Source organism: Sinohyriopsis cumingii, chromosome 17 (genome assembly GCF_028554795.1).
Source record: "Sinohyriopsis cumingii isolate HCF-2022 chromosome 17, ASM2855479v2, whole genome shotgun sequence".
NCBI lineage: Eukaryota > Metazoa > Mollusca > Bivalvia > Unionida > Unionidae > Sinohyriopsis > Sinohyriopsis cumingii.
In genome coordinates this window covers 71,574,248-71,709,477 of record NC_142977.1, presented here as the reverse complement: position 1 = coordinate 71,709,477, position 135,230 = coordinate 71,574,248, and the positions used below count along the sequence as shown (strand labels likewise).

Below are 135,230 nucleotides of genomic sequence, written 5' to 3'. Positions count from 1 at the left end.
CAAAGGGATATTGGAGAGGTAAAGCAGCAATTAGTAAACTTGCTGATGCAGCGAATGTCACATGTTCTGTTTCAGCAGCGTGGTTATCACGATAGGCAATATGGCAAATTTATTTGCAACTGCCGAAACGAATTCAGTACGTACATTTTGATGTTAGCGTTCCTAATGAAGTTCATCAAGCAGATCTCTTATTTTTACCACATGATACTATCAAAATTGGAAGACGTCAAATGACATACAAATACGCATTAACTGTCGTTGATGTCGCAATTAGATACAAAGAAGCAGAACCACTGTCAACGAAAACATCAACTGAAGTATCTTCTGCTTTTGAACGAATTTATCAACCAAGTGGTCTAAGATGGCCACAGCTGTTACAAGTTGATCCTGGCAAGGAATTTCTGAGTCCAGTATCATCATTGATGAAGCAACATGGTGTCAAAATACAACGAGGACATGTTGCAATTCACCGCGATCAGGCAACTGTTGAACGATTTAATCGAACACTTGGTGGGCGGTTATTTGGATATCAATATTCGATGAAAATAATTCAGAATACGAGATCTCGTGAATGGGTCGCAAGATTACCAAGCGTGATAGCTACATTAAATAATGAAATTATTCGAACAAATTCTATGAAACCCATTGATGCAATCACAAAAAAACATGTACCCGTACAACGACGTGATTCTTCACAACAACCAGTATTAGGTAATGTTATAGTCAAATATTTATATGAACCCGGTGAGCTTGAAGGAGGTAAAAAAAAGAGTAACTGATCCTATTTGTAGCATTACAACACATACAATTTCTAGCCTGGTAAGATCCACGGGTAGACCTGCAATCTTTAGATTAGATTCAACTGCTCCTCTTCGTGGATATACACGTGAACAGTTGCAAGTAATTCCTGAAGATACACAATTACCACCAACTTCATTTAACTAACGTCTCAATTTCGATTACACTCAAGACATGTTAACATCACATTATCGCGTGTATGGCCAAGATTATTATCAATTCTGTCTACGGTGAATTGTCTTGGATTATTAATAATATTGCTCCATAACATTATTGGTTTCCACATTGCACAATTATTATTTTGTTGTTGTTTTAATGTCATGATGAACTCAATATCAAGATCAAAATTACGTTTATTTTTTTTGACCACTTTGTTTATAGCTGGCTAATTTTTTCCTCATCACATCATCATCGATAATTTCATTAACGTTGGTTATTTCTTCCGCGGGAATAATTCTTCGCAGTTGAGATATTTTTCTAACTCGAGACACTGCAAGATAAATTAAATTTGACCATTCGATACGATCATCAACAATCCAGAGAACTCTGTCAGAAATGGTTAATCCTTGTGACGAATCAATTGTCATCGCATATCCTAAAATCCATAGAGATTTAACTATAAGTATGTTCTCACCGGAAACAATGTTAACTAAAACAATGTCATTTAACACATGGGTTTCGTGTTCAGATGATCCTGGTATGTCAACTAAAATATTTTGATTCTGGAAATTTTTCTTTATGTAACGAAAAATAATTTTTGTTGAAGTTTGTCGCGGATTATTTTTCAACTCGCGACTATTATATCATTTGGTTTCCATGGGTTCCAAAAATCGTTGATGGGAGTTTCTGAAATTACTATACGCGCTACTTCACATTGAATTTTATTTGATTCTAGTCTGATTCATTTTTTTAATTCTTTCAATATTTTATCTAGCGATCTATGATCATCATTTATTTCTTCATAATAATCCACAAAAGTCTTTAAGTTTCATGTGGAGATTGTCCGAATACAGGTAGTGGTTGTCCATGATCGCCGCACGTGATTACAGCTGTATTTTTTTTAACAACAACCAATCAAGAAATATTTTTAGATTTTCTATTGACACTGTACATATTTCATCCCAAATTATAATCCTTGGAATGTATTTCTTGCCCATCCGATCAGGTGTCCATACATCTCCGTTCCATCGGAAAAATCAATGATATGTACATGATTTTACTCCTCGCTCGCTCATTTCTCTTGCAAATCTATGTGTGGGTGTTAGAACAATCATATCAACAGAATTTTGACGAAAGAATTCGATCACATGAGTTGTTTTGCCAGAACTTCCAGGTCCTTTAAGATAAACTGTTTTATGTCTGGCTACTGGATCATATACTGACGGAAACAATGAAGTTGGCGATGATATTTTATTTTTGCAGCAAGTATCTTCAACTGGGACATAAGCATATCTGCAATAATCAATTATGTACTCTTATTTTATTCTCAATTCACCCCATGATACACGATCGCCAATATTTAGCAATTTTTTTATCTATATAAAATGAATCCGTAGCAACTCTGACAGCGAGTTCAGGAAATCGATTTACCATTGATAATATATTTATTGAAACATACGCGAGTATTGAAGATCTTAAATGACTAAATTGTGGTGATTCACCATCAGTATAACTTACAATTGTACCTAATTTAGTTCCATTTGTTAATTCGACATTGCTTCGATCCACGAACGTATTTTTATTTACTGTATCAGCAATTATAAAATCAAACTCGGCGTTATCCATATTTAATCTTGTACATTTTCTTTTGTGATTATGTGATACTCCCTGTGTAAATTTACCAATAATCTTTCTACTAAGACCTTTAACAGTTTTTTCATCACATTCTTTTCTGTTTTCAGATATATTATTGAAAATATTGATACTTTCATCTTCGCTAAGGTGAGGAAAGTTTTTTCTAACGTCTGTTATATCGAATTTATCGGGTTGTGGTAACCAAACTTTAATTTGCTTATGATACGATATAATTGCTTCACTTACTTGTAGAAATACTAGTATCTTCACATCAATCACGTATCGGAACAGTATTATTGGTGCCCACATTTTCTCTGAAAAATGTTTACCAAACCAAACATAACAAATCGGATGAAGATTTTTTCAAGCTCAAATGATTCAACACGAGCAATACAGTTAAATTAAAATCTGCTAATGATCCGTTTATCGATACTCTGGTCATTTCATGTGTTGGATGACCAAATCGCGTAAAGCATTTTGATTATTCTCCCATCCCAAGAAAACATCCACGATAACATGCAGTCATGTCCACTGAAATAACATCCCTATTATCATATTTTGTGTTCCACAATCCACTGTGTCCATATTCGATACAACTCGATATTATGTCATTAAGAAAATCAAATCGTGTTGGTTTCCATGAATTTTTCTCTTTCGCAAAGTGAGCCGCAATTGACGGAATTGTGAAACAATTACAAAGCAACCTCTCAACGTCTTAGTGTATTTTATGCAAAAAAAAAGTCATTTTCTCATGATGTGATTCTTTATGGTAAATAATTCCATTAGGTTGTACGAGCTGATCGTAATTCTCATGATCTGAACTTGGAAATAGCCACACGGATACTGTATCATTTTTGCTTATTTCGTTAATAAAATTAAACTTATCATTGCTGTAAAATTTAACACTTCGATTTCGTGGAAAAACAGTTACTGCATTCGTCCATGCATGTACATTATGATCAACTACGTTTATTGGAGCTCCTCTCGGTTTATTTGTTTAATTATATAAGATGTCTCCTGTTATTGTTTTGACATTAATTGGAAATTTTAGTATTTTTTCTAATTTAGCGACATTAACGATTCTGGCTCCGGTATCCTTAACTAATTCGGCTCATATGTTTATTTTTTCACATGTCAAGCTTGTTAATTTATTTCCACGCGTAGCATTTTCGAAATGTTCAATTACTGGTTCGGCTACAAAATTTAATACAGATATTTTCATTGGTTTTAATTATTTAACATCAGGTTTATCGTTCATTGGATAAATTCCATAAACAACCGCCGTTAGAGGATACGCTTGTTGATAATATAGTTTGTCAATTCCAGTTAACATACCTGGTTTGGAATTGTTACTTAACACAACAAGTTTTCCATCAGAAAGAATAGGATCACGTTTATCACGAATGATCCAAATATCATCCTGCTCGGTATATGGTTTTATAATATATTTTAATTTGAGAAGGTATCTTTGATCGTTGATATAATCAATGATCTTTTTTCCTCGCCAATTGTTCATTGTTGCATCAGTAATATTATCAGAGTTATGTATAATTCTGAATGTTGACCATACATAAAATGCACCATCTTCTTTAGATTCTTTTTTAGCATCACCAATCTCATTGATTAATGCTTTATTCTCCCGAGAAGCTAGTTCTTTTACAGGTGATTTGAGAAATATGCTGTACAGATTAAATATATTTCCTTTGGTAGGCTCAATTATCGATAATCGCTCAAATTCATTCATATTATGATTGAGGCAAACATGACTTCAATTATTTGTATGATAATATGATATATGACTCACGCAAAAAATAAATGTAAGTGGATACTTGTGGGTCTTACAGATACATGTAATAAATCATGCGTGAACGAATGATGTAGACAACATTTGCAATGTGTGCGTAATGGACGTTTGGGACCCGAACCATGTTTGCGATGTGGTATTGGAGTCAGAGGAAAAACACGATTATGTGCAAATTCTGATGATAAAAGATACAGGGAACTAAAACGACATTACGATAAGAAGAAAAAATGACAGCGACAAAATTATAAAATCCGTAAAGAATTTTTTAGCAAGATTTCAGCAGATATATTATTTAGACAAATAAGGTTGTTATATATGAAGCAAACCGAGTTTGTGAAGCATCCTTCTTTCGAAAATTACGAGGCGTCTTGCGATGGTGTAATTAGACATTGTAAACTGAAAAACACCAGTTGGTTTTGTTATAAATACTGGTTTTATAATGTTTTCTGCTTGTGAAAAATCAAAAAGTCTTTTACATCGATTTATTTTTGAATGTTTTCATGGACCGATCAGATCTCAATTTATTAATTTCATCAGTCATGTTGTCTTTGTCGGTGCGTTGCAAATTTGTCTTTTTTATAATATATTCATTGGTCTAAATGATAATAAAATGATATCCATTGATCGCATTTTCCTGAAAAGGCTGAATTTCTTATACCATCACCAACGAACTGTATTGATCGCGAATTAATATTAAAATACTTAGCAGCTGCGTACATTGATGAAAATTTCATTTCCTCGAAAACGACAACAGCAACGACAGGTATAATAAACGATTTTATCGACAATAACCACACGTCTGCGATTTCTTTTATTATTTTCAAAGTATATTGTTCAACAATGTCTTTTAATTTTGCATGCCATTCACGTGCTTGATCATACCTAAATGTCTGAACGTCGATTGAAGTTTCCATTATATTTTTATGCAATAAAAATTCAGGTGTTTCAGCAACAAATTCCAAACACCACCAATAAGACGCTGTGGTTAAACTTTTATCATCTAATTCCAGAATAAATATCTCTTCATTTCCTTTATTTAATATGATAGACACACCTCCAGAAAATTTATCAGTTGAATGACGCCATAGATATATTGTAAATATCTCGAATTTTGCACCCCCTAATTATAGACAACCTATAAACACCAGTGACTGCTGAGGTATATTTTATAGCGTTATTCTGCGGTGTGCATATTGATGATCCTGATGATATTATGCATACGTTATTAATTATCTGCTTGTGGGGAATTTTATTCAGATTAATTTTGTTAACGATCTCAGGAATTGCACTTACGACAGCTTCCTGTGTTATTTTAATTGTGTTAATGTTCGTCTTGATATCTGAGAGTTTCATGTCGACGGTCAACGAAGAACCAAAGAAATCATCTGCGTTTTTATTGAGTTTTTGAAAAATGTTGCGGGTATTCATGAACGTATCCACATGAACGTCATACTCGGCCCGCAACGTGGATACTTTACTATCTACGGTAATGTAGTTAGCGTCCACATATTTTTTTCTTGCGGCATCTTCATCAGATGTTGGATCTCTTAAAACGACTATTTTATTCCCGTTCATACTGAGGTAACATGTCATTACATCACCGGTTGATTTTAAACGATTAGCAACGCTTCTTGCAATTTCATTTCTAATAGTTGCAAATGATATATTTGAGTCTCTAATTTTACTGTCAATAGTGAATACTGGAATGTTATCCGTGACCGCACCGAATACTCGTCTAACTATATCACCCCATTTAATATTGCTGGTTTTTAAAATACCGTATTTATCCTGAAAAAAAACGACTTCATCTTAGTCAACTCCAGCAAGATTCATGATATCAGCAAGCTCATCCTTAGTTGCGTATTTTCATAAAACAATATCATCATTTTTATATATAAAAATTGGGGGGGGGGGTCTTCTAAAGATCTTCAGTAAATATCTGCCATTATAATATAATGATCAAAAGCGCTCTCAAAACTCACTTATTTCGACTGCAAGAACAAACTTAAAGACCTAATAATGTTTCCTACCTGAAATATTCTCAGCATGTTTTTTTATTTTTTAATGTTTTTCTAATTTCATGCTGTTTGTTTTTGTAATAATATTATTATATGTTTATCTTATAGGTGTTGTCTAATGTTGTAAAGCGCTTAGAGCTTCTAAAGATTAAGCGCTATACAAATTCCTCATTATTATTATTATTATTATTATTATTATTATTATCTATTTAAAACGAACGATAGCGATTACTCGTGTATTCATGCACAACTTTATGTGAGGGTTTAGCTGGTTTTGATACAGCATCAAGTACGGCAATTGATTCAGGGCCACATATTGGTGGATCTGTCATTGTCTGTGTCGGTAATGTTGAATACCAGACCCTTACCCCGTGAAATATTTTGCGTTTATATTTTGTAAAAATTCGATTGGTGGAGCCAACCCATACGAATCAAAATAAACAGTTCTGCGTGGATCTATTGCGTATGCGACCCAGTGAGTTTCTGGACCAGAACTGTTACCAGGGTTAATAATTCCGGTTTCAACATTGTTTGTTTGTTTTGGTAATTGATCTAGCATAAAAAACCTCTGAATTTTTTTATGTTTAATTTTTTAAAATTTGACATTGGTAAGACTGTTGGTCCCAAGGTTACAGTCTCTTTCCGTACCATGAAGGCGGTGTTCCTGGAAGTCTCAGACCTTTTCCTTTTTTGCATCCTTGTCCTGTTGCTTTTTTAATGTCATTCCAGCGGCGGTTCCAACAGCATCAAGTGCAGCTGCTTTTGCCACAGTTGGAGCGGCAGCGGCTATTAAGGCTGGTATGGCTGCAAGAAGTGGAAATATACCACCTGTTTTAACCATATCTTTAATGGCGCTCCGAGAAAGATGGAGTTGAATTCCAACTTTTGACTCTAATGATTTATTGAAATGTTTAAGTTGAATCCTGGTCAATGATAACCTGTTTGGACCACCATTAGAGATTTGATCTTTCTTTAACGTTATTTTTGTTCCGCATTTGTTTGCAAGTCTTGATTGTAATTTTTTCACCGGACCGGAAGTCAGAGCAACATTAACGTGACTGTACGACATTTTTTTATAATATCATGAGCGATTTAATTAAATATCCAAAAACATTATATGTCTGGAAAATATTACATGTTTTCTACTGGTGCATCAATGACTCTCATTCTTCTACCAACGCCCTCAAGTAACATCGATCTATCTGAAAGAATAACTGCGATTGCTCTGTAGTTACCATGAACGACTGGTGGACCAACCACAGCAAAATGAGGTTGTGTTACTTGAGCTCGAAAGTGAATATCAACGACAGATTGTTTGGATAAATCTAGATGTTAAAGCGAAAAGTAATAAGTCAGATACAGATTTGTAAAATCTAACTGTGATATTTGCAAACCAGTATATTTTGATCACATCCCATGAATGACATTAATGATGATATGCACGCTCTATGTGATTTTGATCTAAATTTAATAATGTCTTCAGCTGGTTCTTGATGTCCATTTATCCGCAAAGAAACTTCATTAACTCCATGTTTGTCAAATGTCATATGACTGCGTGTTTCTTTATTTATTCGCGTAAATTTCTGAAAAGCAAATAAATATATGTCGTTGTGCAGAAACGCCCTACTGTGAAGCAATATGCCATGTAAATAAACCAGCAATATTACATTGAATGATGTCTGTGATCACTGTTAACCATGACAGTAATGATTTACCGCCCTGATCCATGAAAGAAATTTTTGTTCCTCAGCAATTGATGGAGTCATTACTGGCATCCATAATGAAAGTTGTGTCAGTATTACTTTACCAGCATCACCAGCTGGTCTTCATAGTGCATCATCGTCGGTAGCTTTTCTTACTAACGCAATTGTATGTTAGCTCCAAAAATAACCTTCCTAGCATTTCGGCAAAATCCAAGAATGTGGGATAATGGTATTGCACATGAAAATCTTCTACGAACATCTTTTACATAAATCGTCGTGTTGTAAATCATAAATTATAATTTGGATTACCATCATGAACAATCGGCCATACATCAGCATCGACGTTATCGGCAGAATTTCTCGGTCGTCTAATATTATACGGTCTGTTAACCGGTTGATCAGAATTTTCCTTGATGAACATCATCGTCGGACCGGCTAATCTCGTATAATCATCTGAATATCTTGTCAGACCTATTATCGTTGTGGCAACATCAACGTCTTTCTGACTTGATTCAATATTCTTCCATCAATCATGTATGTGGCACTTTCAAATAATGCCATAATACCATTGTTGATAAAACCAATTCTGACATCAGCTGTGTATTCAGCATCGTATGTTTTTTATGATTTCACCTTCTACTTCATTGAATGCCTCAGCGGGTAAGAAATATCTACTGGTATTCTGAACTTGTAATTCGATTCTTCCACACTGATTTGGTTGTCGTGCGTAGTAGGAGTAAAATTGATAATCGCGTATTGATTCATCTTTGAGAACTTGAGATCTATATCGAACGCCGGATCGGATACACGTTTTAACATTTTGTTATAATTGCCATGATCTAAATCATGGTCGTCTAGCACGAAGACCATTTCGGGAAGTTCCACTTCCAGAAATAAAACTTGTATTTGTCGGTATAATTTCATTAGCTAATTCCGCGGTAATAGCTTCATTAGCAGCTAACTGTGCAAGTTTTTGATTTGCGGCTTGATTTATTACTTTACTGACATTCGCTAGCATAACTTCAGTGTTTGGTAATGTTACTGGTGGTTGTTTTTTTCTCGTTTAATTAACCTTGCTAACCTATCCTTTATCGCCGAAAATACTTTACCGGTAAGATTACTGATTGCGCTAGGAGCTTTATCAGCAACAAAATCAATAGCATTCATCCCTAATTGTTTTGCGATTGGTATTGCTTTCGGAGCTATTCTTCCAAATAAACCTTGAACAGTATCACCAATACCATCTCCGTAAGTTGCTTTGTAAACTGGTAATCGTGAATTTACTTTTCTAACCATGGTTGGTTCATGTTGAGCATTATGTACGATCATTTTTATTTATTAATCATTTATCTAATCGTAGTGGTTTTAATCACGGCGATCTTAAGTGCTATAATAATCATCGGTAATTTCATCAATAAGGGAACGGCAAATACTGTGATCCATGATGCCGCTAGTGTATAATCTATGACAAATATCAGAGATTTCATAAATTATTTCCGGAGAATTATTTCCGGCGCGTTTTCCTCTAATCAGAATTTCTAATCTATCTACGTCAGAAACAACGTTGTTAGGAAAAGCAATAAGACCACTTCCTCTCAACCTAGTCAAAGTAGAAAAACCACTTCCAGTAGCTGAAGAATATCCTAATAATGAATCAATAATTTATTTTTCTTTCCGTTTTTTTTTCTTTCTTTCTACATCCTGTTCAAATTTAATAAATCTTGGTTCGCTTAATTTGACAGAGTCCATATCATTAGCAACGAGAAATATTTCTTTAACCCAATGCTCGGATTTTCGACCTTTAATAAAATTAGGTTTTACATATCTTTCTTTTTCATCAAATCCATACACAGCAATCTCTACTGATTTATCCGGATCACTTCTAATTTCGTTAATAGCTTCAGGAAAAAATATATTTATGAATCTTGATGATCTTCTCGATGGAGATTGTGTCTGTTGCGGTGGAGGAAGCTGATGAGTTTGTTCCTGCTGAATAGGTTGTGGTTGGGAAATTTGTTGCTGAGAAAATTGTTCCTTCGTGTTTTCGTAAATTTCTTTTATTTCCTTAACAAAACTTTTATATCTAGGGTCATTATCTCTAGGCTGTTTTTTGTTGTAATATATATGATATATCCACTTAACGAAATTATCATCATTAACGGTACCATATTCAGATTTTAAAAATTTACTTTTATTAAAAATAACGTTAAATGTAAAATTAGGTAAATCTTTCTCTTATTTCTTTCAGCTCTTTAACAATACCCTAGTTAATTTTTTTTTTTTAGCCAATTCGATCTTCTCTTTTTCCACTTTAGGTTTTAATTTAAGTTTTTCTTTTATTTCACTAATACCTTCAAGTATTTATTCACCTACAGGAGGAGGTTGAGCAGCAGCTATCTCAAAATCTTTATTTGTTTGTTTGGTTCTATTCGCTATTTTTCTAGTATCCGCAGCAGTTTCTTCTAACGTTGGAAGAAGACCCTCAGTAGCTGTTACAACTTTTTCAGTAACTTTTGTAATAGGTTTAAATAATTGTTCTGTGCCTTCCGTAAATTCAACTTGTACTTCCTGACGTTCCTGAAGGTTTTGTCTAACAGAATCACGAACATGGAGACATTTTTTTGATTGCTTCTAGTCTATCTCGAGCTAATCTAGCCGTACGAGGCTCTTTACTAATTGTCATTAGTCTGATATCAACAATGATTTAATTACAGCAGCAGAGGGGGCCCGACCTGGACTTACGTGACAAAAAACAACATGACTTGTAAAATTTTCGAAAAAAATAACGATTTCCACGAAATAAAGCGTATTTTTTTAACCCTCAGATTGAGAAACGGACACTTCTATAAAGTGGTCTGTTCGCCCCCTCTGCTGCTAGGTGCGCGCAAAAAATGTGAGAATTTGTTAGTAATAATGTCAATAATATTAGATGGGAAAGAATGGATTGTTTTCTTGTCAATTCCTTACTAATAAATAGGTCCGGGAGAAGCAGACTGATACACCTACATGTAGTTGACATCGTACCCAGTAATGGATCCAGAACAAGCGTTTGAGATGCGTGTGTATGTGTGTGCGTGTGTGTGTGTGGTTATATGAGGCACAGTAGCGGACAAAAGCTGGTCCACTCGGAACCTTGCCATTGAAATTTTATTGCCATATGTTTAGAATTCCAATTTCACGTGTTGTATCAAAAATGCTTGTCCTTAAAGTTCCATTTTCTAGGTCGAGATTTTAGATTGTATCTGTTGAAATAAACATTAGTGGTTGAGAGTTATATTTTCTATGTCGAGGTTTTAGATTGTGTCGTTTGAATTACGCGGCGGTGGTTGAATTTCAATGTCATACATCGAGAATTTCTCATTTATGTATTGGTTTAAAGTGGTTATGTTGAAAGTTCTATTTCATATGTTGAGTTTTTATATGGTATCTTCTGAATTACACGGCGTTTTTTTTTTTGTTTTTTTTTTTTTTTTGTTGAAATTTTAAAGTTATATGTCGGGAGTTTCAATTTAACGTGTTGAATCACATTGGTTGTGCTGAAAGTTCCATTTTCTGTGTTGAGTTTTTAAATTGTATCGGTTGAAATTACACAGCGGTGGATGGACATTTTATTGTGCTTGTCAGAATTTTTTTTGTGGTGAAATGATGTGTTAGTGTTAAAAGTAACATTACACAATGTCCACTTTAACAACTCAAAATTATATCGAGTATTAAGATACATCAATCATGTATTCAATTACGAGGCGCCGTTACAAAAAATATGCATTTACAGTTTAAAAGTAAACATTCATAGGTCGAGAATTACAATGAATTTCTTCGCTATCCAACACGTGATATTGGATTTCTCGACATACGACATCGAAATTTCAACTGCAACTTTCTAACTGGACCAGCGTTTGTCCGCTACGGCGCCTGATGCATAGGGTTAAATATAGGCATGGTTCTGTATGACGGAACCCGCTGGACATGTCTGAGAGAGAGAGAGAGAGAGAGAATCGCAAAGCAGATTTTACTGTTATTTAGTGATCCCACTGTAAATGTTAAATGCGTAATGGATTTTATTTTTGCGAAATGGAACTTTTTTTTAAAGCGAAATGGAATAATACAATTATTTTTATGGTATGCCTTTGAAATTGTGTTTGTTATAATTATAATCGAGATGTAATAATTTACGTTTTTTTTTACCACATTGTTTCAAATGGAATTAAGTGTTGTTTTTTTTTCTTTCGAAAAAGACATACGAAAACGACTCAATGCGTTAATGTAAATGCGGAATGGAATAATCGTAAACTATACATTTTATATATTTATCCAACAATTAGATGCTGTTTTACTTCAAACATTATGCAGAAATTGGTTTATTTGATTCTTAAAGGTAAAAATAGTAAGCACTTTCAATGTTATTGAATATTAATTTGAAAATGAAGCATTGTCACTTAATAATTGATGATTCATATGTTACTCAATCAGTAAAATGATGAATTAACAAAAATGTATTTTCCTTATTTAAGTTATAAATATTTTATTAAAAGTTTTACCTATTTTTTTTTACAAATGTAAATTAGTAAAAATAGTGTGGCACAATAGCGTTGATTGATTACATAGTTCTATTGCAGTATCAGAAATTAATAATCATCAAAACTTAATTTTAATGCCAATTTTACAGTTTGCTACACATTATAATATGCATCAGGATTGAAAATTTAACCTAAACCAATTGGCTAAACTATTGTTTGCATTAAGTTTATGATGAATAGCATGACTTATTAACAATATTATTTTTAAATGTATATTGTACGATTCCAATTCACCAGAAGATTTCCAATTCTGAACGAAAAATTACACGAAAAAGTAGCTTTTTATATCTAGTATGTTTTATTTTTAAATTAGATGTTACATTCTTCTATTAAAAGTCTTTCTTTCCTAGAATAGAATTACGATAACAATTCGCGTATGGGTCATTTACATTTCAAGCAAAAAAGTCTTTATAATAATGTATAATGGGAGAAAAGGCCGCATAATTTTATTTCAGTTTATTTCCATTTGAGGCGATATAATCAAAATCATGCAAACCATTATAATATCTTGAATTTAAATACTGCAATCACAATATTTGTATTTATGTTATGAATTTAACATTAAAATAATATTTCCACGATTCCATTTCTCATAAAACTGTTAACTTTTGCCCCATTTCGTTTCAATAACCCTCCCCCCCCCATTTCCATTGCACTGTGCTTCTGCATTGAGAACATATGATGTAAGCATCATTACAATTATTATTTATGAACGCAGTTCAGATAATCTACATACTGATTTATATGCAGAGCTTTGCTAAGAGTTTTACATACAAATACATAAAAGAGGAAGATAAGAAGAGGAGTCGAATACAACAACGAAGCAGCAACCGTGATATATTCCGCAGCAGTTTAGCTGTTTCGGTTAAATATCCATCTTTTACGCAGACCATTTCTTCTTTCATATCCGCTTTCACTTTGTCACATATTTATACAGTGTAGTGTGCTCCAACTAGGAATAGGCAAAAGGTCTTTTCAGTGGGACTTTTGATCACAATAATGTTCATGGCTGTCATTACGCTCATTTCAATCAAAATATTCTTTTTTTTCATCTTCGCAAGTGAACACTAGTTTATGCAGTACGTATATTTGTTTTTTGAGATCCGAGTTAAAAAAAAACAACATAATGTATGGCTTGCAAAAATCTGCTACTGTATTCGCATACCCTACAGGTTCTTTGTAAACCCCACCCCCGCCAATTTTAAAAATGAAAAGCATCAATGATATAACAATGTACAAAACTTAGTTATTTTATTCAATGATTTACAATTTCTAACCTGACTACTTCCAATGGGTCGTAAACACTGTTGAATTATTGGCGTTTCAAACGGAAGCTCCCGATGCAAACAAGCGAACACACTGCTCGCTGTCTATATCTGGTTTGTAGGATAGTCTATTTCATTAAAGAAGAAAAATGATTTAGGGGGAAGATGACTATTGTTTTGAGGGAAAAAGATAAAGGATGTAGTGGGCAGGGAAGCAAGAGGAAGAAGAGAAGGAACATGTCACACATCTAGTTTCTGTAACTGTCTCTTATACCTATAAAAGTAATTTCAGGACCTTAATATGCCAATAACAACATATAAGCCCTGTTCTGTTTTTCTTACTCTGTGTATCAAATATATTTTTTTACCTTGCACTAGCCTTGTGATACCATTTATTAAACAAAAATTTGTGTTCTATATATAGTTATTTAAGAATAAATGTAAATGAAGAAAGTCTCTTAAATGCTTTATGCATATTTTTCATATCAATTAATTAATTTAGACTTCACACCTTTTTAAAGAGAGAAATTGTCTGTTTTGGTAGAGGATATATGTCACTTTGCTCTACTATTTGAGTCCAGTATGAAACTTGTCATATTCCTCATCGATACTGACTGCATCTGCATTTTTAAAATGTTCTGATACTTGGTGTTTTATGTCTTCTCATTTGTTTTTAATTTTTATTATTTAACATGCTAAAACTACCATGAAAAATGTAGTAACAAGTTAGCCAAACAATTAAACTGTTTAAAGAAAAATATTTTTTAGCCAAACAATTAAAATGTTTAAAGAAAAATATTTTCCTTTCCTAAAGTCACCCATTGGTAATGGTAATGACATCATGCCTTATGACTGAGAACATAAAAACACACAATGTATACAGAGTAACATTCTGATTTATACAATCTGTAATATAGTTTTGGTGATAAACAAAATAAAACATTAAAAAAATGTAAACTATGCTATGGTAGTTAAGTAAATAATATAACATGATCATATTTTGGATGATTTCATTGCAGCATCCAACCCAAAATCAGCATTCACTGGAATAAAGTGAAAGTATTTCTCTGAACGGTTTAATATGGAAAACAACGTAAATTTAGTTTTGGCAAACTTTACATTTGCTGCTGGATCTCTTTATTTTATTCTAAAGTTTCTTGTACTCAGAATTATTTGTATTCACTGTAATTCAGTCTAGATGACTAGTACATATATAAATGGATTTGTAATCAGTCTAGATGACTAGTACATATATAAATGGATTTGTCAGACTTTGCATTTAGTACGTTTTCAATGAGCAAGTCCATAATCAACACTCACACTGATTTTAAGTCAATGCTTTAGATTTGTTTTATCTGTAATGGCTTGTGAGCATGTTAATACAACAAGCATCGATGTATTTGTAGAAATCTTGAATGATGCCCATTTGAGTAACTTGAGTGATATAAAAAATTATGGATTTAACCATAAAAATACTAGCATGTGGATATATCTTGAAAGTATCTGAGATGAATTCAGTTATTTCAGGTTTTATGGTCATAGGTCATTATAATGATTTTTAGCTCTAGTTGTCCAGTGGCCTAAATAGTTAGAGCATCTGCCTCAGATGCAGGATGTTGTGGGTTCGAACCCTGGCCAAGTCATACCAGACTTACAAAAATGGTACTAGCAACTGCATTGCTTGGCATCCAACATTAAGAAGTTAGGACTGGTCGGCCTGGTGTCAGATAATGTTACTGGGTGGGACATGGTGCTACATATCTGTGTCATGATGCCCCAACGTTAGACATCACTATAAACTGTCACATTGCTGATATTCTAGCACCATAACTGGAGAATTGTTAAAAATCCAAATCACACTCTAGTTGTCATTGACTGAGAAGAGCTTATGGCATTGTCATTTGTCTGACATCTGTCTTAAAATGTCCATTAGTATGCCATCATAAGTCTCTTATTGCTACTCCTAAGAAACTACTTGGAGGATTGCCAAGAAACTTGACACATACATTTGTTGCATTAGGACTGGTGGGTCATAAATGAAAAGGGTGCTGCTCAGACATCAGTTATAGCTGCCACATCTTATGATATTTTGTCTAGTTGGTCCCAGATGAAAATGGTGCTGTTTGACATTCAGTATGGTGACTAATGTCATTTGGAAAATCATGTTATTGCTTTTCTTCCTGAACAGAGAGTCATATTGGCATGGATTTATGATGTCCTGTTGGTTCTCAGTAAAATAGTGCCACTTGGACATCAAATATGCCCACCACAGTGGCCATCTTGAACAGTTTTTATTGCTACTCCACTTGAATGGATGGTCATATCAATATGGGATTTTCACTAAAACTTTTTCTGATGCTTCATTGGACTATCACTGAAATGGTACCAATCAGATATCCAGTATGGCCACCATGGCAGCCATCTTGAAAATCTTATAGCTAATATTGGCATGGAGTTTTCACCAGAAGACTTCTTATCATTCTCTGTTTGGTTCTTAATTATAGGTGGTCCACCTGAATGGATGGTCAAATCAACATGGGGTTTTCACTATAGGACTTCCAGTGATGCATAGATGGTTGTAAATGAATATGGTGTCTGTCTGACATCCAGTATGGACACCAGAGCAGCCATCTTGAAAATCTTTTTATAGCTACCAACCCAGAACAGTTAGTTATATTGGCATTGTTTTCTTTTACCAGAAAACTTGTTCTCATGTTTAGGTGGTTGAAAATGAAACTGGTGCCTCTTGAACATCTGTTATGAACAATGACCAGCTTGAAAATCTTGTTATTGTTACTCCATCAGAATGGATCTTGTTTTTGCTAATCTTCCTAAATTAAAAGTCATATTGACATAGGTTTTGTGCTGAATGAAAATGGTGCTGATCTGACCTAAATCTTAACTGACACAATGAACATTTTGAAAATCTTGTTACTGATTCCCTGGTGGGATGGTTATGCAGTATCAGCATGGGGTTTTCACCAAATCCTTCTAATGTTACCTAGTTTGTTGTAAATGAAAACAGTGCAGGTCTTACATTCAGTATGGCTGCCACAGTGGGTAATTTGACAATCTTATTTGTTCACTAAAAGTATATCAGAGCTAGTTCTACTATTCAGCAGGTACAGTGTAGAAATGACCTTAGTTTGAATTATGAAAATTATTTTTGGACAGTGAAGTCCCTTTAAGAAATTTTTGTGAACAAGTTAACTCAAACATATTAGAAAATAGTTTTGTTACAAGATTTGTTTTATTATAATTTCTTAAGACAGTTGATATATTCAGGAGTAAAAGGAGGAAAGAAATGGTGTCACTGGAAATGCCTGCAAAGTCCATTTGGCCAGTGGAACATCAGTCCCTTAGAAGCACTTTTAGTTTTTAAAAAAACAAATATAATCCTCATATTTGTACATATATTTAAATTTAGATTGTGAAACAATCTGTCTTAAGTAAAACACTGGATGCGTCAAGGAAAATTAAACATAACTATTAACATCTTGTGGTATCACAAGTTGCCTAAACTATTGAATTATTTTTTCATGTAATTTCCAGGTTTCATTCTGTGTGATTGAATAAAATATTCTTTTTCATACATTTCCTGGGTATTGTTTTGCCCTAATTAGAAAAAATGTAACTCAGATTTACTTGTATAAGTAAGGATTAATTACAAGATGCATGTTGTATGCAGAAAATAATAGCTGAACTGAATGATCCCTGTATTCTTCATCTTCAGACTGCCTACTGAATGGTTGATATGTTCTTTATCTTCAGACTGTCTAATGAATGGTCCCTATGTTCTTTATCTTCAGACTGCCTACTGAATGGTCCATATGTTCTTTTTCTTCAGACTTCCTACTGAATGGTCCCTATGTTCTTTATCTTCAGAATGCCTACTGAATGGTCCATATGTTCTTTTTCTTCAGTCTTCCTACTGAATGGTTGATATGTTCTTGATATTAAGACTTCCTACTGAACAATTCCCATAGTCTGTAACTCATTAATTGTTAAACTAGACTTAAGGCATGATCATGAGATTTTTACTTTTATTTACCTTCCATAAGTTATTTTATTTATTGTAAAAATAAAAATAAAAAAGGGTTAAAGATATAAGTGTAAGAACTTTTATATTAGTTATAACAGTCTTAGAGCAAGATTAACATATCTTAAATATTTGTGAGATATTTCACCTCTTTGTGAGACATCACAGATATAATAGCTCTACTTTATAATGTACATTTATGTATTTATTAATGAAAACTAATTGGCTGTTAAAATGAAATCTTTGTCGTGTAGGTTTCCTACAGATTTCTTGTTTCATTTGAACTCATTTGCTATAGTTTCTCATGAAAAACCACCAATACATGTAGAAGACATTATAGTCATTTCCAAAAATTGAATTAGTAAAATACACACATTGTCATTGAAGTTGTTATGTCTTTGAAATTATTTGGGTTTTCTTGGAGTTTTAATGCTTGGAGTCACATCAGTTATAATCATGCCTCTCTAAAAAAAATTGTCAGCTAGTTGGGAACCCATAACTGATAATGGACACATTTTCAGAGTTAATTATTTCTTCAATGGGTGGGTGGGGGGAGGGAGGGATAAGGGTAAAAGGAAAACCTTGTCATTGTCCACAGACTGAGAATGTCCCTTTGCCAGGATCATTTGAAGTTCTAGATGGCTTCCTGCTTCTTCTTTTTAGAGCTTAAGCATTGGGGGCCTTTTACATGTTTATTTTTCTTCTTCAGATAGTATATATAAATGGTTCAGATCAAGTACATGTGGGGCAAGAGAATCTCCAGAAACTTCCTACCCATGTCTTAATGTTTGAGAAATGTTTATGGGATCACTACTGGGAGTCTTAAAATCTAGATTCTTCTAGGCCTTAAGATGCAAATCTGAGAAATGGCAGACCAGTCAAACCAGCGGACATTTGCTGAGAGAGCAGAAATCTGGTTAAAGGTGCAAAAGCAGCCACTACAACAGCAACACAGACAACAGCACCCAGTAGAACAGCAACATCATGAACAACAACATGATAAGAAACCACAAGAACAACAGTTGTCAGAGAGTGATCAAATGAAGATGATGACCTTGGCTGAGCAAGCAGAACTCTGGTACAAAATGAAATGTAGTCAGCAACAGCCACAGCAAAAGCATGATCAGCAGTATTCACAAGAACAAAAACAGAAACAACAACAACAAAAAGTGCAGCAGGCAATCCAGCAAGAACAGCAGCCACTTCAACAAAATAATCAGCATGAGCACAAGAGTCTCCAGACATCAGGCCTGACTGGACGAGTCCCAATCCAGCCACCAGGCCTGACTGGACAAGGCCCTATTCAGACGTCAGGACTGACTGGACCAGGCCCTATCCAGACACCAGGTCTGACTAGACAAGGACATATTCAGACACCAGGCCTGACTGGACAAGACCCAATCCAGACACCAGGACTGACTGGACAAGGCCCTATCCAGACACCAGGCCTGACTGGACAAGGCCCTATCCAGACACCAGGCCTGACTGGACAAGACCCTATCCAGACACCAGGCCTGACTGGACAAGGCCCTATCCAGACACCAGGCCTGACTGGACCAGGCCCTATCCAGACACCAGGTCTGACTAGACAAGGCCCTGTCTCAGCAAATAAAGTCTCACTCAGTCAGCATCCTGATGCACATGGTCAAGTCAGACTTTCAGCACAGATGAGTCCTACACAAGCCTATTCAAAAGAACATGTTCAACAACATCCACAGCAACATACAGGTGTGGATAAAAAACAGCCCATACATGACTCACCACAAAGTATTCAGGATTCAGATGCAATGTCCCTGTCACCGTCTATTCCACATTTGCAAAAGAGAGCCAAGCTTAGTGAGACATCATCAACAGATGATACAAGGAATACAATGGAGGCCTCAGAGAAACAGGGCTTTATCGATGAAAGTCATGCAGGGTAAGTTCATGTTTGAAAGAATAGGGTCACATAATAAGTTCAGATTTGTAATCAATAAATGGTAGGTTTTGGTTACTGGTCAGTGTTGTGTTGCATGAATGTTCCATGGTTAAGTATTAGTGTAATTAAAAAAGTTGACAAGCTTGATCAAAAACTAGTTTGACTTTTATGGACATAAAATAGAGGTGCAAAAGCATTTGATATATGATGATTAGCTTATTGTTGCACAATTTCAGCAATGATTTTGATGTTGTACTCAGGTTTAAAAAAAAAATATAACTCCATTTAGACAATTATAGATTGTGGATTTTCATTATTGATTATCACATTAATTCTGGTATGTAGGCTGATAATTGTTTGAAAAACTAGATGCAGTAATATTTTGAGCATGGAATAGTTTACATTGACACCAGTAAACTATTGGAACTGAATGACAGATGCATCATTGGAAACGGTTGTTTCCAGGTCCATCTAAGGTATTTACAAAAGCCTAAGCTGCTCAGACAAGGAAATCAGTAAACAGCTGCTATTTCAGTCATTTATCTCTTCAGATTTCCTGGTCTGATTGGTTATTTTTTCAAACACCATAATTAATTGATTCAGCCAGCCAAGATTTAAACCCTGAACAGATATAAATGACCAAGGCATAGGACAGTGAGATTGCTCAGGCAATGGTCATGCTACCGGGTGAAGTGGGCAACTAAGTCGCCTAAAAAAATGTAAATGTAAACTTCGCCTTCTTCTGTTAGGAAAGCAAAAACGACTTCACCCTCTGATGTTTTTAGAGGTACATTGACCTCTATACCTTTTGAGATACCCCTTCGCCTTAGCCAGGTTAGTTCTAGTGTTGTAGCGAATGGTATTCATCAAGCCATCATTAGCTAGGCCTAGTTTTGATATCATTTATGCTGACAAACCAACTCTTGCACAGTCACAGGCATGTGAATATATATGTATATATATATGATGAGTTTCTTGCTTCATGTCCACTTCTCCTTGTTGTGTCCAAAGGGAGAAGTCACTTCTACCTAAAATTCAAGGCTAGCTGGACCCTTAATTTGCTGCCTATTCTTTTTCAACTTTGGCTAAATTTGGTTTGCAGTTTAACTCTAAAAATTAAATTTCAGTTGATATAAATCTTTTGCTTTATGTTAGGATTGACCTAGTTCCTTGCTTACAGTGCCTTAGCACTTTGCTTACAGTGTCTTAGCACTTTGCTTACAGTGTCTTAGCACTTTGCTTACAGTGTCTTAGCACAATTCTTGCAGTGTTGTGTTCCATGGTTAAGTAGTAGTATAATTAATTGGTGTTCTGTTTAGTGCCTTAGTGATATGCTTGGTGTCTTAGAGCCTATCTTGCGGTGTCTTAGTGCCTATCTTGTGGTGTCTTAGTGCCCAGCTTACAGAGTCTTAATGCCTTGTTTGCAGTGCCTTACTTGCCATGATTTAGTGCTCAGCTTACAGTGTCTTAATGCCTTGTTTGCAGTGCCTTACTTGCCATGATTTAGTGCCCAGCTTACAGTGTCTTAATGCCTTGTTTGCAGTGCCTTACTTGCCATGATTTAGTGCCCAGCTTACAGTGTCTTAATGCCTTGTTTGCAGTGCCTTACTTGCCATGATTTAGTGCCCAGCTTACAGTGTCTTAATGCCTTGTTTGCAGTGCCTTACTTGCCATGATTTAGTGCCCAGCTTACAGTGTCTTAATGCCTTGTTTGCAGTGCCTTACTTGCCATGATTTAGTGCCCAGCTTACAGTGTCTTAATGCCTTGTTTGCAGTGCCTTACTTGCCATGATTTAGTGCCCAGCTTACAGTGTCTTAATGCCTTGTTTGCAGTGCCTTACTTGCCATGATTTAGTGCCCAGCTTACAGTGTCTTAATGCCTTGTTTGCAGTGCCTTACTTGCCATGATTTAGTGCCCAGCTTACAGTGTCTTAATGCCTTGTTTGCAGTGCCTTACTTGCCATGATTTAGTGCCCAGCTTACACTGTCTTAATGCCTTCTTTGCAGTACCTTACTTGCCATGATTTAGTGCCCAGTTTACAGTGTCTACTTTGAAAATCTTATGTCAACAGTATCAGAGATGGTTTCAACACTTAGCTGTCAAAATGAAGATATGGTATTTTGTTAATTCCTGGAAGATTTGTTTGACTATGGAGTATCACTTCCTTGGAGGGACTCTTGTTCATCTGCTGACTGACCACATATTTTGTTCCCAATCAAGCTATTTTAAAAATAATGAAACCTCAGAAGTTCTAGTTTTGACAACATGCAGCTTAGGAAAGTATAAGTCTGTTCATGAACGGACACGTGCTTTTAAAATGGATAGATCGATTCATCTGACTGCCACTGTTAAAAATGTTTTACTAAATTTTTTATGAGAATTAAATAATACTTTTTGAATTTATTGTTTCATGTTTTAAGAGCAAATGTCCAACTGCAAACACATGATTTGAGAGACCAAGATGGAAGAAGAAAGGGAGGACGAGTCCGTACTTGGAAAAAGAAGAAAGAGCAATCAGTATCTTTTCTTCATAACCTAAGATGTGGCCAAATTATTGAACTGGATGTTTCAGAAATGGAGGATCTCTGTTGTTGGGAGAAGATAAAAGGGAAAGGGTCATTTGGAACCGTTTATGAAGGTACATCAATACAAATTTACAAACTTTTCATTGATCCTAATTTAGAATTGTTGTCCTGATACTTTATTCACTGAAACAGACATTCATAATATCTAGAAAAAATCCATGTTTACCATCATGGTAGCACAGTTGGTAGAAAGTTAGACTTGTAATCCAAGGGTTTGGGGTTTGATAACTATCCAGGCCATGACCTGGGTTGGCTGCCATGGTTTGCTCCTGGAAAAGGCAGTTAACTCCAATTACTGCCACATGATATAACCAATGTTGGAAGTGAGATTTAAAAATCCCCAAGTCCATTACTGTTGCTAATTCACATTTTGATTTAGCACAGTTGATATTATGATACTTAATAAACAAATTGCATGTTTTTTATGTGACACATACATGTTTATAATATTGTGTTATAACATTATACAAAATAAACACGAAGTCTTCTTCATTGAAACATTTGTATAATTTGTCATATTATTGATAAAATTGCACATTTGTTATCATTTTCTAAGAAATAATTTTGAAACTCCCGACACAATTTGTGATGATTTTGTTTGACAAATTTCATATAAAATGAATACTTATAACAGGTAATTTGTATATTATATATAAATGAAAATAAGTCAAGTCCACTTGCATACAACTTAAGAGTCTGATCTGCTGACATGTAAAGCACTGGTAGATCATGTCTATGCTGTTTGCTGTACTGATTGCTTTTAACAGAGATCGAGATCTACTGGTGCATTGTGTAATAATTGTAGTTACATCATTTGATAAATAAAGGGAAGATTTCCATTGGTCAGAACATAATCATGTGATCAGACCCAGTTGCATTTATTTCTGTATAAGCTGTACGGAGAAATATTTTATACTAACTTCTATAAACAGAGACATATGCAAAGCTACAAATGTAAGTACTGAACTACATGCCTTAAAATGAAATAAAAATGGTGGGTTTATTTTTTTATTTAAAAAATTAAACAAAATTGATTTGGCAGAATCAAATAACACACTTTGCTGTTTTTCTGAATATAAATAAATCTTTCTTTGACTAGATTTGAAAAAGAAAAGCTGTGAAACTCAAAATCTGCTAAGAACAACAGGGCTACAGCACTTTCTCTGCAGCTTGTTACAGATGAATTTAGAACTGTAGGTAAATGCATATAGCAATTGGAAGGAGGGGAGTTCAAAGTTTAACATTATAACAAATGGATTCACAGTCCTACAATTTAAGACACTGACCTTGATAGTTATGATGTTGGGTGGGTGGGAGATCCCCCATCATAACTGTCAGTGTTGATGTCTTGCACTGTTTGACTATTGGACCCCCATCACTATAACCATTTACTGATAGTCTTAATTTCATTTGTAAGTGTAAGCCTCTGTTGGTAGCATAAACTGTTCATCAACACCAAATAAGACTTAAAGACTCAAAAATCAGTTACTCATGTGTCTAAACAACAACGATTTGGCCAAGTTACAATGAACTCATGATAACATCAAAATCCAAGAGTCATTCATCTTTCAAACAAAACAACACATCTTTTGCTTTGAATATTGAACTTTTACTCAGATCACATGTGCCAATTTAGATAGAAGATTAAAACATGCTGTGGAATCATTCCAGGAATGTTTTAACCTTGGATCACCTACTATTGGTATAATTATTTTGTCTTATATTGACATAGCTATTACATTGCAGATGGAAAATCAACTGTTCTATAAATAGCTATATACAGACGCCTCAACAAGAGTTCATACGCTTAAACAGGCTCTAAAACTGATTGGAAATATCTTTCAAAACAACAAAATAACAATAAAAAATAAACAAAATTCAAAATAATTGCAATTATAAGAGTTTAACATTATATTTTTCTGAGTTTATCATGGTATAAACTGTCAGTTGTCGACTCACACAACTTATATAACGCACTTTCGGCATTATTTGCAGTGTGAGTTGGCAACTGCCAGTTTATACCATGATAAACTCAGAAAAAACAACATTAAACTCTTAAATGCCTGTGCAGTTCGCTTTTGGATTCAAATTATAAGCGAGTATGAATGGTTTCTTATGTAATATTGCCTCATCAGTGTTAGTGTCAGCATCATTGCATTTAAATAGTTTTCTCTAGTCTTGGCCTGCCCAGACTATGTACCTGCATAGAGAGTTTGTAGCTTGCATGCTTCTTTTCATTATTTAGTCAGTGCTTATAGTGCCATCTGATACTCCAAATCTGGGACATCTTTTTTTGTTTCACTTCCTTTATTTATTCAGGCCCTTGTTTGACTTTCCATTCCATAGAATACAAGTTGAAATGGGCTGAGTGTCGACCCAGGCTGGATTTGTTCCAGCCTTTTGATACAAATCTGTCTCAAGCTTTGCATTCTCATTTGAAATACCATTGTATGCACAAATGTCATTTCATAGGCATATTGACTACACTATATAAATGACAGCATTATATTGCTGCATTTATGAAGCACACCTTGAGTTATGGCCCTTGTTTCATTTGTTTTGCTGCCATTGAACCTCTAAGCCACACAAAGCAACTTATTTTTTGTGAGTTATTAAATGAGTCCAGATTTGTGTGATATATGAAATTTCCTTTAAGAGAATAATGGCATGAGAAGAGAATAGTATCCAATTTGATATTTAATTTTTCACATGTTGTTTACCTGTCAATGATTTGTATGCAGTACTAGGATGCCATAATATAATATCATTTTCATTTGATCACTGTCATTGCACAAGTATTTCCAGATGTAAATGGTGCAAGGAGCATATTTAATCATATTAAGCTGGTCATTTTTATTTGAATAGTTTACTATAAATAAAGATCGTGTAGGTGGACTAAAAGTACAAAGTTATTTTGAATACCAGTCACATCTACTGGAAATAAATTAGGTTTGTGTTCCTAGTAATCACATGCACAGAAATATACATATGGACATATGCTGACAAGTAGTCATGTCTTGGTAGTTATGTGAAGATCAGTAGTTACTGAATTCACAAGAAGCTTAAGGTGCAACATCTTCACTAGCCAAGGTTACAATATGTTAACCTATCTACATCTTGGTGGATTGATCATATATTTCAATGCTTTGTTCTAGTGACATCTATTGGATTTCATCTGTTGCCTCCCTTAGTATGCAATGCTAACTAATCAGCAGCATATAAAAGCAGTGCATTGGACATCGGCTGAAAACATCGAATGTATGACTATGTACCAGAGAGAAGCCATTACAGGTGTATTTGAGGCAAAGGATGCATTTGTGCAAATGATGGATCAGCAGTGAAAAATTTCTTATTTATGATTTCATTTCAGTTGCATGCTCCCCATGCTACCATATCCATTGAAATTCATAGACCTGAAGCATTGAAATATCTGATCAATCTGCCAAGGAAGAGATAGGTTAGCATATTGGAACCTTGGTTAGCGAATACGAAGGTACGAAGAGTGAACAATTGCAATATTATTCAGCATGTCTTTATGTATCACAAATCAGTAAACTTTAAAGAAAAGTTGTTTTTTTATATCTAAACTCAGTCACATTTCAAGTCAGTAAAATTGGTAAATAAAAAGCCCAGGAAACTCCCCAACCTTGTTTCAATTTAATGTTCATTTTTGCAGCAAAGATAGATACTGAAGAAGAGATTGGAAGGTATGTGATTAAGAAAATTGAGGTTGCAGAATATGATGAACTTCGCAGGAAGTCCTATGAAAGAGTAAGTAATAATGTTTTCATAGAGAGATTATGCAATGGCCTGTTGTCATTGATCCAGTTATCACTATAACCCTTAAACTATTGGATGGATCGTATGTGGACTCGTCTCAAAGTCTACTAGGTTCTGAATTTAAAAAAGTACCTCTCGAACATCCAGTATATCCTCCACCATGCATCTGGAAAATCTTGTTATTGCTTCTCCTGAGTGGATGGTCATATTGAAGTGGAGTTTTCATTAAAGACTTTTTTTTATATCAAGTTATAATGTCCAGTATGACCCAAATAAAAATGTACCAGTCTGACGTCCAGCATGGCTGCCATGGTGGTGATGTTGAAAATCTTATTATTGTACCTCATAACACTGGCTGAATGCAAGGTAGCTTGTCAGAAACAAAATCAGTTTTTAGCAACAAGTTTGACAATTATTCTTTGTATTCTGTCTGGAGTCACTTTTAAATGAAAAGAGCTTTAGGAAAGGAGAATTATTATTAGTAACTTGAGGATTAGTACATCTTGGTTTAACTGTGTATACTTTAATTTACCCAAATAGTCAGACTTTCCAATTTTACCAGACACCATATTTTTAGAATTAGTCACAAGTTTAATAGTACATACAATTTTAGGTCATTGCAAGTGTTTTCTTAAGCTGACAAATTTTAAAAAATTCAAGTTGAACATAAACTTAAGAAATGTTTTCCTTGTAATGTTGATGGAATAGTCATCCATCTAGCTGTGAAACTACTTGATTACTCCAATTAACATGTGGTTTAACTGAAGGTGTTGTTAATAGGTAGCAGTCAAAACAGCTGACATGCTCCACAATTTGTGATAAAGCAGATTCCTATTCAGACTGAGGTACAAGCTTATTAAAGGTACCGGTAATGATGAGGGCAAAAAACAACCATTCATCTTGCGACAGTTGACAGAATTAATTATTGAATCACTTTGATGACTGTAAAATCAATGGCCATAAACATTACATTGAGCTGGCATGTGATTGCAGGCTTCTTTTACCACTGGAGAGTGTACAGAGGGAGACAACAGATTAGTGATGCTCATTAATTCCTATTCACACAAAAGTGGATTAGCTTGACATGTGATACAAAGTGAACAAAAGTGGGTTTTCATTTATTTTGGAGAAAATGGTTGACATGTCTGATATGAGTTTGACAAGTCATTGTAATCACAGTTTATTCAGTACCCCAAGGTAACCACATTCAGGATGCAGTTGGTCTGGTCTTCATGCTGTATAAACAGTTCAGTTAATGGTGTTCTGCAAATAAATCCCTGAACCAGTCTAAGTGATTTGGCTTCACATTTAGGATAATGATGCCACACTTTGATTTTGAGTGTCAAGATTGGCTCCAGCATTTTTGAACAAATCTGTTATCTTCCAGATTTCAGAGGTAAGATAATATGAATTGATGTCCATTAATTCAGTGATACATTATGAAATAATGTTGATGTTAGAACTTGGTCACATTCATAGACCATTGAGACTTACCACCAATGGCAATACATGCACATAAAAATGAGACTGTATAGTTGTAGAAACAGAGTGAAAAACAAAGTAGAAATACAACCAGCATCCTTATTTATTAAAGAAAATCAAAACATTATAATGAAAGTGTTTATTATTGGCATGTTAGGATATAATGCAGCCTGGTTTACCTTCCTTGACATTTGACTTGGCAGGCTCATGGATACATTGTCATAGCATTAAAGATATTAATTTTCTCAACTATTTGAGAAAATTTATAATTTTCATTAATACTCACACTTTTTGGATGGAGTGAAAATTAATTATTTTTCAGTGTCTGGATATTTGGGTTGGTGATGGTATTCATGTCAGTAAGGTTACTGCAACCTAATTTGTAGTAGTTCAATATTGCCTTTAAATTGTATCTTGTCTTGTTTTTTTTACGTATTTTTAAAAAATCAGAAGTTACCAAATGGGAAGGTGAGTGTATTTAACTGTAAGAGATCAATCATGAAAACAGTTACATATAAGAAAAGTTGTTATAGTACAGTTGACCAATTAAATGTACAAGGTATATTTGTATTCTGTTATAGTTCTATACAAAAATGCTATAGCCGCTTTTCAACTTTATTTACTTTTTATTTTAAAGGAAATACATCATGGAAGAATACTTCATCCACACATTATCCCCATTATAGCCCGTGCTGAAGACATCTCAAGGCTTGCAGGGTGAGTTATCTTTTATTGGATAAGATTGTTTCTTTATTGGCTATTAAACACATGTGCACATATTGTTCCTTCAGCATTGGCTATTAAACATGTATGCATACTGTTCCTTCAGACTAGGTATTAAATCTGTATGCATACTGTTCCTTCAGACTGGGTATTAAATCTGTATGCATACTGTTCCTTCAGACTGGGTATTAAATCTGTATGCATACTGTTCGTTCAGACTGGGTATTAAATCTGTATGCATACTGTTCCTTCAGACTGGGTATTAAATCTGTATGCATACTGTTCCTTCATAATTGAGTATTAAACATGTATGCATACTGTTTCTTCAGATCAGGTATTAAACATTTACACATACATTTCATTTATTAGTTTTATTATTGCATTAATCTGATCTTTTTCCCAGATATGTGACCTTTTCAAATAAACTATTGATTGCAGCATACATATCCAATAAACTTAACACTAGGGGTGAAACGATTCATCGATATATCAGTGCATCAGTACATTTGCTGTAATGATACACATCGATACAAGAGATGGAAAATTGATACAAAACGATACTTACTGTATGTTATTTTAGTCTTCAGCAGTCATAAATAATTATTTTATTAGTTTGCCTTGGTAATTTTTAAAAACAACTGCTCCTGTGGCCTAGTGGTTAGAGCGTCAGTCTCGGAAGCAGGAGGTCATGGGTTTGAACCCCAGCTGAGTCATACCAAAGACTTACAAAAATGGTACTAACAGCTGCCTCACTTGTTCCTCAGCATTAAGAGGTTAGTGTTAGGACTGGTCAGCCTGGTGTCAGGATAATGTGACTGGGTGAGACATCATACTACATGCCTGCGGCATGATGCCACACTGCAGACATCGTAGTGATATGACTGAACAATTATTAAAGCTACGTTAAAAATCCTAATCACACACAAAGACACATTCTTTAAAAGTAGAATTCATCTGAAACAGAATGTGCAGTCACATGCACTCAATTAAAGACTATTGAGAATATTTGCTGCACTATCTACAAATTAATACAAAGCGATAAGGTTCATAATCTGCCCCCCCCCCACCATTCCATGCTGATTATCATAACCCAGCAGCATGTTCAGCAATAGAGAAACTGCACAAAGGTCAATAATTGATATGTAAAGTACTAAAACAGAGATGCTGTCAGGGTGTGTGATTGTGTGAATCTTTACAGATTTGTATGAATTCACAAACTTGGAGAACAGTGATGCGCTAGAAGTCATGCAAATTAAAGTGTGCTTTTGGAAATATAAAATTTTTATTTAACCATTCTTCTCGCAACATTTGTTTTTCGGGAAGGTAACATTACACATCCGGGTTCTTCAGGCATGTCATAAATGGTTGTTAAATTAAATTTGATTGGCACATGGTGCCCATGAATAAGCATTTTTATGGCGTAGTTTGAACCTTTCATGAAGGAAGAAATGCATCTATAAAATGTGGGCTACCTAGAAAAACCCAAAATGTCTGACTCCTTGCATGGTCCATTAGGATTTTGTTTGGCAGTTACTGTCTAATGATAGTGATGATGACAACTATTTTTAAGTTATGAACTGTATCAAATTATTGGAGCTGGGAAAGTGTTGGTGGAGATACCAGTGAGTTATTTTGATCACGAAAAAGGTGTTAAACACGAGTTACATGCACATGTTGGATGGACAAAAAAAGAAAGTAAACAGTCAGTCTCCCCTTTCAGCAGTATTTTGAAATTAAATATAGAAAGGGCAAAATACTGAGCCTAATTAAAATACAGTTTAAAAGTAGAATTAAATTTTCATTTTTTTTTTCTTCATTTTTTTTATCAGTCAATTCAGCCTTGAGGATCATATGCTACAAAACCAATTATGTCTATATAGAGAGAAGGAACAGAGTATTCTCAAATAATTAACAGATTAATTAATACTTATACAGCTAGAGGTGATATCTTTTAAAGCTGTTGATTTCAGCAGAGCTCTACAAAAGTGGAGAAGGATGAAGAGAGGCAGATGTTGAAGTGTTACATAAATATTGAAAACCCACCCCTACTTTTTTCACTGCCCCTTATTTCTTTGAGAAAGGGGAGGCCTTCCTTAAGAGAAAACCTTGGCAGTCTCTCTCCTTAAATTGAACATGGGAAACTAATTTGGAATTTTTCTTTTTATGCAGAGATATTTAACCAGTGAATGAAGGTGATGATGGAATAAATAAAATTAGCACAGAATCAGCAATAGGGCAGATTTAAAACCACTCAAGTTTAATACCTTACGGTAAGTTACAAAAAAATAGAATAGGACTGGGTGTTGTTAAAATTTTCCTTCTTCACTAATCAATCCAAGTATCTGTGGCTGCAGCAGTCTTTTGCATCTGTAGGAAGTACAGTGTTATAGATTTTGTTGGTATTCATCCTCATTCCCATGCCTGATTTGTTCTAGATGAGATTTTCTTTGCATGAGGAAATTTCATTATTTTTCATGCTACGAAGATAACATTGTAATGTTTTCCAAGTTTAAGTGACACATGAAATTGGTAATAAGATGTTTTCAAAGCATTCATGATGTGTGAAACAAGGCCTGGTGGCTAAAGTGAGTTAAATGGAAACACCATTAAATGGCCAAAACACTGAATAAAACTCACTGACAACCAACAGGTAGTCTGTTTGAAGGTATTTTTGTAACTTTGTCATTGTTAAAAATTGCATATAAATATATGGTCGCAACATGTATATCTGTCATCTGCATACTGGAAATACAACCAAGAATCTCAACATGCATAAAAGGGCATCACCTACCTTCCAAAGATGGAAAGACCAACAAGTGTATCGATATATATCATATCACAGGCTGTGTATTGTGAATCATTCAGGTGTATCATTTCATTTAAAACACACTATTGGGTGAGGCATGTATATTCAGTAAATTAAATTACACATTGTTGGCTATGGCAATAGACACTGTTGAATGTAGCATATATATCCAATTAACGAAATACTCACTATTGGCTATGGCATAAATGTTCAATAAACTAAATACAGTCAAACATGGTTATCTCGATTACATTAGGGGTGTGAAAAAATTGTTGACATTACCAGGTCCCGAGACATCAGGGTTGAGTTGACAATCTACTGAAGAACAATGATTATGCATCTGAAGCACCTACATTGATTTTTTTTTCTAAAAAAAAATGGCATTTCTAATGCACAATAAAAATAATAATTCAGTTATGCCTGGTTGCAGCCAAAAATATTGGAGGTCTTTTAAAAGAGATTAAGTAACAAGTCACACATTTTTACAACACTTAAGTTATCGTAATAATGCCAGTGGTTTAAAGTTGTTTCTATTTCCCTGTGAATAGCCTCATCCCTTGGTAACCCCAGCAAGACAATAGTTTTGTCATGCTGACAAAATCTAGGACAATTTAAGTACATGTACATATAGGACTGTTTTTATAAAAAAAGTGTTTTCTTTTGTTAGTGTTGACTTCAACAACAAGCAAAATCTAACTGACCAAAATTGTACATGAAAATCAAGCACTTTTCTTGATAATCAGAGGTTCCCATACACCAGTTTTTACCAATAAAATTTGCCTCCGTAACAGAAAAAAGATGAGGATGTAGGTATTCATATCCCGACAAACTGTAAATTGTGTTTGAAGTCTTTACAGTTAACTGTCTCAATATCAAATTCTGTAAGAAGCCAACTTATTCTATCCATACAATAATTATAGTCCCATATCTCTCCCAACTTTGGTCAGTGACCATTGGCAACAACAGTGCACCGGAAGGAGAGTTAGCATATCAATTTGATGGACTGCAAGGCATGTCACTTTGATGGACTGCAAGGCATTTCACTTTGATGGACTGCAAGGTATGTCACTTTGATGGATTGCAAGGCATGTCACTTTGATGGACTGCAAGGCATGTCACTTTGATGGATTGCAAGACATGTCACTTTGATGGATTGCAAGGCATTTCACTTTGATGGATTGCAAGGCATGTCACTTTGATGGATTGCAAGGCATGTCACTTTGATGGACTGCAAGGCATGTCACTTTGATGGATTGCAAGGCATGTCACTTTGATGGACTGCAAGGCATGTCACTTTGATGGATTGCAAGACATGTCACTTTGATGGATTGCAAGGCATGTCACTTTGATGGATTGCAAGGCATGTCACTTTGATGGACTGCAAGGCATGTCACTTTGATGGACTGCAAGGCATGTCACTTTGATGGATTGCAAGGCATGTCACTTTGATGGACTGCAAGGCATGTCACTTTGATGGATTGCAAGGCATGTCACTTTGATGGATTGCAAGGCATGTCACTTTGATGGATTGCAAGGCATGTCACTTTGATGGACTGCAAGGCATGTCACTTTGATGGACTGCAAGGCATGTCACTTTGATGGACTGCAAGACATGTAACTTTGATGGACTGCAAGGCATGTCACTTTGATGGTACTCTGGATTTAAAAAAATAGCATTAGTGATTTTATTTACTCTTTTTCAAAACAAATTAATAGCCAGGTGTTTGTTGGGGTACATGGTACCAGGCTGGTTTAGAATTTTGTTAGTTTCTTTTTATAGATGATTATAAGTCATATGATCTAGCAATGCTGAATTTGAAGGCTTACACTCACACCAAGCATGGAAACACTTTAACTATTACTTTATAAGTAAACTCTGAAATTAAGTTGTAAATTGTGTTTGGATCAGGTTGGTGACTGACCATGATGATATTTGAACGGGATCGCATTATAGTTTGCTTGACAAAGCATCATGAATTTTATCCTATCTATAAATCTGTCAGTTGCCATATTAGCATCATTAAAAGTACCTAATTGGTTTTAAATACAGAGTGTAAAACAAATTAGGTATTTTCAGCTAAATTTACTGATTTTGACCTGATAATTTACTGAGTTACAGATAAGATAAAATTTGCCATGCAATGGAACGAGCTATATTGTCATGGTGTTGACATGTAATGGTGTCCATTATGTATGCAGCTCCTGAAAAGGCCAGAAGTGCATTCATTTTCCTTACTCTAAAGTATTGTTTACAACATAATTTTCTCCATTCTATGCAAGTGATAAACCATGTATTGATGAGATTTGTTGATAAGCATTTGATGTAAAATTTACTCTTGTACCGACTTTTTCCATCCATTGGGGTACAAAGTACCAGTAGTTGTTGTTGTTGTTGTTATTGTTGTTGTGGGGTTTAACGCCATTTTTCAGCACGATAGGCTATACATGGCGGCCAGTATTACTGGTGGAGGAAGAACCCGGAAAACCCCGGAAAGAACCACCGACCCACGAGAAGCTACTGGCAAGCTTTCTCACATGCCCACATTGGCTGAATCTTAGACTCGAACCGCCGCAGACAGAGGTGAGATGGCAGTGATCCGTAACGAAGAGCGCTTTAGACCATTCGGCCACTCGGGGCCCCAAGTACCAGTAGTAGCAGAAGTGCTGGATCATCTGTTGTAAAATTTTTCTGAGGTGGACATTAAAATTGCATTTCGTCAAATTAGGTGGGTCCATGTTACTTTGGACAGAAACTTATGCCAGATATAACAGGGTTACTGACTTAACAGGGATTAAGATAAGTGGGAAAAAAGTAACATAACAAAGAAAGATATTTTCTGGACTGGACAAAAATGTGACATGCACAGGTTCTCAAGATAACTGAGGTCAAGATAAGTGGGTTTGACTGTACACACTATCTGCTGTGGCATACATATCCAATAAACACATTTGTGTACCAAGCCAAAGAATGATATAGGCATATTGCATTGTACATAGCAGCATGAGTAGGTTTTGCATTCAGGCAAGCTGATGAGGCATTTTTTCTTTCTTTCGAGTGTTAAAAACTTAATTCACATATATTTAAGTATTCATTGTTTTCTTTTTTAGTACTGTGTATTTGATGTATCCGTTTATGGAAAATGGAAGTGTCCGTGAAAACATTGAAAAGGAGAATAGAGATAAAAGGAACCCTTTTTGCAATGAAGATAGAACTAACTCAAAAATCTGGTTACGATGTATCTACCAGGTATCGCAAGCCTTGGATTATCTACATAACCCTGGAAAAAATAATTTGAGGTTTGTTCGCAATGATTTCTACATGAAAATTCTACCTTTCTCCTTTGAAAACATTCTCCAATCACAGGGTATTAGCAGTGGTTTATTATGGGAAGATATTAAGTGTTGCTGGCTTTAGAATGCCACTATACCAATAGCTAATGTTAGTAAAGCTGATGTTTTTGATGTGCTAATTAAGGTGAATATTAATAAATACTCTGGATTGGATGGTATTGGTTCATGAATTCTTAAAATTGCTGCTCCAGTAATAACAAAGTCACTAATGCATATCATAAACTTAAGTATAATGAGTGGTAATTTTCCAGAAACACTGAAATGGGCAAAGGTTACACCTATCTTTAAGAAAGGAGAAAAGGAAGATCCAGGAAATTACAGACCAATATCAATTCTACCTGATTATCAAAACTATTTGAAAAGCATGTAGCCATTCAGGTCTATGAATTTTTTGAAACATACTCTCTATTTCATAAAGTGCAATCAGGATTTAGAAAATACCACTCATGCCAAATAGAACTTACCAAATTAATTGATCTTTGTTTGAAGGAAATGGATAATGGACATATGACTGGGATTGTTTTCCTTGACTTCAAGAAAGCCTTTGATCTTGTTGATCATTCAATTCTGCTGCAAAAGTTGAAATATTACAGGTTCAACAATCCTTATTTAAACTGGTTTAGATCTGTCACATAATGAAGCCGGGTTGGGACTGGATTAGGGAAGACACCAAAAGCAACTGCGTTTACAAGATGTTTACTTATAAACACAATTTAAATATTAACAAATCTGACACCATTATAAACAAAAAGATAAGGAAAATTATAAAGTTCCTAACATGGAACTATCATCAACAAATAACTCAAGGAGAGAAAAACTAAACATTAATTTAACGAATGGAATTTCAAAACAAACGTGAAATCCTATCACCGATCAACAAAATAAAAGTGACCTACACCGCAATATAAAAAGTCTTGAATGTATCATTCAAATAATGATTTAGAAAAGAATGTAATTATGAATGTATTGTTCAAATAACTATTTAGAAAAGAATGTAATTATGAATGTACCATTCAAATAATGATTTAGAAAAGAATGTTATTATGAATGTATCGTTCATAATAACGATTTAGAAAAGAATGTAATCATGTATCATTCAAATAACGATTTAGAAAAGAATGTAATTATGTATCGTTCATAAAACGATATTGAAAAGCAGTGTAAATTACGAACCTATCGATCGTTCATATAACGATAGGAATTAATGAAATTATGACCCTATCGATCGTTCACACAATGGCATTGCAATAGGAATTAATAGCATTATAAACCTATCGATCGTTAACATAACGATATAGCAATAGGAATGAATGAAATTATTAGCCTATCGATCGTTCACATAACGATATAGCAATACGTGTAATTATGAACCTATCGATTGTAAACCGATATTGAAATAGGAATGAATGAAATGATAAACCTATTGATCGTTCATATAACGACATAACAATAGGAATGAACGACATTATGAACCTATCGATCGTTCATATAACAACATAACATAGGAATTAATGAAATTACAAACCTATCGATCGTTAATATAACGATAGGAATGAAATTATGAACCTATCGATCGTTCACATAACAATATAGCAATAGGAATAAATGAAATTATGAACCTATCGATCATTCATATAATGATAGGAATGAATGAAATTATGAACCTATCGATCGTTCACATAACGATATAGCAGTACGTGTAATTATGAATCTATCGATTGTAAACCGATATTGAAATAGGAATAGGAAGGAATGAAATGAGGAACCTATCGATTGTTCATATAATGATATAATACGAATGAATGAAATTATGAACCTATCGATCGTTCATATAACGACACAACAATAGGAATGAATGACATTATGAACTTATCGATCGTTCATATAACGACATAATAGGAATTAATGAAATTGTGAACCTATCGATCGTTCGTATAACGATATAGCAATAGGGATGTATGAACCTATCGATCGTTCATATAACGATATAGCAATACATCACACGAAACCCCACAGAGTTCTGTGACGTCACATCAAACGACGTACAAGGCATGGCAGGCATGTATAAAGCAGCTCTACAGCTGGTGACTCCACATCAAACCATATACAAGGCATGGCATTTAGGCAGCTAAAATGATAACAACTAAACCGTGTAGTACATATGACACGGTTAAGTACTTACCCATTACATTAATCATTTAATGCAAGCAGCCTATAATTAAATATCAATTTGTCTGTTCAGTTACAACAAAATAGCTAACTCGAATCAGACTAAAGTATTTCTAATATGGCGTTGTATAACCTAGGTATTGACTCTCTGTAGAATTTAGAATAAATATATGTTTCCTGCTCATTAGCTACTGCATGCAATGAATATGTTTGCAGATATAAGTCTTTTTGAAACATTAATTACGGTTCTAAAACATCTAAAGTATAAAAATAATTCTGTCATATAAACGAATAATAATAAAGAATTTCATTACCTCTACAGCTGGAGATTTGCTTCCGTAAAGGGGTAAGCTTCCTGACAAGACTGCATAATGTGATTTGGTTATAGAGAATTTGCTCTATATGTACACTAGCTGTGACAGATATGCAAAGCTAGGTACTTAGGTTTCCCGCTGCCAGCAATTTGCACGTGCAGGGGTCCAAGTTTTGCTCAGGATTTCGAAATAACTCGAGCCGAAAAAATATACCACCTTTGGGTGATGCTGTACGCAGCAACAAAACCCGAGTACATTTTTGACAACATATACATATTGTTATACCTGGTACACAATTTCGTGACAAGATCATGCCTAAACCAAAGGTCTCAACCAGTAAGCATTGGCAGTATTAGCTCTCAAACTCGCACTATTCATTCAGGGGTCCCTCAAGGCTCAGTTTTGGCCCAATTCCTCTTCCTTATCTATATCAATGATCTACCATTAAATAATGAATCCACAAATACAGATTTGTTTGCAGATGATGCAACCTTGTATACATATAGTTCTGATACTGAATTTATCCAAATAAGATTAAACTCAGACCTTATTAGAGTCCAAAACTGAGCACAACAAAATAGGATGGTAATTAATTAAGGTAAAACAAAATGTATGATTTTGGGGACATCACAAAAGCTGTAGAAGTCAGGGAACCCAAAACTATCTCATGCAATAAATAATCATCCACTAGAAAATGTCAAACATAAAAGGCTTTTAGGTGTGTCTGCAGAAAATAATTTATTATGGAATGACCATATTGATAAGCTTTGTAAAACAGTGTCATCCAAAATTGCCCTTCTCAGCAGAATCAAGAAATATTTATCTATGGAAACTCGCAATCTATACTACAAGTCATATATTCTTCCAAGAATGGAATATTGTTTTAATGTATGGGGAAATTGTGCTTGACAGGATTTATAAACTTCAGAAACAAGCAGTACATGTAATTTTAGATGCATCTGTTGGTTGATCATCCCTCAAAAGCAATATTTACAGAACTCAAATGGTTCACAATATATGACAGGGTAGATTTTCACAAGGCAGTTCTTTTATATAAATGTCTACATGGAACTGCACCAGACTATCTTCAGGACTTATTCTGTTTTTTTCAACACAATACCAGTTGAGATGATAATAATAATAATAATAATAATAATAATAATAATAATAAAAACTTTATTTAGAGAAGGTAACTCAATTAGTTACAGAACTAATCTACCTTGAGGCCTTCTATCTGTTATGTACAATATATACAGTATATACAACATGATGTGAAGAGTTTGGCTTGACACTAAATAATTAAGTAATTTTAAAATTCAAAGTATCAAGCCTGGAACACATTCACAGGCATCAGTGAAAACATAAACATATATAAAACATAAAATATAATCCTGCATTGAAATATTCAGCAATGAAAATGATGTAAAATTACAGAAAAGCAAGCGGTATTATTTGTACTGTAACTGTTCAATTTTCTAAAGATTTCATCCATTTAAGACATTGATTGTGAAAAGATGAAATGCTAGGAGCCTGCCTTATGTCACTGGGAATGTTGTTCCATACCGGTGGACCAATATATTGAAAACTGTTTTTAAACAATTCCTTCTTTGGCCTTGGTATAATGTAATTTTTTCTTCTTATGGACCTTAAATTTGGAGTGCCATCAGCATCTCTTTGGTGAAAGATATTGCTTAGATAGACAGGAATGTCTTTTCTGGATACTTTATACATCAATTTGGCCTTTCTAAGAAATATTCTTTCATGTATTGTTTAAATATTTATATTATTCATTGCATCCTGAAAATTGTCTATACTTTGATCCAGAATTAAATGGCAAGCCCTCTTTTGGAGTCTTAAAAGTGTTGTTATGTTTGAATTAGAGGTATTACCCCAAATTACATTACAGTAGTCCAGATATGGCTGAATATAACTTTTATAAAAGTTGACCTATACTGAAGAGGAATGTATGTTTTGATTTTCCTCAGTAGCCAAAGATAAGAGTTAACCTTTTTTGAAATATGTTAAATGTGAATAGACCAAGTAAGATTGTTATCCATGAATACACCAAGAATTCTATCTTGAGAGGTCATATTGAGGCTCACATTGTCAAATAGAACCTGGAGTTTGTCGCTATCTAGCCTTGCTCGTTTTCATTGTGTTGTGACTAGTAGGGCTTTCATTTTTTTCCTGTATTTATGATCATATTGTTTTCCTTGCACCATACTTGAAGTCAGTTGAGAGCAGGTGCAGCTACCTTTAGTAGCCTTGGTCATGGTAAGAAGATTTCAGTAATCATCCTCTTAACTTGATGGATCATAAGACTGTGTTGCTTTAAGCAGGAGAATAGTATGTAATCCACAGTCTTTGTTTCCTCTAAGGATATCCAAGGCATACTGGTATCATGCACCTATTACCTATTCTCCTAATGTTAATGTGATCAGGGCAATATATTAAAATTAGAAAGCAGATTTTATATTAACTCTTCTGTCTCTGAGAATTTTTACAAGAATATAAACTCGTTTTGTCCGAAGGATATACTGCACTCCCAAGGTCGTGCAGTATTCCATCCCAAAACTCGTTCATATTTTCCCATACGAATGCAGTAACCTATAATTACTGAACACACAGAGCTTAATTTTGAGAAGATTTTCAAATCTGATACTGGCAAGTTAAAACTGTTGGTCAGTAATCTGATATTGACAATACTGACATGATAAAACTTGGTCTGTAATCTGATACCGACAAGTTAAAACTTAGTCTGTTATCTGATACTGACAAGATAAAACTTGGTCTGTAATCTGATACTGACAAGATAAAACTCAGTCTTTAATTTGATTCGGACAATTATCTTGGATGAATTTGATCATGAATGAAATCAATACATTTTCAGGAGTCAGTCTTACAGCTAGCTGATTGGTGCAGCTTTTTTTAGTCAGTCTTACAGCAGATATGAGGAGCTTTTGAGTCTTATGAATTCTAGGTGGAGCTTTTGTGCCAGCTTAACAGCTGATAGATGGATTTTTTTATTCAGTCTAACAGCTGATATATGGAGCTTTTGAATCATTCTTTCAGGTGACAGGTGGAGCTTTGCATTGTCTTACAAATGATTGATGGATCTTTTGATTCAGACTTACAGTTCATAGGTGAAGTGTTTTCATCTGGAATATTTAATGAATCAATTTCACAACTGATAGTTGGAGGTTAATAGTTCACTTGCCTGTATGGTCATTTTCTGGGTCAGACTTACAGTTGACAGATGGAGCTTTTGAGTCAATCTTACAGCTGACAGGTGGAGCTTGTTCATTTGGAACATTTCATGAATCAATATCACAACTGATAGTTGGAGGTTATTAGCACTCTTGACTGTAAGGGCACCTTTTGATTCAGACTTACAACTGATAGGTTGATTGAGATTTACCGCTGATAGATGGTGCTTTTTCATCTGGAACATTTTATGAGTCACCGTCACAACTGATAGTTGGAGATTAATAGTTTCACTTGTCTGTATGGTCATTTTCTGGGTCAGACTTGAGGCTAACAGTTTGAGCTTGTGAGTCAGTCTTACAGGAGACAGATGGAGTTTTTGAGTCAGTCTTACAGCTGACAGATGGAGCTTTTGAGTCAGTCTTACAACTAATAGGTTGAGCTTTAGATTCTGTATTGTAGCTGACAGATGGAGTTTGTTCATCTGGCTTGAAGGTCAGTTTTTTTAATCAGACTTACAACTGATAGGTGGAGCTTGTTAGCTTACCTGTGTCAAAGGTCACTTCATGAGTCACACTTGCAGCTTATAGGTGCAACATTAATGGCTTACCTGACTGTATGGCCAAGTGAGCTTGAGGTATGGCCCTACATCAAGCATGTGTCATTAATTGCGCATCATCCGTTTGTCATTTTTTGCTGATTTCTTCTCAAAAACTACCTGACCAGTTCCAACCAAAATTAGCAAAATTCATCCTGGCATTCAGGCCATGCTGATCCACCATCAGATCCAGCCACCATTAGATCCAACCACCATCAGATCCAGCCACCATTATGAAGAAAAACATTTTAAAAACTGCACAACTGCACAATAGAATTTAACCATATTTTACATAAAACACTAGACAGAAAAGCCCTTCAAACTTTTTTCTTATTAAAAGGATGATCCACCATCATTTACAGCCACAAATACTAAATCTAAGGCATCTTTAAATGACTTCATTATAACCACTCAAGAGAATTTAACCAATATGTCAAAGCACACTGGCATAAAGGCATATCAGGTTTGTACTGTTGATGCCAATCAACAACTAGATAAAATTGTAATTACAAAAGATTAATAGGAGTCTTTAACACCTTCTGCTAAACACAGTTAAAGTGGCACTGCTCCTTTTACCCAAGAGGATGCACATGCAGTATTTTATTCAGTTAACTGACTTGTTTGATGTTACACAATATGTTACATATTATGATGGCCTTAGTGTAACACAAACATCATGTTACAGTGGGGTTTCACTGTATGTACATCTGAGTCACATACATGCCATCCATTACTATTTCAGATTAATCATTACATTTCTTTTTCTTCACCAAAATTACATGTCACACTCACCTATACATGGACTTCACTTTTTGATTTTTTACAATTTTTTTTAAAGTAATAAAAGTTGTTTTTGTCATTTTTGTTATCATCTCTTTAATTCTGCTTATATAAATTTGAGAATATTCTTAAAAAGGTGACTGCTACGTAAGAATATCATAAGAGTACTTTCCTTATTTATGCTTTTTATAGCAACTGTATCTGACCCATTTCCAACAAAACATATGAACTTTACATGACATATACATTTTATTTATAAGCTATTTAGTTAGCAGACAAGTTTATACTTTTCAAGAAAATGCCACCAGATGTTTAGGGAAATGCTTTATGGTATGAGTTATGGATGTTATATTATCAAAAATGTTAATGGGTCTTTCAAAACATGTTACATCAGAAAAAAGGACAAATCAACAACACTTTACAAATGTTAGTAGAAATATATAAAAGTAATGAAGCGCTTTGAGAACATGATCATGCTCATTGCAGAATTGAATTCTAATTCACAATCATTCAGTGAAAGTTACACACGAAGAGCATGAGAGATGAACATCAATATTTTTTTTGTATATTTTGTGTTTGTATTCTGGTTTTAGTCCATATGGATTTTGCCCATAGTAGCAAAAATAAATGTATCTTTATCATATGTGCTGTAATTCAGGCATGTAACATATATATTACAGTTTTTACATCATAATTATGCCTTTTTTCCCACTTATAATAATAATAATTATGTTTATATCTGTCATGGGGTTGGCATGTGTGCATGTGTATTAATGAAGATACATATTGAGTTCAATGGCACATACTCAAAACCCTGGATGCATAGTTTCAATTAGGAGTTAGGTAGTAAAAGTGGCTGGAATATTGTTTTAATATAATTATAATGAGGTCATTTGCAGAACATGGTAACCATGGAAAGAAAAGTGGTCCTACATAGACTGTAGATTCAGTTAGAATTGCCATTTCATATCTATCATAACCATGACTTTCAAGCATGGTGCTAGTAAAATTTTTAAATCTTGGTAAACTTTATTTTTGATTATAAGTTGAAAACACTGGGAGGGAAGGTATCAGACTTGGACTGTACAATCAGTAAGCATTGTCTTTTTATATCCATACAGCTCTTTGCTCCCTGTTTCTTCCATGCAAGGTCGTGGTTATTTTTTTTTCAAAATGTAAACATCAGCATCAGTCAGAGGATCAAATAAGACATGTCATTAATTGAAATTCTTGTTTCTATTTAAAACAACCCATCAAATTTTGGTTTCTGATAACAGATCACCACTGGTATTTAACAAAAATAAAATTGCAATTATAACTGTTTAAATTTGAATGTTTGGTAATACATTATATTTTTTCCACATCTAACAGAGGACCCGTCTTTCATCGGGACCTTACGTCTCGTAATATTCTCTTTGATGAAGTCTTCAATGCCAAAATTTGTGACTTTGGCATAGCAGTAGAGGCAAAGTACCATGCAAAGGATGCAACAGCTACACCACTTCAGCGATCAGTGGGATATCATCCACGCAGTATGAACCCAACAAGATACAGGGCATATGATGATGTCTACAGCTTTTGTGTGTGTTAGTATTCAATAATGCACTGCATCACCATGATATTTCTTTCTTATAAATATAAGTAATTTGAATTAACCTTTAAATAAATAATAGCAATTAAATATGCACTAACCGTAGCAGTAATAATGTTTGACCTTTTTTATGCTTGATGTTTAAAATATTTTTAATCAAAACATATCTCTTAAGAAATAACTGTAATGGGATTGTTTACAATGGCTGCTGTGGCAGCCATTTTATGAGGTCATAATGACATCATGTTTAAGTATGACCCACTTAATACAGTGAGTAGTACTTTAGTGAAATCCCCATCTTGATGTGTTCATCCCTTCAAGAGGAGTTAGATAACACAAATTTTAAGAAGCTGTTTTAGTGATTTTAAGTTGTTTCTTTAGTGAAAACCCCAAATACACTTAAGGAGGAATAATGATAATATTTTCAAGATGGTCATATTGGAGGTCTGACCATCACCATTTGCATTTAGGATCAACTAGATATCATAGTGTTTTAGTGGGGACACAGTGTCAGTATCACCATTTGTTCAGGTGGATAAGCAGTACAATTTTCAAGATTTGTTCCACTGTGGCCATTTTTGGAGGTTGGATAGGCATCGTTTTAATTTAGAACCATCTATATATTATAAGAAGTCTTTATGTTAGAAAACTTGTCAACCATAACAGCCATTTATAGAGGAGAATATTTTAAGGACAGCCAATGTTGTGGCTCATTTTGACATCTGATGGACTCCATTTTCATTGAGGGACAACTACTTTTCATGCAAGAAATCTTTTATGAAAACCCTATTTGACTATTTTTTCTGGATAAGTAGTGATAACAGTAATTTTCATCTGTCTTTCATGACAATCATGTTTTATGTCAGATAGGCACTGTAAGATATCTCTCAGTTAAAACCCATGTTGATATGACCATGCTATCAGTAAGAGCATGAAGAACAAACTATTCAACATGTCCATTGTAATTTCGGATCTACCTGACTCTGGGATAAGTGTGTGTGCAAAGCTTTATAACAATCCTACCAATAGTTTAGGAGTATGATAAGAAATTAGTGCTGATGGATGGCAAGACAGATGCCATAAAGACAACATCTGACATCATGCATAATCTCTTCTGGTCTTTGACCAGTAGATCTATTAAGCTAATTATCATATTATGTTGAATTAGTCTAATTAGTATACAATTCATATGATAAAATGTAATGACTTGTAATACGAAACAACCTATACTGAATGACTACTATTTGTTGGTAAAACAAGGTCTCTCAAAACAGGATATAGTGTATGTTATCATTTGAAGGTGTGACATATTTGTTTCATGATTCTTCTTTCTTTATGTTTTGAATTGGTTACAGTTTTGTAAAGCAAGTTCCTAAAAATGTTGTAGATATATCCTTTAGAGAGATTTTTTCTGCATTTCAGTGATCCTGGAGATTTTAACTGGTGAGATTGTGAAAAGTGATGAACCTTTTAAATCATACAAGATTGAAGATCTTTTGATTGATGCCATCAACACTGTGAGTAGATTATGTTTCTTCCTTACAAAAGAAGTAAGATATTTTTTTCCTTGTTTGAGAAGACAATAAAGGAAAGAAAAATATCCAAAGGGAAATTATGAATGATAGTTTACTATTAATTATTATTCATTGTTGCAAATTTGTATTGCTAAAAGTATATTTGAAATGATGAAAAGAATATGGCATATTTATTGATGATGACTTGGCATACCTCTTCATCATGACTTGGCATGTGTATTCATCATGACTTGGCATGCCTGTTCATCATGACCTGGCATGCTTATAGATGATGACTTGGCATTCTTATTAATCATGACTTGGACTGCTTATTCATCATGATTTGGCATGCCTATTCATCATGACCTGGCATGCTTATTCATCATGACTTGGCATGCACATTCATCATGACTTGGCATGCTTATTCATCATTACTTGGCATACCTCTGCATCATGACTTGGCATGTGTATTCATCATGGCTTGGCATGCATATTCATCATGAGTTGGTGTGCTTATTCATCATAACTTGGCATACCGCTTCATCATGATTTGGCATGCACATTCATCATGACCTGGTATGCTTATTCATCATGAGTTGGCATGCTTATTCATCATAATTTGGCATACCTCTTCATCATGACTTGGCATGCACATTCATCATGATGTGGCATGCTTATTAATCATGACTTGGCATGCCTATTCATCATGAGTTGGCATTTTGTCCACCCCTGTAATTTGTGTGAACTCATGCTAAGATCAATTAATCTCTGCTTTAGTATAAGCAGTTACATGAAAATTATGCATAGACGCTTGAGTAAAATGAAATAACATAAATAGCTCTAAATGATCACTTAAAGTTTTGATTTTTTAAATGAAGTATTTGCATAATTTGTATTTTGCATTAGAGAATTCAGACACTTTTATTGATGATGCAATTTGAAAAAATATTTTACCACCTGGACTTGTAAACAGCGGAAATCCAGTTCTTTGGTACACACTGGACCTGTCACTGCCATTAGGTGCAGTTTTGCTTCATATGATGCATGACAGTATACAAGGCTTGATACTCTCTCTCTTACTGTGCCAATAAAGAAGACAAACAGTTGTAAGTTTTAACTCTACTCACTAAGAGTTACTTTTCAAACACATCTGTTGACGTATAAGCAGTTTGTTCATACTGTTCTCATATAAATCCTCCTCCTCCAATGCTGATCTGACCTACAATATGGTCACTGTAGTTGTCATCTGTAATATCTGCTACTCCACCAGGATGGATGGTGATATTGACATTTTCACCAAAGTATTTTAAAAATGTCGAGTTGGCCCAAAATGAAATGATGCTGATCTGGAACCCAATTTGGCCACCATCATCTTTAAAATCTTATTATAGCTATTCCTTCTGATGGAAAACCATATGGGCTTTTCATGAGAAGACTTCTTATGGTGTCTCATCAGTCCTAAATGAAAATAATGCTGATGTAACATTCAGTATGGTCACTATAGCAGCCATCATGAAAATATTGTTCTTCATGCTCCGTTTTGGATGGTAATATCAATATAGGGTTTTCAACCAAAAAAATGTATGATATCTGCTTGGTCTTAATTGATGATGGTTGTTATATTGCTTCCAGTATGACTGCAACAGGGGCCCCAAGTGGCCGAGTGGTCTAAAGCGCTCTCCGTTACGGATCACTGCCATCTCACCTCTGTCTGCGTGGGTTCGAGTCTCGGATTCGGCCAATGTAGGTATGTGAGAAAGCTTGCCAGTAGCTTCTCGTGGGTTGGTGGTTCTTTGCGGGGTTTTCCTGTGTTCTTCCTCCACCATTAATACTGGCTGCCATGTATAGCCTATCGTGTGCTGAAAAATGGTCTTAAACCCCACAACAACAACAACAACAACATGACTGCAACAATGACCATCTTGAAAACCTTTAATATTTGCTTCTTCTGAATTAATGGTCGTGTCAGCATAGGATTTTCAACCGAAGACATCTAATGGTTTCTGGTAATCCAGACTAAAAATGATCTTGCGTACTAAATGGTACCATAGTGACCATCCTGAAAATCTTTTAACTGCTGAAGAATATCAGAGATGGTTTCAACACTTTTCATTATAAAGAAGGAATGGTCTTATCTTGAATTGATGGAGATTTTTGTTGACATTTTGGTGTCAGTCCCTTTGTACCATTATACTAGCTCTGATTTAATATTGAAAATTGTTCTGTGTGCTTCATGCTCTGCCCCAGGGGCCGAATTTTTGGAAGTTAAGATCACTTTTATCTGATTATTTTTTTGTGCATGATAAGTTATGCTTACCATGTAACTAAAAACTTGGTTGGGGTAAGGTATGTACATTTTATTTTTTACACCTTTTACTTTTGACTTCTATAGCTGCTGCACTCTTAGCACAAATATCATTATGCAGCTTATAAGTTCCGATGAAATTTATTAATTTCTTCTTCAAGCACATTACATGATCCTAATACCTTAGGAAAACTATTACTACAACTTTGCAAATCCAGCCGTCTCAAGCTAAAACCTTTAAGCAAAATGTTAAAGTTATCTGCCCATCTAGTTGGCAGTGAGATAGAGTGATCTTCCCATGATGCAGGAATTGGCTCTAGATCCCCTGAATACTTAAGGCATTACTTCTGCCAAGTAGCATCAGCACACTTCCTACACACAGAGGCCATGCAATCCACATAACAGTATTATGGAAGTTTCTGACCTTAAAGCACACTGAAGAAGTGTTCTCTTGGAAGGGAAGTGTACTCCATCTATAAATGTCCACTTTTCTTTTTTTCTAGAGTTTTTAAGTGTCATCACACACTTAGGTGCCCTTGGTATATATCTACATGGGTAATGCAAGTGTGTCCCCTGACATTGCTACAGCTGTATTTAGAAATATGCAAGTTTGGTGTGTGATATAGAAAACTTATATAATATTGCTGTATAGTGTCCACTTTGGTTGGATATGTAACAGGTAAGTATTATTAATTTTGTCTTAGTATCCACTTTTTAGTAGTATACATGACATTTTCCTGATTTTACCAATATTATGCTGTCACTGGACTGACAACCAATCTAATATTTAGCTTTCTCTGGTTGCCAATCTATGAATACATGTCAGACTTACATATTAGGTTCAGAAGTGCAACTTGAGGGAGGAAGAGGTTATCAGTTTGCATGCTGATCTCATGGTAGGGAATGACTGGCTTTTTTATGGTTATCACACTTCGCATGCTGCATAAACCACAAAGTGATCAAACCTATCACAGTAGGTGACATCTTGGACTCCAATCTCACTGTTGTATCATAATAAACTTTCCTTGGCATAAACTATAGGCCATTTACCACATTAGTTCAACACCCATTCACCTGCATGTAATTGAGAGATATTGAGACCAAAACAAACCATCTCATTTACTGTCTCACACTTCAGATGTATGTACCAGCTATGTGGATTTAAGATCTCAGTACTCAATCCCACAATCCCAACTTAATGAACTTGACAGTGTCATGCCAACTGTAACCACAACCTGACTATATTTAAACTACCAGTTGGTCTAGTTTGTGTATCCCACATAGTAAAGGCACTATTGTGGATCAGGCTAACCCACATAGTGCCACAAAGTACTCACTGCAAATAATGCCCAGCTTAGTGTCTCAGTACCAAGGGGTTGTTGCATCACTTTGTTTTCAAGCCTTTTTCACTTAAAGAGAGCTCTTACTTAACAACCATTTGGAGGTTACCATAGTCTTACGTACCACAACTAATCATACATTGTAAGCCAAAGATGCTAATCCTTTATTGAATACATTAACGTGAGATCGGAATTAAAGCAAGCCTATTCAGATAATGTCTTGCATAGTGGTGTGCTGATCCACTGGTTTCTTTGTTCAGTTATCCCCTAACCTGTCTAGATACAAATAACAGCTCTAAAGTGGTACAGTGGTACCTCGGGTTACGAACGCCTCAGGTCACGAACAATTCGGGTTACGAACAACAACTTCGAAAAAATTTTGTGTCGGGTAATGAACAGTGCCTCGGGTTACGAACAAAGGCGAGAGAGAGAGAGAGCAAGGTTTAACGTTGGAGACAAACGATCGCGTACAGTACAAACGAAGGCCACGCAGTACTAACATCGCTTAGCGACAAGAAACTCCTGAAACTAATGATTCAGAATAGCAAACAAAGTGACAAATTTCCCATGATCGTTTTCTTGGTAAGAAAGAAGGACTAAATCTTTTTTTATTTTACATTTAATTTATTTGGTTGTTTTCTTTCTCTTTATTTAATACGTGAAGTACACGTATTCTTTGCGTTTTGTCAGGTAAACGACCAGATGTTAATAAAAAAGAACGATTCTTTCATCTCGAAACGGATTGTCTCTATTTCATTGATTTCAATGTTTTGGGTTACGAACGTTTCGGGTTACGAACCGAGTTCTGGAACGAATTAAGTTTGTAACCCGAGGTACCACTGTACTTTAAAAGGACAAGAGAGATCATGCCTCATCTTGCTCATTGTAGAGGAAGAGTATTATTTATAAGCATGGGCAATTTTGTCCTGGATAAAGTGGGTTATTCATTCTGCATAGGGGGAAATAATTCTGAATCAAATGAATTTACTATGCATTTTGGCCCTTGATTTTATGGCAGTTGCTACAAGCATTGCATTCTGAGTTAAAATGTTATCTAACTGACATTATCATGATGTTGTGGGATGGATGTAAGAGTCCATCATTTTCGGCTTTTTTCTCAGAGATCTTTCATACCAAAGGCTCATCTTGACTTGGTAGGACCTATAGCTATGGTAAAACAGGTTTCCTTCCTCAGCTTCACAAATAAGCAACTTCACAACTTCTGCTAGATATGGAATAAGGGGATGTAACTACCTCCACCTCTTATCTATTCTCCTAACATATTATGATCAGGGAATGTGACTGAAGAAGGAACCAATTTTTTCAAGTAAAATATGTTTGTTTAATAATACTTACCCAACCATGATACATGTACACCTCACAGCCTCCGCACTGTTACACCCACATGGAGATCATGCTTCTGATGCCAGTGGAATCTGGCACCATTCTCTTTTATCAAAGGGAGGACACTCTAACTGCCACAAAGGTGGGCAGATAACTTAAAGCTTTTTAGCTAAAAAAAAGTTTTAGCCTGGGAGATCTGGATTTGCGTGGTAGTAGTAGTTTTATGAACAGGTAAGTATAAATGAAGAAACATATTTTAATAGAAAGATTTGGTATATTGTTCACCTAGTGGGACATTTAAAGGGTCTTTATTATGTTTTATAATGTTTGCATTTTCAGCTGTAAACTTTGTTACATTATTATGTAGATACCACTGGACAGTGTTAAAATGTTTACATGAATATTTTCCTGAGCTGCATTTTATAGTTTTGGTTCAATGCCATTTAGGCAATTAGCATTTTTTCTGTACATTTTGTATTTTTGGTGGCACTTTCACTCTGACAAAGTTTGACCTTGAGAAATTAAATTTATTAGCCTAGGCCTGTTTACATGCATGAATATATGAAATGATTAGACTTTGATGGCATTTATCAATTTTTGGATTAAAATTTTTTTGTCAGCCTTTTGCATTATTTAGAGTAAGACTAAATGGGTGCAGGTGGTATTTAGAGGATTTGGTTACATTATTTTTATTATTGAAATGAATTTGACTGACTGTTACTTCTGGCTGCTATTGGATCACAAATCCAGTTCAAATTAGTATTTGCACCATGCCGTTTAATAATTTTGAAATCTAAATTAAACAGAGGGCTAAAAAAGTTAAGGTAGCTAAATGGCCAGATGAAGATTTGAGAGATCATCTTGCCAAGAAAGCCTGGGAAGTCATTGCAGCAGATGATACAGGAGGAAAGGCAGATGTGACTGCTGCTGACTTTTTCAAGGTAAGATGAATGTGTCATAAATAAATTTCAGGTATTATCTTGTCAAAATAATCAGTTTATGTAGATTGAGAATATGAATAAAATAAAATAATGTGAATGACTTTATTTTCATAGGTATCAAATTTTATTGTCTGGTTAAAAAATACATATTTCTGGTTACTTATTTTTGTGGATTTGGCATTAGAAACAAACAAAAATGATTAAGTATTGAGCAATGATTTATACTTGGATATTATGATTCTACAAGCATAAAATTTGATATATTTAGAAGCCAACAGGTTTTTTCCCATACTGCAGTAATCAAGCTGATTAATTAAGTTAATTATAGCCAATACCTGGCATGAATGTGATATACTTAGAGAAAATGTCAGCAGCCATTTCTTTGTGCTAAGAGGTATAATGCCACACACTGTAATCAGTTGTAAATAGGTTCTTCAGTGTTTGTAAAGATGAAAATTAAAGTTCTTGACAAATAGTGATTTGTCAGTATGACATGGCCAATGACAGTAAACCTCTTTTTTTTTAAAAGTAATCTTTGCATATAAAAACATGAGGTGTGCATACTGCACATACTTACCAGTATTCTGGTATACTTTATTTTTTTCCTGTGGTACATTTTTTTAGTAGTTTCCATCAATATGTAATGTACAGAAATTCCCAAGTAACCTTGTTACAGATTTAATGTTGTATATGCATATTTTCATTTTCAAGTCAAAATGATAAAAAATAAATTATTTATTTCTTACAAAAAGTTGTATTTGTCACAAATTATTTTTTGAATATTACCAATATAATTATATTTATGATTCTTTTCATGTTTGGCACCTCCTTACACTTATGCCAGAATGTTTGCCAAATTGAACATTATAAAATATAATCAGACTGGATCCAAATTTGCGACAAAAATTCATTTTAAAAGAAATGTTATTTTGTAGTTATTTGCTAGCATATGTTAATGTGTTAAGTACATATATTCCTTTGTTTTACTGTGAGAGTTTCAGAAAAGGAGTTGTTTTCTCTCAAAATTTTATGCAATATCTCAAATCCACTAAATATTTTCTTGTTTGTTGAGTAAGTGCATTTTATTTGTACTGGCCCTCTCTGATAAATATTTTGCCCTTGTGTTGGCATCCTACTCAAAGTTTCCTTGCCAATTATATCAGTAGTGTAGCTCATAGGCTGTAGTGTAAGCTTAATCATTCCACTTTATTTACAATACTGTTTTATATTACAACTTATACAACAATTAAGATTAACATGGCAAATTCATCTACTATAAAGTAATGTCCATTTAATGTTTTGCTATAAATCAGAGAGCAAATAGTTTTTCAGATACATACAGATGGAAAGTTTAAAAAAATACATGTCAAATCTCTGCTTTAGAACTATTAACTTGTTGGTCTCTAATATAATTGCTGTATACCATGGGACGTAAAATGATACAATGTAACCTCACTATAGCATGCTCCATTATAACATGAATTGGGATATAATATGATCGTGGATTGGCTTCCAAAATTTCATATACATGTATTTTTCTTGTACATGAAAAAATGTTTTTTTCTTTGTAAAATGTACAAAAAATAACATGCAAAACAATTATCAGAGATAATATAAGATAAGCATGGCATGGCTTCTAAAATTTCACAACAAACATATTATGGCTAAAAATATTCAGGAATAATAGAGTTGCAAACACAGTAATAATGTTCAGTACTGAACTGAAGAAGAAAGTTAGCATAAGAAACAGTCCATAACGAACAGTCCATAACAAACAGTCCACAGTATGTGTGATCAGTTCATTTAATTCGAGAGAACTGGCACAGTAGACATAACCAGATGACAATCCTGCCTAAATTGAGCCATGACAAACTTGTTGTGCTCTGACCTTGACATTGTTGTCAAACTCAAATCATGGTACTCACAACAGGTGATTACTCAGTTAAATGAATGGGATGACAGTGCAAATGTACTTCAGATAATGTCGCAGTTGACCTGAAAATATCTACTTTTAACCTTTGTATACAGATTAGATAGAGTGATCTCCTCTTAATACAGGAATTGGTTTGATACAGGAATGTCATATACATGTGACAAAACCCATTCATGCCATATTCCCAGGGCTGGAGGGTTTTAGATACTCAAAAGTTTGTTTTGAAGTCCCTGGGGAGGGGAAAGAGAGGGAGAGTGAGAGCGCATGAAGCCCAAAAACATCAAAGTAAGACAAAAACTATATTTTCATACCATGCTATATCAAATGGAAATTCAAATCTGAATAAAAAGCAAATACCATCTTTTTTCTCTGAAGCATTTAAAAACAAAACATGGTAGACTTAGCATTGTCAAATAACATCACCACACAGATATGTGAACATGGTCACAGCCCCACAGACATTAAATAAATCAATACAGGAAGTTCTTGTCTTTAAAATCCATGGTTGGTGGAATTTAGACTTAGTTACGTGTTGTCTTTGCTACATTCAGCAGTTCAGTAGTTGGTTTATAAGTAATGCAAGTGTTATCTTTGCACTCATTAGGGATAACATGATGATAGTGTTCAGATTTCCCTAAAGATCTTGCTGAATTTTTCTTAATATGGAGAATGCCCTATCAGCATTATAATAAAAGATGTCATCCAGTTTCCTTCAAAACATTTCGTGTCTGAAGAAGCATAAATGCGAAACTAGTTGCATAGAATTTTTGGCGTTTGTGTTGTTTCTTATTCCAATTCTGAAATTTTTCAACAACATAATGGCATCAATTTATGATTGGGTGAGAGTATTCACATCTTTGAAATATCAAATACTAAAACTTTATGAAAAAAATGAAAAGCAGCCTTCTCAGCAGTGTGTTGAACAAATGTGTTGAGGAGGAGATCATTCCAGCAGGTTTATGACTGAAACTGAAAATGTACATAGGAAACAGAAATGAAGAATTCCAAAATTATATCGACACTCTGTTACATAAAGTCTTGCTAAACATATGTGAGAAATTAGCAGAAGAACATAAAGAAATATCACTAAATGTAGGAAAACAGATGGAAAATATTAGGGATGATCAATTTTGATCAAGAATTATATGAGAAAACAAATTCAGTGAAAAATAAACTTCTGAAGCAGAATGAAACACTGAAGAATTTGCGAAAGAGGAAAGAAGAAAAAATCAGCAAGTTGAAAAAACTGGAGAACAGCATATAATCCATAAACAACTGAAAAAGCATCAGCAGAAAAACAGCAAATCATCACAATAACAGATCAATGAACATCAAGAAAAAAGTATTCAAAACCCAAAGAAACTACAGCAAGTAACAGTAATACCCCATACAAAATTTTCTACATGAATTAGATATGGAATCCATACATACTTTTACAGAAATATCCATACAGACATTTTTATTCAATAGCTGAACCACTCTTTTGGATTTCAGTGTATCCATATGGAAATGTTATGGATTCCGTACATACTCCGCATAGAAAATCCCATGAAATATGCAAATTAGTCCATGAGATCTGTAGGTTGTCCATATGGAATAAAATTAAAATTCCATATGGAATTTGGCAATAGTCCATATGGAATTTGTGAATAGTACATATGGAATTTGTAAATATTTCATATGGAATTTGGTAATAGTCCATCCTGTAAAAAAAAATCCAGGCATAATAAAAGCGGATTTCAGATGGGGTTTTTGAGTGCTTTCTGCCTAAACCATAACAAATCTGCTTCAGATTTCTACTAAACTGCCTAATGATTGTTAGACATTATTTGGAATCAATGACAAATATTCACAATAATTTTTTTAATGGATTATTTTGACAGACATTATCAAATAAGACTTTGGATTTTATTGTCCTCATTTTCTTTCATTGCATACAAATCCTAATCCATGATGGAATCACCTAAGTCTTTTTCATTTTACTGGAAAGTTTAGTGAGACTTCACAAATATTTCGACCAAAACTTTCATTGAAAATGTGAGATCTCAGTAAAATTTAACTGAAATATTTGTGGTTTCACAAAAAATTTGACTAAAACATTTGAAACTTCACTAATATTTTTATCATTATATAGTATTTTACTGAAGTTTCAGTAGTTTTTCAGATATTTTAGAAGGTTTCAAATTAATAATAGATATGAATTGAACAGGACTTTATTAACTAAGGTGATATTCAGTTTGCATGAAAACAAATATACAGATGTTGTAATTATATGACATCCAATGCAAGAGATATGAGAGTTAATAGTTAATAATGATAATAATAATAATAATTTTATTTAGAGAAGGTAACTCAACTAGTTACAGAACTAATCTACCTTGAGGCCTTCTATCTGTTATGTACAGTATATACAACATTATGTGAAGAATTTGGCTTGATTGACACTAAATAAATGATATTAAAGTATCAAGCCTGTGAACACATAAACATATATCAAATATCAAATATTAATCTGCATTGAAAAATTCAACTGTAAAAATAATGTAAAATTATAGAAAAGCGTCCATTTGAGACATTGATTATAAAAAGAAAAAATGCTAGGAGCCTGGCTTATGTCCCTTTTGCTGCCGACTTGATGTTTGATATTTTTGATACAAACTATGACGCTGTTGTGGTCTCTTCTTGACTGTGATCTATACATTGTCCCTCCTTAAATTCATTCTGGAAGTTAATCAGTTTTGAGTTATATAACTTCGAAATCATCCAGGTTCAATTCCTTGTCCTATTTAGCATGTTAGCTGCAACTGTAAATCTCTTTATTGCACAAAAAGCAAAATGCTTGTCCTGGCATTCAGTTTTCATACAGATTGACCAATTATGTTCCAACTGACATTGCATTCAAGCTATTCTCATTGCCACACATTTTTCAAATGATTATTCAATCTCGTATCCTGCTCGAAAATTTGAATTGCCATGTTTAGCAAGCATGTTCATTCCCATCAATTTCCGTTAAGCAACAATTCATTGGGCAAGTACAAAATTTTGACCAATCAGAAAGCTCTTTACAGTGATCATCTTTTAAATAATAAATGGAACAAATACTTATTCGAAAGCTCATTGCAGAATGGGACAGGATAGAGCATTATTTAAAAAGAAAACAGTTTTGGAGACGATATTTTTTTAAAAAAAGGGTCCTTATTGAGGAAAATCCGATTCAGGGCAGGAGAAAAGTGAAATTCTGATTTGAAACGGAAAACAAGAAAACATGTTTGAGGGCAGTTAAATCCAGTTTAAGTTAAACAAAAATACAGCAACAACAAAATTTCGAAAAAGAAACATGACAAGAAAAGATATGAAAAGAAGTTATTGTGCCCAAAATAAACAATAAAATTACAGCTATCAAAAGGAGGAAATATAAATGCTGCTGAAAATCATTCAAATTGTACAAGAAACAAAAAATAAATTTTATTATATCTTATTGATATGTTTTATTGAAATGTCACTGATATTACAATCAGAAAATATCACTTTTTTCAGAATTTTTGACAAACACTTAGTGAAATTTCAATCACAAATTCCCACTAATATTTTCAGAAATATTGGCAGAGTCAATGAAATTTCAATGAATACCTTTCAATGATATTTTCAGAAATTTTGGTAAAATCGCCTAAAATACCATAATTATATTGAAAAAGGACATTTGAGTGAATGTCAAAAAATATTCACTGTCAGTTTGCTGAAATTTCAGTCACATTTTCACTGGGGTATGATTTTTGTAGAGCATATTTATTAGGAAGCCAAGAAAATTATTTGTCAGAGCAAACATCAGATCAAGACCAAAATCCACCTTGCACAAAATTCATCTATGCTTGTACTATGAGATTTTAATTTTCTGATCATGTTTACATTTTCTCTACTTTTTTGGTCATGTATTTGTCTGTTTTTAAACATCTGTGGAAATAAAGAAAACTGACATGCATGTGTTTCTTTGAATTTATATGAGTATATATTCATCCTTCCACATCAGCTACACTGACATGTACATATATTCTAACTCCCACCAATATTTCTATTTGAATCAGATAGTTTAGGTTAGTAATTCTTTAAAGGGTATTTTCCATGATGCTATAATACATGAGCCTGAAGTACTTATGGAATTGATATGGAATAAATTGTCTGGAATCCATGAGAAATTTCTGTACGGGACACATAAAACATCCCAAAACATCAGGAAACCAATGAGTCAATATAAATAGGAATTGCATAAATTTAAACAAAAATCAACATGATGAACAACAGCAAAAAAACCTAGACTCCCAGGGCACAACAAAGAAGACATATGCAAAAATTATAAAACAGGGGGAATCAGAAACAGTGACATTGAGAAAGACACTGACAAACCTGGTAAAGATTTTTCAAGGACTAATAAAGACAACACCACACGACAAAAGAATAGGAGGTTTCACAGATTCAAAAGTAGAAGAGAGTGGAAAAAAGAAAAAAAAGAAAAGAAAACAAATTGAGAGAGGTAAAGAAACAGTTTTAAACCTCTCACATAGAAGATTAACTGATAATGAATATATACTGTTAGGTAAAGGGCTAAAAGTTTGTCCCAAACCAAAATGTCACAATAAATTTAAATTAGCTGAAGAAATATTTAGTTTTTCTAGATACCTAAAATTAAAATATTTTTTTTTTTTATGATAAAGCATACAATTCAGAGATTAAATTGAATTCTTTTCATTCTAGAATTCTTTTATTTTATCACAATTAAGTCATCTTTTACACCACCTAGTGGACCGCTCCGGTGGCCTAGTGGTTAGAGCGTCCGCCTCGGATGCGGGAGGTCGTGGGTTCGATCCCCGGCCGAGTCATACCAGAGACTTAAAAAATGGTACTAACAGCTGCCTCGCTTGGCGTTCAGCATTAAGAGGTTAGTGTTAGGACTGGTCGGCCTGGTGTCAGGATAATGTGACTGGGTGGGAAATCATGCTACATGCCTGCGGCATGATGCCCCAGTGCTAGACATCACTATAAACTGCCACATTGCAGACATCATAGCAATATGACTGAAAAATTGTTAAAGCTACGTTAAAAATCAAAATCACATCACATCACATCACACTACCTAGTGGATGTGATTCATATTTAGATTTTTATATTGACACAATCACAAAAAAGATATTAACTGGTAATCATCAAAACCAATATCACAGTAGTATTTCTAAGGACAAAATTAAGTTGTTATATAATCTAATGAATGATGATAGTATACTGATTAAAAAGGCTGATAAATCAAACACTATTATTAGCATTAATCAAGACTATTTTAAAGAAGTTGAACGTCAGTTGAATGATGAAAAATACTACAGAACTATTAATGAAGACCTGTCAATAGAAATTGAATAAAAAAATTCAACATGCATTAATGAAATCGCTAAATAAAATAATTCCATATATGAGGAATTTGATACTTTCCCTCTTAACATACATACACCTAATTTCTACATATTACCCAAAACTCATAAAAACCTGACCATAATTTACCTTTAAACTATCCAAAACAAACCCATTATATCAGGTTGTAGTTCATACACTGAAAACTTATCCAAATTTATTGACAGTGATTTACAACCTATGATGAAATCATTTCCTTCATATATTAAAGATACTGCTGATTACATTTGGGCCCCGAGTGCCCAAGTGGTCTAAAGCGGTCTCCATTATGGATCACTGCCATCTCACCACTGTCTGCGTGGGTTCGAGTCTCAAATTCAGCCAATGTGGGTGTGTGAGAAAACTTGCCAGTAGCTTCTCGTGGATCAGTGGTTCTTTCCAGGGTTTTCCGGCGTTCTTCCTACACCATTAGTACTGGCCACCATGTATATCCTATCGTGTGCTGAAAAATAGTGTTAAACCCTGCAACAACAACAAAACTGATTTCATTAAAAAGTATGATAATATTATGAATTACTTACAAATAATGGGTATGAAAATGGGTAGTCCTATAGCTCCTTCATACTCTTCCCTTTTCATGAGTAAATTAGAAAAAGATTTTCTTCAAAACAAAAAGTTTAATCCGTCTGTTTGGTTTTATTTTTAGATGACATATGTATGATCTGGAACCATTCAACCAAAGAACTGAAAAAATGTATTGATCACCTAAATCATTTTCACCCAATGATTATATATACTTATACTGCATCTAGTATGCATGTTTCATTTTTAGATGTAAATTTTATAAAAATATTGATAACACTACCTCTACAAATATTCATATCAAGGAAACTAATATCCACCAATCTGTGGAATATTCTTCATGTCATCCCATGTCATGTAACAACGGTATAACATATAGCCAGGCCAAAAGATACAGACGCATTATTTCAGATGATTGTCAATTACGAAATTCATTGAATAATTTACAAACATATTTCCAAAATAGAAATTATCCTAAACATATAATTGATTTTGCACTGAACAAAGCCCATAATCTTACCCAACATGAGGCTTTAAATACAGCAGAATGTAAAATAGAGAAAAATATAATTCCTTTCCCAATGCAGTATAATCCTTCATTACATAATAGATTTCATATAATTAATATTAATAAATATTATAGTCTTCTAAACTTATTGAATGAAACCAATGTAAAATCACTTTATAAAAATAAACACATAAATTTTACTTGTTTTAAAGGCATTGAAAACAAAGCAAGTGCATTTTTGCATTTACATGTATTCTCTTCAAACTGTAATAAAACATCAAGTTTTAAACATGAATCAAATTTTGGATTCTGATAAAAAATGTTGCTAGTAGCATGAGTCAGTATATTGCAAGTTAATGAAAAAGGAAGAGTTGTTTACCTTATAGTTCACTGCAAAGATTTGTTTTAAAGAAACTAAATCTAGAAGCATTGTTCATTTCTTTCACAAGTTTTGTGACTACTGGTGACATTCATTGTGATTATTAAACGTTAACACTAAACAGGCTCACATTAGTTCTCTGGTCCATATTTCCCATTGAATCACTGTGTATTTGGCAGAGAATGGAACCTTTATCAACATTAGAATGTAGCAATGACAGGACAGTCATGTTAAGCCTGCAAATAAATTCTAACTTCAGCCGTGTTAAGCCTGCAAATAAGTTCTAACTTCAGCCGTGTTAAGCCTGCAAATAAGTTCTAACTTCAGCCATGTTAAGCCTGCAAATAAGTTATAACTTCAGCTTTTCTTTGCTGCATTTGTACAGATACTGGCTGATCTCCAATACTCTTCCAAGCTATGTTCACCCCAAGGAGTAATAAGCTTATTTCTCTTCATGGGTCAGATCCAAAGACTTGTTGTCAAATTTCATTGACTAATAAAAAACAAAATAAAAATTAATTTAGATTTGAAATAAACAGTGAAAACTACATCATGTATTTCTGCTTTTATGAATAATTTATCCATGTATTTTATCTTGTGCTTGAACTTAATTTTTGTTCTTGAAAACATGAAATAGTTTATGAAATATAAAAGATGCATACCTTTGAAACACACAATACAAACTTTGGACTTTTTCTACCAGCGTATACGCACTTAAACTCTGATATCCAAGCATTGTTGAACTTGTCATATTTTTTATCTGGTTGTTTCTTAGCATTGAGAGAAGGCCAACATTTTGGTATATTGACGTGAACTGAACAAAACTGTAAGAGCTTCCTTAAATGTTATTTTTGAAACATCTAGAATGAGACAGTACCAATTAAACAAGACCAAAAAAATCTAAATACTTCCTGTAGTGAGCCAGCCAAAAACATTTTGTATATTTGGTCTCACCATTTTATCCCCCACCCCACCCCAAAGTTGAGCCAATTTTCATCAAAGGCTTAGAAGAAATCATTCACCACCTTTATTACTTATAACGTGTCAGAAACATCCTGCAATTGGCCATAAACTCTACCAATCACAATAACAAGGTAATCAATTTACCGCTCGCAGTGTTCATAAGTTAGCAGTTCTTTAATATTTGTAATTCTATCACACTGCCATGCATCACTGCACTGGCTGTTTGACTTGTACTGGTAGACTAGTTTCTCTAATGTACTGACAAAAAATGTAATAATACTGTTTTATTCAATTTTTTAAGAATCTTTTAATTTTCAGAAGTGGTAGATTTCAACTGTAAAATCTTAAGTGTGTGTGGTAGACAGTTTTTAAAATGGTATTTGTGCCCTTTGGCCAGTAGAGTCACATGTATGGCAGGTACCCTATAAGTATGGTCAAATATAACATTTATCTCAGTCTGATTACCATTCTTATACATGTGTCAGTAGTCAGTTAAAGACAGTTCAGAAGATCTGCATAATTTTATTCAAGAGTTTTGACTTCGATTGAGAAAAATTTTCATCGACCAGATTTTTAGCATGGACAGAATTGACAACTACTGAGCAAATTTCCTTTTTGTGTATTAAAATATGCATGTCATCCCATCTCACCAGTCCTTTTACAATATCTTGTTGCCTTTCATATTGTTATTATATGTAGCACAAGCATTTTAACATTTACCGGTAAAGCATTGCATGAAGTATATTTGTAGCAGCTCTCATCACTAATCATGGTTCCTCTCAACACTAATAGGAGATGATTATCCTTTCTTGATCCAGGTTTCCTCTGGAATCAGTCTGAATTTTTTCTTTGAATGGAAAGAGTCATTTTGGTGACTGCATTGGAATGTGACAGTCTTAGTACATTTGTACTGAGTTCACCAGAAAAGTCTAAATTGTTTCTTGCCTTTGGTAGATTCAGGTTGCAAGATTGCTGACTACCTGCCAGAACTGCTAAGAATTAATACTATCTGGAACGAATTTTGGAAAGGTTTTTGTCTTAAAATTAACTTTACCAGAATGGCAGAATGCTTATTCATGTTCCTTTTAGACAGATTTTACACACCAAAGCCAGACTGACCTGTTTTATGTAACTTGAGCACATTTGTATTAAATTTTTTACCCATAATCAATTTTTAATCCTTTCCAAATTACTTTTGATCACGCATTGCTATATTGGTAGATTCAATGTACCCCAAGATTTAGGAATGTGGGAATTATTTTGATAGGGACAAACCATTTTATTTTCAGTGGTGACATGGTGCTGACCCTGAGGTTTTGACGCATTGTCTTTTAAAAACATTTGAGAGAGGGAGAGACATTATAAAATTCCTCTTGCATTATGAAATTATTTTCACCCACATTTCTTTCCTCCTTCCTCTCTATTCTCATTCAGTCATGTAGTTAATTAAACAGAAGAAAGAGAAAACCACATTAACCTACCCACCCTTCTGACAACAGTAGCAAAAATATGTGACTTTGTGATTCAGTCACTACCTGATCTTATGATTTCATAGTCATTTTCAAAAAAAAAAAATATCAGAACCTGTTTTAAAAGCTGACCATTGAATATGAAAGGTACTATTTTGTGTTTCCACAAAATTGGATGGGATGTATGAAGTTATTAATATAATGAATGTTAAAAAAGTCTTCCCCCACCCAACTTCCCCCAAAAATTAAACAAAATAGTTGACTCACTATTGCCATGTAGTGCATCGTGTATAATATTAGTTTATAAAAAGAAATGTTGAAACCAAATTAATGCTGAGATTTAATAAGTAGCTTCAAAGTAATTTTTAAAAAATCTGTGAAAATTTCATCCATTTACATTGAGAAAATTTAATTAGTTTCTTTTCTACCACTTGAATTTTACTTCATTGTACAAAACAGTATTCTTGTCATGCGCAAGCATCCATTATAATATTATAACTAATTACAATATGGGACTGATTAGTATTTTACGTTTATGGTGAAGTTAGAACTGTTTGATTATATTTTATTCTTTGAAGAAGAGGTCATCTGAATTCATATAAGATGGTCTGTTGTGTCAAACTACCCAAATAATATGGATGTAATCTTTATTTATGCAGGTAATTTTATTTGACAGTCTTGCATTGTTGTACATAATACATGAAAAGGTGAAGAACATTGCATTGTACTAGGGGTCATCTCAAAATGAATACACATTAATAACAACATGATGCCAATTAGGTTATTGACAAAGATGTAAAGTAGTCGCATAGCAAATTTTATATATATATATATATATATATATATATATATATATACACACACACATATATATATATATAAAATTGATATAACCACTATAACACACTGATATGAAACTATATATTAGTTTTCATTACCCTCTGTTTGACTCATTTAAACATTATACAGTTATCATAAAAACATTATGGTCCTATTTATGGTAGTTATTCTTAAATATTTATGATCCAATCTTTGGTACAGGTATATAAAAAAAATGTTACCATCCAATCTATAGCACAGTTATCCTGAAAAGGGTAACATCCAATCTAAGGTACAGTTATCATAAAAAAACTATGGTACAGTTATCATAAAAATGGTTACCATCCAATCTATGGTACCGTTATCATAAAAACGGTTAACATCCAGTCTATGGTACAGTTGTTGTAAAAACATTATCATCCACCCTATGATTCAGTTATTCTAAAAAAATGTACCATCCGTGTAAAATGTACCATCCAGTCTATGGTACATTTATCATAAATTAGTTTCCATCCATTCCATATTACAGTTATCTTAATAAAGTTTACCATCCATTATATGCTTACATTGTTCATAAAAGTGAGTTAAATTATAATTTGCCAATTTTGTTGTCATTTATTGTTGTGCTGTGCAAGTAGATTATCAATATTGTTGTGACATTCTTTATTTCAATTTTAGACTTGTTTGCTACTGTTGTTCCAACCATGCTTTTTTCTAATGCTTTGGTCTCTTGTTATATCAACAGGGCGTCCATCTAGAGACACACAGACGCTACCAACAGCCAAAGAACCCCAACAGATGTGTGTCATGCTGCATAAACCCGACAGGTTATAATATTTGCATCATTTTCCTTCAGCATTTATTCCACACCTTCAAGATTATTAAGACATTGAGATCTCTTCTTCAGAGTTCACATTGTGAAAAGTATGGTGATGCCCCATGTTTAAACTGCCTTCAGGTTAACCATGTTAAGTTTAGTTTTAGCTAAGTTTGTTTAGTTTTAGGCTAAGACCAACCTGTTTCCTGTTGTGCAACCATACTTGTTTCTCATTGCCAACCCTGGCACTTTTTCCCCCATGGTAAAAAAAGAAAAGAGAAACATTGCTGAAATTGATTTGTGCATCAAATGGAGCCAGTTCTGCCCAGCTCTTTGAAGCACTTAGACATTATTATTACAAATCACTATAATAAGTATCATATTTTTATACAAATTCTATGTTCCCTAATTTTAAAACCAGAGCAATAGGAAATACGTATTTGTTTGGCCTAGCCATATTAAGTTTAGCTTTTAATTAACAGAGCAAAATTATGACTGTTATTTCATGTAGAATAAATTTACCAAAAACTATGTAAATCATGATATTGATGGCAGGAAGAACAATAAATTAGTATTAATCTTTTGTGCGTTTCTTTACCTTTATTGATTCATTGATTTAGCTCTTTTTGTTTTATATCTGTTGATTTAAACTTTTTGTTATGAGTTTGTGCCGAAAACTGTGTTGCTATGTTCATAAATTCATAATTTATCCATTTCGTTGTTTCTGCTGCATTTATTCTAGAATGTATGAGGTAACATGTTTGGCCATTTGTGGATAGTGAATGAAAAAATTGACAGTATTGAAACTACAGTCTCATTTAATGATGATGTGGATGGCCCTTACAAAGGCCGTTGTAAGGCTCGTCATGTTGATGGAGTTCAGTCTATTCCATCAAATCCCTAAAATTCCTCTTAGTCATCATTACTCTCACTGAGTCAGTTAAACATTGCTCATTGTATTGTAACAAAGAAGTATCAAATACCATGGCTTAAAATGAGAAAGAAAAAAAGAACAAAGTTTATTTTCTTTTTTTTTTTTTAAATTGCAAATGTATCAATGCCTAAACAAAGCTAAGTGACTACCAATATGTTTAGCATATCAAAGCTTTAACTGTTGCCAGTTACCTTTGACAGACCACACTGAATAACAAAGCACACTTCTTTAAAAAAAAAACACGACACTGTCAATTAAATATTGCTCACTCTGTTGTAACAAAGAACCAAGCTTATTTTCTGAAGAAAAAGTAAATAATTGCAGTTTTGCCAAGACATGCATTCCAACTATGTTTAGCACATGAAAGTTTAGTCGCACTGAGTCAATGAAGCCTTAATCAATGTATAGTTGCAGAGATATATCAAATACAATGATTTAAGATGGGAAATAAAAATTAGAAGAAAAAATGCTTTCAGACTTCATACATTAATTGATTATTTTTTTGTCACGATATGTCATTGTTACCATTACAGATTAACTGTAGTCACAAAAATGTGTCCCCTAAAAGTGTCCCCTAAATGTGCCTCGGATGAGAACATTAAAACTGCCTGAATTCAAAATATTCAATTCAACCAAGAATAAATTAGAAGAAAAAAAATGCATTTGATCCAATACCCAACATTTATAGTACAATTACAGTAATCACATTATTTGTTCTGCTTAAATGCAGTATTTTGCACAGCTTTAGAGCAACAAGTTATGACTCATTATGCACATGCATTTCCAGTGAAGTTAAAGAACAAAATGCTACACAGTGATGTGAAATGAAATGAGTTTATTAACATTAAGCAATCAAAGAACAAGACTACCAAGGTTTGTAAGCATTATTTCTTTAACAAAGCTAGTACCATTAAACAATTTAGTTGCAATGCAGTTCACAGTAGATTTTAGTTTTCCACAATGAGTGAAAAATACTCATTTAGGCAGTTATAGTGCATTTGTCAACCTGGAAGAAGCTTATCTTTTAGGACTTGTATACAAAATGCTGAAATCAGGTGAAAAAGTCTGCATTATGCACAGCTAAATATGTTACCTTACATCTACTACAAAATGTATACGAGTATTTTTGTAAAAACAAAAGTGTGTATGGTTGGGTGTTACTTACAATAGTATATAAAAAACTTTAATAAATAATCATTTTATTAAAATGTGAGACTGCTATGGGAAAGGGAATATCAGGACTTTAAAATATATTTAATAATGGATGTAATTGTTTGAGAACAGTATGAGTAAAATGTTGTGAATGGCATTGGTTCTGACAATTTATTTTGCTTATAAAAATTACATCTTAAGTCATTTCATTCATCTAATTTGTTTTGTATATTTCAGCAAATCTACCTTTGATGGGTGAGAAATGTAAATCCCACAGCCCTCCATGTGCAATGTATTGCATTCACTGTCTGTCAGACCATCACAATCGGGTGGTTTGTCCACTGCATGGTCCATCTAGACCCCCATTTGGTGAGTCACAGGAATTACTTTCCCTACCTTTGATGCATGTATAGATGTATATGATAATTCTCTTACAGTATAAAGCTGTTCAACAATTGCTTGTCAAGGGAGAAGGAAGACTCTGCGGTCACTTTCCTGACAGTGACAGTATCAACTATTGATGTTTTGTACGAAGATTTACATTTTTATATATTTAATATACACCACAGAGGTCTTGCTATGATTTTAAAACTATGAGTCCTGGACTCCCATTTTGGTAAAAGAGGAGTCCCACCATCAAAAGTTGCAGTCCCTTCTTTCCTACAGAATCAACACAGACGTGAGTGCATCTATGTTTAGATGGAGAGGTTTTCGTAATGTAATCACTCACTATAATATAGCTTCATTACAACAGTCCATCGACAGGATCGCAAATTTATGGTTTATTTATTTGTTATGTACTTGTAGTAATTTTAGGCAATGGTTAAATAGTATCTGATTTGCTGGGTTTTTTCCACGCATTTTCGCAAATACATGTCAAGTCAGAAAATAGCTCAGACTTAAAGCGCATCTCGCAAATTCCACAACATAGTGTTGTTCTATACGTTTCTAACCTACATAATTTGCAGTTTAAAGTTAAGTATTTAATAAAATAATGCCTTGTCTTTGCTTTCAATGTTTTGTATATTTTTCTGAAAATATTTGCCCGATGATTTACAAAAACAGACGATCAAATATACTGGTACATCGCAAACTTAGCGAAGTCCGCCATTATTTCCCATAAGGCCTACTGGTTCACTTACAGTTTCAGACTATTTTTTATAATGAAATAGTGTACAAAAGGCAGCTAATATATATCCAGATCACCGATTCTGATCTTAAACCACATGTTTTTTTTTATTATCATCAAATGATATCATGCAGGAAATTGATTGCTGCTACCTTACTCAGAAAAGGGTTAATGGTCAATCAGCTATCAAAACATTTGCTTGTGAATGGGCAAGAGTTTGTTTGTCAATGTAATTGATATCAAAACTAGGCCTAGCTACTGATCTATTGTTGAATACATTTCGCTACAACACTAGAACTAACCGGGCTAAGGCGATGGGCATTTTAGAAAAAAGTATGGCTAGTCAGTGTACCTCTTAAATAGCTCTTGTTCATCCATCAGAGTGATACTGAATTTTGCCAATCCAAGTAAGGACTTATTCCAAACACTAAACTAGGTATCACACACTTTCTTACACGTAGCTAGTGTCCTATCCGAATTATCAATTCTAGCAGCTTTAGCACTCTTCTGAATCTCGTTACAATCTTCATAAGTGTGCCGTTTTACCCCAACATACTTATCCAATTTATGAAAGGCATTTTGTCTAATTCTTAACATGTCTTGATTCTCATGCACTACTTATTCCGATACATTTGGAAATGAAAACAATAACGAAAGTTAAAGTTATTTATTTTATGTACTTTTATAAATGACCACATGTACATCTCTGGGTCTTTCTGACTCTGAATTCAATCACTGTAAATATCAGTACATTTTCCCACCTGGGCGCCAGTCAGAGCCTTTGAAACTGCCACCCAGTTGTTGCATCATGTTCTTTTTGATGTACTCTTATAATGGCAACATGTATGTACATCAAGGGGTCTTTTACTCACTGAATTCTGTCATTGTAAATATCAGCACAGCTAATTGATCAACACATTTTCCCACAAAGCAGGTGCCTGAAGCAGGACTGGCAAGTCTTTGAATTTTGCTGCACACCTATTACATGCGCACGGAGGACTCCCACCTCAGTGATTTTCTGCATCCCAGATCAAAATACGCGTAATTAGGCATTTGGGTGTCATCTGCGTACAATTGGTGAGACAATATATGACAATCTATGACATTTGAGAGTGGCTGATTGTATAGAATGAAGAGAATAGGTCCAAGAATAGACCCGTGTCGAACACCACAACATAGATTAACTTGAGATGAATCATTGCAAAACTAAGTCAGTTCATTCTTCAACATGATGGCTATTCTGTTTCACCCTCAGGTCAAGGTCATATTAATAGAAAATTTATATTATGGTTTTGGTTAAAGTTGGTCATTTGCCTATATTTTCTAGACCTCTTGGTAGACATTCTTCCTATTTGGTATCCACTATTATGAAGCTAAGGCAATTCATTCTGTGTCATTCTGGCATGGAGTCAATGTTACATTTTTAGAGAATTTGGTATAAGATTTTGGCATGAATATTATGAAGCAAAGACATATTGTTATATGACATATTTACTTACTCTTTGAGACTGGAATCAAGGTCAGAGTCACAAACATTTGTGTTAAAGTTTCAGTTTTAATTTTATTTTTATTTGCTTAAATTATTTATTTGGCCCAATATGAATTTTCTTCAAGCTTCAGGTGAATCATTTGTAGCCTGAGACAGTACAAACATATATACTTGCCCATTTGGCCTTGAAGTGAGGGTTACATTCATAGAAAATGTGGAAAGTTTTTAGTTCAAGAATTTTTTATTTGCATATATTTACTAAATTCCTTGATATATTTTCTTCTTCATGCTTCATATGAATCATTATGACAGTTCGCATGCTATTCATTTGGACTTGTGATAGAACTTTTAGGACTATTTGGGATTTAATTCACAATGCTCTAAGTAATTTATAACTTTTTTCACTTTGTATTCTAGGGAAATAAATTATTTGTTGAATTTTTACAAAACTTGTTGCTTTTCATACTTTTCTGTCATATAGTTTAAGACCATAAGAGTCAAAATAGTAATTATTGAACTGTTATAGACATGTACAAGACATTCAGATCAATACATTATCAATACATAATAAAGCTTTCATAAAAAGAATAGTAACGAACCTATGCAAAACATTACGGATGAGTAAATTATACCACAGTCATATCAAGAATAGTAGTGAACCAGTCATACAACAGTCATATCAAGAATATTAGTGAACCAGTCATTATACAACATTCATATCAAGAATAATAGTGAATCAGTTCTATATAAAGCATTAAAAATGCATACATTATACATCATTCATATTAAGAATAGTATTGAATCTGTATAAGGCATTCCATATACATTGAGTACATTATACAGTATTCTTGTAAGTACAGTAGTGAACCAGTCCTGTACAAGGCATTGCAAGAAAGTGTACTAGACAATATTCATGTCAAAAGTTGAAGTGGAACAGCGAAAATGCATTACACTGTACATTATACAGCATTTATATCAAGAATCATAGTAAACCTGCATAAGGTGTTACAGATGAATATTATACACATTCATACTGAGAATAGCAGTGAACCACTCCTGTATAAGGCATTACACTTAGGTACATTATACAACATTCATATCAAGAATCGTAGTGAACCAATATAAGTCATTACAGATTAATACATTATACATTATTCGTACAAACAATAGTTGTGAACCAGTATAAGGCAATACAGATGAGTAAATAAAAGTACATTGTTTTCAAGAAGAGTTGTACTGGATTAAACTAAATCATACAAATTATCTCTGTTATTTTATTGACTTAGAGCATTCTTAATGCCTCCGGATGAATCAGCTGACTGTGTCAGTTCCATAGTTTGGCTCCAGATAAGCAAAGCTTTTCTGATACAACTCAGAATTTGGTTTAGGTAAATTTAGATCAATGTTTTAGATCATTCTTGGTTGACATGTGCCTTCATTTTCCACAAAGTGAAACTTATTTGTAGGGGAATCAGGAGATAGCTCATTTTTTTGTAAACTTGTAACCCTCTTTGCTGTTCTCTGTTCACAAGGGTTTTGAAAAGGTTTATTCATAGTGTATCTAGATAGCATCAATAATAAAATTACCAAAGCTGCTTTCTTTTGAAAGTTAATTTTCTGCATCGGATTCATCATTACTCTTAAAAGAACAGCAGTGTTCTAGATGTGACATTGATATTTGGCATTACTGAGTAATTGGCATTACTGAGTAGTTTTTTCTGCTTTTGAGGAAGATAAGATTCCATTTTGTTTTTGAGATAAAAAAGCAATGAATTTACATTTTTATTTTAACAATTTTATCATGTTGCATTTTCAGGATCAGAAGAAATTGTCGATCATGACACTAATTAGTTTTTCATTTGGAGACTGTTCTGTGTCTTTTCTTTTTAATATTACTTGCAAGTTTTCTTTTTCAGCTATTTTTCTGACTCAACTACATATGATGTTATGATGGTATATTTATAGAGAAATGACTAGGTGAAGCCCATTTATAGCAAATTGGGAGATTAATTATTGAATTACATTAGCCCATTTATAGCAAATTGGGAGATTAATGATTGAATGAAGCCCATTTATAGCAAATTGCGAGATTAATTATTGAATGAAGCCCATTTATAGCAAATTGTGAGATTAATGATTGAATGAAGCCCATTTATAGCAAATTGGAAGATTAATGATTGAATGAAGCCCATTTATAGCAAAGTGTTATTTTATAGAAATAGAAAAAAGAAGTGCTGAATCAGAAATATTACGATAGTTTAATATGACAAAGCCTTAAATCCCCATGTATCTAATAATGAAAATTGCTTCTGCAATGAAATTGAAAATGCAAAACACTTTTTCTAGACTGTTCCAAATATTCAATTCTTATAGATAAAATCCTATTCACACTATTCTCACTCTTTCAATTAAAACATTATTATTTGGCAACCCTATATTAACTGCAGAACACAACACACACATATTTCTTGCTGTGCAAAATCATAATATGAACTCACAACCAACTGAATTTCATTTAATTAGTTTTTATTCATTGTTATGCTTTGTATGTAAGTGTATGCATATTTCTTTTAAAACCATTGGTACTGGCATCAAAATCTTTGATGTTACAGTTTCTTTCTTGATGGGGAGGCAGTGCTAATTAGCTTATGCTTTCTACTGGATCCCCAAATCATATGTTTGTAATTGCATTTGATAAAGTTTGTCAAATAAATATGGTTTAAACTAAATCCCCATTTTGTTCACAGGAATTCATTCCTTTATTCACAGGTCTTATTATCCAGCACTAGTTGTGGCTGTCTCGGCATGAAATGACCTAATCATGTTACTGTATCGTAAATGATGAAATCAAACCAAACCAAACCATTACTGAATTCACAGGTCTCATTACCTAGCACTAATCCTGGTTACCTCCTCTGTATTGAACAAAATGTTTGGACTGTTATACGGATCTACTTATCATTTCCATCCTATCTCATATTTTCATGTTTTGTCTAAATTTGTTAAAGTATACACATAACAATTGTGCATACATGCACATATTGTCTTTGAATAACCTTGAGAAATCAATGATTTTATTTAGTTGGTTTTCCACTGTTTCTCTTGGCAGGTGATCATGTCTATGGTGTGTTTGTAGCAGGAAACCATGTGAAGGATTTGCAAGGTGATCTGAAAATGACTGGAGAAAAACAAGTGAGCTTGGCAGAAATTGCAGGCATTTTCTCTAGTGATGCAAAAACACTTGTTAATGTTCTGACATCCAAGTTCCCTTTGGTATTGGGAGTAAGGTAAAATTACTAAATTTAAACTTTTTATGAATGATAGTTAACAGATATTCAAGCATAATTTACTTAGCATAAACTATAATAACTACAAATTAACACTTGAAAAACATACAGCTATAGCGTTGCTTTTCCATCACTTCATAACATACATTTCTCTCAGCAGTCCCCTGTATTTTATATTAATCTCTATAATATCCATGTATTCATTTCCTATATTTGTAATTTCCTTTCTTTTTTCTTCTTTTAAAAATCCCTATTATATGTCCAAGTTTCAGGGAACAAGCATATTCTAACTTTTTTGGCAGTCTTTTGTCAAAAATGGATAAAACTTAGCAGGTAATGATTTGTTATGCTGGGTATAATCAGTACAATGGAAAATGGATAACACAGGACTTCAAATGATTTGTCCTGCTGGATATACTAAATACAATAGAAAAAGGAAAAAAGAGGATATGAAATGATCCACCAAGCTGGATGTACTCAATACAACAGAGAAAGAATAATACAGTCAAACCCACTTATCTCGACCTCGGTTATCTCGACAACCCGCTTATGTCGAGCGTTTTGGTCCGGTCCCGAAAAAATTCTTCTTTGTTATGCTATTTTTTACCCGCTTATCTCGACCTCTGTTAAGTCGATAACCCGGTTATGTCGGGCATAAGTTTCGGTCCGAAGTAACATGTGGACCCGCTTAATTCGACGAAATGCAACTTTTTAACGTCAATCTCACAGAAATTGTACAAGAAATAGTCAGCAAAAGCGATCGATTTTCAGGCACAATTTTGGTCCGTTACGGCAGTAGTCACATGTTTATTTCATATTCTTTCTATTTTTGGTTCGTAAGAGTAGCTTAATCGATTAGTTTATTAAGAATATATCATGTTCACTACATAAAATATTCAAGGATTCACAAAGACAAGAGTGTGTACAAATTACAATGTAACTTTATTTTACGAAAACGCAGAATCTTAGATGTCAGCTACATGTGTATTTTATCATTTCCCTTTTATTTCTTAAGGTACATTTCAGATATGAATTATGTTCCGAAGTACATGTATACAAGAAACAACAATCAAGGAGATACAAGTAATGAAATATTATGTACATGTACACATTAATAATCAATGTGCAGACGGAAAAGTGCTGATCGGCTGAATATTCAGGTCATGAAATTGCTCCATATGCACGTAATATCATGACGATTTATTGTATAGCATTTTATGACAAAATAGCCAAACATGTCAGCAATATTTTCAAAATATCTAGGAATTATAAACTGAACATAATGTAGTGGAAATACAAAAATATACGGTAAAATTACCTACACGTACATGTACAATAAACGCATACTACATGTATATATGAATAAAAAAATGAATACATGTACTTTTTTCATTTTGAATCTATACATCTATAAAACACACAAGTACATAAACATATCATAATGTGCACTACATTATTTTTGTAGAAAATATGAAGTAATATCAGTCTGCTTTTGTTTACTCCGGTGCTGATTTGTAACGAACGATTCAAAAGCACTTACGTTTTCATACATATGCTCGGCACCGTCGACACTTGCCACAAACAATTTCATTTTTTTAATGCATTCAGCCATTTCACTGTAGCTTGGGATAGTGATAGGCTGATCATCATCATCATCTTGCTTGCATGATTGTATCTGCTTCGTTGTCACCGATTGGATTATTTCCTCATCAGTAAGTTCACCATAGGCATTGGCATCATCATCCACGTGAACATAATTAGAAAATTCATCCCGAGCAATGCCTATGGAGTCCGCAATCTCATCAGCCATCGCTTCAAGACCTATTTCTGATTGAGGCTCTTTAATTTATTGTGCAATTAAACACTGCTGGTGAAATTCTTCATCAGAAATTTCCGGAAAAATACAATGGAACCAGCAGTTTTGAATGGTTTTCGGCGATACACTGTTCCAAGCTGCACGGGCATACATGATGGCGTCTAGCAGAGTTGGTTTATAGGATCGCTTTTCCTCAACTGCAAGCAAATAATTGCAAACTAAAGCTTTCCGATAATGGATTTTAAAAGCCTGAATTATTCCTTGGTCGAGTGGCTGAAGCTTACTGGTAGCACTGGGAGGAAGAAAATACACTGTGATTGCTTGTAACCCTTCTACACGTGGGTGAGCACGGCAGTTGTCTATTATCAATGCGATCTTTCGTTTTTCAAACTGTAAGTGGCGATCTAACTTGCGTAACCAGCTGGTAAAGATATCACCTGTCATCCAGCTATTTGACTGGCTTTTATAGTCAACGGGGAGAGAAGACCTATTCAGGTTTTTGAAGCATCTTGGATTTTCTGATTTTCCTATTATTAATGGCTTGATCTTGTCACTTCCATCCATATTTCCGGCCAAAAGCAAAGTTACTCTCTCTTTGGATTTTTTTCCTCCATGGCATTTGTTTCCTTTGAAATCCATCGTCTTGTTAGGCAGACATTGCCAAAATAGCCCCGTTTCATCAGCATTGTATATATCGCATGGCTTGAACTTGTCTAAGATTTTTGGCAAAACTTCTTTATACCATTCCTTAACAGCCACATCTGAAACAGATGCACTCTCTCCACACACGGTTTTAAAACATATATTATTGCGCTGTTTGAAACGATCTAACCAGCCATGTGATGCTTTCCATGTTTCGTGTCCCAGGTCTTTTGCAAATTTCTCAGCCTGTTGCTGGATACGAGGGCCATCTACTGGGATATTTTCGGCACGGACGTTTTTAAACCATTTTAGTGTTGCCTCGTCGACATCATCGAACTTTGCGGAACGCATTTTCTTTCTATCGGGACCAAATTGTCCAAGTTCATAAGTAGTTTTGATTTTATCAGCATTTTTCTTCCAGCCTGAAATAGTGTTTGATGGAATGTTGTACTTGTTTGCCAAATCAGCACACTTTTCGCCTTTTTCAAGTTGTAGCAAAATTTCATACTTCAGTTCAATGTTTTGGTTTGAAAGCTTTCTCTTTTGGAACATTTTTTTCTCTCTCATGAAACAGCATATACTGTACATGTACTTGTCAACAGAAAATAAACAGAACAGATATATTTCTAGGCAGAATATCACCCTATATATATGCTCGTATATATGCACGCGAATGGATAATCTCAGGCACTTGGCTTCTATACAATGGCAGTCGAGGCCCCATAATTTAGTTCTCATGCTTGAGGTCTTCTTAATTTTGTTTTGTTTTCTTATTTGTAATATATCTTATTTAGGTCTGGCAGAAAAATTGGCTTCCATTGTTTTAATTTATTTTCAAAATTCCTGTGAATACCAGTAAAGGGGAACCCAAGTCAGCAAAAAGAAAAACAGAAAAGAAAATAAGAATCGGCACACTTGAAAGAATCAAAAGTCAGTTTCCAGTTTCCAGTTTGCTTTGCAATAAAATAACCTTTGTATTTGATATCCTGCCGGTAAGTTCAAAGAATTAGTTTACTGCTCGCTACCGGATGTGTTTATTCACCACCCACGCATCTGTTTATTTGCCATCTGGAATCATAATTGATACAAACTCGCATTGATGCCTGCGGGGTAAGTAGTCTACTCAACATTAACTTGCTTTAATAAATACTCTTTGTAACCTATGCTAGCGAAAGGAGTGTCATTTGCACTCACAGTCAATGTACATGTACATGTACATGTATTTTCAAAAACATATATTGATCTTTATCTGCGAGATACTGTCATATATTAACCTGGATATAATACAATCTTGGTTATTTTGCACCTAACACCGCGTTATGCGTGAATGGCGGGTGCCTGAAAGCAATCGGTGGATGTTTCTCTCTCACTCTCTCATTTGTGATTTTCTTTGATCCATTTTTCAATCTGATAACATATTCAAACCTCTGAGTACAACCAAACATGATTTGTTTTTCAATATTCACATCAATTATAAAAATGCGTCGTGTGTTATCTGACATAAGTGATGCACACTACAGTAATGGATGCATACGCTACATGTGATATAAAGAGTTCATAGATATATTTTTTCTTTAATAAATTACTTATGATGATAAAAAAGGAATAAATGATAACAACACCAGGTTAGTTCATTTCATTTTATTATCAATTAAGCGTTTTGTTTATTTTATTGTAACATGCAGTGGGAGGGGATTCCAGTAAACACCAGCAAGAGACAGGAGTAATGCTCAAGGACATTTTTAAAATTACCGGTTTTTATGAACCCGGATATCTCGGGACCCGGTTATGTCGACGATTTTTTTACACCCCCGACGTAATCGAGATAACCGGGTTTGACTATAATTATTCTTCAAGCTGGTTGTACTCGGTACAGTAGAGAAAGGATAAAACACTGAGCAGAGAATGAGTCATCAAGCTGGGAGTATTCAGTACTGTAGAAAAGGATTAAACACTGAGCAGAGAATGAGTCATCAAGCTAGGAGTATTCAATACTGTAAGGAAAGGATAAAACACTGAGCAGAGAATGAGTCATCAAGCTGGGAGTATTCAATACTGTGTAGAAAGGATAAAGAAGAACATGAATTATCATCAAGCTGGATGTACTCAATAAAGTAGAGAAAGGATAAAGGGGGATATGCAATGATTCATCAAGCTGGAGTAATCAGTACAGTATGACCCTGCTATAGCATACTCCATTATAACACAAATTCAGATACAACACGTTCATGGTGTGGCTCCCAAAATTTTATATACATGTATTTTTCTCTTACATGAAAAAAATAGTCTTTCTTAAAAGTATGGAAAGAACATCATGCATGATAAATACAAGACAGTCATTGTGTGGCCCCTGAAATTTTATTTGTATTTTTCTCGTACATGAAAAAATAGTTTTTTCTTCTTAAAAGTACAAAAAATAAAGTGTAAAAAGTTTATTCTGGATCGCATATGACTTCGCCAATGCTGCAAACTGCAATTTTGTTTTCTGTATTGGCGGCAAAATATACCTTTGATCAGCAACCATGATTTCTTCTGCATGTAGACATTAAAGATAAAACCTTGTACTGTAGACTGATTTTTTCTTCTGTCAGTCCAGTTTCTGCATATAAAATAGACCAGTTACTGATGAACATTTGAATCTTAATATCAAAATTTAGCTCAGCTATATACTGAAGTCATGCAAACTTCTTAAACCAAACAGGTCTTGGAATTTAATTTTTCAAACATTACAATTAACCACAATTTAGAGACTGCATAGGATTCATGACAATTCAAGTGAAATACATATCTTTGTTTTGTAGTCAAGTTTTGTTTTGTCTTATAATTCTGCCATCTATGAAATTATTATATTTTACTAACATTATTCTTTCATTTAAGAAGGGAACATTTGGAAGTAGTTACACCAAAAGAGCCAGGTGAAGAGGTGCAAATGATTGATGGCATCAAGGCAGCATTTAGCAAGGTCAACTCTTATATTAGAGAGGAACTCACAGAAAATAAAAAGAACCCAGACTTGCACAGACTCGAAAACTCACTCTTCATATTTTACTTTACTGGACATGGTTCCAAGAAAAATGGGCTGTATCTGGGAAGTAAAAAAGAAACCATAAATGCCTCAACAGAATGGCTGAAAGAGATGCTCCATCAGACACTGCGTGTGGATCAAGTGCTTGTTATTCTTGACTGCTGTCATGCTGCACAACAAAACTTTGCAAGGAAGAAAGGAGAATCAGGAGTTGGGATTCTTCAAGTTTCATCGTGTGACAAGGATGAAAAATCTCTATGTAATGAACGTGATTTAAGAGGAAGTTATTTCACCCATTTCCTATGTCAGGCATTGCAGGGTGACAATTTCATGGAAACAGATGAAGGATATTTCACAAAACTTTGCAAATACTGTGAAAATGAGAAAAAGAAGAGGGGCCAGATTCACAGGTCTCACTGTGAAGATTTTCACCTACGTTGCTCTGGCCTTCAAACTGTGACTTTGAGTTGTGTAAAAGATTACATTAGCAGACATTATAAACTTCTTGGTTTTCAAGTAAAAATGAAGGAGAATGTCACTGATGGAGAGGAAATCCACCTGTGCTACTACAAACCGGAAAGGTGTCACATGTCCATCTCTTTGGAGGGATCCCAAACCAGCGAGATGTATTCTCTCAGTTCAGCCCCAGCGTCTATGGAAAGTTTCAAACAGGACATCATCAGATACATTGGTACTACCTGATAATTCTAAAGGGTAGGGTGGGCATGGATCAGAAGAAACATCACAGTTAGACCCCACTCCCTTGTTTTAGCATTATCCATGTTACTTGTGAACCAGGTTATAATATGGGGTGGGTATAGATCCCAAAATAGGTTAATGAAACTTTTATATATTGCCAAGTTTTATTAGTCCAAAACTACATTTAATGCCAGGTAATTTGGAATTAGCATAAAAATTGGCTAGTTTTAATAAGAAAGCATATTATTTGTTAATTTTTCTTTTTAAAAAATTAACAGTACTAGGTAAAGTAATGAAATATTGATTAATGAAAATTCAAGTGCCAAGACTTGAAAAAAAGTATAAACTCTTATTAAGTGAAATTCATATTTCATCTTTTAATTCAGTTACAGTTTAGTCATCATAAATGTGGTACGCCCTCATATTTAAACATGAAAGTGTTAATCAACTAGTATTTCCTTGAGAACATAATTAATGTCAATTGTTTTGCAACTAGTGGAAGTGTTTGTTACATTGATGTAATCAATTAAAATTAGAATGGCTTTGTATTATCACATTAATTACATATTTTGTATTAAGAGGTATATATTTTGATTTTAAACAGAAATATTTTATAGTACATTGTTATGTATATTTGATTTAATTATATTTGATTTAATATATACTTAGTTCAGTTTAATTGTTTGTCAGTTTTATTTTTTTTAATTTTTCATTACGTGATATTGTAATATAAATTTATTCACTAGAGATGATACTCCTTTTAGAAAATACTTTGGCCTTGACTGTTAGTTTATAAACACCAGGTGTTGATCTAAATCCTGACCTTGTTTCAGAATTTGTAGCAACCTTTGTTAACAAGTTCAATTTTATTTTAGAATGATTGGTTGTTTCCAAGGTCATGATGGGACCTTGCCTTTAAGATATAAACAGTTTTTATTTTTTTTATTTCTTAGAGTAAAAATGATTTGTTTTCATCAGGGTCACACATGGTAAAGTTGAGCTGTAGCAAGTATTTGCTTCTATAAACTTCTAGAAGATGATCATATGACCTTTGTTTACGTTTAAGAAAGCCCATATAACCCATATTTTGGAGAATTAATCTCAGTAGAAGCTGGGCTGTTAAATTGTTAGTTGTATGTTGTGCTGTTTAGAGTTATTTCAGATTACTTGGTTTGGAGTTATTTCAAATTACTTTGATTCAAAAGGATTAATTCTGTTATTTTTCTGGTAAATACATGTGCTCATGTAATATTGTGGAACAAGGACAGTTTTTTATAAAAATGTATTCAGCTATCAGAAACCAGAGTAATAATTCTTATTTCTACAAGGACTTAAAAACTACTACAGATTGTAGCATACGTCATCATCTTCCATCTTGGATTCTGTCGGAATTAGAATGTGAAATCGGTAGAACATTTTTGTTATTAGAACTACTCACATTTTATTCTCAGATTATTTTTGGAAATATTTATGGATTTGATTCTATAAAATCGTAAGTTCATATTTTCTTTCATATTTTACAGAATTTTTCCCAGGAAACAAATTATTGTATTTTTAAAAGCTTGTTGTTTTCACTCTTTCTTGTGTTAATGTTTATTCGAGCCTAAACAAGTGACTTAAGAACATATCTCTGTTTAAAACCAGAATCATTTTTGTATTGCAGAGGAAAAGAAGCTGCAATGTCAAATACAGGAAATGCTGGTGTTCTACAAGAAATTGTCTCCATCTTGTGCTGTGGACAAGACTGTTTCATTGATAGCCATTCATCCAACAGCTGGGAAGAATGCTAAAGAATTGAGAAATTTGGAAGACCTCTGGAAGGTCCGAGCTTGTGGAAGGACATTGGAAGCTAAAATACGAGACAGTGTGAAGGAGCTGAAGCTCAACTGTCCGGTAAAGCTGGACAATCTGAACCAGGCTATGACAAGTTGTCTTGAAAACAGTTGTGAAGATTGTGGTTTAATAATCAAAAAGGTAATAATTATTGGCATGGCTTAATCTGTTGAGTGAAGATGTACCTTCATTGTCTTCTCCCTCAACACAGATGTGTGATAGAACACTCCAGAGGCCTAGTGGTTGGTGGGTCCACCTCAGATGCGGGAGGTAGTGGGTTTGAAGCGGATTCACACAAAACACTTATTAAATTGGTACTAACAGCTGCCTCACTTGGTGCTGAGCATTAAGAGATTAGGTCTAAAACGCTTTCCATTACATATCACTGCCATCTCATTTCTGTCTGCGTAGGTTTGAGTCTCAGATTCGGCCAGTGTGGGTATGTGAGAAAGCTTGCCAGTAGCTTCTCGAATGTCGATGGTTCTTTCCGGGGTTTTCCCGGGTTCTTCCTCCACCATTAATACTGGACGCTAAGTATAGCCTATTATGTGCTGAAAAATGGCATTAAACCCTACAACAACATTAAGAGGTTAGTGCTAGGACTGGTCAGCCTGGTGTCAGGATAATGTGACTGGGTGGGACCTGATGCTAGCATGATGCCCCAGTGCTTGACCACTATAAACTGCCAGACTGCAGACATTGTAGCGATATGACTGAATTTTAAAAAAAAGCTATGTTAAAAGTCCAAATCACACACACACACACAGAGACAGGTATGTCATAAGAAGGATATGGTTGTTGCTATGAAACTTATGTTCTTGCTTCCATTTTTAGTGAACATTTCATCTTCTGGAGCATGTGACTCTTGAACTGCACATGGTATTTTTACCAAAATTTGTTACGCACATCAGCCGATAACATAAATGTGTGTTTTCTTTGTTAACATTTTCCATTTTGAGTTGATTTATCATGCTGTCATGACAACTAAGCACAGAATGAGTAGTTTAGTTTTGGAGAGTACATGAAAAAGTCATATATACGACAGTTCATGATCATTTTAGGATGCACATTACCAGGAGGTTTCACCCTGGCCGAGTCATACCAAAAACAAGTAAAAATGGTACTAACAGCTGCCTCGCTAGGCACTCAGCATTAAGAGGTTAGTGTTAGAACTGGTCGACCTGGTGTCAGGATAATGTGACTGGGTGGGACATCATGCTACATGTCTGTGGCATGATGCCCCAGTGTTAGACATCACTTTAATCTGCCACACTGCAGATATCATAGTGATATGCCTGGAAAATTGTTAAAGCTATGTTAAAAGTCTAAATCACACACACACACCAGGAGGTTTCATAGAATTAACTATTCTCTTAAAGCTTTCTTTATATTTTGTGTTAACAATAAGTATAGGTTATTCTATCAAACTGCAAAAACAAAATTACCAGGCTGCAAGAAATATTTCATTTTAAATATTTTTTCTTATCGCAAAGTAAAAGAAAAACTACTTATCACTTTTGCCATACGATGCACATACAGTTTTGAAATGATGTTGGTATGCATTCAGATAAGTAGTACCATATTAAACCAATTATTATTCACTGTTATTTTCGTTTTATGCTCCAGTTGTATGACTAAGCTCATATCGATTTGTTAAAGGTCAGAGATGATGGTCTTTGTAAATGCAATTATTGTACTACTGTACAAAGATCAAAATGTGATGGTCCTCCTTTCTGCCATCTGTTAGCAGCCATTTTTCATTGCTCTTTTGCCTGAACTAAGTCATGAAACTTGGCACTAATTATTATCTTAGATTTATTCTGAGGTTTAGCTAGTGTTGAAATGAAAATGGTTGTGATGATCGTCCTTTCTGCCATCTGTTAGCAACCATTTTTCATTGCTCTTTTGCCTGAACTTAGTCCTGAAACGTGGCACTCATTATTATCTTAGATTTATTCTGAGGTTTCGCTAGTGTTGAAATGAAAATGGTGCCACCTGGACATCCAGTATGGTTGACAAAATAGCCATGTTCAAAAGCTTGTTTTCACTATTCATCCTGAATGAATTGACTTACTGACATGGAGCTTTCTTGAAAAGAATTACTATGAAATTTAGTTGATCCTGAATGAAAATGGTGCCAAGCTTAACTCCTATATATAAGCGATAATCTCTAATCCCTTTGGAACAGATGGTGACATTGACATGTAACTTTTGCAGCGTGTAGTTTGTCCCTGAATGGTAATAGTGTAGATCAGACTGCCAACATGGCTGCACTGTTGAAAATAAGTTTGCTATCCAGACTTGATCTTGTGGTCAAGTTAAGAGTGGCTTCTGTTTTTTTCTCTGCTTTACTGCGCTTTTGTACACTATGCATTTGTACAGGGAAAATTAATTTTGACCAGACTTTATATCAAGCTGCATTTCAGTAAAAAGTTAACAGTTGATACTCCACCATTAATTCAATGGTGAAAGGTTTTAAACTTCACTTTTTGAGAGCATTATTGTAAAAAAACGATTTCTATCAAATTTGATATGTGTTTCCTGCATACCTTGCTGAATTGCTGATATTTGCTGAATACTTTGAATGATAGAGTTCATTAGTCATAACATTTTGTTATGACTAATGAACAATAATTGAATACAAATACAGCCTTTTTAAAAAAAGAAATAGTTTTATCTTTAATTCCTATAAAATCTTTTTGTCAATAGAGCATCAGTCCCTTCATAGATTCATAGATGTATTAAGGCAGATGAGAGTCAACAAGTCAAAGTTCAGCAGTGACTTGGTGCACCTAATGTGCCAGCTGCCAGTGCAGAGGCATCATTTTTTGTATGGTTAGCAGATCAGTAAAATTGTTGTTTATTGGGGTTTAACTTCATTTCTCATTGCAAAATAGGCTATGGCAGCAAGTATAACCATTGAGGTAAAGCTTGGGAAAACCCTGGTAAGAATTTCTCACATGCCCACATTGGCTAAGCCCAAGACTCAAACCCATTCAGACAAAGGTGAGATGGCAATGATCAGTTAAATGCAATCACTTTGGACCTCTCGGCTACTTGGGGCCTCCCCCTTTTTTGATTACCTGATACCCATGTAATATTTTTAAGACATGTCATCTGTTCAATTTCCACAGCAAGAAACAAGTTAAATTCTTAATTTAATCCTGACATAAAGCAAGAAATAGAGATGGGAAATGCATTTCTTTTCAAGTTAAAGACTTGTTGATTTATATAGTAATTTATTGATCTGCTATGGAAATTTTGTTCTTAAATCATCTCTCATTTCATTTATCTTGTTCCATTTTTAGGATTGTGTCCATGTGGAAGTCAACTTGATTAAAGATGCAATCAAAGCAATACTGCGACGAAAATCAAAATTAGCAGGCATGTTTTCAGAACAATTTAAGGAACTTCTTGAAAATCTCCAAAAAATATTGCAAGAGGCTCTTGACAACACGGAAGGGACAGTGCTCAAGTTCCAACTATATGAAGAATTTTCAATTTTAGAGACAAGTAATTAAATAATATTTCAAAGAGTCTTGAAAGACCTTTTTCCCAGCAGTGGCAGATTCTAGGGCAGCATTAGAATTCAGTTTAATGTCATAAAATGTTAATATAAAACTTTGCCTGGCTTGTTACATTTTGAGAATAAATTTCAATATCAAATCACCAAGTGAGACCAAATACTCAGATGCCTTCTGTTGAACATATTTAAATTTTGGTTTGCAAATAGAGGAGCCAAAATCAGCAGGAATCTTTAAGTTCCATGCTACTAATTTTATTATAGTAAAAGTTGCAGGCTTTCAGAATTTCCAAATTCCTAGCTTTCATTTGAGTTTCTTGCTTTTAAATTTCAAGAAGTCAAGGCCTGGCCCATTATTATCAAAACAGCTTAAGTAAACACACTACAGCTCAAGTTTGAAGTCCAAAAATGTGACATTCCATAGCTATAATTATAATAGACCTAGAATTTTCAGATTTCATTAATATTTGGACCCTCTAAAACATTGCTAAATTTCAGTGACATAGAATTACACAAAATATTATATTTGATTTTGTGGGTTTCTAACTTGTTTTTGATCTTCTTGCTGAAGACATTGAGGATACAGATTCTTGATTTTAATGCCAAGGAGGATGATAATACAAAAATAAATTCTGTAAGTACTGCTTGCTTTTCACTCAGAAGACAATGAAAAGTACCACATGTACTAATAAAGAACAAACTGGACATTTATAACCAACATGTGAAACACTACATACTGTACTGCTGCTTATAAAGCACTGTAACGTTGGATCTAAAGTGAAGCCATACCTAAAATGCACATGTTGTACACTATATTTAGGGCAGGTGCACAAGTGTATACAGTTTATTACACCTTTCACACTTCTATACATCTGTAATGTATATTTCTGCAACAATTTCTACATTTGTTTTAATAATTTTATTTATCACAGATTTTTAAAATAACATTACTGCTGATTTTCAAGTCCAGTGTTGTGTGTGCAAATAACATGCAGATTCCATGGGGGGATCTTAGATTTTGTTATACTGTATATTGTAGTATTACTATGTGTGTCTTTTTTATTTTTTGCTGTTTTCTTTATATATAAAAATGGATAATATATACATCATGTTTTATTTAAATGTCATTAATATTATTATTAATATTTGAAGTGTCCATTAATAATGTCAGTTTTTTTTAATCTCTTTCTGAAGGTTTGTGCCTATTTTGAAACTTGTTCTTTATAAGTTCTTGCTGTGAATATTAACATTGCCTCTCTCATAATGCATGTTTACAACTCCCTCATTCTTCTTCATTCTTATACTTGTGTATAAGCTGAATAATTTAGAAGAAACAAAAGCCTGGAAAAAAAAGGTTCAGCTTATCTGCTGCCAAGGTCTTAACTTTTAAAATTTTAAGTTTGTTTGTTGATTACCATAATGGCTGTAAATCTTGGGACACAAGAAAATAATTTGTTCCAAAAATACATTTTCAGTGTCCCAACACTTTGCATGTGGATATTTTCTGATTTCTCCAACATGACATTAAATAAAGGTAAATAAAGACTTCATAATTATGGGCCAGTTCTGGGAGACCAGGCTGTACTATATTGAACAGTACTTACACAGTGCATATCATGCTTAGCTTTAATTAAATCCTTGTTTATTCCCAAAATTATTGGATGCAGATTTTGCTTTATTCATTGTTTCTACCAAATCACATTCTTCCAGATGACATTTCAGCTAGATGTATGTAGCTGTTTCATTTATGTTGATCCATGCACTTATGAGTTACAATTTTTTGGCTGAACAAAATCAAAATTGTCCACACACTGGAAAGCTGTATGTTTCGACATCTCCTTTGTTTATTATTCAATTGGCTGATTTGTCTTTTGTTTTTCAGCAGCAATCCAGGCCATTTAATTGTTAAAACCCTGAAACTGACTTGGGTTGAGAAGGAATTTGACTGGCTGCTATACCTGTACTTTGATGTGTAATTGCCTTTTACTGCAAAATATTAGCAAGATTATCATAGCTGCATAAAATTGGGTGTAAGGTCACTTGCGTCAGAGCGAATTACAACTCAGATGAAACCTTATTTATGTGGGTTTTCTTCTGGAGATATTTTAAATTTATTGAAGTGGTTTCTATGATTCAAATCAAAGGGATGTACTTCATTCAGCACAAGTTCTAACATTCAATGTACATGTGGTGGCGCCATTATGTAGATAAGCTCACCAGCTTAAATGTGAGCATTGTTCCAAACACTATGGTTGTTCATTGTTGTCATGCTGGGGTCACATTTTAATGAGTTTAGTATTTACAATTTCAAGGCAAAATAAAAACATAAATACTGGTGCACTCATGCAAAATTCTAATGCAATAGCACATAAAGAAACAATAATTAATTAGAAGGGAGTGGGACTGTTATAGCAACCAGTGAATGCTCAGTTCTCATCATCATCTGGTCAAATTTTAAGCAAATCTGAATTAGGCAGAAATAGAAAGAAAACAGTGAATTAAATAAACTTATTGGCTTTTAAAACAAATTATATTAAGTTATAACATTTCCAAGTAATAATCGTACATGACATTACAGAGAAGAGTTTACACATAACTTTTACTAATATAAGTTTGCCTAAATAAAGGCATTTAGAACTTACCATGTTCATCTTGTGATGTTTTCTTGGACTTGTGGGTCAACTTGTGCGTGGGTCATGTACTTTTTAATGTTTATACCTAAGATGAGTGGAAGCAAAATCCATAAAATCACTATACATTTTTGTGTAAATAAAAACAATGGGACGATAACTAAAATGCAAACATAAATGAAAATTACTTAAAATTTGTTCTGTATAGACATTGGCAAACTGACATTTTTTTGTCCATTTTTTACTTGCACAGAGACTGAGGGAACATGCATATGCATTTATAGAAATTGTATACACTTTTGGGAAAGTAATTCATGTTACAGTTTGGTCATAGAGCTAAATCGCTTTTCTTATTGTACATACACTGGAGCTGGTTTATTTTAAATGACACTCTAATAATGTGAACACTAATATGTAATTTTTAAATTTGTATGTCTTGATGATGTAATATGAGTTTTTTTAATGAAAATGATTTTAATATATAATTTTTACTTATTAAATTTATGTCGTTTTTTGGGGGAAGATACATGAATCAATACAGGTTTTCTGGAAGTGTCAAAGTGTTGTAACAAATGCATACATTGTTTTACAATACACTGTACATGAATCAATACAGACTTTCTAGAAGTATCAAAGCATTGTAACAAATGTACACATTGTTTTACAATACACCGTACATGAATCAGTATGTACTCTCTAGAAGTATCAAAGCATTGTAACAAATGTACACATTGTTTTGAATTGATATGGACTTTCTAGAAGTGTCAAAGCACTGTAACAAATGCATGCATTGTTTTGTAATACCTGAATAAAATACAATCTTCCCAGAAATGTCAAATATGTTTCAGATCTTGCAATTGTTTAGATCTGATATACAAAAGACTCTCTTTCTGCAAATGTATTTGTGAGGCAAACATCGCAGCAAAAACTTTGAAGCAAACAAGATATGTAATTCATCTTCATTAATTTTACAAAAACAAACTGAATTCAAAAAAAAATTCAGTAAAATTTACTAGCATAAAACTACTTTGCGCATTAGTTTCATGCTGGATTTCCCTTGTTCATCAGTTCGTCTGTTCTGGGATGTATACTATTACGCCAGTTGACATCAGACTTACTCATGGTTTCCATGTTTTTGTATCCTAACAATTGTAACAGTGACCTTTTTTTAGTATCTTTAATTAGAAAAAGAAGATAAACATCTTGTTCGAACCCTAATTCCTACCTTCTCACATATTACAATCAAACTTACAGTGAGAGTGCATCTTAAGATGGAAGTGTGCTTTGCAGTAAAACTGGGTCACTGTGGCCTACAATCAGGATTTATTTGAAATTGTTTAAAATTAAAATGTTTGACCATTTTATAGAAACCATAATTCCTATGCTAGTACACCTGTTGACATGAAACTTGTTCTGTCTTTAAATCTTCAGTTTAAAGTGTGTTTTTGTATTTGAAATTTGGGTTGACGTGGTATAAAAAAAGGTAATAAGTTGCAAAATTCAGAAGCAACAAACTGTTTTCAGAAGAGATTAAGGATCTACTAAACAATCACCTGGAAGCAGTGTCTATTTAAATGGATTTTGTAAAGCCTGGGGAGAGAGAAAGAGAGTATCATTTATGGAACATAATCAGTGCACAAAGTGATAAAAACCTTAAAAATACATGAATTGGGTTGATACAAGCTGACAATAAAACTCTTTTTATAAGTTAAGAAGGGGGTGGGGAGATGGTGGCTGTGTGAGTTTACCATCATAGAAGAGTATTTTCCTAACGAAGAAACAAAGCAACAGAAAGAAACCAATGAAGCAGTTGTTTATGCAATTTAAAAAATATAAAACATGATTCTTCTAGAGTAATGCAAAATAGGTGGCCACATACAATTGAGACATGTGTAGAACAATTTTATATATAGAAATTTGCATTTGTACCCTTGTATGTGTGTGTGTGTGTTTGATGGAGAGAGTGTGTGTTGTGGGCCCTGACGTTCAGTTGCTTTTCCAAATTACATTATGACATGGACATTGTAACATTGTTTCATCTAGAAAGGCCAATATGAGTTGATTATTCAGGTGGGATGGTTGATATCGCTCTTCATTGAGACATCCATTGGCTCTTGGAATATTGTCGTATTTCCTATTTTTCAAACAAATATAATTTATCTAAAATGAAAAACAGAAGTTTTCAGTCTCTCCTGTTGTAATTCCAAATGAAAAAAACAACCTATTTATATTTTGATGATGTGGACTTTGCCTTTCTCACCATGAAACAGTGGAAACTGTCCTGAACAGTGTTATAAAAGTTAAGGAAATGAAATCAGCTTAAACTAAAGCTAGAGTTGGGATTTAGAGAGATGGCTAATATTATTTTCTTCTAAACCTTCTCACTCTATTTTAGATATTGTCTATTTCTCATATGGGGTGGGAAGAGTCAGATGAAATTTGGTCTAAGAGGTTGTAAACGTGTTTTGAGAAGGAATTTAGTATGGATAGAGCCTGTTAAGTAAATCAAAATGACAGGTTCTAGACCAGATGTTTCAAACAGTAAGTTGTCATAATTTTGAATGTGCAGCCATGCAGTCTCTATCACACACACCCTATCTCACTCCCCTACACCTTGTGAATTAGCTGTATATGTGTATATTATTATTATTATTATTATTATTAAACCAAAAATATGATCACGCTGCCATCATTCATGTAAATCAGTATATCACTGTGTAGCTTGCAAATATTTAAAGCAATTCTGTACAAATGTCAGAAATTAGTGCCAGTGATCTGGAATATATTGTCATTTCTTTGGGTGGATGGGTGAGGTGGTCCTGGAGGTATAAACAAAATATTTTTTTAATTAAAAAAAGACACTCCAAATGATTATGATAAAAAAAGCATGTATTTCAAGTTTGACAAAAATCAGACGACAAAAGCAATTTCTAGAGTGATAACATTTTCAGCCAATCAAATAATACATTACATCATTAATATGTATGACTCTTGTTCATTATCAAACTCATCCATTTAAGACTGGGAAGCTGGAACACAACATTTGATGACATCACCATTGTAAACATAAGAAACCAACACCATGCTATGTCATATACGGTAGGTGGTCCTTGTGTCATACTTTATTCTCATTTTTTGTTTGATACGATGCAGTACTCGGCCAAGATTAAAAAGGCATAACTGACGTTAATTATGTTTACAAGTCCGTATCGTTTGCTTACCAATAATATGGAAATCCGTGGCTTGTCTTCATCCAGCATTGTTTCAGTGCATTCTTGCGCCCCCATAATATCACTAATATTCACCAGTGTTTTTTTAATTTTATTTAGCCAACACTTTTCCTTCTCAGATCTGCTTACAAAAAGCGGACCCACCTTTTTTTGTTCCCCCCCCCCCAAATCGGTTTGTGCGCCACGTGAGAATGTTGTAATTAGATCAGTCATTAACAGAATTTGTCGAAGGTTCACATTACTACTTTTGGAACACTCCCGAAAAAAGAATGGAATTACGAGCGACATCGTTGACTCGATTAAGGGATGGCGCCTCTTAATTCTAAATTGAATAGTTGAATGTCGTTTAAACCCAACACCTTGATTAATTCTAAGAACGGTTTGTGTCAGAGTGCTTTTTAAAACAAATCATTTACGGCCTCCTAAACTTTAGTTAGATTGGAAATTTATTCTATACGGTGGCATTGGGGCTTTAAAGTATTTCAGGAAAGGGTACATCCAAGATCTAAGAGTAAGAGGCAGTATTTTTCCTTATTATCTACACTCTGTTGGAAGTAATTATTTAGCAGTTACATATGCTTATCTTTCTCATCTTTCACCATATCATAGCTATTACCTTCTCCCCATTCCAAATAAATGTAGAAATTTCCGCCATCGGTTTACATATGTTCATTTCCGGCCCATCTGCCCAAGATTACCACTCTCCCAATTCCCAGCCCATCTGCCCAAGATTGCCACTCTCCCCAAAGTACCATTTTCCCCAAAGATAAGTAACACTAATAAAAAGTCTCAAAGCCACGTTTGTTGATCAAGTTTCGGCTCATCAAGGAAGATCAAGGTAGAATATTCATAGCTTTGATGCCAGCCACGTTTTGAGGGTATGTTGTGATACATAGTTACCATGGTGAATGGGATTTTTTAAATTAAAATCAACGAGTTATAGGCAAAATGAGTTGAGTAGATATTATTTTATTATTATTAGACAAAACAATAGTAGGTGACAAGCATGTACTATTTACTGATCGCAGAGGGAAAATAAAACACCACTGCAGACTGAAGTAAGTTATTTTCATTTTCAGCATGTAGTATGTCCGTTAATACATATAGTTTCAAGCAAAAAATTTGCAAGTTGCTTAATAACACGAACACAAAATCTGAAAATGGACATTTCATATGTATACATTTTAATCGTTACAGGTCACAATTTTAGAGATATTTGAGGCTACATCAACATCTGCATTCTGTACGTGCCCTATAGGACTACCAGCGTCGTGTGTACATGTATTTGCTTTACATTATCAGCTAGCCAAATACAAAATGAGTGGTAAATGACACTTCCGGAAGATTTAAAAAAGATAATAAAAAAATAAAATAATAAAATATAAAAAACACATCCCATCCTCAAATCTGGCATTCTTCACGGGGGAAAAAGTTTAAGGAAGAGCGGTGTAAAGATATTGATACTTCCGATTCAGTAGTACCACGAATGGAGTCCAAGTCTATTCAAGAGCATACTACTTCCGATTCAGTAGTACCACAAATGGAGTCCAAGTCTATTCAAGAGCATACTACTTCCGATTCAGCAGTACCACGAATGCAGTCTAAGTCTATTCAAGAGCATACTACTTCCGATTCAGTAGTACCACAAATGGAGTCCAAGTCTATTCAAGATCATACTACTTCCGATTCAGTAGTACCACGAATGGAGTCCAGGTCTATTCAAGAGCATACTACTTCCAATTCAGTAGTACCACAAATGTAGTTCCAATTCTATTCAAGAGCATACTTCCGATTCAGTAGTACCACGAATGGAGTCCAAGTCTATTCAAGAGCATACTACTTCCGATTCAATAGTATTAGTTGTTGTTGTTGTTTTTGTAGGGTTTAGCATCATTTTTCAGCACAAGATAGGCTATATATGGTGGCCAGTATAATTGGTGGAGGAAGAACCCTGGAAAACCCCGGGAAGAACCACCGACCCACGAGAAGCTACTGGCAGGCTTTCTCACGTACCAACGTTAGCCGAGGCTGAGACTCGAACTCACGCAGACAGAGGTGAGATGGCAGTGATCCGTAACGGCAAGCGCTTTAGACCACTCGTTCACTCGGGGCCCGGATTCAGTAGTACCACGAATGGAGTCCAAGTCTATATAAGAGCATACTACTTCCGATTCACCAGTACCACGAATATAGTCCAAGTCTATTCAAGAGCATTTTTAACGCTCATTTTGTTGGTGATACAAGAGTTTGATCTTGGCATTATTGGTCTTGATTTAAATGTGCTTGTTAATTTTTTATAATTTAATCATTTTGGTGTCATGTTTATTTTGGCCAGAGTGTACAGTCAGTAATGAGGCATTTATGCTGATCCGGAAGTGAATTATGTTTCTTATTGTACGTTGCTTTGTTTACAAGCCAAAGAAACCTGGATAACCTATGGCTAGAACCTAACACATGATTTGGACGAAGTGAAAATTTCGTTACTGAGAACAAGCAGTAGAGGGGGTGAACAGTCCGACTTGGGAAGCGTCCAAAAACCGAAATAATCCTTCCTAAAAAAAGGATTAATAACCTTAAAAATCAAAATAACTAACTACAGAGGCTCTCTCAAAGAGTCCCTAGGTTAGTTCATGTTATTTCTCCAACTAAAAACTTGTTAATGGCGTGTATATTACAAAAAAGAACCAACTTGAGGTCATGCCCCCTCTGCTGCTATTAATTTATTGAAATATTTTATCAAGTCCAACACGATATCTTGTTCCAGGACCGTGTAAATTTATTGTTATAAATCCATGCGGAGTAGCTTGCGCTCGTGAAAAGAAATTTTTAAATTTAATTATATCCATATCATCGCTGCACCAGGTTTGATGAATATTTCTCATCATGTGTGTATCAACTCCATTAAACACAACTAAAATATTACATTTATCTCTGATCACTTTTGGTATTTGTGTGTATCGTTGAGTAACATAAATAACATCGGTGTTTGTATGTCTACCTCGGGAGAAAATCCTAGCTGGATTTGATTGTTTGTCCAGCATCACATCATCATATACAACTAAATTATTAATAAATCCGTCTATGGAATCAACTGATGGTGCTTCATCAATATCGGTTATAAACTCAATAACATCATTATCTTTATCTATTTGTGCGTTTTCATTAAAATCCTTAAGTACATCATAACATCGTTGATCATCAACTGACGGGGCTACCAAATACAATTTATCCCACTTTAACCATCTCATTATAAAATTGAGTAACAACTGTGTATTTCCACTTCCTGATGGTCCTGTTATTATCATTTTGATGGAATTTGGTAACGCGGGATGGTGCTTGACAGGTTCTCATTTCCTTGTTGCTGAGAAATCAATTATATCCATGCTGTATAAAATATCCATGGATTTATATTGTGTGAAGTACAGGACGTGTACCCCGACGGATACACTAACAACTATTACCACAAAAAAATAATAGATCAGCGGTTACGGGTAAGTGTACGTGGTGTAGTACAAAGAAATTTAAATGTATTCCCGGTGATAATTCAGGGACAAAGTCAGCGTTAAAAAACAAGCAACGAGGAGGTGATATTGCAGCAAAATTAACAAAATTACCGGAAACTCCGTGGGCTAAATACCCAAGAGAAAAACATATACCAGGATATAATTATTGCGGTCCTGGTACTTGACTCGATATCAGGCTTGAGAATCAAGATCAACCAAAACCAGGCAAGGAACCAATAAACGCTATTGATAAAGCATGCCATGCTCATGATGTTGTGTATAAAAGCAATGATCTACAACATAGGCATATTGCAGATGTGAAATTAATTCATGCGCTAGATTCTATAAAAAATAAAAATATCAAAGAAAAATTAGCTAATTGGTTAGTAAGATCCACGATGAAAGGTAAATTAGCGCTTGGGGCTGGTAATATATAAATGGAATCAATTTATTATTCCCCAATTGGATACTGGAAAGGTAAAGCAGCAATTAGTAAACTTGCTGATGCAGCAGCGGTTAAACATTCTACTGCTAAAGCGTGGTTATTCAAACAGGCAATATGGCAAATTTACCTACCACCACCGAAACAAATTCAGTATGCGTATTTCGATGTTAGTGTTCCTAATGAAGTTCATCAAGCTGATATTCTGTTTTTACCACATGATACTGTACGTAGAAAAACGTACAAATACGCGCTAACCATTGTTGATGTTGCAAGTAGATATAAAGCAGCAGAGCCGTTGTCAACAAAGACAGCTTCTGAAGTTGCTTCTGCATTTAAACGAATTTATCAACGAGGTGGTCTACGATGGCCACAGCTGTTACAAGTTGACCCTGGCAAAGAATTTCTTGGTCCAGTATCATCGTTAATGAAGCAACATAATACCAAAATACAACAAGGACATACTGTAATTCATCGCGATCAGGCAATTGTTGAACGATTTAATCAAACGCTAGCTGAGCGGTTATTTGGATACCAATACGCGAAGGAATTTATTCAAGATAAAAGATCTCGTGAATGGGTGGCAAGATTACCAAATGTGATAACTGCATTAAATAATGAGATTACTTGAACAACCAACATGAAACCTATTCATGCAATTACAAGTGCGCACATACCAATACAACAACGTGATTTTTCAGCGCAACCATTATTAGGTAATATCACTGTCAGGTATTTATATGAGCTCGGTGAACTTGAAGATGGTAAAAAAAAAAGCGACTGATCGTATTTGGAGTATTACGACGCACAAGATATCCACTGTGACAAGATCCTCAGGTAGACCCGCAATCTACAGACTGGATTCAACTGCTCCTCAACATGGATTTGTATGTGAACAATTACAAGTAATTCCCGAGGATACACAATTACCACCCAAATCACTTAACTAGCACCTCTACGTCGGTTACATTCAAGACAGGTCAACATGATATTTTCTCGTGTATGACCAAGATTGTTATTTTTTCTATCTACGGTAAATTGTCTTGGATCATTTTTTAGATACCGCCATAACATTACACAATTACAACTTGCACAATGATTATTCTGTTGTTGTTTCAGCGCATTAATAAAATCAGCATCAAGACCAAAATCGCATCTGTTTTTTTTTTTGTCACCTTGTTTATAACCAGATAAAAAAAATCTTATTATATCACTTTGACATTCGTCAATATCATCACTAATTACTGACGAGTCCATGACGATTCATCTCAAATGTGATAATTTTCTAACTCGAGACACTGCAAGATAAACTAAGTTCGACCATTCGATATGATCATCAACGATCCAAAGAACTGTATCAGTAATAGTTAATCCCTGAGATGAATGAATCGTCATCACGTATCCAAGCGTCCATGGGGACTTATCAGCACATAGAGCATCTTCAACAACATCAACATCAACTGCAACAATATCATTCAGCACAAGATTCTGTTTCCTTGACTCGGTCTGTCCTGGTATATTAACATCGATATTTTGCCGTCGCGTATCTGCAGGTCGATAACATAACGAAACTGGCAACGTTGGAAACTTTTCTCGTTGTAACTGAAACAACTCCCGTTGAAGTTTATCACGAACTATCTTTCTACTTGCAACTATCAAATCGTTTGGTCGCCACGTTTGTAGATTGTCTTTCATGGGTGTTTCTGAAATTATTCCATGCATTACTTCACACTGAATTTTATTCGGTTGTAGTCTGCTTAATTTTTTAAATTCCTTTAATTCTGCATCAAGTGCTCTATGATCATCAGCCACTTCTTCATAGTAATCAGCAAAATCTTTCAGCCAATCATGTGGAGATGGTCCAACTATGAGTGGTGGTTGACCGTGATCGCGGCACATTATCACAGCAGTATTTCTTGTTAATAACCAGTCAAGAAATATTTTTAATGTTTCTAGCGGTACAATGCATATTTCATCCCATATTATGATCCTTGGAATATATTTTTCTCCCATCCTTAAAGATGTCCATGCATCACCCTTCCATCGGAAACAGCTGTGATAAGTACATGATTGTACTCCTCGTTGTTTCATTTCTCGCGCGAGTCTGTGTGTAGGTGTTAGCACAATCATACCTGAATTCTGAAATAATTTGATAGCTCGAGTAGTTTTACCAGAACCGTCAGGTCCGTTTAGATAAACCGTTTTGTGTCTAGTTATTGAATCGTATACCGATGGTGCAGAAGATATCTGATTATTTCTGCCTGATATTATCAGGTAAATATCTTTAACCGCAACATCAGCGGATTCGGAATAATCGAGTATATATTCCTTTTTTATTCTCTATGAACCCCACGATGCACAAGTGTCTATGCTTAATTTTTCTAACAGTATTGCATGTTTTTTACTTATATAAAAGGAATCCATAGCAACTCTGACAGCCAACTTAGAAACCTTATTTATCATCGATAATAGGTTTATTGAAACATACGCTAACTTTGAAGATCTTAAATGAGTATACTGTGGTGACTCACCATCCATGTAGCTCACAATTGTACCTAGTTTATTTCCATTTGACAAGAAAGCTATTTCTCGACTTATAAACGTATTTCTGTTCGTTGTATCAGCGATTATGAAATCTAACTCAGCATCATCCATAATCAATCTTCTACAATGTCGTCTGTGATCATATGCTCCTCCTTGGGTGAACTTGCCAATTATTTTTCTACCAAGATCCTTTGTAATTTTATTCTCGTAATCAGTTATATCCGAATACTCCTTTTGTTGTGGTAGCCAAACTTCGGTTTGTTTCCGGTATGATATAATTGCTTCACTGATCGTCAGTGATATTTACATCGCACAATCGAGCATATACCGTAATATTACTATTGGTGTCCACATTTTTTCTGAAAAATGTTTTCCAAACCAAACATAACAAATTGGATGAAGTCCTTTAGACATTTCAAATGACTCGATACGAGCAAATCCAGTCAGATCAAAATCCGGTAATGATCCATTTATCGATACTCGGGTCATTTCGTACATCGGATGACTGAATCTTTTAAAGTACACAGAACAATCTCCGTATCCAAGAAAACTTCCAGGACAACATGTGACCATATCAACTGAAATAACATCTTTGTGATTGTATTTAGTATTCCACAATCCGCCGTGTCCACATTCGACACAACTTTATACTATGTCATTGAGAAAATCAAACCGAGTTGGTTTCCACGAATTTTTCTTTCTAGCCAAATGAGCTGCAACTGATGGAATAGTAAAACAGTTGCTCAATAGTTCGTCAGTATCATCAGTATATTGCAGTGCAAGAATTTTCATTTTCTCTTGAAGAAAATCTGTTCGATAAATAACGCCATTTGGTCTCACAAACTGATCAAATTTATTTTTTTCTTCCACGCATGATTTGTCGTTAGAACTCTGAAATAACCATATTGACACAGGATCGTTTTTACTTATTTTGTTAATAAAATCAAACATGTCTCCGTGGTAAATTTTAACAGTTCGATCTCGTGGAAATATTGTTACTGCGTTAGTCCATGCGTGTGTGTTATGATCAATAATTTCAATCGAAGCTCCTTTTGATTTATATTTTGATTATACAAAATCTCACCTGCTATCGTCGCTACAGTTATTGGAAATTTTAATCTTTTTCCTAACTCAGGGACATCTTTGATAGACGCACCAGTATCTTTAACCATTTCTCCCCACGTGTTTATTATTTTACGTCTTTTATCAGTTAGACCGTTTCCACGAGTCGAAATGGTAAAATGTTTTGTTACTCGTTCAGCTACACAGTTTATTTTTTAAAATTTCATCAGCGCCAGTTTATCAACACTAGGTTTTTCATTTATCACATAGATTCCATAAATAACCGCGGTCACAGGATATGCTTGTTCATAATACGGTTTGTCAATACCTGTCAATAGACCTGGTTTGGAATCTTTACTTAGTACGACAGTTTTTTTATTACCGTGGACAGGATCATATTTGCCACGGATAATCCAATCATCTGTTTCTGTCAACACGACAAATTTTATTCTGAAAAGATATTTGTGATTATCAAGATAGTTAATGATAATTGCTGCTCGTTTGTCATTCATCATAGCGTCGATGATAACTTTGTTGCGTATAACCTTTATTTTTTCGGATCAACCAGATCTTGCATCGGTAGGTTAGGAGATATTCTGTCGAGGTTGAATTTATCTGCGCTCCAGGGCTTTATTCGGGATAATCTATCGAATTCGTTCATATTATATTTCAGACAAGTATTTGAATTAAAATATTATGTATAAAATGTCTCAATGCAAATGGCTCATGGTGGGTTCATTGACTCGATATAATAAATCCTGTAAAAAGGAATTCTGTGGACAACACATGCAAAACGTTCACCGTGGAAGCGTAGGACCAATACCATGTCTGCGATGTGGTGCTGGAGTACGAGAAAAAACAATCATGTGCGTGTTGTGGTGGCAAACGATACAGAGAGCTTAAAAGATATTATGACAACAAAAAAATGATGTCAGTGACGGAGCTATAAAATCCGTGGAGGATTATCCAAGTTTTCAGACAAATTATGATTTAAAGAAATGATATTATTGTATAATAGAGCAAAATATGAACCACGAGTTTATAAAGCATCCTGTAATAACAAACTACGAATCAAATACTGATGGTATGATCAGAAATTGTCAGAAGAAAGTACCAGTTGGTTTTATTAATAATCATGGTTATCTATTGTTTAGCGTTGGGAAGAAAACATATATCTGTCATCGATTTGTGTATGAATGTCACAAGGGGTTGATTAAAGGCGGACTTGTGATTGATCATATTGACGGGAATCCTCAAAATAATAGTTCATCCAATCTTCAAACTGTCACACAGAGCGAGAATAATACACGTGGTAATACTGGAAGATTAAAACAATTGTAAGGAGGCCGGTAAAGTCTACAAATACATAAACCGGTGAAGAGATTATATTTCAATCAATGAACGCGGCTGCGAAATACTTTGATATCTGCTTGCCTTCAGTACAATTTGTCGTGGAAAATATATACAAATCCACTTTCTCAAAAAAATATAAACAGAAAATCACCTTCCAATATTGTTAATGAGATAAACTATCATCACTACCTTAAAATGTATTTATTAACCATTTATTATTTGGATCTCAGCATTTCCCCCAAATGCTACTGATTTTTCGATTATGCGAAAGGGAGATAATTCTACCAATATAGCTTTCTTTGTAGATTTCCGATTTTTATGGTCGTAATTAGTTAATTAATCATTTACGTCATAATTAATATCAATAATTATACCAAAGAAAGATATTTATGAATTTTTAACTCACAAAATAGAAAAATAAACGTATTTCACATCGTACTATATAGAGAGTTATTTTTAGATCTGTTATGAGAAATCGAGGCAAAACGCTGTTTTTAATGCAGATGTTTACAATTTGTTCAGCAATAAGCCGATCTGCAGGTAGTAAAACGTTTGATGGTGTAGTGGTAGTATGTATAAGACAGAACACGCTGTTAGTTAGTGCAAGATATTTACAATCTGGTACGAGAAATCAAGGCAGAACACGCTGCTTTCATTTACAATCTATTCAAAATCCGTTTTTTAAATACAGAAATATTTACAATCTATTCAAAAACCGCTGTTTTAATACAGAAATATTTACAATCTATTCAGAAACCGTTGTTTTCATGCAGAAATATTTAAACCGATCTGTAACTATACAGTATAATAACTTCTAAAACATATAGTGTTAGATAATTTGATAGCTCAGTTGGTAACGTATCTGGCCGTGATACTCGAGGCCGCAGGATCGAATCCCATGACTGACAACTGGTCGGTGGTTACGCATATTAGCGATTTTTATAATTAATTTGGGCACCGCCAGCCCCCCTCCGCTCAACTGAACCCCTCCAACTACGTCACTGGTGGTTGATACATGTTTTGTATCACCCACGGGCTGATTATTGGGGTGTGTGTTCTGTTGAGCGTAGGAAATGGCCTCATATATGTTTGTGCCGTCCTTAATTCATTATATATATTTCATGTCATTCATTGTATATATTTCATGTCATTCATTGTATTATGTGCCCCTTGAACTTGGTAGAATGCGGTGGCAAGCTACGAGTTCTGGGCTGTAAATATGTAAATACTATATGTTTGTGTCCCGTCCTTAATTAAGATTTCATTCATTGTATATAGTTCATGTCATTCATTGTATTATGTGCCCCTTGAACTTGGTAGAATGCGGTGGCAAGCTGTTCTGGGTTGTGTTGTCCTTAATTAAGATTGTCATTCAGTCATTGCACAATTATTCTTTGTATATGTTGTGCTGTGCCCCTTCCTGAACTTGCTAAAAGGCTCGATTAGGGATTCAAAAAGGTTATTATTTTTATTTTAAATATATATATATATATATATATATATATATATATATATATATATATATATATATATATATATATATATATATATATATATATATATATATATATATATATACTAATGAACTACGAAAATAGTAATGATCTAATTGTTGCTATTATAAAATTGGAAAAAGATGGAATAAATATATCTGATGACTAAATCCTGAAAAAATAGTTTCTGATTTTGAAATTTTACAAGAACGTAAAAACCAAGGAATGCACACACTATCATCTGAATACAAGTTCATAAAACGGATTCAGGCGGCGATGTTCCGGTCACTAGATACTATAGAAGATGATCAAGTGAAGGAATTCGTTCCTCTCTCTGCCGCAGTAGAAAATATTAGATTAGAGTTATCCCACGAATACGAGGCAAAGAAAACAATTAGTACTCGTATAAGACAATTAAGAAAAATTATGTTAGATCGTGCAACGATCCAAAGTAACCTCGTTGGTGAAGTAGTACAAAATAATTCTGGTGAAAATGAAAATGAAATTTTCGGTTACTGGGGTCCCTGTCAACGCTGACCACGTGTAATATTATATATTTATTCTGAAATATTTTTATTTATTCTGAAATATTATATATGTATTCTGATATATTATATATTTATTTTGAAATATTATATATTTATTCTGAAATATTAAATATTTTTTCTGAAATTATATTTATTTTGAAATATTATAAATTTATTCTGAAATTATATTTATTCTGAAATTATATTTATTTTGAAATATTATATATTTATTCTGAAATATTATATATTTATTCTGAAATATTTTGTTTATTCTGAAATATTTTATTTATTCTGAAATATTGTATTTATTCTGAAATATTATATTTTTTCTGAAATATAATATTTTTTCTAAAATATATATTTATTTTGAAATTATATTTATTTTGAAATATTATATATTTATTCTGAAGTATTTTATATTTATTCTGAAATATTATATATTTATCTGAAATATTTTATTATTCTGAAATATTATATATTTTTCTGAAATATTATATTTTTTCTGAAATATTTCAACATTCTTAGTCAAATTTGTTAATTGTTTTAGCTACTTTAGTCGATTTGTCAAGGAAAATTCATCAATTTTTCAATATCATTTGGGTCAAACCTCAACCGGTTCTCTAATTGATTTATCGATAAATCGTAAAAAATCAGTAAAATTAGCTCAAAAAATGAGATTTTTTCATGCGATTTTTGTTAATTTTTCTGGTAATTTTCAATTAAAATGAGTATTTTTAAACGATTTATCGATAAATCAATTAGAGAACCGCTTGAGGTTTGACCTGACGAAAAACTGTAATTTGACAAATCGACTAAAAATAACAAATTTGACTGAAAATATTGGAATATTTCTGATAAAATAAAATAAAAATATTTCAGAAAAAATAAAATAAAATATTTCTGATCAAAGATCTATGATCAAAAATCATTACGGTAAAAGTCTTTAAGACGAAGATCTACGATAAAAGTCTTTAAGACTTTACATGTAGATTGACAATCAATTCCTCCCCACGCAGGTCATTTAATCGTCCTATGTGGTCTGTGAGTTTAAAATTAATTCGTGTTAACATAGTATTATGACACCGCAGATAAACAGGATCGGTTGGTACTTGCACGATGAAATCTCCAGGGGGAACTTGTGGTGTGAACGTGTATAAAATGTTTCCTTGTTGAGCCTGATTTGATTTTCCAAGATCTATTTGATAGCTGCCATCGATTACGTCACAAACTAGATTAACCGCGATTCTTGATGTTATATTAACGATTCCCGGAGATACATGTCTACCGCCGCCGTGTGGATCATTATTATATCTAAGAACAGTTGTTGCTGGAGTTATTTTTTTTTCATGCATCGATTATTTTAGGAAAATATTCATCAATGACATCATTGACAGATTTTCTTAATTTATATGGATTATAATCACGGAACTTAAACGTTGTAATGTCAGCTTCGGGTATTTTGTATTTGGTTGCGAAAAACCTTCTAGAATCGCCCGATGATTCAAAAACCAGGTTTGTGATTCTATTATGAAAATATTCAATGGTATCAGCTATATGATTTAAAATTTCTATTTGTTTAATAATTTGTTCACGCGTAGATGTCAAATCAGACAAATATTCATGAAAAAGAACACGTAAATTATTTAGTTGCTCTTTGTGGTCTGAATTTATGATATTAATGACATTATTGATATTTATATCGTAAAATGAATTATACAGGTTATTACCGTTATCAGCGTGGTGTAAAAGCCAATAGTATTCACCAGTTCGCTCGACACGAAATTGATCCCGTTTATCCCATACTCGTTTTTCTATGTTCCACCAAAAACTTGTATAATTCATTTTAATATTATGATGAAAACTTTTCGTCGATGTAAAATCAGCCCGAGTTGGTTCTGGTATCTGTGCAGGTATTGGTGGTGTTTTTATTCAGGCCAACCTAGCGCGTTTCTGATTGAAGATTTATAAATATCAACGACGTAATCAGGAGAATGTATCTCAACCGCAGAAGACAGCGTCGGCTCATGAACATTAATTTATATTTTTGCTTCTTTTCCGGCTATTGATTTTATTCTACGAGCAAATTCATCATTGATTTGTTCCATCTCATAACTACCAGTTGGTATTCCAACAACAACCCAGTCAGGTATTCCATCGGGTTTATTTTTATTAGCAAATACAAGCGAATCATCTGCTGGTGTACCATTAAATGATCTCGATCTGATATTTGGCCAACGATGGTATACTCGTAATTGCGCTTACGCGATTTCATTTGCGTGAATCGCAGTTGAAAAATTGATGCTAAATTCAGGATTAATCGAGCTTACCGAGATCATCGTGGTCTTGTGCGGGGTTGTGTTTGTCACGATCTGCTGGAGTAATTCCGTCATTATTAATACTCGTACCTTTAATACCAGCGCAGTTGTATATTTTAATCATCTCTGAAAACTCAGAATCAGATATAATTCCATCACTGAGACTCGCTGATAACAACGAAGATAACGTTGAGTATGCGACAGTTGCTATGTGTAATTTTATCATGTAATCGGATAATTTTTCATTCGTGCAAGTACATATTTTTTTGCATTGATATTGAGCACACCTGCAATCGTTGTTGCAGCTGAAATACAAATGGTTACAGCTACTGGTGCCATCATTATCATTGTTGATAATATCACACCGGTTACAGCAACAACAGCGGATACTGAATAAACGATCACGTCGACGATAACTACTCGTCGTCGATATTTCTTTACTTTTACTGTATATTGTTCGACTCGATCTTTCAACGCTGCCTGCCATTCAGGCGCTTGATTGTACCTAAATTTTTGAACGTCGATTGAGGTACTCATTATATTTTATGCAGTAAATAATTTAGGTGTTTCAGCTACAAATTCCAAACACCACCAGTAAGATGTTGCGGTTAATTTCTTATCAGCTGATTCCAGAATAAATATTTCTTCGTTTCCGCTATTTAATGTAACAGATACAACCCCGGAAAACTTATCAGTTGAATGACGCCATGGATACGTTGTAAATATTTCAAATTTTGCAGCACTGAACACAGACAACCTGTACACGCCAGTGACTGTTGCGGTATATTTGATAGTTTTATTTTGCTGCGACCATGTTGCGAATCCAGATGATACTGTGTATACGATGTTCGTAATATGCCCGGAAGTAACCCCGCCGGGAATTTTAATCAAACTGGTTTTATTAACGATCTCAGGAATCCCCGCTACGATGTTTTGCTGTGTTTGTTTGATCGTGTCTAGGTTAGTTTTGAATCAACGAGTTTTAAGTCAACGGCGTGCGGAGAGCCGAAGAATTTATCTATGGATTCATCGGTTTTTTGACAATTTCTTTGAATTCTTCCAAAAGCGCCTACGTGCACATCATACTCGGCCCGCAACGTTGATAATTTACCGTCAACGGTGCCATAGTTGACGTCGACGTATTTTTTTGTCGCTGCGTCTTCGTCGGATGTTCGATCTCTTAAAACTACTACCTTGTTTCCGTTCATGCTGAGTTCACCTGTCATTGTGTCACCGGTATTTTTCACGCGATTAGCAACACTTGCTGTAATTTGATCTCTGATGGTTGTAAACGATATACTTGAATCCCTGATTCTACCGCTGTCAGTAAACATAGGGATATTATCCGAGACCGCACCGAGTACTCGTCGAATTATATCATCCCATTTGATATTGCTGGTTTTTAGTTTTCCGTATCGGTCCTGAAAAAATAACAACCTCATCTGGGTCAACTCCAGCCAGGTTCATCATATCAGCGAGGTCTTCCTTAGTCGCGTAATTCGACAGATCAACGTCGCCGGACTTTTTCTTAATTGTAGAAGATCTTCTTCCGTAAATATCAACCATTATATAAGATCTAAGATCCAAGATCTGTTTAAAACGAATTGGTTGCTTGTATAATTATGTACGACTTTATGTGGCAGTTTGAATGATTTTGATATAGTGTTAAGTACATTAATTACTTCACGGCCGCATATTGGCGGATCTGTCATTGTTTGTGTGGGTAGCGTTGAATACCAAACTTGCGTGTGAAGTGGTGCAACATACTTGATAAATTCAATGGGTGGAGCTAACCCGTATGAATAAAAAAAAACGATTCCACATGGATCAACAGCGTATGATACCCATTGAGTACCAGGTCCTGAATTCGAGTCAAGATTAATAATACCTGTTTCGAGTTTGTTTGGTTGTTTTGGTAATTGATCTCGCCTAAAAACACCTCTGAAGTTTTTATTTGTAATCGTCTAGTAGCATCAGGTAAATAAAAATTTGATGTTGGAGCGTCTAACGAAGTGATCCTGGAAGTCTCAGACCTCTTCCCCAACGAGATCCCGGTAATCTTAAGCCGCGTCCTTTTTTATATCCATTTCCTGTTGCTTTCTTTAGAGCCATTCCAGCAGCTGTTCCAACAGCACCTAACGCGGCTGCTTTTGCTACGGCTGGAGCGTCAGCAGCTATTAACGCTCGAATAGGCGCGAGAAGTGGAAAAATACCACCGGTTTTAGCTGAGTCCTTAATCGCACCCGCAGAGAGATTAATTTTGACGCCCGTTTTTGATTGTTTTGCGCCGTTGAAATGTTTAAGCTGGCATTCTGATAATTATAGTTTATTTTGACCACCCGTGATCTGATCTCGCTTTAGTGATATTTTCATTCCGCAGTTTTTTGCTCAATTTGATTGAAGGTTTTTAATCGGACCAGGAGTCAGACTGACACTAACGTGATGATATGGCATTTTATGATAAATACTTACCACGCTCCAAATAATGATTAAAGATTTTCCACTGGTGCATTAATGACTCTCATTCGACCACTACCACCTTCAAGTAACATGGCTTTATGCTGAGTATAACCGCGATTGCTCTGTAATCAACACCACCTGTATTTAATGTTGCTTTAAGATGTATATCAACGACATATTCTTTTGATAGATGAAGATGCTCCAGTGAAAAATAATAAATCGGATACAAAGTTCTGAAATCATGTTGTGATATTTGCAACCCAGTATCTACATTTTGATCACGTCCCATGAATGACATCAAACGATGATATGCACGTCCTATATGATTTTGTTCATAATTTAGTTGTAAATTTTCTGTTGGTTCTTGTTGTCCGTTTATCCGTAAAGAAATATCTGTGATACCTAGTTTATCAAATATCATATGAGAGTGAACTTGTGAGTTTAAACGATTATGGTTCTGAAACGCAATAAAAATATGCCGTGGTGCAGAAACACCTTGTTGTGATGCTATATGCCATGTAAACTGACCGTTAACGTCAGTTTGTATACTATCTGTGCTTGTTGTTAACCATGACAACAAGGATTTACCACCTGTGTCCATGAAAGAAATCAATTTCTGTCCTTCTGCGATCGTTGGAGTCATATCCGGCATCCACAGTGAAAGTTTCGATAATACTACTTTACCAGCATCACCAAGAGGTCTCCACAGAGCGTCGTTATCATCACCCTTTCTTACAAGAACAACCGTGTGTCTAGCTCCAAAAATAACCTTTTTAATATTTCTACAAAATCCAAAAATATGTGATAGTGAAATTGTACATGAAAATCTTCTATTGGCTTCTAGCAACATATTTCTACGCGTTGCAAATCCCAAGTTGAAATCTGGTAGCACCATGAACCACTGGCCACACATCAGCATCAGCGGCATTGGTAACATTTCTTGGTAGTCTTATATTATACTGATCGCTTTCAGGGTTACCAGAATTATCTTTCACAAACATCATTGTGGGACCTGCTGATCTTGTATAATCATCAGAATATCTTGCTAGACCAATTATCGTTGTAGCAACGTCGACATCTTTCTGAATTGATTCAATATTTTTTCCATCGATCATATATGTGGCGCTATCAAATAATGCCATGATCCCGTTGTTGACAATTACTGCATCTGCGTAATTAGTATTATCCGTTTTTATAATTGTACCTTCTACCTCAATAAAAGCGTTAGCGGGTAGAAAATATCTACAGTACTTGTGTCATGAACTTGTAGTTCAATTCTTCCACGTTGATCTGGTGTTCGTGCGTCATAAGAATAAAACTGATAATCACGTACCGATTCATCTTTAAGGACAGGTGCTTCCATGTCAAATGCTATGTCGGACATGCGCTTGAACATTTTATTGTAATTATTTTCGTCTAACACGTTGATTACCGCGTTCGGGAAGTTCCACTTCGGAAAGTTCCACTTCCTGATATCAAACTTGAAATATTATTTCCCGATTCACCGAGTCCCCGATCTGCTAACGCTGCTAGTTTTTGATTTGAAGCTTGACTTATTATTTTGCTGACATCTGCGAACATCACTTCAGTACTTGGTAATTTTACTGGTTGTCGTTTTCGTCTTATTAATCGTGCTAGTCTATCTTTGATCGCCGAGAACGCTTAACAGCGACATTGATAATTGCACCAGGAGTTTTTCACGAACAATATCAATAGCTTTCATCGATAATTGTTTTGCAACAGGTTCTACTTTTGGGGCTATCCTTGTAAATAATCCCTGAATAACATCACCAAGTCCATCTCCGTAAATTGCTCTGTAGATTGGTAATCGTGAGTTTACCGCTCTGACCTGTACGGATTTACGATGATTATTGTGTACGATCATCTTATTTTATTTACCATTTATCTAATCGCGGTGACTAATCATCAACGAGCTCATCAATAAGTTCCCGGTAAACGCCAATATCCATGATGCCGCCGCGAAATAATCGTTGGCAAATATCAGCTGCTTCATTGGTTATTTCTGGTGAGTTATTTCCGGCACGTTTTCCCCCTATGAGAACTTCTAACCGTGATACGTCATTGAGGATATTATTGGGACAAACAAGATTATTTTCCCCTGATGCAGTCAGAAAACCACTTCCTACAGCGCTCGGAGGAACATCGTCATCCTCCCCTGCCAACATCCGTTCTCTTTCTTCTGTTGTTTTCTTAAATAGTCTTAAGGGCGATTTTTCTCCTTTTGCTTTTTTAAGTAGCTCCTCAGACCTCTCAAGTTCCGACATCAACCTGTGCTGCGGTGAAGAAGATTGTTGTTGTTCTATTTGTTGCAGAGGTGGAGGAAGTTGATATGAATGTTCCTGCTGTGAAAGTTGTTCTTGTTCTAATTGTTTTATTCTCTCTCTATAAAGTCTTTTTACTTCTTTATCACGATTTTTGTATTCTATATCACTATCTCTGGCTTGTTTTTTGTTTTTATATACACGATATATCCATTTAACAAGATTATCATCACTTACTTTTTCATGACGGGGTTTTAAAATATTAGATTTATTAAATATACAAAATAATATTGTTTCGGGTAATTTTTCTCTTCTAGTATTTCTGATATTTTCGACAAACCCTTTCCTAAATCTTGCAATCAATTCTACGTTTTTTCTTCTACTGGTTTGGGTTCAGGTGCAAGTTCTTTTCTCACGTCGGCGACTTCAGTACTAAGTTTTCCAATATCTTCAAGTATTTCTTCACCGACAGGTGGAGGCTGAGCCGCAGCTATATCAGTTGGAAGATCTCGTAAAATCTTTTTTGTTTGTTTGGTTCATTTTGCTATTTTTTCAGTCTGCGCTGCAGTTTGTTCTAATACTGGAAAAATACCCTCTTTCCTCTTCTTATCCTCCTCCTGAATATCTCCCCATATAGTTTTTTTCAACAGCCGCTGTAGCTTTCTCAGTAGCTGTAGTGACGGGCTTAAATAATAACTTAGTGTCTTCTTCGTACTCAACTTGTGCTTCCTGCTGCGCTTTTAGTTTTTTTTCTGAATGAATCTCTAACAGGAAGAAATTTTTGATTGCTTCTAATCGTTCTCGAGCTATCCTTGCAGTATGAGATTCAGGATGTACCATTTTATATAACATAATGATTTAATTATAGCAGCAGAGGGGGCATGACCTCAAGTTGGTTCGTTTTTTGTAATATACACGCCAATAACAAGTTTTTAGTTGGAGAAATAACATGAACTAACATAGGGACTCTTTGAGAGAGCCTCTGTAGTTAGTTATTTTGATTTTTAAGGTTATTAATCCTTTTTTTAGGAAGGATTATTTCGGTTTTTGGACGCTTCCCAAGTCGGTCTGTTCGCCCCCTCTGCTGCTGAACAAATGTAGAAACAGTATAGGACAAATAATTGTCACCCGAGTCCTAATGCAATAGATTTTTCAGCGATGATACAATACTACATGGGATAAAATGTACGCTATACAACCCTATTCCTAGGGATAATACTATAAACACAATGTGTCAATCCTGTAAAAGGCTCACAGTACAATATTTGTCTTACCAGTATTGGAATTCTCTTCAACCACCATAGTTCAAATAGAATTTACGACTTACAGTCGCCAAAGGAGAAATTAAATCTAGCGCATTCCCTTAAAAGTCCAGCTTTTAAGCTGGAAAGGTACATCACCAGTCCATCAATACTACGGTTTCTACCTGCCAGACTAACAATTTGACTAATTCTGTTGCAGGCAACCAGCATTTTTGGAGCTGATGGCTAGGTGCAAGTGTTACGATGTAAACTTTTTAGGATTTGTTTTTTTATAGAAAGTATGATTTTTGGAATTGTAATTTAAATTCATAGAATTTTCAGAAAGAAAATGATTGTTAGAATTGTGTATTATCTGATTCTACAAATGGCCTATCAGTATTACAGCTATATATTGTAAAACAAGTAGATTATTATTCGCTGTATATTTTGGCTTGTATGCCAGCATCATTGTAAAACAATAGATGTATCTTATAAAACTATTTTAAGCAAAAGCTATAATGTATGCATTCCCAGACATTGACGTGGAGAAAAGCTGTGTATTGAGAAGTAACATATTACAGATTGTTTCATCTGCCTCAGGAAAGCTTGTACCATGTTATTATCATTATTATTATTATTATTATTATTATTATTATTATTATTATTATATATTAATTTTTTAAATATAGTGTCTCGGATTGTTATCATTTATTTAGAATTTATTCTAAGTTATAATACATACTAATTTTTTTTTATAGAAATGGTTTACTACCAAATTCATGCTACAAAATAATTTATTTCGAAATAGAATACCTTTAAAATGACAAGAAATAATATTCTAGTTTAGAATACAGATTTACTAAACTAAACTGATGAAAATAAATTTGGTATTATTTTGAAATATTGTACTCTTTAGCATTTTTGCGCTGTTGGAAATTTATTTGGCTTTTAATTCTGAAATACGGAAGTTACAGAATTGTGTCAAGTTGGTTAGCTCTAATTACATAAAACATTATTATTATTATTATCATTATTATTATATATATATATATATATATATATATATATATATATATATATATATATATATAAAATGATGTAACACCTATATCACTAGAGTAACACCGCCGCCTAAAGGGGGGCAGAATAACATCTCTCTCTCTCTCTCTCTCTCTCTCTCTCTCTCAGAATCGTTCCATCTGTAAATTGGAAAATGATGAAAGGATTTTATGTTCAATCAAGGGACCAAAATAATGGGTTAAAATAGGACCCGTTATCATTAACATTAACATTCCATTTTTTATTCCTTCTTAAAAAGTGGTGAAATTAATAGGTACCGTTAGGACAGGTGAACAAAATAAACGTGATGTAGGAGGAAAAGCCTGTATAGAATAATATAAGAGTTGTCACTTGAAAACCTTGTGTAAGATAAAACGGTCTGTTTGTGCTTGGTTTGTGCTATCTTTCGCGTCCATATGGCGAAATTTCTCATACAACTGCTCTGCTCTATCCGTTGCAAATAGAAGGACTGTTCTTGAGCCACGTTAAATGCTGTGCCTTCTGTATTAAACAACACATCTGACCCAGATGCATCATACTGACCAACAGATCTGACCCAATCCCATTAGTATTCATTCTGTTAAGCTAAAAGAAAAAGGAGACAAAAATCACTGTTCAATCAAACGATGTTGATACAATTATCATGCTAATCAAACAATAACACATTTCACACATTTCATCCATTTTTAGGAGTATGCTGTGTTTATAATTTCTTAACAGATTAGGCTGTATCTATAATTACTTAATAGAGTATGCTGTATCTATAAGTACTGATTGCAAAGAATATGCTGTGTCTATAATTATTTGTAGTAAAGAGTATGTTATATCTATAATTACTTAATGGAGTATGCTGTATCTATATTCACTGATATCATATAATATGCTATATATATATAATTACTTAATTGAGTATGCTGTATCTATAATTACTGATAGCATAGAATATGCTGTATCTATAATTACTCATAGAACAAAGAATGCTGCATCTAGAATTACTTATAGTACAGAGTAAGTTGTATCTATATTTATTTATAGTACTGATATCGTAGGGTATAACGTATATATAATTACTTATAAAGTAATAATGCCACTACTAAATTAACTTACAAAATTGTGGTTTTTGGTGCATTCAGTTTTGAGTATTATGATGTCAATGGCTGTTGTAATTCCTAGTCTGTCAGCATGTAACAAAATGTTGTCTTATTAAGTTTTCGCTTATTCAATAGAGCTCTTAATTATCTTTAGGAACTGCTAGTGAATCTTCAGAAGCAAGTAATTTTCTCCGTAAGGGTCGATTGGACATTTTCTCTTTAAGGATGCCTTGGACGTTTGCTCCTTAAGGTTCGCCTAGGTATATTATCGCGCTACTCCAATCAAAGATTGATGGCACTGCATCAGGGCATAGTCTCTCTAACCGGTGTCCATGACTTGTAGTCATCTTGTAAAATGTGTTGAACACACGACTGTCGAATTTGTAACCTGGTCAATTCGAATAACAAATATGTAACTAAGGACGTTTATGTCCTAAATAAGAGTAAAAAGACAGCTGGAAATTTTTTAATGAAATGAATGTAATAATATTTAAAATTTTGAAAAGTATAAATATTAAGTTGCAACATTTAATTTAAAAATAAGAGAAAATTTAGAATACTCACTTGCAAGAATGTGACTTCCACTCTTCTTATGTTCATTATTCGCTGCCTTTCTAATTTAGGAATCTTAGTAATTGAATGAAAGTTTTGGATCATATGGTCAGTATGCTATACAATAGGACATACTGCAATGAGGTGATGTCTACTAGAATTCTAGCGGCGTCCTTAACTTCAGCAATGTCTGCTACAGTTTGCTCTGTTGACCTTTTTTTTTTCGGAAATCCCAGGCAGGCATATAATTTGAGAAAGGTCTCATCTCTGGGCAAAAATGTCATCCCTATATTTTGGGGAAGATTTTTACAATGCCAGGGTTTCCTGCGTCGGTCTCAACATGATTCATCATAAGTACAGCGGATACGTGTTTCCGATTTTCAGCCTCACATACGTGCGTGACCATCATCATGGATTCATAAGACCATGCAATCCAGCCAGCCAACCAACCAACCAACCAAGTTTCATCTCAGCTAAATGGAAATTTTTTAAAGTGTTCAAGCAATGAATCGGAATAAAAAATATCGAATTGGAGACATTTCGGAATTTGGTCAATTGCACTTGCATCCCCTGTCCAAAAGGTTTCGTTCTTCGTAATATTTAAAACAGCCAAATTCACAAGATTTTTGTCCCTGAGATGATATTCCCACCTGTAACTGTCCCTAAGGAGCTCATCATAAATTTCTCCAATTACTTCATTAATGTGGTATGTATTATCTGATGCAAAGCCGGACTTTGTTAACAGGTCTTCGATGTTATAGTTAAAAAGGTACTTAATCATTCTGTACGATTTTTCTTTGTTATTATAAACGAATTCCCTGATGTCAGTGAGTTTCAATTCCATTAATATTTTGATATATTGTTGAGCTAAGCTGGGTACTTGGATAGCCAAGGTGGTGTTTCTCTCAGTAGATCCTTCTGACTGCATGGTGTGTCTGTAATAAAGATTTTTTAAAAAGAAAATGAATTTTTACAAGCCGTAAAGCATGTGAATTATTCATCGTTTTCAATTTTCATTCTGTTTTCCGTTAACAGCTTTACACTTTTGTTTATTGTTTGCTTAATTGATATGTACATACTGCTGCATAATCATCACCATCATCATCAGCAGCATTGTTTCCGGAAGTCATTGTTTTGCCCAACTGTTGTTACACTTATCCACTTTCATTACCTTGCTTTCAGTTTTTTTTATGCACTGCCATCAACGTAATGATATTTACGTCAAAGAAACAAACTCATTCCTGTGAAAGATTGCAACCGATTGCAAAAATAGTTCTTTTCAAAACCACAACAAATACACTTAGCTTCTAAACCATCCTTATTTTAATATCTGAATGATTTTTGAAGTAATGAAAAAGAAGTTTTCTTGTCAACAAACCTCTGTGAATTTATTTATTAAAAATAATTCTAACCCATGCATCTATTAACTAAAGAAACATCTTCCAAGGACATGTAGCCTATGTCCCACCCATTCACATTATCCTGACACCAGGCCGACCAGTCCTAACACTAGCTTCTTAAAGCTAAGCGCCAAGCGAGGCAGCTGTTATTAAATTTTTTATAAGTCTTTGGTATGACTCGGTCGGGGTTCAGCCTCGCGACCTCCAGCATTCGAGGCGGACGCTCAAACCTTGCTGACAGAGATGAAATATGAATTATCTGTAATGGCGGGCCCCTTAGACCACTCGGATACCACTGGCCACGAGGAAAATGATTATAAGGAAAACTAATAATTTAATACAACAATGGAATATGTGGAGTGATTTTCTATTCCGTTAGCGGCAAATTAATAATAATAATAATAATAATAATGAGGATTTTGTATAGCGCATAATCTTTAGAAGCTCATATATATATATATGTAAGTATGTGTGTGTGTGTGTGTGTGTGTGTGTTACTAAAAGTGTAAATACAAATTAATTTTGAGAAATTTCACTTACCTAACAAAATCAGCGAAATGCCTGAGATATTAATGAGAAAGTAGTTCACTCTTTATGAGGTTGTCCCAACAACGGTTGAAGAAATGGTGCCCAGTTTGGTATAGTACGAGATGTTATAGTGGACGGTTATCACTCTCAAGCATAAGTGAACATATCCGAATGCGTTGGCAGTTTATGTACAACCAATCGGAACATTTCTTATCATTTCGGAAGGGTCTTTGACGAGCCAATAAAATAACTTAGTTTATTGGTGGGGTGGAGTTTGCTTAGTGTTTCTGCCAAATTGCTTTGGTTTGGCTCTTTTAGTAATTGGGACAATACAGTTACGGATTGTTTTTTTTTTTTTCGTTCAGATTAGTCGTAAACTGTTATGGGTATGTGAATGAACCTGAGAGAACAATTAAAATTCTTTGATTCAGCTTTGGTGGCGTCTTAAATTAAATTATGTTAATACGGTTTACTCGAGATTATCCATAAACCGATATGGTCTGTTAATGGGATTGCATTAACAAAAGGGGTTTAACTGTGTTTATGCAATTATGCATGGGCCGCTGAATAAATGGCCACGTTAATAGTAAAACGGAAGAAAAAAAAAAAACATTGCTGCAAAGCTCCCCCAAAGGCAATTTCCGTGACCAACATACGCAATGTTTGTAGTTGCTATTACCTTAGGCGGGTTATATAAAATTACGTAAAATTACTTAAACATGGTATTATGCATTGTGCAAATGCTGACCATCACAAAAGAAAGAATGGTGGGTCTTCTGCAATCATGCTTGAAATCTAAGATTTTCTTACATTATGAAATAAAATAAAGTATATATACAAATTCGATCTACTAATTCCCTTTGCAATGGAAAATTCCCTCCGACTAAACAGTCTTTGATCCTTTATATATATATATATATATATATATATATATATATATATATATATATATATATATATATATATGAGAAAAGATTTCACAAAAGTACATGGTAATAAAATAGAATAAAAACGTAGAAAAATAATACCTTTCATTTGAAAGTAAAGGAAAAACAGTTGCAAAATAAAAGGAATACCACAGAAAAATGATTGTATTAGGTAAAGAATTTGTAAATTTGTATATTTTCTAGGTGTTGCGAAAAGTTACACCCAATCATTTGAAATGCAAGATGCAGCATGGGGTTATGATCAAGTTTATTCCTTTTGAGTATCGTCCCTTGTCAAAATTTCACAGTTGTTATATTGTTGAAATTGGAAATGATTATACGTGGTTAACTTGGAGTCGGTCCCAGACGAGAAGCTGTCAGCATATTAACAGCGAAAATGTTTGGTAGTTGCATTATTTGAGATGTGACGGTATTTTTGTTTCTGTAAGTGTAGGTTTGTTACGTTCTACTCGCGGCTGCTTTTGCAACAGTGCTATAAAAATTACTAACAGACTTTTGCCAGACATTTGCTACAGTAATGGACATAATTTAAAGCTACTTATTCAGTGATTTCATGATTCTGTCTGGTGGTTATTTCCATTTAAATGTGTTTTGTGATTATTTTTTCCCACTTCAAGCAAAGAACCAAAAATTACATTTAAACATAAACGTGATCTCAGTGTAGGTTTGGTCTTGGTGTTTTACTGCGCAGCAACACGTGTTGTTTATTTAATGCCTAGGCAAATAGGGTAAGTGTCTAGCCCAATGACACCAACAGTATCTGACCCAGGCTGGTCCCATGGTAGGATTCGAACCGAACCCTTTCGGTCGCGAGTCCGCCCGACTTAACAGCCGCAACTCCCGACCTTAGTTTAAATGAGAAAATGCCTTCTCGCAATGTTTTTGTAAAAGGTAGAAATAACGCTGTAGTACGCTATCTTATAGTATATTAAAAGGGAAGCACACGTAGAACTGGTAAAGACAAGCAGTCAGCGAAGTAAAAGTCTGGTTTTTGCAAAAACATATAAGCATGGTATAGCGATGCTGTCACTGGTTGCACTCTAAAACGTGAACAATTATTTTATTAATGAGATTAGAAAACGACCTTGTCATTTTTACCCGCTTAGTAATACTTAGTAGTTTAGTACTATCAGCCATCAATGTCTTGTCTAGAAACTAAAATAATAAAACAGAGACAAACCGTCATACATAAATAATTTTATAAAGGATATACAACCTATATAAAAAATTATTTACATTTTATACAATTTTATATAGTGCATTGGTAATAAAGCCTTTAGGATACAAATTATCTAACTTTCTTTTATCAGTCTATGCATGTCTCTATGCACAATATCTATTGACATGAAATAAAAATCGAGTAGAGAGTGATAATTTGTATTAAAATGTATTGAAATATTATATGAAAACTGAGAATCTCTATAAATTTTTTTATATAAAAGCGATGATTATTCATTCTCTTAGAAACTTGTTGAAGAGTTCGCCCAACATATTCCATGGTACATGTTTTACAGGTTATGGAATAAATCACATCAATTGATATGCAGTTCGTGTTATAACGTATAGCAAATGCTTCTTTTGTATTGGCGCTATTAAAATAAGTATTTTCTCTTATATTTGTACATTAAGAGCACCAATGTCTGTTACATTTAGATGAAGAAACATGTCTTTTTTTATTTTCTGTCTGTTTGGTTCTAATTAAAAATCTTGCCATTCTTTGGTCTTCTATAAGCAAGAATTGGTTTATTCTTGTAAAGTATTTTTACGCTGATTTTATTTGATAAATTTATGAGACTCCAATATTTATTAATTATAGGGCCTATATTAGGTAAGGAAGGATTATATTGTATTGTGAAAGGAATTCGATTTTTCTCTATTGTAATGAAAGCCTCACGTTGAGTAAGATTACGGGCTTTGTTCAGCGCAGAACCAATTATATGTGTAGGGGTACTTTCTATTTTGGAAATGTTTTTAATTAATTTAACGAATTTTGTAATTGACAATTATATGAAATAATGCGTCGGTATCTTTTGGCCTGGCTATATGGTATACCGTTTTTACGTGACATGGGGTGACAAAGAATATTCCACATATTGGTGGATAGAGAGTGAACACTAATATTTTCCACGGTATCCTTGTATATTTTACTTCATTTTATTTTATTCTGAAATAAAGCTGCAGAAGACATGTTATAATCGCATTCATCCGTTTTTCTTTCTTTCCCTTTGTGTGAAGCAACATTTCCCACAACAGTTCTCGGTCTTCAATCAATTTTACGTAATCAGCTAAAGGCAAACCACGTAGAAACATGACATATGTTTATGCTTACGGTTGCCTATAGCGAATTTCCCTAATATGTAGATGCAATCAGAGCTGTGTACGCTCAAATATCGAACATATTGTACTTCGACAATTCTTGGTACTTTAGGGGAATTTTGTTGTTGTCACGTGACGACATTGTTCCGACCAAAGTGTGCCCGGACAGTAACATCGGTTATGTAAACGTGGGTAAGATGGTGGATAAAGCGTTCTTGTAAACACACGCACAGAGAGAGAGAGAGAGAGAGAGAGAGAGAGAGAGAATACTGCAAAGAGAAATGAACCCATTAACTAAACAAATGAAGTTAATAAATAATGGGATTTTCTTTGCTTTAGACATTAGATCAAATTAAGATGTATTCGACTTGCCTTCTTACCACAAATGTCAGTTAAATTAAATTTTTGTGAACCGCACCAAGTTCAGCATATACAAAGACCAGATCGTCCTCCACTTATACCGTTGTTTAAAAAATGAATAATCAGAACAGAAGCAGTCACGCTGAGCACTATCAATGCAGTCCCGAGCTTGTTTACTATAACTTTTTTTGATTCTCACGCTTGTTTTTACGTTTTCTGTTTGTGAATTTGTAATCCTTACAAGTAATAGCTTTCGTTTTTGAATCAACTATTTTGAAGACAGATAGTTCCCAATGGCTCGTACTCTCACCCCGTTTCAGGAATTAAACGTTCTTGCTAGGTTTTATTGGAATTTAAGAAGAAGACATGTACACATAGGAATGTGGCCACAGTTTCTAAGGCAAAGTCAGTTTTAGCTTGAGTAGAAGTGAGCGTTGAGATATTTGTCATCTCATAATTGTGTATAATTTTGTTCTTATTTGCCAGTACTTGTGTATTTTACTTTATATTATTTCAGACAGTAGTCAAACATCAGAACGTATGTTAGAATTACATGATGTCCATCCATCTTTTCATTTTTGTGGGAGTACGTATCCCACATAACTTCTTAATAAGTAATTTTGCGTAATCAATTAAAGGATAACCAATTACAAATGTTTGTACTTCGCATGGCGCTTATGGGTTATTATGGATATGTAATCTGAGCTGCTCTTGGTCGATGCTCTGACCACGAACATGTTGAACATTGATCCTTGTTGTCGGTCTTATAGACTACTGTTGTGGTTATGTGATTATGTTCCAACCAAGGTGTACCCAGACATTGCCGTCTGTTACGAATACGTAGTATTAAGGTGGATAATGGGATTCTGGACACTTGCACATGCTTGTTGCCAAAGAGAAATTAAAACACTAAATTTTTTTTACATGAAAGATTATTTCCTTTCAGACCGGAAATAAATAGTTTAAATTGGAAATAAATTTGTGCAAGTGGTTTGCATGTCTGTAGGTAAAGCTGTTTTTATCCGTAAACAAAAATATATCGGTAATGCAGTCTCGGTTAGAACAGGTTTGTTTGGCCAGAGGTGTGTTGTATCACTTGTGACTCAACTATGGCCATGCCCAGGTCTTTGTTGCTTTCGGTCAACTTGATTTTACACACTCCGAGGTCTTTGTTGCTTTGGGTCAACTTAATTCTACAAACTCCTAAGTCTTTGTTGCTTTGGGTCAACTTGATTCTAAATATATTTTCCTTTAATCGTAACCAAGGTTAATAATATGCTTGACCAATAAGTTAAAGACAAACAAATTATCTGTTCACATCGCCATAACGTTCCCTCAGCAGGCCGAGACTATTCATAGTAAATTCAATTGGGTTACCTTCGGCCTATCCCCTGCATTAACAGAAAGGTTCCAGATTACTATGAATGGCATTTCATTCGGATATTATCAGTATAATAGAAATAGGTAAATCCTAGGTGAAGCGAACACTTCAGTCGTACAGGTCGAACCTAGCGACTCCTATAGTTCATATACTTACTTAATTTGAATTTTAGTGGTTTTCGCACATCAGTGCATGTACCATTGCTTTATGCCTTCACAGCAGGCTGTTTATTACTCCTAAGGGAAGGAATTGGAGCCACTTTCCCCAGGCATTTATGTGCTCAATGAGCACTTTTTAACTAAAGCCATCAGGTAGTGGGACTAACTGAAAGTCCATGACACCTGAATGGAGGGCTTAGAACGATTGGGAATAGACCCAGCACACTCTCGTGTTCCATGTCTGTATCCATTGAGCAGTGTAAAGTGAATATGAGTGGGAGTAGACCCAGCACACACTCATATATATGTTGTAATTGTACTGAATTTTCAGTAGTGTTAAGGGCGTGCATTGAACGCTAATTGGTTTTGATGTCCGACTGTGGCAAGGGAGGAGAGGGTGGGCAGGTTGGATTCCTGTTTACTAGTCGGTACTCCTGGACTCCATGGTAAAAATTATACACCTATGCATTAGCAGTTCATATACTAGTTTAACAGTCCGTGCAATTCCGGAGAGATTTTTCTAATACGCAACGAGAGCTAGATTGATATTTAACCCCGAAGCCCATATTTTCGGGTGGAAAGAGTTTAATCAATCAACCATACCCTTCGGGTGACAAATGTCCCAGATAAACAACGGTTTGTCGAGTTGATTAGGATATCTGATCCCTCTAGGGTCTGTCCCCCCCCCCCCCCCCCCCCGGTCTTAATAGCTCTTTGATTGTACAAGCCAGTATTTATTTGAAACAGCGGAGGCCTACTTCTTAATGATTTTTCATATCCAGCCAATGTTGTTTGTGTTTATATATTTTACTCTCCACTGTTTATATATTTTACTCTCCACTAAGTCTTATTCGCCCTGTTCTCGCTACCCATCCACACATACGCACGCAAGCACACACACAGCGTAATGAAATCACAAGCATGCATGTGCAAAGCGTTAAATTAAAATTGTTTTGGGCCCAAACTCCACCAATCCCATTGTTTATAAACGACTGAATGCCCATTTCAAAAACATCAGCGAGTTGCAAGAACGATTTAGAATGTAGACAATGCACACACCCATGTCTTTTATCTAACATCAAGAACACAAGAACACAAATTTCATCTCTCACAAATAGTGTACAAATCAAAATGACTGCACTTTAGTTAAATCTACAACATTTTGTTTTGATGTTCTTTCGATTCTTGCATGGATATATAAATAATTGAATTAATAAATAAATTCCTATTAAAACACACCATTTGAAAGGAATCTAAAATTTCTGGACCACCCGAATCTATTTTTTTTAAACAAAAATAACACGGATTCCCTTATATGCCCATACCCTCGAGTTCTTGGACCATCTACTAAAGTATTGATTGCATATTCCGTAGAGCACGTGCAGACAAACGTGTATGACAATATCTGGAATTATTGTATCTTAAATAGGCTAATAATACAGACATTTACGACGCAAACACTAACAGCTACGTTTTACGATTTTTTTTCATCACATAATTTTGCATAGTAATTGCGTTACGATACTACAACAACGGTACGACGATACTACAACATAGAAGAATAGACCTACAGAAAATGGTAGAAGTCTGCAGTTCGAATCTGTGTTAATGAGAGATTTGTTTTCCAAGTAACAAAGAACTTCATCAGTGTTTTAAGCATGGTACCAAACGATCAGATCAAATATATATTTTGTAATCGAAAACAGCTTCGAAATGGGTTTAAATCTATACATAGTAATAAATAAATAAAATGTACCCCTACATAACAAGAAATGTGATTGTCTTTAGTGTAGTTAAATAATTAAGCAGTAATAATGCACATAAATAACACAAAAAGATGGCTGACAGCCAAGAAGCGTGACAGACTCTACAGTATGCAATAAACAAACGAAAATCCTTTGTTTGAGTGTAGAAAAGGATCTCCTGTACCATGGAGTGGTAAGTCAAAAGGTTATAATATTAATGCCACCCTCATATGTCGTCATTTTGCAAAAAAGATGACAAGTTAATTACACATATAGCAAATTAAAAAATATATTGGTAGTTCGCTGTTATAAATAGGATATTCATAATACTCAAAACAACCGGTCCGTTCTGCAAGTCATATGGATCTGTATTGAACAGATAAAATCAAGGGCATCGCGTCTGTTATGAAAAAAAAGGAATATATAAAAAAGTCAGACGTGACAATAACTGGGAAACAATCTCATTTATTTTAACAACTGCAAATGTATGCGATTTATAGAGTACCGACATAGTTGTGTGACATTTGAGCCAAACCTAGGACAAATCATCCCAGGTGTGGTACGAATCAGCCGTAACGAAACGATCATGATACGAAATGGCTCTGAGCCGTCACATGGCAAGGCAAATTCTGTCCAACTTCCACAAATTGGCAGAGCAATGATATCGCCATTAAAGTGAGAGGTTTATCAAAAGCTTGTGTCCCTACTTATAAATTTTCCTTTAATATCACTAATAGTTTTAAATCAATACAACTTATAATTTATTGAATATCATAAGACATTTGATTTACGGTAGTGTACATTACCCCAAAAAAAGGGAATCAAGGAATGCACTTTAAAAAAAAAAATGTTAATTACAAATAATTATTTATTTCATGCTCGTTCAGGTATCTTTTATCGAAGCTTTTCAAAGCTAAAACATATTTCTTAAGCATTTTTGGTCACTTTCGACAAGCTCTCATTTTAACTTGGAGTCTGCTTTGATGATGAGGGAGTTTGAAGGTTTGACAGGTTATCAAATATCGAAAATAAACTTTGCTTTGATACCAACAATTCGGAGATTACGGAGTGTGCATATTGTTCCAGATCACGAAGAGCACGTGATATCTGACCACCTCCCTATCCTTACTTCCCTTCGTACAGTGACCTGTGGGAGCGACTTCAGACAGTCTATGAAGTGAAATAACATAACTTGGAATAAATTGGACGCTGATATCTTGAAAATCTATCAAACTGAGCTGGACCATCGCATGAAAATTTTCGATATAGATAGTATTTCGGACAATGTTGATAGATTTTACGGGCATATTGTTAATACAATACAGCAGTCAAGCGACATCGCGCTTCCAAAGTCTAAATTCAATTATCATGCCAAACGATACTGGTCAAATGAACACAAAGAAGCACATACACTTCAAGGACAAGCTAGGTATACTTGGATAAATGAGGGAAAACCGAGGGGTAGTCAATATAATTCTTACAGAGAATATAAAGATAAGAAGAGATACTTTAGAAACGTTCAAAACTGGCTGTGGAAAAATATATGAGGAAGGTATATAAAGAAATTGACAAAGCACATGAATGCGATGTAAGACACCTTTGGAAAATGACCAACGTTAAGAGAGGGAACAATATAAGTTTTTATCAGGAACTATCAACTGATGGAGTTTGTGTCCGTGATGATGATTCCATCGCAAATGGCTTTGCCAGATACTATGAGGACATTCATACGCCAAATTTTAGCCATAGTTTTGACGGAAACCTTTTTGAATTTATAGAGAGGGAATTAAATCGGGGTCTACAGGACGAAGTAAGCCATATCGAGGCCTTACAGACCAGAATGAGTTTAAACGAAGTAAGAGAAATCATTAAAAGTCTAAAGAAGTCAAAAGCATCGGGCCATGGTCAAATTTGCAATGAACATTTGATCTATTTCAGCGACTACCTCATCGAGTGTATGACACCTTTATTTACTCAGATGATTAATCAATCTTACATACCTGTAGATTGTAAAAAAAGGGTTAGTAGTACCACTGTACAAAGGTAACAGAAAATCAAAGAATTCCCTCGAACGTTACAGGCCTGTTACTTTACTGCCTGTTATCTACAAAACCTTTAAGAAAAGTATTCATGAACGTTTGGTAACTTGACTCAAAGATACTAATTCTAGTATACCCAGTTCACAACAACATGGTTACCAAAAAGGTTTAGGCTGCACAACAGCGAGTTTTGTGCTGTTGCAATCAGTACAATATAATGTAAACATGGGTTCACGGGTTTTTGCTGCTTTTCTTGATACAAAAAAGGCATTTGATACCGTGTGGCACAAAGGACTACTTTTTAAATTATTCATGCTGGGAATTACGGCTAAATCCATTTTGATATTTTTTAACATGTATACAAATTTACAGAGTAAAGTTCTTGTCAATGGGCTATTTTCAGATTGGTTCTCAATTGGCCAAGGAGTGAGACAAGGGGATGTTTTGTCAACCTTGATGTACACAATATTTATAAATGACTTGCTGCTACAGTTAGAAAATGGTGGATTTGGAGCAAAGATTGGATCCTTAGCCGTGGGAAATCCAACCCTAGCTGATGATATTTCACTTTTGGCTATATATCATAGCAATCTACAAAAGCTGTTAGATATAGCATACGATTACAGTAATAAGTGGCGATTCGAGCTTAATGTCACAAAGTCATACATTATCATTTTCGGTCCCCAATAAAAGAATTAAAGAAATATGAAATGGTATCTTGGCCCGTCATGTTTGCCGGTTACTGATTAGGCAACACACCTCGGTCACCGGATTAACTCAAAGCTGAGGTCACATGACGCAATACTCAATGCATACAAGAAAGGAAAAAAATCTTTTCAAGGTCTGTTTCGTATTGGCATTAGACCGAATGGTTTTAATCCTTTGGTTGCTGCAAATGTAATTAAAAAGGTAATTTTCCCTTCAATGTTTTATGGAAGTGAATTATGGTGTAACATTTCAAAAAGTGACCTCTCTATTGGATAAAACTCTGAGGTATTTTGCCAAACATTCACAAGGTTTTCTAACGCATACAAGATCAAACATCGCCTAGGGAATGCTAGGATGGACATCAGTGCAGTCCGAAAGTGATAAAAGAAAATTGATGTTTTTACACAGATTGTGTTTGATGCCTAATAACGTAATACTAAAAGTGTGTTTAACGTTGCATTATTTCACTTCATTTTGAGCGGATACAGGTCAAGCTACGGGTTAATTTCAAATTTATATTATAACTCAAAGAAGTTTGACTTGCTCGCGTATCTAACTGATTATTTGCATCATTCTGAAATTCCAGATAAACAAAATTGGAAAGAAATTGTAAGGTCAAAAATTGTTGGTCTTGAAAATAGCCTCTGGAGAGTTCGTATGCCTAATCAAGCAGATTTTGATGGATTCTCTTCGATACACGAATATTTACGACCTGCCTCAGCGTGGCAGTCGGCTAAAACCGGACAATACATTAAGGTATTTACATATGTAGCTAAACTATGGTCTGCTGTTCCTCAAACACAGCTCGATATGTGTATTAGATGTGGGAATGTTTATACAGACTTGATATTCGTTGTTGTGTTAGTTGTCCTTATATGTCGAATTTTAGAAACTCTTTCTGGGATTTCTTTACTGATAAATATCCACTGAGCCTGCACATTACACATTACGTTATTTAATGCAGAAGACGAGCTGCAACTACAATATCTTCAAGGTGAACGGTTACCATCAGGTGTAATCGACAAAGAAAACTCCAAGCTATTCGTCCTGTATGCAGCATCCTTTGTCATGCAGTGTGCAGCTATCTTCTGCAAATAAGGTACTGAAACTTGCAACTTATGCAGTTGACGAACACTTTGTTGACTGATATAGTGCAAGAATTTGTATTCTAATATTAATTTGTTTTTTGTTTGTATATTTTTCTATTGTTTTTTTAAATTATATTTATAAAAAATATATACTTATCTATTGATTTTATTCAGTAGATTTATTCTTATATCATGTAATCTTCCATGGAAGGAAATAAAGATGATGATGATGATGAAGGTAGTTTACTGTTGTGGTTACAAGATTGTATTCAATTTAGTTTACTGTTGTGGTTACAAGATCGGATTTCAAGGTAGTTTACCGTTATGTGGTTACAAGATTGGTATTCCAGATAGTTTACTGTTATGTGGTTACTAGATTGGTAGTTGCCGCTTGTCAAGCACATGTCAAACATCTGTCTGGTAAAGGATTGGGAGAAAGTTAATTCTTTGAAGATTTTTAAATATAGATTGGATCGCTTGTCTTTGGAAAGAGTTACACATTTTAAATACTTCCCTTGTTTAATTATGCTGTTTGTATATGGGAAAACCGTACCATGCAAGAAAACCAATCATGAGAAATATCAATTTGGAGGCGATTGAGAATAGTAACAGGTGCTAACAAAGGGTGCGGCTCATGCACGATTAATGAGAAAACCTGGTGAGATATCATGAAATTTCGACGTTATATGCATACACTAATTCTGTATAAATTGTGCCATGAATCTACTCCAAAGTATCTATAATTCTTGTAAAAAATGAGACAGACAGACCGAAGAGAAAAAGACCTTCCCGAGCTAAACAACCCAACCCAGTGACAACACCTACCGTACCACCCTTAGTGATTTCTACCAAATCATCATCGTCAGTACGCAGTCCAGAAGTAGGTCTTGGCCGTGGCAAAGGATTAAGGCAGTTAAAGCTGATTGCTTCCTAAGTTTGTTGTTTAAATCAACAAATACACCAAAGGCTCTTTTCAGGGCCACCCGTTTCTCTCGAAAAAAGATACTCTTTCAATTGCTATCATCAATTAAAACTAAAAAAAAACCTTTTTACCCCTATGGTACGTGTCAAGGTGTGAGTGCGTGAGTGTAGGTTCTTATTCTAAAAATCAAAACCATTAGACACTTACGTTTTATGCCTGGTCTATTCTGGTACTAATTTGTTATAATTCAATTCACAACAGAACATAGCACGTTAGAAAATTCATTAGTTTCTTCTCTGTCTCTGTTCATTCTCTCTGTTTTTTAAATTTCTTCACTGTCACAGTCTTTTCCTCCTCTTCATCCTCACTTTCTTTCCTTCTTCGTTTCTTCTTCTGTTTCTGTTTTATCACCTGTCTGCTTTCGTCCTCTTCTTCCTCTCCAGAATCCCTCTCTTCTTCTTGCTCCTCTTTTTTCTTAGGGCATTCTGAAGACCAATGTCCTTTTTCTTGACAATGATAACAGGCATCTTGACCTTTGTCTCTTCTAACCCCTGTTTTGCTTTTTTGACGGCTGGGAGACTCTGAAGACCAATGTCCTTTCTTCTTACAGATATAGCAAGTATCTTGACTTTTATCTCGAAAGGAGGGAGAGTAGTCCGTCGGCTGATCTGAAGAAAATTTTCTAATGAACCCTCGCAAAGCTCTGATGAAAAGTTCGATCTGTGTCGGCTCTTCCATTGTTCTGCTCGGTTTGAGAGTGAAATGAATAGTGGAAGGCAAGTCACACACCTTTATATATACGCTGGTCTGCCATGGATATAAAGTGACCCATGATGTTTAAACGTTAGTCATTTGACTCTTCGCATTCAAGATGAAACGATCACATTCATTCGTGAAGAAAGAATAAAGTAAGAGGCAGAAACGTGATCTATCGCCTCGTACCATCGCTGAAGTCTTGGCACAAATTCATGCCAGTGATTTTGAAGATGACATGAGTGAATCAGAATTCAAACCCAGAGAGTCTGCACCTAGTCAAAGTTCACATTCGAGGGACGGAAAAGCGCTCTTCTCGAAAATTTAGAACCACGGCTTACACTTACAGGGTGAAGTTTAAAGATTTCAAGGCCGACGTACCGTTGGAGAAAGCAAAAGAGTTCATCACCGAAGTGTGGGATTCTTTGCTTACCACACTAAAGCGACAATGTCAACCCAAAGAATACGATCGCTTGAGACTTTCCATAGATCACGATGGTTTGAAATCCCCTGTTTGGATCGAGTTTAGCAGTCCTGCAGAATTGACCGCTTCCATAGTCATGGACAAGATTCAACACGTGCAACAATCCAACGACCAGTTTGACAACACTGATGGAAAAGCGACACTGCTCATGACCCACGTTTCTCCTCCTCAAGGGATCCGACAACGCAAAAAGGTTTTATTGGTGAACGGCCTTAAGGGTAGCCTCGTCCAAATTCACAATTCTCAAGACCAGATGTGTTTAGCCAGGGCTATCGTGATGGGACGAACCTATGCCGACCACAACGACACGGCAGAATGGAAAAGTGCCTGGGAGAACATTCGAAAATCGAACCGAGCCAAAAAACGAAATGAAGCAGAGCTCCTGTTACAACAAGCTGGCCTGTCCAAAGACACACCCAGTGGCATTCCTGAATTGCAAAAATTGCAAGATGTCCTAGCTTCACGCTACACCTTGAAAGTGCACCCTCAAGAAGTGCGCGGCCCTCTGTTGTTTCGAGGGAACGACTTTAAGGATGGAAAATACATTCACGTCTATTATCACGATGAACATTTCAATGCCATTACCGCCATCACCGGATTCCTGGGATACGGTTATTATTGTGAGAAAGGTGAATATGGCTATAACAATCGAGAGCAACACAAACATTGTGGATCGAAATGCTCAGGATGTTTGGCCTCTCAACCCTGTCTGGACGAAGGACAAGAACGATTGCAAGCAGAAATGTGCTTGTCAACTCCTGAGATTGTGCCATACGTGTGGGCAAGGCATACGTACCAATAATGGCAAGGCACACGTATGTTCAGGAAACAAACGATGTCACATTGTCACCAAATCGTGGACTTGGATCACCAATGCTATATGCAAAATACCAACCACAACAAGAGAAAGATGATGGTCACAAGAAGAAGAAGAAAGGCAATTCCATCTTTTTCTATTTCGAATGCATGCAAGAGACTGGCATTCACATTCCTAATTTCTGCGTGGCTCATCGAGCGTGCGAGAAGTGTATTCAAGAACCTATCTTGAGTCATTGCCCTCAATGCAGCTAGATTCCTGGAAGACGTGAAAAAAAATCTTTCGGGGACCAAACACTCTAGCCGATTTTGCCCAATGGGTCTTAGACCCCATCGACAAGACATAGAGCTAAGAGGACATCGAACGTTACGGAGATTGTCATCGCCATGCCACGGTGATGGCTCACAATTTCTCCGGATACGATGGACAGCTTCTTTTGAGGTACTATACGGAACAAGGCACCGAACGTCCTAAAGTCACTTTGAACGGAGCCAAAATCATTTCCATGCAAGTGGGACAAGTACAGTTTAAAGATTCGATGAGTTACTTGGCCATGCCTTTGAGTCGAATGCCTAAAACGTTTGGAATGACAGAAATGGCTAACGAGTACTTTCCACACTTTTTCAATACCGAAGCCAATCAACATGCTGTTCTACCCCATTTGCCTGAGGCTCACTATTACGACCCCGACAACATGCGTACCGAACAACGAGAAGCTTTCTACGCTTGGTACCAGACTCACGCCTCAGACCCCTTCGACTTTCAGGAAGAAATGCTAAAGTATTGTCGTTCCGACGTGGACATTTTACGACGTTGCTGTGGAAAATTTCGAGAACTGTTCATGGAACACGGAGGGGTCGATCCTTTGAAAGAAGCTTGCACCATTGCCAAAGCGTGTTCCTTAGTGTACCACCAACGATTCATGCCTGAAAACACCGTGGCCGTCATCAGTCCTCAAACAACCAACTTTGTCAAACGTCAATACTCGGTCAAATCCCTACGTTGGTTACATTACTTGTGCGACAAGGACGACAAATGCATTCAGCATGCTCGCAAGGGAGGGACCGAAAAGGCCATTGGAACGTATTCGGTAGATGGCTGGGACTTAGAAAACCCCAAGACCGTGTACGAGTTTAACGGTTGCTTATTTCACGGATGTTCCGTCTGTTACCCTGACCGTGGCACTAAAAATCAGTTTTTACATCGAGCCATGGAAGACTTGTACCAGGACACTTGTCAGCGACGTCTAAAGTTAGAACAGCAAGGATACCAAATGGTGGAAATGTGGGAACACGAGTACGATCACCGTTTGAAAGCGATCCCGAGTTTAAACGCATCGTAGAAAGTTACCAGTGGGTGGACCACCTGAACCCGAGGGACAGTTTGTTCGGAGGAAGAACTAATGCCACCTGTTTACTGTACCACGCTGACGAAGAGAAAGGAGAAGAAATCAAATACTTGGACGTGTGTTCGCTGTATCCCTACGTGTGCAAATATTGTCGCTTTCCTGCAGGGCACCTGCGATTGCTAACGGAACACATCTACCTGGACCACATTCGACAATACGAAGGCTTGATCAAGTGCAAAGTCTTGCCTCCCACTTTCTTGTACCATCCCGTGTTTCCTCACCATTGCCAAGGCAAACTGATGTTTCCCTTGTAGCGTACTTGTGCCGAAACGTGCAACCAAGATCAGCCTTGTCAGCACACCCAGGAAGAAAGTGCCTTGACGAGACGTGGGCTAGCGTGGAATTGTTCAAAGTTCTGGACATGGGACACCGACTGTTAGAAGTGTACGAAATTTGCCACCTTCCCAAGACACAACAATACCACAAGGGTGACCCAAGTCAGAAAGGCATTTTCGCAGACTACGTAGATGCCTTTTTGAAACTGAAACAAGAAGCCAGTGGCTATCCTTCCTGGTGTCACACTCCCGAAGACAAAAAGACATTCAAAGAGAAATCCCGGGAACAAGAAGGCATCACTTTAAACCACATCGAGGAAAACAAAGGCAGGCGATCGTTTGCCAAAGTGATGTTAAATTGCTTGTGGGGTAAAATGGCACAACGACCGTGTTTACCCAAGACGGAATATTTGACAGAACCTTCCCGCTACTTCCAGATGATTCACGACAAAACCAAATACTCGAAACACGTGGACGTCGTTCGCGAGGATTTGATCTTAGTCAGTCACGAAGAAGATTTGGACTTTATAGAAGCCGACGAATTTGGAAATGTCATCATTGCGGCTTACGTGACAGCTCATGCTCGCTTAAAATTGTACGAAGCTTTAGAACTGTTAGGGGAACGCGTCCTGTACTTTGACACATACAGTTGTATTTACATCGAGCGCCCGGGTCACCGACACCCTGACATCGAAGGAGACCGTTTAGGGGCCTGGACAGACGAACACCCCGACGACAAGATTCTAAGTTTTGCCAGTGGCGGTCCTAAAAATTACGGCTACGAATACCGGGACAAGAAAGGAGAAGTGCACACGGAGTGCAAAGTGAAAGGATTGACTCTGAATTATCGTACCAGTCGATTGGTCAACTTTGGAGTATTGAAAGAAGCCTTGCACTCTGGAGAGGTTGAAAACGTTCAAGTGACCACCTACCTACCAAACAAGATTGTACGTTTACCCACTCACCACATCGTCAGTCGACTCATGGAAAAAGTCTATCAAATCGTGTACCAGAAGCGAGTGCGACTTCCCAATTACTGCACTTTGCCGTATGGACATGTCGGTATAAAACATTGGTTGTAAGAGGATAATCACCCACCAGAAGCATGACTTCATTACAGCAATCTAGTAACTAGTATAAAAAGGGATAATGTGCAAGATCGATAGTTCATTGGGACTACCAGGACCAAGCGAACAAGATGAATCCTTTGAAAGAGACATAATTCAAGTTTGGGGATTGTAAAAAAAAATGCACCTTCCCATAGTGTGACTATTATTGGATGGATAAGACCCCTGCATTGCAATGGAAAGTGTCCGGAAGGAAACTGCATGTCTCCATTCGGTTACCATTATAATTGCGTCACGGACTTTGCAGACGAGTGCGATTGTGAGCCTTGCAATGTGAGCGATGCAGTAAAGCAGCATGGGAACTTTAGTATCACTACTACCACTACCCCTATCATGGAAAGTGATGCTGTACTTGTCAAACCTGAGGGATGCGAAAGCGATGCTGCTCCTTATCGTGGACACTTTACTGGGTTTACTTTTAAAGGTGGATGTCAACCTTCACGTCTACCACCTTACGGATGTCATCCAGCCCTGAGCAAACTCCTGTCCATGCACCCTACCCTCATCGAAACGAACTTGTGAAAGACGAATATTCGTTCCCTGTGCGTTTATCTGAATACTGCAACTTTGAAAATCGTTTTCAATCGTTCAAAGGAAAATGGCCTAAGTATCTGGGAGGACCAACCCTTGAAGAATTAGCCAGAGCCTGATTTTTCTAATTGGGTGAAGGGGATAAAGTCAAATGCTTCAGTTGCGGTGTTTCACTTCACCACTGGGAACCACAAGATTCGGCCTACCTGGAACATGCTCGAAACCCTGAATGGATACTTTACAAGAGATAAGTTATGGTTTGCCTGTGGAACTGAGAGAACGCATATACCGAGAACTGTTCAAAATTCAAGTGAAACGTAAAGAACTATTGCATTCGCTATATCGCCGGTGTTTAAATCACTGGTACCTGAATGCTATAAGAGGACTGATTCATGAGAAAGTGTTTCATTGGTCAGACCTATATCAACTACCCTTTGGTTCAAAGAATTGGTTTGATTGATGATTCTATTTGCTACCAGGTAGACTTACTGAAACAAATTTCAGAGGAAGAAGATTTAAAGGATTACCAAGATCTTTTACAGAATGTCACGTTAGTGAAAGAGGAAACTTCTGAACGAACTGTGACGTGCAAGTTAGTGACTAAACGATTTAGATTCGCTACTGGAGTCAAACCATGTCTGACCTGACAGTACACTTATTATCTCCGACAAAAAAAGAGTTTTAGTATGACCTTTTCATAGATACTTTGCAAGAGAATATTCCTGGCTTGGCTGTGGAATTGATAGAGCGCATTTACAGAGAACTGGTCAAAATTCAAGTCAAACGTAAAGAACAATTGCATCCGTTACGTCATCGGTGTTTGAACCACTGGTACCTGAATGCTATAAGAGGACTGATTCATGAGAAAGTGTTCCAGTGGTCAGACCTTGTGAAACACTTTGAGGTCGCGAATGATCCATGTGTTTATCATTTTCGTTACTTCGAAATTCACCTACTGCAACGCATTGAGGAAGACGAGTTAAAGGATTACCAACATCTATTACGTGGAATCTGCCTAGTGGAAGAGGAAACTTATGAACGAACTCTGAACTGTAGGTTACAGTTTGGAAGATTTAGATTCCTAAATGGAGAACGAAGATCTCTGGGTAGAAAGTACATTTATTGCTTCCGAGAAAAGAGTATAAAAACAGGTTGGGATGCCACGACTTTTATCACAAGTGATTCAACAGACTCTGTGGAAGGAACTCAATGACACTATTCAAATCGTGGAGCATTACCATCACTTAGTACAAGAGCTGTTTCCGTTGAATTTGGGTCGACGTGTGGTGTGTGTCTTAGTGACTTGTTTTCTGGGATTTCGTTTACCAGCCGATTCCTTGTGGACTCTTTACGAACAGTACTTACCACCCAAATAGCCTTAAATGGCCACGAGAGACTCATTTTCCTCAAAGGCTTGCGTTTTCATCTGGATACTTCTCGGCCTCTACGCGAAAAAAAGATTCGTCAACGTTTAGCTACCGAAGACGTGTATGACGATGTGTGCGTAGCTTGTGACTTACACCCATATTGGACAAATGTCCGTGACTGGAAAAAATGGGATTTTGAGGCTTGGACCCAAAAAGTGGCCCAGTATGCACGAGAGTTGTTCAAGGAAAAAAGTCACTTTTCAACCTGTGTTAGTGACAGTGCCAGAAGAATCCGTCACCCAGGACGGAACAACTGTCATGGACATTCCTGAAAGGCCCATTCGGGAGGACACTTGTGTGACCTTACCCCCTGTAGAATTTGTCAGAACATCAACCCAAAACATGTTGTACAGAAACTTGTTTCTATTCCACTTTGATCGTTTTCATGTGCTATCGTTGTACTTAAGCCTTTGGCTTTTATGTATTTTTGTCTTGCGTGTGCATTTTTAAAACATCAATAAACGTGTCCTGAAAAAAGTATAAAAACTCTTGTCTTGTCTGTTTTAGTGTCACAAATGACATTCATGACACTATGGCTACCCCTGCTGTCTCTGCTCCCTCTTCCTCCACTGTCAAAGTCATCGACGAACACGTAGATCGTGCCAGTTGGGAGGCTTTGTATATTAGCCATCCCTTTAACATACTCATTGCTGGACCTAGCTGTTCAGGCAAAACCGAATTTGTCAAACGTTTGATCGAACATAAACATCATTTGATCGATCGTCCACCTCAACGCATCGTATGGTGTTGCAAAGAGTGGCAATCGGCGTGCAGCCTCTTGCGAGAAAGTCAAGGCGATTCCATCCTGTTTGTGGAAGGCATTCCTAAAGAAGACGTCGGAATCGTGTCTGACTCCCGTCATTTTAGGAGAAGACGAAGAAGAAATTAAACTGTGGTTTACACGCAAATAGCATCACCGTAATGCCAGTGTCGTTTACATTACTCAAAATTTGTTTCAACAATGTAAAGCCCATCGCACCATCAGTCTCAATGCTCATTACGTGGTCTTGTTTAAAAGCCCTCGAGATAAATCGCAAGTGCAAGTCTTAGCCAAACAGTTAGGAACACCTTGGCTCACTTAGGCGTAATACGATGCCACTCAAACTCCACACGCCTATTTACTCGTCGATTTGAAACCTACTACACCCTATGATTTGCAATTTCGTGCCCATTTGTTTCACCACTGGTGTCAAGACGGAGGGCCTGTCCTGTACACGTCTCGACTTAACCCTCAAAAAAATCTATAAAAACCTCAGACACTTTTCGTCTGTCTCACACAGCGTCAACATGACGTCCCTTGAGTCTCATCTTCCCGTCAAATTAATTCGGGCCTTGTATGGAATCAGTTGCGAAAAAAATCCACAAATACGTGCTCGTGTCTTAGAAGCCAGTGTCAAGGAAGTCTTACGATGGTTCACGGTGACAGCACGTCAATTACTGCATGCGATCATTCAGATTCCTCATCAAACCAAACGCTTTTTTGATTGAAACAAAGTCGCTTTGACCCAACTGGCCGATCGACACTCAAAACAAAAAGCAAATCATTTTGAAACCTGGAGGGAGCGGTACTCTAGGAGGTGTCATCATTCGCTCCCTCTTAAGGTAGGATCCTAATGCTCCCAAAGTTCTCCCCAAGAAAAAAGCCAAACGAAGCCCCAAGAAGAAAAAGAGCAACGGTGTCCAGACCAGGTCACCACCCATGAAAAAGAAAAGCCCCCCCCCCCAAAGAAACAGAGAAGTCCTCCGAAAAAGAAAAGTCCACAGAAAACTAGTCGCAAGAGAGGCACTTCGTCCAGGACGCAACCTTACATTCGCAAACCACGGCCTGCAACGAGGTGACCGCGTCTCCGGTAGTCTCAGGTTCGTCCACTTCTCCGTTAATGACCCCATGGAAGCCCGTGTCTCCAAGAACTTCTCCAGTGGCGGGACCCTCCTCTTTAGTGGCAGTGATAGCTACTTACAAAGTACCTGTTCCCAAAATCAAAGTCCAAGAGAGATCGGGCATGTTACAGAGTTTAGTGGATTTGTCCAAGCAAGAACTAGCTCGATTTTGTCCGTTGCGAACCCCTGCACGATGTGTCATGCCTGTCATCAAGTTGATACGACGCAAAGACAATCAGTGGAGACGCGTCACAGCATAAAAATGACCTGAGACAAAGTCTGGGTATCAGTGTTTTGGTGCTCCTGAAGACCCAAAGACGTCACCCCCCAAAAAAACACATTCCTCATCTAAACCCCAAGGAAAGAAAAGGAAAGGACTCTGCCTCCTCGTTTAGTCAAACATGGGGACATGTTGTCTGTCTTGTCCAAAGCTTCGCCACCCCTACGAAAAAAACTCATTCAATCAGCTTACAAAGAGGTCATCGATACCGTGTCCGAATGTTGTTTGAACATTTTGAAAGGCACGATCCCTTTGTCCAAACACCAGAAACAATGCTTAGGCAAACATCGTCACGTTCTTCGCCAAATGGTTCAAAAGAAAATTCCCATTCGTCAAAAGAACAAGATGTTGGTCCAACGTGGGACTCGTGGGAGCAAGCAAAAAAGGTCGTCTGAAGTCCCAAGATCTCAGATGTGACCCTTGACATCGAATGGAAGGACGAAAACTAGCTTTAGCGCCTTACAAACGATGGATGGAATACCATCGTTGGCAAGAACAACGATCGCCGCATTTGCCTCCCAATCTCAATTTGAGCGCGATGTCCCAGTTACAACACGAATTGCAGTACTTGATGGATCGCCAAGACTTGTCCGAAACAGAAAAATCGCAAAAGTACGGTCAACTCTTGCAAAGATTGCAACTCTTTCACCAGAAAGATTCAGACGAAACAGCTCTACCCACTCTGAAAGATTTTAAGACCTTGATGAAAAGTCTCCCACACCACCACCCACTACTGTTACCAATGACCAAGACAGGAAAAGGAGTAGAAGAAGAAGAAGGGTTTCAAACTCCACCAGAAAAAGTACGCAGGTCAAAAACACCACCTACCTCAAGAATTGGATGGATTAAAAAAATGATGACCACCCCTTCTTCATCAGAAGAGAAAAAGAAGGTGAAGACAGAAGTGAAACATGAACCGATATCCCCTGTTCAGACACCCTCCTCCCCGACACCTATCGCTGGACGGACACGCAAAGTATTACAAACCAAGAAAATACCCCACGAGAAAAAGAGTAGCATCCTCCAAGAGTGGGTTCCTTATTAAGAAACAAACAAAAATGGAGAAGGTGTTAGCCGGCATACGATCCATCCCATCCTGCAGTTTACGGAGGAGTTCACAAATTGTATCGTGCTGCCAAAACTCGACTGAAAAGTCTCCGTTTACCTCAAGTGCAACGATGGTTACAAGAACAAGCTACCTACACTTTACACAAACCCATTCGACGCAAGTTTTCCAGAAGTCGCACCCAAGTGGAAGGCATCGATCATCAATGGCAAGCCGATTTAGCCAATGTCTCTCATTTGGCCACTTACAATCGTGGCTACAAATATTTGTTTTGTGTCATCGATGTCTTTTCCAAATTTGCCTAGGTCGTGCCATTGACTTCCAAATCGAGCAACGAGTTAGTGAGAGCCCTGCAACAAGTGTTGAAACAAAGTGGTCGTCACCCTCTCCGATAGCAAACGGACAAAGGCACCGAATTTCTGAACCAAGCTTTCTAAAAAGAATTAAAGAAACGTGACATTCTTTTATTACCACTGAGAATCCTGAAACCAAGGCCAGCATCGTGGAACGTTTTCAACGCACTTTGAAAGAACGCGTGTGGAAATATTTTACGCATCACCACACTCTGAAGTACATCGACATCTTACCGCAACTGGTGCAAGCGTACAACCAATCTTACCATCGAAGGATTGGAAATGCTCCGCAAAAGGTGACTCCTGTCAACG

At 35.1% G+C, this 135,230-nt stretch overlaps 1 protein-coding gene across 1 annotated transcript; it reads left to right on the top strand.

Annotated features, from left to right (window-relative positions):
• Window positions 1-13,624: 13,624 nt before the first annotated feature.
• LOC149779215 (uncharacterized) lies at window positions 13,625-90,058 on the top strand. Its single transcript, XM_089939784.1, has 15 exons — window positions 13,625-13,773; window positions 18,708-19,916; window positions 22,338-22,555; window positions 26,179-26,273; window positions 28,402-28,481; window positions 34,402-34,590; window positions 43,081-43,295; window positions 44,723-44,817; window positions 50,610-50,744; window positions 63,540-63,621; window positions 65,935-66,066; window positions 71,425-71,602; window positions 76,938-77,776; window positions 79,448-79,758; window positions 82,926-90,058. The coding sequence occupies exons 2-15, from the start codon at window positions 18,865-18,867 to the stop codon at window positions 83,136-83,138; spliced, it is 3,834 nt and encodes a 1,277-aa protein (XP_089795910.1). The 5' UTR covers window positions 13,625-13,773; window positions 18,708-18,864; the 3' UTR covers window positions 83,139-90,058.
• The last annotated feature ends 45,172 nt before the right edge of the window (window positions 90,059-135,230 follow it).

Coding starts and splice junctions, on each gene's coding strand:
- LOC149779215 (XM_089939784.1), top strand. CDS start 18,865: ATGGCAGACCAGTCAAACCAGCGGACATTTGCTGAGAGAGCAGAAATC. Junction 44,818..50,609: donor TGATTGATGCCATCAACACT/GTGAGTAGATTA, acceptor TAAATTAAACAG/AGGGCTAAAAAAGTTAAGGT. Junction 66,067..71,424: donor TCCATCTAGACCCCCATTTG/GTGAGTCACAGG, acceptor TTCTCTTGGCAG/GTGATCATGTCTATGGTGTG.